The 144179-nt window shown below is 47.9% G+C and overlaps 2 protein-coding genes across 2 annotated transcripts; one reads left to right on the forward strand and one right to left on the reverse strand.

The window, feature by feature from the left end:
- Positions 1-24919: 24919 nt before the first annotated feature.
- nhsl2 (NHS-like 2) lies at positions 24920-77382 on the reverse strand. Its single transcript, XM_007891004.2, has 8 exons — positions 77167-77382; positions 37831-37983; positions 35753-35886; positions 34852-35023; positions 33511-33642; positions 28110-31052; positions 27093-27234; positions 24920-26447 (listed from the first exon to the last, which is right to left on the reverse strand). Exons 1-8 carry the CDS (start codon positions 77210-77212, stop codon positions 26156-26158), a joined length of 4014 nt encoding a protein of 1337 aa, XP_007889195.2. The 5' UTR covers positions 77213-77382; the 3' UTR covers positions 24920-26155.
- A 6376-nt stretch (positions 77383-83758) lies between these two features.
- On the forward strand, positions 83759-84296 carry LOC121850213 (clumping factor B-like; the record flags this gene model as incomplete). Its single annotated transcript, XM_042340810.1, is given in 2 exon segments — positions 83759-84099; positions 84101-84296. Coding segments are annotated over 2 exon segments (537 nt in total), but the record flags the coding sequence as incomplete, so codon positions are not given.
- Between the last annotated feature and the right edge of the window lie 59883 nt (positions 84297-144179).

Raw genomic sequence — 144179 nt, forward strand, 5'->3', positions numbered from 1 at the left:
CTGAAACCAAGATAATCAAAGGCTACAGGAAAAGGGCAGGGAATTGGGCTTCGGGTTATCCCCAACACAGCCTCCTTCAGGGATATGTCATTGTTCCAGTTGTACCAGGTTACAGGAAGTTGTCTCCCGGGCAATAGCAGAAAAACACAGGGTTTGTGCAGCCATTGTATTCCTGTCATAGAACGGATTGATTTCACGATCCTCTCACTCATCTACAAATCCCTATCTCTCCGATCAGTCTGAAATTTGCCAGATCTTCACACAAGGTAGATAAAATACTTGGGAGGATTTCCAATAAATTGATGGAAGCCATGCAAAGCAACAGGGTTTGAGAGACTCAGGAATAACAGCTCCGTAACTTCTTCTGAGGGCAGAGAGGTGCCAGATATTTAATGTGTGTGCCGCCTGCCTGTCTGTCACACAATGTCTGAAACTCAAGCCAAATGTTTGCGTTGGGTTTTACACTGAATGAAGGCAAACTTGTCTCTTTACAGTGTCTGTAAAGATGAAAGGTCTCAAAATACCTCACAGTCATTACCGTCAAATTTGTGTAGTGACTGTTTTTTCCAGGCAAACTGTTTTGCTCATCGCACAAAGAGCAGAAAACTGGAAGAGGAAATGGTCAGCAGGTAGATTAGCATCTCATCCAAAGGACGTCACCAGCCAACAATGGAGCGCTCCCCCAGCACTCACTGCAGTGGCAGCTCAACGGACCCACAACATGGGGCTTGATCCCACATCCTACTCTGTCTAAGGCGAGAGCCAGACTGGTGGGATGTCTGCACAGCGCTGCCTACAACCTCGCCAGGACGCTGCCTGGGACTTCAACCCGAAGCCTTCAGACTCAGAGACGAGGGTGCTACTGACTGAGTCAGGCTGAGGCCTGCAGTGTAAGCTGTCACGGAGAGGGTGAGGGGGAAGCACAGGGTTCACACGTAACATTATGATGTTATTCTGTAATTACCAGGTCATAAACTTTGGCACATAAACCACTCGATATTCTTAGAAAAGTCTCAGGATGTGGTCGGGCATGTTTGACTGCCAGTAACTCTGTCGCCTCTGAGCCAGGAGGTCGTGCGTTTAAACCCCATGTCGGGACTTTAAGTTCATGTTCCAGGCTGATGCTCCAACTCAGTGCTGAGGGAGAGCTGGAGTGGCAGTGAATCAAATTAACGGTAGTTGATCTGGTTTGTTTCTCTGGCTGTCTCTTTGTGCGGGGAAGCAAGGAGCAGTGATGCTGTTACTGTGCAGTGAAACAGGAGAATGTGAAAGGGTTAACGTGCACTGAAGCAGAGGGCAGTGATAGGGTTAATTTACCTGTCTACCGTCCCCCCATCACAGCATCCAGCATCCAGCTGCTTTATTAAACGAGTTATTCATAATACAACATACGAGTAATGTGAGATATGACACATAGTAAGTGTAGTCTGGTTTGGAAGAACCAGGCAACTGTGGATCTCAGGTTCCCAAAGCTTCCCACTGTGTTGTAGACTAATCCCTACAGAATTAATTGCCATCAACATCTCCATTATTGTAGTGTGTGTCTACCAGAATGGTAGAAGGAGAACTAGATGGACCTTAGTCTTTCCTCGCCTAGCAATTCCTATGTTCCCAGTGTTCTGACCTGAACCACTCTTCCTGGTAACCTGAACCAGTCATTAATTACCCTCTGGATAAAGAAAGACTTCCTGGTCTCTGCCCCGAATTTGCCTCTTTTAACATAAAACCCATGTCCTGTTGTTCTGCTCTCCCGGTGCATCTTAAAGTATTGTTCTTCATAATCCCAGGTAATATCTTACACACGACCTTACGGCACTCTGAGATGTTACCCTCCGCTATGTGAAGGGCACTATATGAATGATTTCAAGATCCTCATCCTCACCTACAAGGCCATTCACGGCCTCGCTCCCTCCTACCTCTCCAACCTACTATCCCCCTACCTACCTGCCCGTACCCTCCGTTCCTCCGGCTCCGGTCTGCTCCACGTCCCCCGCCCCAACCGCCCTACCATCGGTGGTCGGGCCTTCAGCCTCTCAGCCCCGAGGCTCTGGAACTCCATCCCCCAGTGCCTTCGCCGCTTCCTCCCTTTCCTCCTTCAAAGCCGGTCTCAAAACCTTTCTCTTTGACCGTGCCTTCAGCTCCACTCTCGGCTCTCTACCCCCTCCTCGCTCCCTCCCTTCCCTCCCCTCACCCTGACCATTTCCCCCAACTCGGGTCATGACCCAACTGTGCAGCGCCTTGGGACGTCCTCCTGACGTGAAAGGCGCTTTATAAATGGAATCTTGTTGTTGTTGTTGTTGTTGTGAGTTGCTGTTGATGAATTTGGGAGAGGTGTGATATCGGTTCACACAGATTGAGTCGTGCTCACGGGCTCCCCCTGCTGACCCCATCTCCATGACGAAGGGCAGGGAATTCTGTCTCACCCATTCCGCTCTTGTCAATTTCACGCTGTGTAATATCATCATAATCCTTGCATTTGATACAGTGCCTCAACACGGTGTTGAGGTGCCTCAATGCGCGTCGCAGAACATACCGTAAAGTGAATTGACTATGTATTTTGTGGGCGTAACTCAGCAGCCAATTGGGATCATCACCTCCAGAAAAGCGATCCGCCAATCGACTAACAACTGAGTTCCTGCTTACTGCTGGATAAACAGAGGTGTGTGGAGTAAGAAAACTTACCTAACATTTCGCCCCTGCCCAGGAATCAAACCTAGGTCCTCTCACTTGCAAGCTGAGCACGTTAACCACTGAGCTACAGGACTCCACACCTCAGATATACAACCAGGAAATCAAGCTTATTTACCTTTCCATGTTTTATACCGCAGAACCATTCCAGGTGAGTAACCCCTACATTTGATACAGTTGCTATATCATCAAAATATCTCGTTACTGTATATTTGCACCCAGTAATATCCAAAACAGTCATAAAATGCATAACCAATTTTATTAGGGAGATTGTTAGCCAGGACTCCAAGAGGAACTCCCTTTCCTTTTCCAATAGTGTTATAGAATCTTTAATACCCACTTGAGCAAACACAGACAAAACCTTGGTTTACTGACTTATCAGAAGCACGGCACCTCTAACAGTGCAGCGTTCCCACATCACTGCACTGGAGCATCAGCCTGAACCCACCACGTTCTGATTCAGAGGTTATCAATGTATTGGGCTTGATCTCAGCTGACACACGCCCATACACACAAACACACACACACACATCCCAGCAAGTTGTTATTAAATATCACAGGATGAATTTCCCCTCTCAAACTTGAAGGCTTTGAACATCAACTGTACTCAATGGGGATCAGTGATCTCTCACTGGTTCAGAATGTGACCCTGCGATGAGCTGGTCCATGTAGCCACTGCTGCCCTGTACTGACTGGAACTGGAACTAACATTTGATGCCCCGCTTATTATTACCGTTTGCTCCAAGTATACAGCCCTTACACCAGAAGGAAGTAAACTGCCCCCAGACACGTGCATTAAATAGACACAGCTCAAAGTCACGGCGAGTTATCCATCATTGCACTGTGGTCAGATCCCGCCAGCCTCCACCACCAGTGGCCAAGCATTCCCCTCCCCTTGCTCTTCCAGCTCCGATCTCCAGCACTGGTCTCCTACTCAACTCTCTCTGCCTCACTACCAGTAGCTGAGCCATCAGACACTCTGGAACTCTTGCCCCAAATCCCATCACCTCACGCCCTCTCTCCATCTTCAAGCCCACTTCTTAAAAACTTCTTACACGCTCTGACAACATCCATAAACATCCGCCTCCCCTCCTGCCCCCCTCCCCTCCTGCCCCCCTCCCCTCCTGCCCCCCTCCCCTCCTGCCCCCCTCCCCTCCTGCCCCCCTCCCCTCCTGCCCCATTGTGACAGTAAAGCATTTTGAGACATTCATCCCCAACACAAGTGTAAGCCACTGTGTCCTCTGAACAAAAGGCTTTGCATCCTAACCACAAGGTTCTGGCATTGATCAAGAGCCAGTCCTGTCCGGGGGGTATTCCTCACGCAGGACAATCACGCTGATTGCAACCGTTGTTCGAATGAGAGTTAAACCGAGGTCCCATCTGCCTGTTCAGGTGGATGTTAAAGCTCCCACGGTACTATTTCTAAAGTGAAGGGAGTTTCTCTCTCTCGGTGTTCTGGCCAACAATCCCACAGATAAAAAAAATTGGTTACTCAGTCCATGGCTGTTTGTGGGACGTTGCTGTGCGAGACTGGCTGCCGTGGCTCACCCACACTTATAAATATACAGTCAATCAACTTCACATTATATCCTGCGAAGCATTTTGAGATGTCTCAATGACATGATCAAATGCTTCTGATGTGAGTAAAGCTGCTGCATAGAGCTCTCTCTCTCTCTTTGTAAAGAATTGATCAGCAACAACATCAAAGCTCTCAGATCAAATCATCCGCACACGAAGAGCATTACTAGCCCATGTGCCTTTCTTTGGGGTTTGGGGGGGGGATCTTGCCTGAGGAGGATCTTTATCAAGAACCCACAAGCATTCCTGCTGGCTCTCCGTTGGATCATGTCAGAGTGGACTTCCCGCGTGGTAGCAGGAGGGCTGGCTGCTTTCTGGAATCTTCATGAATCCCATTTAGAAATAGCTTAAACTCGACCCCAATAAGTCATCAACACCTGCATTTATATAATAATAATCCTTGCATTTGATATAACACCTTTTCATGTCCCTGAGACGACTCAAAGCACCTTCACAGGATCTACTGTAAAGTGAATTGACTGTATATTTTGTGGGTTAAACGCGGCAGCCGATTGCGCACAGCAGCGTCCCATAAACTGCCCTGGATTGTTATTTTTATTATTTTTTAAAACTTTTTTGAAGGGCTTATTACCCCAGAAAAGCGATCAGCGTTCAGACAAATAGCCGAGTTCCTTCTTAGCAGAGATGTGCGGAGTAAGGAAACTTGCCCAATGTTTAATGTTTCACCCTGCTCGGGAATCGAACCCAGGTCCTCTCACTTGCGAGGCGAGTGCTCTAACCACTGAGCTACAGGACGGCATATCGCGTCCCTCATGCAGGGCAGTGTCCCAAAGCGACAGTGTCCCAAAGCTCTTAACAGTGGTGGAGCACAACATCGAGCCGGGTGGGGGGGTTTGAGGGGGGAGCGGGGAGATAACCTTAGGCACGGTCAAAAAGGAAGGTCTTCAGTCGCGACCGGAAGATGGGGAAGGAGAGGGCGAGGTGGAGGAATGGCGGAGAGTTTGGGGGTGTAGTGGCTAAAATCAGACTGCACCCCCACCATCAGGTCAGCAGATGCGACTCTGCATTCTCAAAGTTATAGGAAACAGCTCAGTTCAGAAGGTGGTTGAGCTGTGCTAAGGTGATGGAACACGTCTATAGCCCACGCTTACCGCCAGGTGAGAGTTTAAACCAGGTGTCTTACCTCTGGGTTGTTGGGAGGATGTCGTTCAGCAGCTGGAAGGCTAATGAATATCTCTCTGCTACACAACTGCCCAGAGCTTCCAAACTGTGCCAGGGAGCGAGCGCGTTTGTGAGTGAGTGAGCGAGCAGGAGAGGAGCTGCTAAGGGGATGTTTACCCTGGCCGGGCACGGGAGGGACCTACTGTCTTGCCATCCAATCAAGAGACAAGCTCGTGCCAAAACGGTACTGAAGCGGCGAAGGAGGAGGAGCAGAGGGACCGAGCAGGCAGTGAGCCCGCCTCTGTGTGTGAGAGAGCTGCTGTGCTGGCTTCCTTCCCAGTCTGACAATGACATTGAACAGAGCGAGCCAGCCAGCCCCCACACACTGGCTGGGACTCAGCTCCTCTCAATCTCCTGTGGGGTATCGGTTAGAGGTCTCGCCTCGCAAGCGAGAGGACTCAGGTTCGATTCCTGGGCAGGGCGAAACCTCAGGCAAGTTTCCTCACTCCACAAACGCGTCTCTGTTTACGGAGCAATAAGCAGGAACCCGGTTGCCACTCGATTGGCAGATCACTTTCCAGGGATAAGAATCCCTCCACAAAAATTTGTCAAAACAATAATAATTTGGTCATTCAAACCCCGACTGCTTGTAGACGCTGCTGTGCACAATTGGCAGCCGCATTTCGCCCGCAAAATATACAGTCAATTCACTTTAAAGTCTTTGATGACATGATAAAGTGATATATCAAATGCAAGGATTATTATTTTCTCAGTATACTGCACTGTTACACACTGTTACACACCCTCAATACGCTTCACACTCACCTGGTAACATGCAGTCTGTGTGAGGTGACAGGGTTAAAAAGGATTCTATGCTCAGAGACCTGGGATTCTTTGGATTCCAGACTATGGTGGATAGATATTTGTTAGGTCAGGGTATTAAGGGTTACAGGATACGGGGCAAGGGCAGGTAAATGGACTTGAGGTGCAGATCGGCCATGATTCTATAGAATGGCGGAACAGGCTCGAAGGGCTGAATGGCCTCCTCCTGTTTCTTTGTTTCTATGTTTCTGTGCTCAAAATGCTGCATAAGCAGAGAAAACACACCTGGGTGTGGAAAGGGAAAGAGGGATTAATAACGAAAGAGCAATTTAGCGAAATAGCCTTCTTTGTATAAAATATTTCTTGTTTCCATTAAGTTTGGTATCCAATTTGCATCTCAGAAAGCAGTGCAGCGCTGGGGGGAGCACTGCATTAACAGACCAATGCCTTTCAGTGGAGACATTACACTGAGTTCGCAAGAGAGGGTTGCTGATCGCTCAGGAGAGTGTCCTGGCCAATCACCATCATCATCTCATGGCTGTACATGGAACAATCAGTGAGGCTGTTGTGTTTACCGATATAACCAGTCACTACATCTCAAACTAACTCATTGTGCGAAGCGCTGCGAGACGTGATAAGACCTGTAACACACAAGTTTAGAGTTTCTGCAAAGAATCCGTGTACAGTGGTTGAGTGTAGGCAGATGACAGTTTGCATGTAAAAGCCTCGTCTGTTGACATCAATTACTTACATTCCATCCCTGTGTACACGCACTGGCATTTTTATCACAGAGATCAGCACCACAGGAAAGTTGGGCTGAGGTCTTAACCATTGAGCTTCTCTGACCATCACTCATAGAAATGTTAACATTTAATAAAAAGTATCTGTCTTTCGCACGAGACGTTAAACCGAGGTCCCGTCTGTCTGTTCAGGTGGATGGTAAAGTTCCCACAGCACTGTTTGAAAAGCAAAGGGAGTTCCTCTCTTCCGGTGTCCTGGCCAACAATCCCCAAATAAAATTGCTAATTTCAAGACACTCTCTTTGGCAAAGCCCTTTACAGCACCCCCCAAAATAAAGTCACACCATTTTGCAGGATATCCTGTGAAACTCTTTGAGATGCCACAGCGACATGATAAGGTGCTATATTAAATCCAAGGATTATTAAAGCCAGCCACTACTCTGCTCTACTCTGACCTGTACAAGATGTATTAGCTAGATTCACAGTAAATGTGGTTCTTGGTTCTCAACTCTGAGTCAGAAAGTTGTGGTTTCAAACCCCATTGTGGAGTCTTGTAGCTCAGTGGTTGGAGCACTCGCCTTGCAAGCGAGAGACCTGGGTTCGATTCCCAGGCAAGGCAAAATGTTGGGCAAATTCCCTTACTTCACACGCCTCTGTTTACCTGGCACTAAGTAGGAACCCGGTTGTTAGTCGATTGGTGGATTGCTTTTCTTGGGATTATAATTCCTTAAAAAAAAAATTTGGTCATTCAATCCACGACTGTTTGTGGGACGCTGCTGTGCGCAATTGGCTGCCACATTTCGCCCACAATTATGCAGTCAATTCCAGTATATTCTGTGAAGAGTTTTGAGACGTCTCGAAGGCACTATATCAAATGTAAGGATTATTATTATAATCTAGGCTGATTGATGCTCCAGTGCAGCTCTGGGGTCGGGTGGGGTGAGGGGGGGAGGGGGTTGCATTGGCAAAGATTCCAACCTTCAGATGAGATGTTAAAGTGAGGCCCCGTTCAGATGGATTTAACAATCCTTTGTCGCTGTTCGATAAGAGAAGGGAGTTTCTCCCAACAATCCCCGATTACAAATGGTCACTCAATTCATGGCTGATTTAGGACATTGCTGTGTTCAAACTGTTTGAGCATTCACCTACCATCACACAACATAGTCACTCAATGGTAATTGCTGTCAAGCAAATTTGAGATGTTTCAAAGTGATATTAACCTCTTGCAGTCCCCAGGTGTGTTGTGTTGCTCTGTACACGGCTGCTGTTGAGAATATTAATCCTTGCATTTGTTACATCACAATAATAATAATAATCCTTGCATTTGATAAAGCGCTTTTCACGTCTTCGAGACCTCTCAAAGCATTTCACAGAATGTATTGTAAAGTGAATTGACTGTATATTTGTGGGTGAAACATGGCAGCCAACTATGCACAGCAGTGTCCCACAAACAGTCTGGGATTGGGTGACCAAATTATTATTATTATTTTTTTTCTTGAGGGATTATTATTAGGCGTGTGGAGTAAGGAAAGTTGCCCAAGATTTCGCCCTGCCGGGAATCGAACCCAGATCTCTTGCTTGCAAGGTGAGTGCTCTTACCACTGAGCTACAGGACTATAATGCCTTGGGAGCTACACAGAGGGTTTGTGTAAAGTGTGGTGACAGTGTATATGTAGTGAGAGTGATAGCTGGTTATTTATACACAGCGATGTCCACAGGGCGGAGTGTATCCTTGGTGCTATTAATGGTGGACCGTTTCCAGAGCTATCCGGGTCTGGGAACGCCGAGCTGGCCTGGCACATCGTTCGGCTCAAGAGGAGCGGATTAGTCATTGGGGACCGAATGGAATTCTTTCCGCTTGGCTCCCTGCAAGTCAAAGTCCTCCCGCGTAGGACACGCAGAGGGAAGAGATCACTGAATTCCTGTTCAGTGTTGAGTTGCTGGGAGAAGAGGGATTCGACCCCGTGTGTTTAACATTTAAACGGGATTGTAAAAAAATAACCCCCCAAAAAAGGTATGGGGAAAGGGCCAAAGGTTCAAGCCCCACCTCGGGACACTGAGCTCACAGTCTGGGCTGTTACTGCAAGGCAGTGCTGAGGGACCCTGCATTGGCAGAGGTGCCATTCTGCTGTTAACCTGAGTTTAAATGCTCGGACTCAATTCTCTACCCCCACCCCGTTCCCCATCACTCACAGAGCTTGCTGCAAGTCCCCTGACCCCTCCACACCACCATCGGTGGCCATGTCTCCACCTCACCTCTGGAACTCCCTGTCTCGTCTCCTCTTTATTTGTCTTTGAATCCCACCTACCTCTTTGTCCGGGTCTATGGGGAACTTTCCCTCCCTCTTCTGTCTTGTTCCTCTGATTCCACAGTTTTCCGCAACAATCCTCCAGATTAAAGTACTGGGAGCACATTGTCTGGTGCGTTCACCTAAAATACAGTCACTACACTTTATGGAAAACCCAATAAAGCACTTTGAGATGTTTCCGCATCATAGGCTCATTAAATACAAACACAAGGAATGGGAGTGAGGTTAAACAGTCAGCTCTTATAGAGACAGTATCTGTGGAGAGAGGAAAGTGGGTTAACATTTCATATCGATGACCTTTCCTCTCTCTATAGATGCTGCCTGACCTGCTGAGCGTTCCCAGCAACTTCTGTTTTTATTTCAGATATCCAACATCCGCAGTAATTTGCCTTCAGTTCCTATAGAGAGCGGGTAGATCTGCAGTGTATCAGTCTATAAATAGAGTAGGTCATAGTTGCTCAGAGATGTAAACTAGAAAAGGTTACAGTATTTCACTCCAATGGTTTCACCATCAACTGGATCTGAATCATTTTATCCCTTGCGAATGTTGGCTGATTTTCCCAATGGGTCACAGTCACAGGCTCCGATAGTCTAAATATTTGACCGAGTGCTTATTAACATTATGGACTGAAAGCGAACAGAGGAAATGGGTTCTGAAACTCAGCAAATCATGTTAGTCAGTGGCTGTTATTGCATTGTCTTGTTGGGTTTACTGCGGGCAAGGTTCAGGATCTCTCTTCTTTGAGCCTCAAGATGTTGTACAACAACAACAAAATTACATTTATAATGTGCCTCTCACGTCAGGAGGACGTACCAAGGCGCTGAACAGTCGGGGATCAGGACCCGAGCACGGAGGGCAGGGTTGGGATGAAGGTGGACAGAGGGGGTAGGAGGGCGGCTGAAGCACGGTCGAAAAGGAGGGTCTTGAGTTGTGCCTTGAAGGAGGCAAGGGAGGGAGCAAGGCGAAGGGATTGTGGGATGGAGTTCCAAAGGGTGGTGGCAGAGAGGCTGAAAGCCCGGCCGCTGATGGTAGCGCCGGTCGGGCGGGAAACATGGAGCAGGCTGAAGCCTCTGTATAGCTCTGTCAGCAAATGTGCCTCCGTGACCACGCTTTCGGTCATCTCTCCCCTCCCCCCCTCCACCCCCAGCTCGACACCATGGGCCTAATGGCCCTCATCTGCGCTGTAAATTTCTACGGTTCTTTGGAGTGAGAGTCATGTCAGGCGCTTTAATAATAATACCGCTGAAACTCTTGTTTATGTCCTCATCACCTCCGGGCTCGACTATGCAAACGCCCTGTTTGTCGGCCTTCCCAACTCCTCCCTCCACAGGCTGCAGATAATCCAGAACTCTGCAGCCCGTGTCCTCTCCCGCAACAAACTCCGTGACCCCATCTCCCCCACTCTCGCCCGACTCCACTGGCTCCCTATCCTTCAGAGGATCCAGTTCAAGATGCCGGTCCTCACCTACAAAGCCCTCGATGGCCTCGCCACACCCTACCTCTGTGACCTCCTAACCCCCTACCAACCCACCCGCTCCCTCCATTCAGCCGGCTCCGGCTGCTCCACATCCCCCCACCCCACTATTGGCGGGAGAGCCTTCAGCCACTTTGCCCCCAACCTCTGGAATTCCATACCCCAATCACTCCACCTCGCCCCCTCCTTAGCATCCTTAAAGTCCTGCATCAAGACCCTCCCTCTTCAACCATGCCATCCCTTCACCTCCCCTTCCTTCTCCCCCCCTCCCTGACCCCAGCTCGGGTCTAAAATGCTGTACTCTGTCCAGCGCCTTGGGACGTCCTCCCGACGTGAAAGGCACTACACAAATGTAATCTTGTTGGTGTAATAATAATAATCCTTGCATTTGTTATAGCGACTTATCACATCGTTAAGATGTCTCAAAGTGCTTCACAGAATATACTGTAAAGTGGAGTAACTGTGTATTTTGTGGGCAAAACTCGGGAGCTAATTGCGCACAGCTGTATCCCACAAACAGTCAAGGATTTAAATGACCATTTGAATTTATTTTCAAGCAATTATTACTGACTAACAACTAGGTTCCTATTTACTGCTGGGTAAACAGCCCACAAAATACAGTCAATCACACTTTACAGTATATTCTGTGAAGTGCTTTGAGATGTCTGGAAGACGCGATAAAGTGCTATATCAAATGTAAGGATTATTATCTAGGCTCTGGGTCCCTACCCTTATATCATAATAATAATAATCCTTGCATTTGATATAGCGCCTTATCATGTTGTCGAGATGTCTCAAAGCGCTTCACAGGATATACTGTAAAGTGGAGTGACTGTGAATTATGTGGGTGAAGCGTGGCAGTCAATTTTCACACAGCAGCGTCCCACAAACGGCCATGGAGTGAGTGATCAATTTTATTTGGGGAATTGTTGGCCAGGACACCGGGAGAGAGAAACTCCCTTCTCTTTTTGAATAGGGCCACGGGACCTTTAACGTCCACCTGAACAGGCAGACGGGACTTTGTTTTAACATCTCATCAAGTAATCATCTCTCCCCCAGCACTACACTGGAGTGTTAGCTTAGACTTACAGGCAGTAATGAGGAAACTCCCGCCTCTATGGACGGGTTACTCTGTCCACATCACTGGAGTTGGTATAAAAGGCTAAGCTCAAATAATAATAATAATAATAATAATCCTTGCATTTGATATAGCGCTTTTCACGTCGGGAGGACGTCCCAAAGCGCTTCGTAGACAAGGGACACATTTGGACATGGTTCTAAACAGCTTCTGGGGAAAACTTGGGCAATCTTCTCGTGTCCGGAAACTGATCAAACAAGCCCAAGATAGCACAGCAGCAGCTCACAGTTCATGGCAGCCAAAGAACCAAGTACAAAGGCAAATGTTGAGGAGACTTCCAAGAATTAATAACCTTGAATCTGTCTCAACAAATCATCAGTGTTAGTGCATATTGATGAGGTGAACACACTACTTGTGGAGTCCTGTAGCTCAGTGGTTAGAGCACTCGCTTTGCAAGTGAGAGACCTGAGTTCAATTCCAGGCAGAGGGCGAAACCTTGGGCAAGTTTCCTTACTCCACACAGAGCCTAATAATAATCCCTCCAAAACCAAAACAATAATAAATTGGTCATTTTCAATCTACGACTGTTTGTGGGACATTGCTGTGCGCAATTGGCTGCCGCGTTCGCCCACAAATATACAGTCAATTCACTTTACAGTGTGTTCTGTGAAGCGCTTTGGGACGTCCTCCCGACGTGAAAAGCGCTATATCAAATGCAAGGATTATTATTATTACACAAAGTTACACAGATATACACACACACAAACATACAGAGTTACACACATATACTTCACACACATATATACACACAAAGGGGTACACACTCACACAGAGTTACACACACACACACACACACACACACAGGTACACACATTGCACACACACACACTCATAGTTACAACAACAACAAGATTCCATTTATAGAGCGCCTTTCACGTCGGGAGGACGTCCCAAGTTACATACAAACACACATACAGTTACACACACAGAGGTACACACACACATGCACACACTCGCAGAGTTACACACATATCTCACACAGTGGCACACACACACACATACACAGAGTTACACACACATGCAAATACACTCACACAGAGTTACACACACACACACACACAGAGTTACACACACGGACACACATAGAGTTACATACACACACACACACAGAAGTACATAAAACAACAACAACAAAATTACATTTATATAGCGCCTTTCACGTCAGGAGGACGTCCCAAGGCGCTGGACAGACAAGAGTTACGGACCCGAGCTGAGGGTCGGGGTGGGGGAGGAGGGAGAGCAGTGGGGAAAGCGGGGAGATTGAAAGCACGGTCGAACAGGAGGGTCTTGAGGTGGGTCTTGAAGGTGGAGAGGGAGGAGGTGAGGTGGAGGGACTGCGGGATGGAGCTCCAGGGGTGGGGGCAGAGTGACATAGGCGTGCCCGCCGATAGTGGGGCGAGTAAGATGGGGGACGTGAAGCAGGCCGGGGCCCGCTGAGCGGAGGGAGTGAACAGGGTGGTAGGGGGTTAGGAGGTCGGAGAGGTAGAGGGGAGCACGATCATGGAGGGCTTTGAAGGTAAGGACTAGGATCTTGAACTGGATCCTCTGTGTGATGAGGGGACAGTGGAGTCGGCCGAGGATGGGGGTGATCGTGTCTCGGAGCCCGGTGCGGGAGAGGACACGGGCTGCAGAGTTCTGGATGATCTGCAGCCTGTGGAGGGCGGAGTTGGGAAGGCCGACAAGCAGTGAGTTACATACACACAGCCTCGATGTAATGAAGGTGTGTATGAGGGTTTCGGGGCCTGCGGTGTGAGACAGTGGCAGAGCCGCGCAATGTTGCGAAGGTGGGGAAGGCAGAGCGGGTCAAGGTGCAGATGTGGGGTAGAAAGGATAGTTGAGGGTGAAACAAGTCCCCAAGGTTCTGGACTGGCTTAGCAAGGTGGAGTGTACAACCATGGATACACGTACATACACACACACACACAGAGTTACATACACATACAGAGTTACATACATACACACACACACAGAGTTACATTAACACTCACACACACAGATTTACACACACAGAGTTACATACACACACACACACACAGAATTACATACACACAGAGGTACACACACACACAGAGTTACCCACACATACACACAGAGTTACACACACACACAGTTACACACACAGAGTTTTACACACACACACAGTTACATACACACACAAAGTTACACACACATAAATACAGAGTTACACAAACACATGCACAGAATTTTACCGGACCTGAGATATGGATTTTTTCATTCTCAATCAAAACTTTGGTGAGTGAGAATCTCGGAATCACTCAGAGGTGATGTAGCAGTCAAACTGGATTCTGGAGCCAAACTTTTATGACAAGAGCTGTTATCACAAGTGTAAGATTGCCAATCTCCTGACCTTCTGGCTGCCTGGGAAGAGGAGGGAGGGAGGGAGAGTTGATTCACTGCCATTTGAGCAGATGAGTCCCTGAGTCATTCCCATGGGCAAATGGGGATCTTTGGCAATCAGGACAAAGCCGGGGGTGGGAACTGGATGGAGAAATAGTGATCTTTCCAGAAAGAGAGTGAAATCTGCAACACCTAACATTTCCTGTAAACCAACGCTGTACAATGCTCACTCACTCGCTCACTTCTCAAAACAATCAGGCTCCGTTAAGCCCTTCACGCCCAGCGTCATCAGAACATTGGAATTGCTAGCAATTAATTCTGTATTGATTAGTTTAAAAAAATAAATAAATTGGTCACTACAATCCACGACTGTTTGTGGGACGCTGCTGTACGCAATTGGCTACCGAGTTTCACCCACAAATGTAGTCAATTCACTTTACATTATTCTGTGAAGCACTTTGAGACGTCTCGAATACTTGATAAGCGCTATATCAAATGCAAGAGTTATTATTATTATTATTACTACAACAGAGAAGGAAGCTTTGGGAACCTTAGAACCAAAGGTGCCTGGTTCTTCCAAGCCATACAATACTGACTACATGGCATGTCTCAAAGTACTCACAAAAGAAATCGGATTTGTATTTGAATGCATCAACACTTTCTACTTCCACCATCTCCCTGGGGAGCCTGATCCATCAATTTAGTTTGGGGCACGACATGTCTAGCGACTGCCAGGATGGTGGAAGGTGAATTGGATGGAGCTTGGTTTTCTTTCGTCCAGCGAATTCTTACGTTCAAGCTGCACTTTCAATCCCACTGCCCTGCCCTATCCCAGCACCTCTTCAAACCTCTCTTACCGAACAGGAGGCCTGAAAGCAGGATGACCATCAGTTCCCGATTCCTGGGGACAGTCCACAGGTGAGGTATTGTGTCCCTGGGGCCAAATCTGCCCTGACTTGAGTTCAGCCACAAACTGAACAAAAAGAATAACATTGTAAATCAGAGAAATACAGCCATTAATCCAGCACACTTTCCCAGTACAGCTCCCATCAGCAATTGTGGTGAGTTCAATTTTTTTATATATATATACCGGATTTGGTTTATGATCAACCTGCAGGGAATCCTTCCACTCAGTTATTTCCCTTCCATATCGACCTGTCCACTCCCTCTGCTCAGCGAGCCTCCAGCCTGGTCCATATCCCTATGCTTTGGTGAGTGCTATGTGTTGGCAGGTGCAGGCACAGGTTTAGCTACTTATATCAATTCACTTCATGTTAGGGTAATTGACCCAGAGACACGCCGAGGTGATAAGCGACACTGTGCAGGCATTCCATCAGTCTGGCTCTCACAACTCAGGAGGTTGTTGGTTCAAGCTCCATGTTGTTGGGCGGTTGAGATAACACTCCAGAGCAGTGCAGGGGGGAATGCAGCATTGTCAGAGGTGCCGTCCTCTAGATGAAAGGTTAATGTTAAAAACTCAGTGACACTATTCAAAAAGAGAAGGGAGTTTCTCTTGGTTGTCCTGGCCGAATATCCTCAGATAAATTAGTCCCTCGCTTTGTCGGGTGTTGCTGTTCAATTACAACTACACAGTCACTCCAAACTATAATAATCCTCAATAAAGCACCTAGAACAACAAGAACTTACATTTATATATGTCAAAACGTCTCAAAGTGTTTCACAGGGAAGTGTATCCTGTCAAGTGTATCTGCAAGCAGTCACCATAGTCAATCTGCACACGGCAAGCTCCTCCAATCACCAGGAAGCCATCCATCCATAAAGTACAGTGAATTCTGTGAATCGCTTTGAAACATCAAAGGTGATATCAAATGTAAGAATCATTATTATTATTACAAGTCAATCACCAACTTATCAGAAAAAATTGTCTCTCTTCCCTTTTTTAATGGTGCCATGGGAACTTTAACATCCACCTGAACAGGCAGACGGGACCTCGGTTTAACATCTCATCTGAAGTTCCCCCAGGACTGCACTATCAGGCTGATTAAAGAGATCAGAGCAGCTGGCAGGTAGACTTGGCACAACGTGAATAATGGTGGGTGTTATACAATGCCTGGAATTCAGTGTTTATTGAAGAACTAAAGCTTTGACTGCCAAGAGATGAGGTTAGCTCGGAACGCTCATGTTTAGAATAGCCGTTGTTATTATATAACTGCCCGCGAGAACAGGACGTGCCTGACCCACCCACTGAGGTGTGGGGCCTCTCAGCCACCTCAGCATCTCAGTTTCACCACAGGGAAACAGCGCAGAGTAGCAGGCCATCAGCTCCAGTAATGAGACTCCGCAGGCTGCACATTATACAACAGTGGCTGAAGGGGTAGGGGGCAGGGGGAGGGGGAGTAGACTATGATGCAGTTACAACCTCATGCGAGTGAACGACCCACTCCTTTATGTGTTAAGACTTTTTGGTATTTATGGGAGATTCCAGGTTTTGATTAACACTGAGTTTGCCAATAAGTGATGTAACTGTGCTCACCTCGAGCATTATAACCAGCTAAAACCATACAGCTTGCCATTGATATCACTGTCTGGCAAGCTTTCCCTCTGCCTGTCCAGCTGGGTGGGGTTAACAGGAGCTGAGTGGGCAGATTCCCACAATCATAATAATAATCCTTGCATTTGATATAGGGCCTTATCACGTGTTCGAGACATCTCAAAGCGCGTCACAGTGTTCTGTGTCATCTGACTCAAAGACGAGAGTGCTATCGACTGAGCCAGTTTAACACCTATTCTGGCTTGAGCTCAAATCACCTAAATTGAATTCACATATCACCTCAGTCAGTGTAATAAGCCCATACCCGCTGACACCACAATGTTTACAAAGGGATATAAAGCACTGTGCTTTGGGTCTGGATGCAAATCATCAGAAAACATTGCAAAAAGGAACAGACAGATAATGATTCTTCTTGTCACTATCTGTACGGTTGCAAGAGAGTCAGACACCAGGCAGTCATGGCCCCTTCCACACCACAGCAGCTGAAATGTCTTCATTTTTCCTCGATCGAGGATTCCCATCCACTGTGGTAGGGCCCTTGACCGTGTCCGCCCTATAATAATAATAATAACAATAATAATAATCCTTGCATTTGATATAGTGCTTTTCACGTCTTCTCGACGTCTCAAAGCGCTTCACAGAATAGACTGTAAAGTGAATTCACTGTATACTTGTGGGCGAAATGCGGCAGCCAATTGCGCACAGCAGCATCCCACAGACAGTCGTGGATTGAAATGACCAATTTTTTTTTGAGTGATTATTATCGGGCGTGTGGAATAACGAAACTTGCCCAAGGTTTCATCCTGCCGGGAATCAATCCCAGGTCTCTCACTTGCAAAGCAAGCGCTCTAACCACTGAGCTACAGGAGCTATTTCCCGCACCTCTGCCCTCACCTCTTCCCCCTCTTCCCAGAACCGTGATAGGGTCCCCCTAGTCCTCACCTTCCACCCCACCAGCCTTAACATCCAACAAATAATTCTCCGCCATTTCTGGTACCTCCAGCGTGATCCAACCACTAAACATATCTTTCCTTCCCCTCCCCTCCCAGCACTCCGAAGGGACCGTTCCCTTTGTGACTCTCTGGTTCATTCCTCCAACTCCACCAACAGTTGCTCTTCTCCCCCGACACCTTCCCATACCAGCTGGAGATGCAGTCCCTGCCCTTTCACCTCCTCCCACATCACTGTCCAGGGCCCCAAACACAGTTTTCAAGTTTTCAAGGCTGAGATAGATAGATTTCTTATTGCAAATTTCTTATTGCAAAAGGGATTAAGGGATATGAGGATAAGGCAGGGTCAGGTTATTAGCTGGAGTTAGATTAGAAGCCATGATTGAATGGCGGGGCAGGCTCGAACATGTTATTATGTTATGTTAAGTGAGACAGCGATTTGCATGTACTATCACCAATGTAATTTACTGCATCTGCTACTCACGATGTGGTCTCCTCTACAATGGGGAGACCACACCAGATTGGGCGACCGATTTGCTGAAAACCTCCATTCTGTCCGCAAGCACAACCCTGAGCTTCCGGTTTGTTGCCACTTCAACTCTCCCTCCCAGTCGCGCTCTGACTTTTACATCCACGGTCTCCTACGCTGTTCCAATGAGCCACAGCACAAGCTCGAGGAACAGCACCTCATTTATCTGCTGGGGACCTCTGGCCTCAATATTGATTCTAAAATTTCAAACCATAACAGTTCACCTTCCCCTCCTCTATGACCATTACCACATCATCTGGGTCCCAGACACACATTTTCTCTCTCTTATCTGCCTAAGTTGTTGCAATTTATAATAAGAAGAAGAATAAGAATAATCATTAACACCTCTTTAACCCATCATCCCCTGTCCTCATTCAGAACTCTGCAGCTCGTGTACTGTCCCGCACCAGGCTTCGGGACCACATCACTCCCACCCTCACTCGCCTCCACTGGCTCCCCATCCCCCAGAGGATTGATTTCAAGATCCTCATCCTCACCTACAAGGCCATTCACGGCCTTGCTCCCTCCTACCTCTCCAACCTACTATCCCCCTACCTACCTGCCCGTACCCTCCGTTCCTCTGGCTCCGGTCTGCTCCACGTCCCCCGCCCCAACCGCCCTACCATCGGTGGTCGGGCCTTCAGCCTCTCAGCCCCGAGGCTCTGGAACTCCATCCCCCAGTGCCTTCGCCGCTTCCTCCCTTTCCTCCTTCAAGGCCGGTCTCAAAACCTTTCTCTTTGACCGAGCCTTCAGCTCCCCTCTCGACTCTCTTCCCCCTCCTCGCTCCCTCCCTTCCCTCCCCCTGACCATTTCCCCCCTCCTCGCTCCCTCCCCTCCCCTGACCATTTCCCCCCCTGCTCGGGTCATGACCCAACTGTGCAGCGCCTTGGGACGTCCTCCTGACGTGAAAGGCGCTTTATAAATGGAATCTTGTTGTCTTGTTGTTGTTGTCCTCTACCCCATTTTCTCTTTTGTCTTCCTTGTCCTGCTGCCTCCCGTCTGTTAGCCCTTAAAAGCCTCTCCCTCCCAACATGTCCCAGTTCTGACAAAGAGTCATAGACCCAAAACGTTGACTCACTTTCCTTTCCCCATAGATGCTGTCTGACCTGCTTCTGTTTTACATTTCCAGCATCTGCGGTATTTTGTGTTTGGACCAGACAGTCATTGTTGCTTGGTATCATTGTCCTTCAAACAGACCAGCAACACCATCAAACCTCTGATTTCATCACCTCCTGTCCTCTATCTAAGCTTTTCTTTTGTCTTTCTTTCTCCACCCACTTTTCTGCTTGTCCTTATAATCTGCTCCCTTCCAACATGCCCCAGTTCTGACGAAAGGTCAACTCGCTTTCCTCTCTCCATAGATGCTGCCTAACCTACCGAGTGTTCCCAGTGACTTCTGGTTTCATTTCAGATTTCCAGCATCTGCAGTATTTTGCCTTTTGTTTCCAGTAATAGTGCTTTAGGCAAGTTTCCTTACTTCACACGCCTCTGTTTACCCAGCACTAAGTAGGAGTCTGAATGTTAGTCGATTGGCGGATCGATTTCCAGGGGTAATAATCCCTCCGAAAAAAATAGTTGGTCACTCAATCCAACAAGACACAGCTGTACATAATTGGCTGCTGCATTTCGTCCACAAAATACAGTCAATCCATTTTAAAATTTATTCTGTGAAGCATTTGAAACATCTCCACAACGTGATAAGACACTACATAAAATGCAAGGTGACTCCAAATAATAAAATAATCCTTGCAAGTTAACGTGATTTGCCTGATCATATGGTTAAGGTGTCTCAAAGTGTTTAACAGGATATACTGTAAAGTGGAGTAACTGCTGTGTATTTTTGGGGCAAAACACGGTAGCCAGTTTGCGTTACCTGAGATGAAAGTATTAATATTATTCTGTTCCCAGGGAGATCATCGCAAAGGAAAACGCAGTTAGTCCAGGCAGCCCAGCGGAGAGGGTGAGCAGGAGAATGACATTTATAATAATAATCCTTGCATTTGATATAGCACCTTATCATGTCTTCTAGATGTCTCAAAGCACTTCACAGGGTATACTGTAAAGTGAATTCACTGTATATTTTGGGGGGGAAACATGGCAACCAATTGTGCACAGCAGCGTCCCACAAACAGTTGTGGAGTGAGTGACCAAATTATTATTATTATTATTTATTACCCTGGAAAAGCGATCGACTAACAATCGGGTTTCTACTACTTACTGCTAGGTAAACAGAGGCGTGTGGAGTAAGGAAACTTGCCCACGTTTCGCCATTCCTGGGAATGGAGCCCAGGTGCTCTTGATTGTGAGGCGAGTGCTTTAACCACTAAACTACAGGACTCCAGATTGGAAGAGGTCCCAGAGCAGGGCGTGAAGGGATTGATGATAATTGCTCACTTATGATTAAATTGTTACCTCTTATAGTGAAAGGCTGCCCAACTAAGCATTGCACTGGGACGTCCTCCCGACTTGAAAGGTGCTATACAAATTTAATCTTGTTGTTGTTCAGCTGGTAAAGCGTGCTTTCACCAATCTCATTGAAAGGCGGGTGAGCTTTTAGTCACTTTCCCTCCGCTCTCTGGAACTCTCTTCCTAAATCTCTCCACCTCACACACTCTTAGTTTCAGTTCACTCTTGCCTCAGAGGCAGAAGATTGTGGGCTCAAGCCCCATGTCGACGTATCACGGGCCGGATGTGGCCCACGGGCCGCCTTATGGACCAGCCTGCTCTCGACTGAAACTAAAATCAAAAAAGTTTCTCTCTCCCAGTATCCTGGCCAACAATCCCACAAATAAAATTGGTCACTCACTGAAAGGCTGTTTGTGGGACGTTGCTGTGCACCAATTGGCTGCCGTATTTGCCTACAAAATACACAGTCACTGCACCTTACAGAATATCTTGTGAAGCGCTTTGAGACATCTCAGCAATATGAGACGCTTAAATCAAATGCAAAGATTATTTCAAAACCGGTGTACAAATCGTGATGACTGTGCCTTCGGTCACCTCTCTCCCTCCCACCCCATCCATCTCCCACCCTATCTTTATAAACCTTAGCCACTTGAACTGGACTGTAAACGTGCAGGTTCTTTGTGTTGTTGGATCGGTGACTGCTGCCTCCAGGGTCAAAGCAACTCATCTTTGACCCATTGTTCAGAGTCTCCACCAAACACGTCCCCATCTTTAAAGCCCTCGATGGTCTTGCTCTGCCCTCCCTCTGTGACCTACTAAACCTTACCAATCTGCCTGCTCCCTCTGCTTGGCGGGCACTAGTCTGCTCCACGTCCCCTGCCCTGCCACCCATCTTGCCCCCTCCGTTTCCTCCGTCTGACAGGAATTTACTGGTGCAGCTATCACTCAATGCCATTGAAACCAAAACATGTTTGAACAATCAGTCAAGGAGTTTCCTAATGATATTTAATATATGCAGTAAGTTTACTAAAGATGTTTGATGTAGCCCAAAATTTTATAAACATATCGAAATTCTCCGCGAGTTTACTGTGGAGTTCTGTAGCGTATTGGTTGGAGCACTCGCCTTTCAAACGAGAGGCCCTGGGTTCGATTCCCAGATAGGGCGAAACCTTAGGCAAGTTTCTTTATTCCACATGCCTCTGTTTGCCCATCAGTACATAGGAACATGATTGTTTGTCAATTGTCGGATCACTTTTCTGCCTCACCAGTGTTTGGTGCCATGTGGAGACCTGTAGCTCAGTGGTTAGAGCACTCACCTTGCAAGCGAGACACCTGGGTTCAATTCCAGGCCGGGCAAAACCTTGGGCAAGTTTCTTTGCTCTACACACCTAATAATAATCCCTCCAAAAATCAAAACAATCATAAATTGGTCATTTTCAATCCACGACTGTTTGTGGGACGCTGCTGTGCGCAATTGGCTGCCGCGTTTCGCCCACAAATATACAGTCAATTCACTTTACAGTCTATTCTGTGAAGTGCTTTGAAATGTCGAGAAGACGTGAAAAGCGCTATATCAAATGCAAGGAATATTATTATTATTTTCACAGCCTGTTGGTGGCAGACTGGCAGTCACTACACTTTGCTGTGTTGCTGTGAACTTCATGAAACAGTTTGACATCTGACATGAAAGGTGCTGTATCAATCTAAATAACACTCTCATCTCTGAGTCCGATGGCTGTGGGTTCAAGCCCCACATCGAGACTTGGAATCACATAGTCTAAACTGACCCTTGAATGCAGCGCTGGGGGTGTTAAACCGAGGTCCCATCTGCCTGTTCAGGTGGACGTTAAAAATCCCATGGTACAGTTCGAAGAGAGAAGTAAAATACACTATGCCTTCACTTCACAAACTACAGCTCAAACATTCACAGCATCATTGCTCCAATGTACAGGCAGAGCGTCACCTTGTGTCAAGAGACAGAAATACATCACCATCAGTCAATAGGAACTTCATTCCTCATCACGTCTCAAATGGCTTCACAGGTAATTGCTGTCAAGTGTAGTGATTGTTTTTTTTGCAGAAAAAGACAGACCTGCAAATGGCCAGGAGGTGAATGACCAGCGAACAAGGTCCTGAGGAAAAGAGAAGAGAGTTTCTCCTGGTGTCCATCAATCCGCCAAATAAAATTAGTCATTTATAGTCATTAATCATGGCTGTTTGTGGAACGTTGCTCTATGCAAATTGGTTGCTGTATTCACCAACGAAATCACAACACTTGTTGTAAAATCCTGTGAAGCCCTTTTAGATGCCCTCCTGACCTGAAAGGTAAGAATTATTACTATTTTTAAATAGTAATGGATCCATTCACATCTTCCAAGACTGAGGTGGATAGCCATTTGTTAGGTCAGGGTATTAAGGGATATGGTGCAAGGGCGGGTAATTGATCAGCCATAATCTACTAGAATGGCAGAACAGGCTCAAAGGGCTGAATGGCCTCCTCCTGTTTTTATGTTTCTAAATCTTATTTGGGGGATTGATGGACAATCGAGAGAAACTCCCTTTTCTTTTCCAATAACGTTGTGGGATCTTTAACATTATCATAATATTCCTTGCATTTGATATAACACGTTTCACCGCAGGTTTGCTGTAAAGTCTAGTGACTCTGTTTTCTGTGGACCAACAATATGCACTCACACTGCACAAACGTACATATTGCACATACCTGCACATATACAAACACTGAACAACTCACACACACTGTGTACACCCTCACATACGCACATACATACTGTGTACACAGGCATTCACACTCACCTTACTGTATAAAAAATGTACAACAGATACACACATAAATACCAAGCAGACAAACTCACACAAAGACACACACATTCCTATAAATATATACACATTCTGATCTTCACTTCCCTTTTGATCATTCCTACGTGTTTGAACGAAACTGGAAACCAAAATTTTACATTTCATTTTTCTCCCCACCAGATTCCCATGATATTCCCAACAGGGACTTTTTATTTGATGAACAAACAAGGCTGATTTTTCTTTGGGAAACCAGAACCGCAAGTCAATCAGAGTACCCTTTGGGAGGTAAAGAAAGGGAAAAGTAATCCAAGGCCTATGTTTTCCGCATTCAGATGGATTTTTTGCCTCGAAATAAATGTAGTGTTTGGTAGTCTTTGCTTCTGGTGAGCTTGGGTGAGGCCGGGGAGGAACGTTTAATAAAGAACACGACTCTAGAATAAAATGTTCTTCAAGTCACTTTTAATGATTGTCCCAAAAGGTTATACAATTAATACTTAATTCATCGCTCCGTTAAGTTATGGGGGAGGAGGGGAAAGGGGGTGGGAAGAGGCATTTATTAGTGATAAAAATATCCGTAGATCATTCTCGATTTTCCTGAGTCACTTTCAATAAACGATTAATTTCACAGACGAAAGTCCGAGACTTCCTGGAATGCGATGCGATACTTTGGAGTTCAGGATGGATCTCCCTTCCTCTGCGCTAACTAACACATGGCTTTTTTTTACTGTAACAGTAATGATCACAAGGTGCGTTCAGCTCCCGGTTAGCCGCACGGCACTCTGGAGGTGGTGGCGGTGGCTGGCAGGCGGGGAGGAACCTTTCCGTTCAAGAATATTTTAGGTAAAAGTATTAACCAATTTACAAAACGGTGGCATGAATTCACCATCGCTGAAAGAACGGGTCCTATACATAAAAGAGCTGCTTCTGGGGGGGAGGGGGAGTTACCCGTCACAAGAAATTATCAACGGATCTTTACATAAAGGGGTGACTTCACAGCTCTGAACCCCAAACATCTCCTCCTGGAACAGGTTACAGAGCTCCAGACTGGCCCAGACACGGAGCTGTGGAGTGGGCAGGTCACGGAGCTCCGTGGCAGATGAGGACGGATGCTGCCTTGTGTAAGGTGTGGGGGGGTGGGGGGGGAGGGAGGGGGCGCTAGATAAAAGCAAGTCGTGGTTGTCGTCGTGGTTCTGGATGAGAACGCCAACTTGCCTTCTGCAGGCGCCTCGCGGAGCAACCGAAATAAACACGGAGCTGGGACGAGGATTTCTGAAACGCTTCAAAAAATATAATGGAATGGAACCAGCGGATCCCGGCAAACACACTCAACGGTGCCATGGAGCCATTTACATTCAGCTTCTATCCTGTTTCGAGCAGGATAAAGGCAGCACACTGGCTTGTGGAAATCTTCTAGTTATATATATATATATATATATAATATAGCTTCTCTATATCTCCCTCTATCTCTCTCTCTCTCTCTCTCAGTTTCAGAAATACTTTTGTAAAATTATGTTTTTTTTATATATACCGATGCCAATATTATTACGTAATATATTTATTTATAAAGCTCAACCACAGAATAGGAGGCACTAAAATTCCGACACACATTAGACCCCGCTTGCAGAAAAAAAAAACGGGCTTCACAAAGCAGACGGGCGACAAACACACTAGCTTTGTGCCAGGCAGCTCGGAAGTACAGTTAACATGCCTGCACTCTCTGCCTTTGTCTCCATAAACCCCCCTCCGCCCCTCCAACAGTAGCGATGGGGGAGCGGGAGGGAGAGGGGGTTATATTGTCCCCTCAGGTGGGGGTGTGGGGGGTAAGGGAGGGGCAGGACGTATCTCTCTCAAACCCAGCCAAACCTCAGTCACCAGGAATCTTGCAGACTGGTGGAGCCAGAGACACATTATCCTCTTCAAACCACCTGCAGAGCACCAGTCTGCCAGGCTCTTTCTAGCTGGGATGGTTGGCACGCCATTTCCCTGCCCGCCCTGATTCCTTGGGGGGAGGATTGAGGTGCGTTGCTGGTTTTGTTAGTGACCGGACAGTCAGGTCAGTCGATCCCAGTCCTGCTCACAACGTCTCCTCTTGCCGCGAGACGTCTAGCCGGTGAGATAGGCGGTGTGTAAATGCAAGTTATCGTCGTTGTTGTTGGTGTTGGCTCCTGAGGCGGGGCCCGGTGCTCGCGACGTCAGTCGCTGATCTTTTCAGGCCCCCCTCGCCCCCACCCGTGCCCCCCGCCATCCCTGTGTAAGGACTAAACTCCAGCCTCCGGCCACAACATCCCACGGGAGGATGGGGTGATTGAGGCCCCCATTTGTCCTGCTCTGTTCACAACAGCTGCCTGTCCATCTGTTCCCCTCCCCACCCCCCCACCTCCCTCTCTCCCTCCCTCCCCAACGCCCCTCTCCCCCCACTCCATCACCCCGGCATTCCCACGACATTCCAGATCCACTAAATAATCCGGAGCGTCACGCTTTCAGCATCTGATCTTCCACATCGGGAGCAGGGAAAACACCCCGGGAGCAAAGAGACATCTGGGGAACGTGGCTATATCCCCTGGGGCTTAACCCCCGGCCGCTGGTCCCGTGGTTCGGTCGCCGCTCCCATCGCCGAGGGCAACAAATGAACAAAAACCTCAAGCTCCATAAAAAGACAAAGTGCCGTTGAGCGCTGCCCGGCTGCTGCCCGGGGGGGGACGTGCCGTGGCCTAACTCCACGCCGTGCTCTCGGCCGGGCCCCGGGGTCGCTCGGGCTCCTGTGTGCAGTCGGTCGCCCGTCGAGCCAAGGGGTTGGTGGTCTTCAGCAGTTCGGTGGCTGAGACGCGGCCGGTGGCCCCGGACTTGCCCCCTTTCCTCTGCAGTAAGGCCTTAAAGTTCTCGTTGCTGGTGCTGGCCTTGGCGCCCGCGGTGATGGAGGGGGGTTTGGTGGGTGACGGAGCCACTTCTCGGATACGGAATGTCTCTCCTGGCTCTTTCCACCCCAGCACCTTCCTCTTGGACCTGTGGGGAAAACAGAGGCGTTCACACAGGCTTCCTCTCCAGGACTTCCTGCTGAGCGTCAATGCACTCTACATAGCTCCCAGGCCCTGAGCCTGACCTCAGTCACATAGGCAGTGCTGGACAGGCTACAATAGGCCTCTGGAGCTGAGAAACCCCAAACCAGCCCAGCGCCCAGCTACTGAACCCCCAAATCCTCAATCCTTTAATTTAACTCTTCATAATTTAGGTGTCTGTCGAGTTAGGGATAATCCTGTATTACATTTAATTAAATTGGAAGCCAACTCTTAATTCTATCTTTGCGTCAACTCCCATCTCTCTCTCTGCTCTCTTCCCCCTTCTCCCCATCCTTCACTCTCTTCCCCATTCCTGCCCAGGCTCCTCCCATCTCCACCCTCATAGTTAGCCTCGGCATCTCTCTATCTCTCTCACTCATGGGAGCGTGTGGTGTCTTTCTCCCCCCTTCCCACACCCCTATGTTCCCCCTATTTCCTCCACCATAGTGCCTTGCCTGTAAATCAAGGTGAAGAGATCCCCAGTTGAGCGCTTGGTGTCTCTCTGTCTCTCTTCCCCACTCAGGGGAGTGCGCAGTGGGTCTCTCTCGTCCCTGCTTGATCCCCCCGCCCTCCCCCCTGGTCAGTGTCTTGCCTGTGAATGACGGTGAAGAGATCCTCTGTGGAGCGGGGGACACCTGGAGACACAAAGACATCCTCGTCTTCTTCAGTGATGCTGTCCTCGCTCTGGAGACTCCCTGGACCGCTCTGCCCAGCACTGCGGGTCCCCACAGCGTCTGAAATAAACAAAAGAGTTACAATCGTGTGTGTGGGGGGGGGGGGGGGGGAGAGTGCGGGGGGGAGACAAGTGAGGGGCTGAGTCCAACAGAGAAATAAAAATCAGCTCCAATTACATCAGCTGCCTGTTCAAGTGGACATTAAAGATCTCATGGCTGTTTTAAAAGAGAAGGAAGTTTCTCTCTCCGAATGTCCTGGCCAACAAATAACCCAAATAACTGACACCACCGCTGTTCGTGGGGACTTTCTGGGAACAAATGGCTGCCGCGTTTCGCTCACAAAATACAAAGTCAATCCACTTTACAGTATATCCTGTGAAGCGCTTTGAGACGTCATCAGGTGCCTTATCAAATGCAAGGTTTATAACCGGGGCCAAGAGAAAATTGCAGAAATATTTGCACCAAATTGATAAATTTTGCAGAAAATTGCAGGGAGTTGATTGGTGCCATTGAGAGGCAATTTTACTGCCAACCTACATTTTTTCACTTCATTGATAAAAACTAAACATGAAGAAATACCACATATAAGATTGTTCCAAAAAATCATTAATGCTTTAACAAAAACTGGGTAAAACCCCAGCATAGGCCCCAAGGAACAAATGGCCCACTTCCATCACTTTCTGACTCTCGAGGTCAACACCCCACACAGACACCCAGAGAGAGAGACACACACACAGACACACAGAGAGAGATACACTCATATTCACACACACACGGGCACACTCAGATGCAAAGGGACACGCTCAGACACAGAGACACATGTGCCGTGCAGCGCATCGAGAGCATCGAGCAGCCAGTAGCGAACAACACCACAGGCCCGGGGCCCGGCAACAACAATATAGCCCTGGGCCCCATCTCATCATTAACATACATACCTGAAAGGACCTGGGCCGGGTCGGTGCTCAACTCCGTATTTAGGCAGACCCCAAACCCGTCATTGAAGTTTTGGTTGCTGTATTCTTCCTGGTGTGTGGGGCTGCCAATTTGACGTGTGGGGCTGCCAATTTGACGTGTGGGGCTGCCAATTTGACGTGTGGGGCTGCCAATTTGACGTGTGGGGCTGCCAATTTGGCGTGTGGGGCTGCCAATTTGATGTGTGGGGCTGCCAATTTGGCGTGTGGGGCTGCTAATTTGATGTGTGGGGCTGCCAATTTGATGTGTGGGGCTGCCAATTTGGTGTGTGGGGCTGCCAATTTGGCGTTTGGGGCTGTCATTTTGGCGTGTGGGGCTGCTAATTTGGCGTGTGGGGCTGGCGTCCTGGCATGTGAAGCTCCCGGGCTTGTGTGTGGGGCTCCCAACATGGTGAACAGAGCTGTAGATATGGTGTGTCGGGCTGGGGGCCTGGTATGTAGGGCTGGGGGCCTGGTGTGTGGGGCTGGGGGCCTGGTGTGTGGGGCTGGGGGCCTGGTGTGTGGCATTGCCGGCTTGGTATGTGGGGCTGGGGGGCTGGTGTATGGGGCTGTGGGCTCCGCTGATGTCTGGCTGGCGTGGCAGTGCCTGTGTCTCGCTGGCAGTATTGGTGGCTGCGGTGCCGGGCTGGAGGGGAGATGCAGTGGGGCTCGGCAGTGGGCTGTGCTCGGAACGCTCTGCCACCACCAGGATGTGCTGGCGGTTGGTGGGGAGGATCAGCACGGTGGGCTTCCTGGGGACCGGCGGGGGGGTCTTGCTCTTCTTCCTCGACCTCTCCCCAGGCTGTGCCGACCTCCCAGTCGCCTCACCTCTCCCTCGGATGGCTTCGGCCGGCAGCTCGGGAGCGTGCGCAGAGAGCTTAGTCTGGCTCGGCCCAGCGCGCTCACTCGCACGGTACCCAGGGGAGACAGCAGCGGGGGGACGAGGACACAAAGGGCCGTCCATCCCCTCTTCCTTCCTCGTCTTCCTGAAGAGCCAGGTGGGGGAGGGGGCCGGGCAGGTCCCAGGCGGTGAGACCAGCGGTGAGGTCAGGTCACAGGGGGAGACCTTCAGCACAATACTGGACGGCCTCTTAGACATGGGGGGCTTCCCCGCCACCGGGGGTCCCACCTTCCTGTGTCCAGGCGCAGCGTGTGCCTGGGTGGGGGGCTCGGGGAAGGCCTCACCATTGTTGTCCTCATTCTCTGACCGGCTGATAGAGCGCAGGCGGACAGACTCCAGCACAGTCTGGGTGATGACAGGCAGAGTGGGCTGGCTGGGGCTAGGGGCCGGCTTGCCACCGTTACAGGATGCCGTCTCCGAGTGCCGTCTCCCCGTCTTGGGCTTGGCTTTGGTCGGTGGCTTGAGGGCCGAGACGTGCGGCACCACGACCGGCAGCTCAAACATCTGCTTGGACCGAGGGCTCTTTTCATTGGGCGAAGGCGGCTGGAGCGATGACTTCCTCTCCGGGACCTTGGGCTTTATCTTGCCGGCCTGGTGAGGCGACGGCCCCCCGTGGAAGACGGATATGGGGAACGCCGCGGTGGGGGTCTCGGACTGACTGGAGTAACCGCTGGATGGGGACATGAGGCCGGGCACCCTGCCAGGGGAGGAGAGCTTGGATTCAGTCTCGACGGAGAGCTGGGAGGGGGTGGTGGCCCTGGACAGAGATGGCGAGCTCAGTGACTCACAGCTGCTGCGAGGCTTGAGGCACTCGATGACGGTGGTACCGGTGGCCGTGCTGGAGTTGGACAGAGACCTGTACGGGTCGTTGGATTTCCAGTCGTTGAGGAACCAGTTGTCGGAGAATTCCCCGTCCCTGGGGTTGGGGCCGCTGGACCGGGGGATCGAGGTGAAGCCGCTCGACTCGTTGCTGTCCATGGACTCGCTCTGGATCCCGCGCTTCTCGTTGGCCAGGAACAACCGTGTGGGCCGCTTCTCCCCCCGGGAGACCTGGGGCTCGAAGATCTGGAGCTTCAGCCCGGTGCCCCCTGGCTTCAAGGAGACCCCACGGACTGGCGGGGGGGGCTTCCGCTTGGGCTTCTTCAGGGAGATGCTGCGCGAGCGCGGTCGGGCGTGCGAGGGCCCCTGTGGCTCGGGCCCCTGACTGTCCTCGGAGCTGGCGCTGGGGTAACGCATCACGTAGGACTCGCTGTTTCTCCTGTGCTGCTCGCCCGGCCCCGGGACCCCCTCCCCCGAGCAGCTGGAGCCTGAGTCAGTCGGGGTGGACAGTGACCTCTCGCGGAAAGAGCGGGCGTCCGCGGTTGGGAGCTTCTCCTCACCACGCTCATTGGTACAAACGATAATCCGCTCGTGGTTAGTCCGTATGTTCTTGATGTTTTGAGGTCGGGTTGGGAAGAGCGGGGTCACCACCTGCCCCTCAATGGGTAAAAAGGTGGACATGGCGGGGCCGGGCTCCGGGGAGGAGCGGCTCGCGCACTGGAGCGGGCCGGACGAGGAATGGTTGTCTAGGCAACCGCCAGGCTTGGCGTGCAGGGAGGGGCAACTCAGGTGTGATGGGATCGGCTGAGCCTGGCCGCTGAGGTCACTGGGCAGTGAGGGCCGGTGAGCCTGGGCTGAGCCGAGGGGGCTTGGCGGGCAAACTACCCCGAGGCCTGTCCAGGGGTGGGAGAAGCCTGCCCCTCTGGTTGCGTCCCAGGAATTGCTGAGGGAGGGGAAGGCGTGGACGCTGTGGGAAGTGCGCATGGTCTGTGTGTGGTTTGCCGGGAGGGGGATGTTCTCTGAGGACGGTGATAGGCTGGGGTGGGAGAGTTGCCCCAGGTCACTTAGGACCTTCCTGAGGCCGGAGGAGCTGGCCGAATCACGCCTCCCGTTCGGCACTCTGGGCTCGTCGTCGAACGTAAACAGGCGCTGGGGTGGCTCCGCGCTCCCCAGCCCGCGAGGCGAGACAGGGCCCTCAGCACACACGCCTGGAATACAGAGCAGATAAGCAGCGTTTCAATACCAAAGAATGTTTACAAAAAGTGACCATTCCAACCATCGTGTGTGCTGGTGCTCGCTCCCCCACTGGAACACTCTACTCTAGTCCCTGCTCTCGCGCCATCGTGTCTGTTCTGGTGCTGGCTACATCAATTGCTAAACCCACTCCCCATTCCCTTCAATATTATTTATTCTCAGGTATTAACCCTTTTAAACTCTGGTACAGACTTGGCTCAGTCTCAGTTTGAGGTGAGGCATTCCACATTCTCAGGAATTTTTCTAACCTCCCATTTTCCTTTATCTGATAACCCACAATTTATGCTCTAGTGTGGAGTCCTGTAGAGCACTCGCCTCCCAAGCGAGAGACCTGGGTTCGGTTCCCGGCAGTCAGGGCGAAACCTTGGGCAAGTTTCCTTACTCCAGACGCCTGATAATAATCCCTCAAAAAAAACAATAATAATTTGGTCACTTCAATCCACGACTGTTTGTGGGACACTGCTGTGCGCACTTGGCTGCCACGTTTCGCCCACAAAATACACAGTCAATTCACAATGTATACAATATATTCTTTACAGTATATTCTGTGAAGCACTTTGAGACGTCTAGAAGACGTGAAAAGCACTAACTCAAATGCAAGGAATATTATTATTATTATTAGTCTCACCACATCAAATGGAATTTGGGAATTTGGTGGGTCAATGTATTTTGTTTGTCGGGCACCTCATAGTTAGATTTGAACTGTGGTGACCTGAGCTCCGGCTGGAATACACGTTACTGAGCACTAGATGGCCCACCAGTACATGGCTTCACCACACATCACATCACACACATCTGTAAAGCTTTTCACATCGGGACATCAGGACAATGTCTCAAGGCGCTGAACAGTCAGGGATTAGGGATTAGGCCCCGAGCGGGCGGGGGGGGAGGGGGAAATTGGGATCAGGGAGGGTGGGGGCAGAGAGGGCAGGAGGATGGCCAAAGGCGCGGTCGAAGGGGAGGGTCTTGAGCCGTGCCTTCAAGGAGGAAGGGAGGGGACGAGGCAAAGGGAATGTGGGATGGAGTTCCTTAGGGTGGGGGCAGAGAGGCCGAAGGACCGAGCGCGGATGGTGGGGTGAGCTGCAGAGTTCTTGGATGATCTGCAGCTTGTGGAGGGTAGAGTTGGAAAGGCCGACAAGCAGGGCGCTGGCGTAGTCGAGGCCGATTGTAATACGGCGTGTATGAGGGTCTCGGAGGTCTGAGTGGTGAGGCAGTGGCAGAGTCGGGCAATGTTGCGGAGGTGGGGGACGGCAGAGAGGGTCATCTTCAGAGTGGTGGAGCCTGGCTCCGGGACAGAGGAAGGGAGTGAGGGAGAGTCAGCCCAAGTTGGATACCCTCTCAGTGGGTGGAAGAATAGTGCTTGTGTCTCAAAGGGTTAATTGTGAACCACAGGAGGGAATGATGAGCAACGATCCAGTCACATTGTCCAGACTGAGGGGGTCAGATGTTTGTCGGGGTACCAAGCGATATGGGGCAAAAGCAGCTCATTGGAGTTGAGGTACAGATCAGCCATGGTCTTATAGGATGGCAGAACAGGCTCGAGGGGCTGAATGGCCTCCTGTTCCTATGTTCCTATATATAAGGTACAGTGATGGGGGAAACACCTGACTTGCTGCGGGTGGGAGTGGGGTGGGGTTAATCTCTGACCTCACTGTGAGGGGGGGGGGGGGGTGGAGTTTGCCTCTGACCTCACTATGGGGAGGGTTAGCCTTTGACCTCACTGTGTGGCGGGGGGGGGGGTTGCCTCCGACCTCACTGTGGGGGGGGGTTTGCCTTTGACCTCACTGTAGGGAGGGGGGGTTGCCTCTGACCTCACTGTGGGGGGGGAGGGGGGGGTTTGCCTCTGACCTCACTGTGGGGGGTTTAGCCTCTGACCTCGCTGCGGGGGGGGGGGGGGGGTTAGCCTCTGACCTTGCTGCGGGGGGGTGGGGGGGGGTTAGCCTCTGACCTCGCTGCGGGGGGGTTGGGGGGGTTAGCCTCTGACCTCGCTGCGGGGGGGGGGTTAGCCTCTGACCTCGCTGCGGGGGGGGGTTAGCCTCTGACCTCGCTGCGGGGGGGGTGGGGGGGGTTAGCCTCTGACCTCGCTGCGGGGGGGGTGGGGGGGTTAGCCTCTGACCTCGCTGCGGGGGGGGGTTAGCCTCTGACCTCGCTGCGGGGGGGGGTTAGCCTCTGACCTCGCTGCGGGGGGGGGTTAGCCTCTGACCTCGCTGCGGGGGGGGTGGGGGGGTTAGCCTCTGACCTCGCTGCGGGGGGTGGGGGGGGTTAGCCTCTGACCTCGCTGCGGGGGGGGGTTAGCCTCTGACCTCGCTGCGGGGGGGGTGGGGGGGGTTAGCCTCTGACCTTGCTGCAGGGGGGTGGGGGGGGTTAGCCTCTGACCTTGCTGCGGGGGGGGTGGGGGGGTTAGCTTCTGACCTCGCTGCGGGTTGGCTGCCTCCAGCAGGCTGCTAACTGTCCTCCTCCTCCTCAGTGTGCTCTTGGGGTTGATGGCAGTGTCCGTGTTGAAGAGGGAGTGGCGGGTGTTGGCATGGCGTTCCAGGGACTCTCCTGGCCACAAAACAAACCAAAGGCATTGCACTGGTCACAACGCGGCTAATAATAATCATAATTATCCTTACATTTCATAGCGCTCACCATCACATTATCAAAACATCTCAAAGCACGTCACTGGCTTCGCTGTACACTGTACACAAAGTCCTGTGACCCCCTCTGTACTGAATACAATGAAATATTTCCCTATACAATCATTAACATTCTTCCACGTTTGAGTTGTTGGTTGTTGGTCAACGTACTCTAGAAAAAAATGGGAGTAACAGGACTTTGTGGACACCCTGTGGAGTGGAGTGACTGTGTATTTTGTAGGTGAACGCAGCAGCCAATTTGCGCACAGCATCGTCCCACAAACAGCCATGGAGTGAAAGACCAATTATATTTTGGGGGATTGTTGGCCCGGACACCGGGAGAGAGAAAATCCTTTCTCTTTTTGAACAGAATCGTGCGATCTTCAACATCCACCTGAACGGGCAGACGGGACCTTACTGTAACAAGTGTCTCATCTGAGGGACGGCATCACACACATTGCAGCACTACCCTGGAGCCTGGGGAGCAGCCAGAGACAGCGGGCCTCACATGGGAAAACTCCCAGCTCCTGTGCACATGATATACACAGACATGCTCATATATAGATACACACACTCATATATACACGCATATACACACACACTCATACACACACATCCTCATAGATAGATACACACGCTCAAACATATATGCGCATACACACACACTCATATACACACTCATACATATACATGCTCATATAGATACACACACTCATACACACACTTGATCATATGGATACACACTCATAAATACCCGCGGATGCACACACACATACACACACTCGTACACAAACACTCGTACACACGCGCACGCATATATAGATACATACACACTCATATAGATACAGTCTTATATATTACAGGATGACCAAAAAGTTCTGATAACTACTCTATTTAAAAATATATATATTATCATTCCTTTAAGAGTTATTAGATATTTAATGGTGTCATGACTTTTTGGTCCTCCTATAATCACACACATAATCATACACAAACACTCATATACACACAATCTCATTCATACATCCACACACACTCACTCTCACACACACTCATAAATAGAGAGAGAGAGATACACGCACTCTCATACATACACATAGATACACATACACACACACACACCAAGCCTTGGTACCTGTCACGTTTATGGGCACAACGTGGGCCTGTACAGAGCCTGCGGCTGACAGGGAGACAGCCTGACTCCAGCCGGGCTGGGGGTCTGAGGCGGTGGGAGACTGCGGAGAGGTTTCCCGGGCTCTTATCCCGATGCAACTGGTCTCATCCTCAATGAATCGACTTGCGGTTGGCTAAACCCCCCCCAAAACATACAATGCCCAAAACAGAATCATCTTTAATTTGTGTTTCTGACAGCGCAGCCGATCTGAGAGGGAGGCAGAGCCGTGGACAACATTCCCGAGCAACGGGGGGCGCGATGGTGATATTCCCCCCAAAACAGATTTGAAAACAGTCAATTCTTTAGTGTATAGTAATCCTCATCAATGTGGGTGTGGTCAGAGTGGGGTTGAGGTTCGGGCGGGTTCAGGGCTGGGGGCAGATGGAGTCAGGTCTGTGGGCAGGTGGGGTCGGAGCTGGGGTCAGGGCAGGGGGCAGGGCAGGGGTCAGGCGGGGTTGGGGTATGGTTGAGTCTGTGGTGTTAAACTGATCAAAGATACTTGTCTCTACAGGGAGACTATCTTTCCATCAAAGCTTTCTCCCTGCCATGTTGGGTGTGGTCGACTGGTGGGTTTTCACTTTGAGAAATGGCTTAAAAACAACAACAAATTTCATTTACACAGACAGCACCTATCACATCAGGAGGACGTCCCAAGGCCCTGGACAATGAAGGGCTTGCACCCGAGCGAGGGCCTGGAGCCAAGGGGTGGAATGGCCCGAGTTTAATGATTGTTTGACGGTGCAGGCTGGGCTGGGCTGGGCAGGAAGAGGGGATGGGGTTAGGGGTGGATTGGGCTGAGCTGGATGGGGGGAAGGGGTTGGCAACGTCGGACAGTAAAGCCCAGTGAGCAGCGGCCTCTTACCATCAACACAAACTCAAGCCGCCTTTCTCCCTGCCGGCCGCTCTCGGGGGTGGACTCTCTACTGCTCAGGGACGATTTCTGCCCAAAGGTGTTGCTGGCGGCCTGGCTGTCTCGTGTCAGCTCACCGTACTCTTCTAGACGACAGAGAGAGACACAATTGTATGGGTTACAGAGTGAGGTTGTGTGCATGTGGGGGTGGGGGGGGGGGGGGAGTGCGTATGTTTTTTGTGTGTGTCCGCATTCTGTGTGTGTGTGTGTGTGTGTATGCTGTGTGTGTCTGTGCGCGCTCTGTGTGTGCTGGCAGGATATGTGTGAGTGTGAGTGTGTGCACTCCTGGTTGTGCTCTGCTGTGTGTGTGTGTGAGTGTGTGTGCGCTCTGTGTGCGTAGCCCTGTGCTGGTGTCCCAGTGGTGTGTGATTGAAGCGCCCCGATGAAGGTTGGTTGCTCAGCAGTGCTAGAGAAGAGAGACAATAGTTCAGTGCTACAGTCAACACAAGCACAGGCCTCCGGGTCTATCTGCCAGAGCACAACTTCACCTCCGTCAATCAGGGAATGGCTCACAAACAAACCTCTCCTTAATTAGTACAATTCCGCTGTTAATCGGCTGTTCTGAACAACGATCGTCTCCTAAAGCCACGGCTGATGAATATATGAATGCACAAATCAATCCTAAACCCAGGGAAAGTTATAACATCCTAACCCGAACCAGCGATGCCTGACAATGAGATGCTATTCTCATCTGATGCCGAAATGTTTGGTCAGCGTCCTACACTCAGGGCAGTGGCGGTCAACCATTTTGGTCAGTCGACAAAATCCCATTTTCGGCATTTATAACTGTGTCTGGGGTGTCGCTGCTCGATAGCTACTGGAAACAAGGCAGTGACGTGGAAACGACTCTCCTGGGCTGGTGCGATTGTTTGGTGGGCAACGTCTTGATGACCTTGCAGGCCGCATCCGGCCACCACTGATGTAGGGTAACAACTTGGACAGGGTTGAGTGCGTCTGCCCCAAATGGCCCTGTTTCATTGGGTGCCTCGACATGTGAGTGCTGTCAGGACACGCAAATGTGAGAGTCACAATGCAGCCCCATGTCCTTACCCAAAGTCCACACACATGTGCACACACAGCTACATGTGTACAAACACATATGGACATACACATGCGCACGTACACACAGACACACGTTTGCACGGGTGGCCATATACGCGCACACAGAATCAATTGGAGGGGGGGAGGTGAGGTGTTGATTGGACATCGATCCAGAGGGGGAGGGAAGGTTTGTTGGCTGACATCTCCTCTAACCCAGGAAAGGCTGTAGCTGAGCAGAGCCCTGAGCACTGGGAGCAGAGTGTGAGATACCGCACACTTTCTGTAGGGAGCAGCAGGTGGTGTCTTTGCCTAGTGGGTCACTGCCCCCCACTCCCCTCATTGCCCCCGGGCTGCCCCGTGCAGGGCTCGCTCACTCACACATACTGCCACAGTCTCCCGGCTTGGGGGAAGGGGCTGGGAAAGCTACCATAGGCGCGGTGGAGGAGATAGATTTTAAGGTTTGAAGGTAGATACGAAGTGGGCAAACAAACTCACACAATACGTTCTTCATAGCACTGAGGGTGAACGAGGATGGAGGAGCCCTCAATGAAGGTGGGGGGGTGGGGAAACCTCCGCCCAATCTGTTTCCAAGACACACCACACTGACCAGCCTGGCTCCTGCAGTGACCTGAGGGCTGACAGAGCGAGTACTGGGTTCACACTGACCCCAAGGACCCTGAGCGCAGTCACAGTCACAGCTGTGCCTCAAACATTGAACACTCACAAACTCCCGTTAAACTTTCTCTGGTAACGGAGAGGGAGGGGGGAGGGAGGGTGAAACAACCCAGAGCAGGTATGTACAGAGAGCAGACTGCTCTGCACTGAATGTTCATCATTAGCTGTGGACAATGTGGCCTCCTCCTACACACCCCACCGCTAATTAAAATGACAAGGTGTGTTGCACCAAACCTAACCGTTCACGTGAGTCCCACAAACAGCCGTGGAGCGAGTGAGCGAGCGGATTGATTTGGGGGATGGTCGGGTCCTACCTTGGAGCAGGGACTGCAGGTTGAGCTGGGCCTCTTGATGGAGTTCCTCCACACAGGGGGGTCGGGACGAGGAGCTGAAGACATTTACATTTTGTTGCCACGACGACCTGAAGTGGGCCGTGCGCTTGCTCTCCTGATCCAAGTTGGAGCCGGCTAAAGACAGAGAGACAAGAGGGAGGCACAAAGGTCAGTGTTAAAGTCAGGCTCCCCTTCTCAGCACCAGGCCAGCGAGCGAGCGAGCGAGTGAGTGAGTGAGTGAGTGAGGTACAAGCAGCAGCTTACACCAGCAACACCACAATAACGTGCATTTATACAGGGAACTTCAAACAGGGTAACGACATGGAGTGCTTCACAGCGATAGGGTCATACTCCGAGCTCCAGGGCAGGGCTGGGCAGGGCAGGGCAGGCAGGGCAGGGCAGGGCAGGGCAGGCAGGGCAGGCAGGGCACGGCACGGCAGGGCAGGGCTGGGCAGGGCTGGGCAGGGCAGGGCAGGGCAGGGCAGGGCAGGGCAGGGCAGGCAGGGCAGGGCTGGGCAGGGCAGGGCAGAGCAGGGCAGGGCAGGGCAGGGCTGGGCAGGGCTGGGCAGGGCAGGCAGGGCAGGCAGGGCAGGGCAGGGCAGGGCAGGGCTGGGCAGGGCAGGGCTGGGCTGGGCAGGGCAGGGCAGGGCAGGGCAGGGCAGGGCAGGGCAGGCAGGGCAGGGCAGGGCAGGGCAGGGCTGGGCAGGGCTGGGCAGGGCAGGCAGGGCAGGACAGGCAGGGCAGGGCAGGGCAGGCAGGGCAGCCATAGGCATGGTCAAGGCGCTCTATAAATGGAATCTTGTTGTTGTTGTTGTTGTTGAGGTAGATCTTAAGGTTTGAAGGTAGGTAAGGAGAGGGCGAACAGGACTTTCCTCATAGCACTGAGCCTCGGACTGAACGCAAGAGAGCACAGAGGAGCCCTGAAAGAGGGGTAGGGGGGTTTGAGAAGGTTCTCTCAAGGTGTCGGACAAAGCAATCTTTTTAGAGCAGCGAATATTAATATTAATAATCCTTGCAGTTAACTTAGCGCTTATCATGTTTCTCGAGTTGTCTCATAGCACTTCACGGGATATACTGTAAAGTGTAGTGACAGTTGCGCAAAGCAGTGTCCCACAAACAGCCGTAGAGCGAGTGACCAATTTTATTTGGGCGATTGTTGGCCGGGACACAGGGAGAGAGAAATTGATTCTCTTCCCTTATAATAATAATTCTTACATGTACGACACCTGATGACATCGGAAACACCGAAACACAGGAATTACTGTGAAGTGAAGGCACAATATATGTATTTTATTTCTCTTTTTTGAACAGTATCACAGGATCTTTAACGTCCACCTGGACAGGCAGACGAGGCCTCGGTTTAACATCTCATCCGCAGGACGGCACCTCCAACTACAAACTACAAAAAGGATCTGGAGGGCGATAGAGGGGAGAGGGGATCCAGCCCCTTGTGGTTGGCACCTTCATCACACGGTAAGAGGAATATTCAACTCCGCTGTAAACACACACACACGTGTGCACACTCGCTTATAGATAACAGGCACACACATCCATTTTGTGACACATTGTGTGAGGGTTTGGCTCAGTGGTAGCGCTCTCGCCTCTGAGTTAGACCTTGTGGGATTAAGTCGGAACTTAAACTCACAGTCTAAACTGACACTTCAATGCATTACTGGGGCTGCGTTGTATTGTGATCCAGGTGAGACGTTAAACCGAGGTCCCGTCTGCCCGTGCAGGTGGATGTTAAAGATCCCATGGCACCATTCGAAAAGAGAAGGGAGTTTCTCCCTTCCAGTGTCCATGCCAACAATCCCCTCAAATAAAATGAGTCACTTATTTCACAGCTGTTTGTAGGACACTACTGTGCACAATTGTGCTGCTGCATTTGCCTACAAATACACAGTCATTCCTTTTCACAGTAAATCCTGTGAAGCACTTTGAGACGTCTTCCTGACATGATAAGATGCGATACCAATACAAGAATTACTATTTATTATGCATACCTAAGCATACATACACACACACACATATACCTGTACATGGACATCCACACACGCACAGATTGATGCATACACTTACATAAGCACACATTCTCACACACTTACTTACACGCGAACAAATCTACATCATCATAATAATTATTGACCTACAAATTGAATGCGGACGCATGTGGCAATGTAAAACAAACATAGCTCCTATAATCATCGATGCAACTGGAACTGTTCATAAATAAGACTATCCAAAAGTGGATTGACAAAATACATGGTGAACAAAATATCATCCTCCTGCAAACAGTAGCTATTTTTGGGAGCTCAAACGTGTTATGAAGAGTCACATCTTGTTAGTGTTATGGTCTGGCTGCCCATTACTGAAAAACACTTAGAAACTATCTCTGCACAGTGATTTAAACTGTAATAACATAATAATAATCCTTACATTTGATCTGGCGCCTTTCACATTGGGTGGATGTCACAAAGCCCTTCACAGGAAAGTATTTCAATTTAGTGTAAGGTATATATGACAATATGGGTTCAGAGTTCTGAGGATTGGACCCACAACCATCGGACCGAGCCAGACTAGTGCTAACACATGTACACACATGTGTACACATGTATTTACAAATGTGTACATAATACATGCACACATATACAAGTACAAACATGTTGATAACACACACAAACGCACACACACGCACACAGATATCTACAAACCCACCTGTTCCTACAGTATACTTACAGACACACATTGCACATTTTTACACACAAAATATAGTCACTCCACTTTACAGCAAATCCTGTGAAGCGCTGTGAGATGTCTGAAAGATGTGATAAGGCGCTATGTCTATTGCACAGATTATTATTATAATTATTATTACAGTACTTTTCCACACAGAAGCTTTTGAATATGGAAAGCAATGACTCACGTTGACAGACGAAGCAATCTCAGCAGCTGACAGAGGCTGTTGATAACTGATGTTCTGCTACAGATCTAAAGGCCTGACCAGGAAAGCAGGCAATTTCGCCTCTATTTCAAAGCGCAGTATGTAAATGTGAGGAGGGGGCTATTCCCCTGACAGTCTCGCTGCTAAACAAGCAGCTCGCTTTGCGGGCGGGGTGTGAGTACTGCACGTGCCAGCGCTCGATCAGCTTCACCACACAGAAGCCAAATACACACACAGCTTCTCGGTTAAAAAAATACAACAGCTTCAAAAATATCACCTGGCTCCTCCCCTCGTCGTGTGTTAGCCGTGATCTTAAAGCCGCTGTATATCAATAATAATCCTTGCATCCGATACAGCAACAACAACAAAACATTTGCATAGCGGCCTTCAAGCGAGGAGGCATCTCGTAGCGCTATGGATACAGTGAAACAGCTGACAGTGCTTCACATTCCTGTATAGTGAAGTGACTGTGTTTGTAGGCTGGTGCAGCAGCCAATTTGCACTCAGCAAGAATCCAAACAACTGGGAGTCATGTGGAATGAGAAAACATTCTCAGTTTCAGCCTTAATTTGGATTTAAGAATTCACCACTACTTTGCGCACAAAAATATACAGTGAATTCACGTTACAGTATATTCTGTGAAGTGCTTTGAGACGTCTCAAAGATGTGATAAAGCGCTACATCAAATGCAAGGATTAGTATTATTATTACTCCACATTTCGTCATAGATTCTAAGACAAAATGGTCTCATGGACTAAAACTAGGTGGAATTTCAAGTCTCTGGTCCTCATCAACACAAAATAAAGCTAATATCTAATTGATAGCCACATGCACTTAAAGTAGAATACCTGTAGGAGAGGAGGGGGAGTCTGAGAATGTTGCCCAAAGGGGTGGTCAAATAGACCAAAGAGTGGTTTGAAGATGGAGAGAGAAGGCGTGAGGCACAGGGATTTTGGAAGAGAGTTTTTTTTGTGGTTAGCCAGGTGTTGGACACCTGCGGAAACCCTTGCTTAAGAGCATCCAAACCACACTGAGATTTCCATGCATCCCACCTACACGTGGGAATCCCAGAGATAGATTGCTGGAATGGAATGCGCTCTCTCTCCCTGGAGGGACGACTTTGAAGGATCAGATGGATGTTGGCAACGAGGGAGTTAGGAATGAGGCGAAGTCGGAGGATCCCAGGCAGGAGAGTGGGGCAGGAAGAGACTGCGGAGGTCGGGCGTGGGCGAGATGGTGAAGGGACGTCAAGGTCAGGATGAGGATCTCAAAAGGGCGATACGGTGGGGACTGGGAGCCAGTGGAGACTGGTGGGGGAATGGGGCTATGGAAGCAGGAATTCCAGGAGTAATAATCCCTTCAAAATAATTTGGTCACTCAATCCATGACTGTTTGTGGGGACGCTGCTGTGCGCAATTGGCTGTTCACTTTACAATATATCCTTGTGAAGCGCTTTGAGACGTCTTGACAATGTGATAAGGTGCTATATCAAATGCAAGGATTATTATTATTTCAAATGTAGAGATTATTATTGTCAAGGTCTATTAATATTATTAGAATTCTGTATGATTATTTGAGGCACTAACCTTCATGAAGATCCAAAGCCTATGCTGGTTTCTAACGCTTCCCTGTTGTACCTACTCAGCCATAATCCCCTGTGGGTCACGAGTCAACAGCCTGGACCAAAAGCCCAGCAACTCTCTCTCTCCGTCTCTTTCTGTATTCTCCGCTGAACTAAGGCACCCAGCGATGGGCAGGTCAAGCCTGGGGCACTGTCACTCAGTGAGGCAAGACGCCTGCTTTATCTAACAGCCACCATTTCCTGAACGTCCCTTTTTTTAAACTTAAAATGCATTTAAAGATGCTCCGCCCCTTCCCTCCCACACCCCAACCTCGCCTCTGAGACAGCTTAAAGAGGAACTGAGGAGAATCTATGAGGGTGGGGCCAACTCAATAACAACAGCTCAAATAAATAGCTGGCAGTCTATTTATGTGAATTCCTGTAGCTCAGTGGTTAGAGCACTCGCCTCACAAGCGAGAGGACCTGGGTTCGATTCCCGAGCAGGGCGAATTGTTAGGCGGATTTCCTTACTCTCTCTCTCTCTCTCTGGTGACCCATCTTCTCCCACAAAATCAATAAGTTCCCAAATACTTCAACCAGGCTGCTGCAGTGCTGGGGGGGGGGGGGGAGAGCTGCATTGCCAGAGGTGCCGTCCTTCGAATGAGACGTTAAACTGAGGTCCGGTCTGTCTGTTCAGGTGGATGTTAAAGATCTCATGGCACTATTCAAAAGAGAAGGGAGTTTCTCCCAATTCCTGGCTAACAATCCCCCATTAAAAACACAGTGACTGCACCGGATACTAACTAGAGAGGATGGCGTGAGGGAGGGGCAGGAGGGAGCAGGGAAGGGGAGAGCAGAGACAGGGAGGAGGGGTGGGGAAGGATGGGGAGAGAGAGGAGGAGAGATGATGCAGCGATGGGGAGATGAGGGCAGAGCAGAGAGAGACGAGGGAAGCAGCAATAGAAAGGAGGTACTACAGATGGATGGATGGGAGAGGAAGAGGTGGAGAGATGGAGGAAGAGAGGGGAGGGAGCAGCAGGTGGAGATTACAGTAAATCGGATTCCCATCCTAAACGCACCGTTGGAAGTGACCAGCGAGGGTGAGCAGACGGAGAGGGCATCTTGAGCCGGTTGGAAACAGAGACTTTCATCGAACAGATTTAATCTGTGCAGTCAGAGGCCAGGGCTGGGACTGAGCCCGGGATTAGTGCTGCCTGGGATTAGAGCTCCCACCAGCCAGATGGCCTTTCAAGTCAGTTCAGTCTCATGCAGTAGCTTATTGATAATATCCTGATCACAGTGAGTTACACAGTGAGTTACACTCATACACTAGGCTTCCCCCCCACACCCACATTTAATAATAACAATAATAATCTTTGCATTTGATATAGGGCCTTATCGCGTCTTCGAGACGTCTCAAAGCACTTCACAGAATATACTGTAAAGTGAATTGACTCTATAGTTTATGGGCGAAACGCGGCAGCCAATTGTGCACAGTAGAGTCCCACAAACAGTCGTGGATTAAGTGACCAAATTTATTATTATTAGAAAGCGATTCGCCAATCGACTAACAACCGGGTTCCTACTTACTGCTGGGTAAACAGAGGCGTGTGGAGTAAAGAAACTTGCGCATCATTTTGCCCTGCCCAGGAATTGAACCCGAGCCCTCTCGCTTGCGAGGCGAGTGCGTTAACCACTAAACTATAGAATTCAACACTTAATCTCCTCTCACTGGCCCCCCCCACCGCTCGCCCTCCACTCTGAGGATCTGTTTATAACCCGTGCTCCCACTTGCTGTGCCAACACCAACCATGGACCATGATGTTGTTGCTGACTGATTATATCCTTGGCTAGTTTGGCAATCATGTTCCCCATTTTGTACACGAGAGGCTGAACCACAGTGCGGTTATGTGTAATTCTTCCCTTCCCTTATGACACCACTTATCTTCAAGGTGCAGTCACTCAACTGACACAGTAAACCGACTCAGAGAATCTCCCAATCCCTCGCTCTCCTCTGCCGTCTCGCACATCCCCTCTCCACGTCCTCAGCTCACTCAGGTCAGCCATCTGCCAGGCTTTATCCTCACCCACGGTCCTCACCCTGCTGGGCCCCTCACCCTCACTGGACAAGACTGTCTCTATGACAGTCCACACACACACACTATCCTAAACAGTCTCTAACACTGTCTCCACACACACCCATACAGCCCCCACACAGTCACCAACACTGTCTAAACACATGCACACACTCACACATACACATTGCCCTGAACAGTCACTGTAACATGTTACACTCACACCCTACCCGGCTCAGACACCAATATTGTCTGTACGCACACACACACACACACACACACGTGACCTGCACAGTTACTGTGTTTGACTATTGCTCTTGACTCTAAACCAATTCTAATCTTGGGTTTAACCCAATTCTCCGTCTCTTTCCCCATTGTGTCTGTCCTGGTGCTCCCTCAAAGGAGCTCGCTAACCTGGGTCTAATAACATTGCATTGTCACCACCGTTCACATTGGGAGGATGTCTCTAAAAAAGTGCCTCAGAGGAAGCAATGTTTCAACTGTAATGTGTGGTGACTGTATTTTGTAGGCAAATGCACAACAATGTCCCACAAAAGCCATGGAGTGAGCAACCGATTTATTTGGGGGATTGTTGGCCAGGACACCGGGGGAGAGAAACTCCCTTCTCTTTCTGAATAGCGCCGTGGGATCTTTAACATCCACCTGGACAGATCAACGGGACCTCTCATCTCATCTGAAGCAGAGCTGTAAATTTGAACTGTCGGCTCGAGCCACCAACTCTCTGAGACAGAAGTGAGAAAGCAAATAAACCAAAAATACAAGCCTCAGCAAAATAAACGTGCACACTCTCTCTCACGCGCGTGCGCGCGCACACACACACACATACACACGCGCACGTGTTCCCACCCACACATATACATATGCCGATAGATAAACACTCATACCCGTGCACAGGCAAGGACCGCTCCACTAGTTAAACACCAATAATCCTACTTGAGGCAAATCAAATGGATTTTGGATGATAACAATAGAACCATAAAGCATTAATCTTGTGTGGCTGCTGCTCAGTGCTGTATCAGTGTAGACAGTCACAGCAGGTCCCTTCCTCCCCAGATCCCAGGACAGGCCCTGTCAGCTCTGTCATTACACTGATCGCTGCCTGAGGACGAGGTATTAGCAGATCACAGTCTCAGTAATACATTGTTGTGTCTGTAGACCTCAGGCAATGTGCTGAGCCGCCCGGGGAGGGAAGAGTTAGCAATGTTATAATAATATTAATAATCTTTGCATTTGATATTTGATATAGCGCCTTATCATAACAAAGCGCTTCACAGAATATACTGTAAAGTCGAGTGACTCTCTATTTTGTGGGCGAAACGCAGCAGTCAATTACATGGAGCAGTCAATCGTGCACAGCAATGTCCAACAAACATTCATGGAGCGAGTGACCAATTTTATTTGGAGGATTGTTGGCCAGGACACCGGGAGAGAGAAACTCTCTTCTCTTTTTTAATAACGTGGGATTTTTAACATCCACTTGGACAGGCAGATGGGACCTCGGTTTAACGTCTCATCTGAAGGTCGGCATCTCCAACATCGCAACACACCCCCAGCGCCACATTGGAGCATCAGCTTAGATTGATTATGTTATTCCAAGTCCTGATGTGGGGCTTGAACCCACTGACTCCTGATTCAGAAGCGAGAGTCAGGCTGACACACACTCTGATAATGTTACCCTGATAACAGAACACACCGAACAGAGCCCTGGAGAGGGAAGGTGCTGACTGCTGAATCAGAAATCGGGAATCAAAGCCCTCCACCCTTCCTGATCCTGATCCCAACCCCCAGCTTGGGTCCTGATCCCTGACTGTCCAGCGTCTTGGGACGTCCTCCTGACGTGAAAGTCGCCGTGTAAATGTAATTTGTTGTTACCATTGCACAAGAGCCTGGCCTGGGCTGAACCCTGGCAAATGAAGATTAACACAGATAAATACAAGGTGTCCCCAAAGTCCTGTTACCCCTCCCCACCCCCTGGTAACAAAACAGTGATAAGAGACTACGGAGGAACTGAAACACGATGTCAGAGATACATTTCCTCTCCTCACTCCATCCATGTTCGGGAAGATGTGGTATTGAACATGGTGACGGATCATTATCTGCCATGAAAATGATGGCACTCACACACACAGACACACACACACTCACTTACTCATACACTCACTCACACCCTCACACACACACAATCACTTATACACTCGCTCGCACACTCACTCACTTACACTCACACACACTCACTCACTCACACACACACTCACTTACACACGAACTCACACACACACACTCACTCACATACACACTCTCACGCACACTCACACATTCACTCACTCACACATTCATTCAATTACACGTACACTCACACTCACTCACACAATTATACATACACTCATACATTCACTCACACACTCACTTAATTACACACTCACTCAATTACACATACAATAACAACATTACATTTGTATAGCACCTTTCACGTCAGGAGGACGTCCCGAGGCGCTGGACATGTATAGCAGTTCAGACCTGAGCTGGGGTCAGTGGGGGAGAAGGGAGGGGAGGGGAAGGGTGGTGGCCGATGGCATGGTCGAAGAGGAGGGTCTTGAGGCGGGACTTGAAGAAGGCTAAGGAGGCGGAGTGACCAGGGCATGGAGAGGTTGGGGGCAGAGTGGCTGAAGGCTCTCCCGCCAATGGGCGGGCGGTTGGTAGGGGGTTAGGAGGTCGCAGAGGTAGGGTACACATACACATACACTCACTCACACACACACTCAGACACATTCACACACTCACATACACACTCACATACACACACTCACTCACATACACACACTCACTCACATACACACAAACTCACTCACATACACACTCACTCACACACACTGATCCTCTGGACTTCTAAATACAGTTAAACACTTGTACTGAATACAATTAAGTAACTTCTCAATGCAATTATCATCATTCTGCCACATGTTTAAGTTGTTGCTCAGTGCACTGCAGAGAAAACATGTGGTTAACAGGACGTTGTGGATGTTTTAATGCTACAGGCACATCAAATGGAAGTGTAATCTTGAGTGTCCTGGCAGGTGAGTAACATGCTGAGGAGACGACACGATGGCAAGATTGGTTTGGATGAAGGCGGCTCATCTGATCTCATCCGACCAGAACACCCACCCTACCACCCCTCCAGCACAGAATCAAGCTTTGCTCTTGACAAGCTTCCTGGTAACCGGTTTCCTGACCCGAACAGCCCATGTAATAAAAGCTCTGATTTCTCTTCCCTCTGATGACCTCAGTCCTACATGTGAGTTTGTTTCAAACCTGCTGTGAGGGGTAAAAGTTTCAGAAAGGGTGAATGTATCTTAATGTGCTCCGTGTGCATCCTCACCCAACTTCACTGGCTCCCCAGAGGGTTGAGTTTAAAATCCTCATTATCGCCTTTAAGGTCCCTCCCTACCCCTGTGATCTCCTAAAACCTGCCCGCTCCCTCCGCTCGGTGGTCACTGGCCTGTTCCATGTCCCCCGCCCTGCCCACCATCGATGGTCGGGCCTTCAGCCCCTCTGTCCCCAGTCACTGGACTCCGTCCCAGAACTCCGCCACCTCACCCCCTCACTTGCCTCCTTCAAGGCCTGTCTCAAGACCTTCCCCTTCGACGGCACCTTCGGTCATCTTCCCACCATCACCACCATCCCCTTGACCTCCACCCCTCTCTACGCAAGCCACCAGCTCGGGTGCAAGCCTTGGACTGTCCAGAGCCTGGGGACCTTCTCCTGACATGAAAAGTGCTGTATAAAATGCAATTTATTCTTCTTGTTTCGAAAGTCATTATTACATTACAGCAGGGATCGTCCCCGAGGTCTTGCTCACATACTGCACGTGAGCAGTTTCACACCTGCCCTCATTGCTGCCTACGCAACACACCACAGCTGCAAACCCTCGCTTCACCAAACGACACGGACACCCACCCAAACCACATCCCGGGCGGAGCAACAAGCTGAGCGCAGCGAGGGGGCAATCAGAGAGGTTCCCAAGGGCTGATTCTAACACACAGCCCCTCACTCACTATCTAACACACAGCCCCTCACTCACTGTCTAACACACAGCCCCTCACTCACTGTCTAACACACAGCCCCTCACTCACTGTCTAACACACAGCCCCTCACTCACTGTCTAACACACAGCCCCTCACTCACTGTCTAACACACAGCCCCTCACTCACTGTCTAACACACAGCCCCTCACTCACTGTCTAACACACAGCCCCTCACTCACAGTCTCTAACACACAGCCCCTCACTCACTGTCTAACACACAGCCCCTCACTCACTGTCTAACACACAGCCCCTCACTCACTGTCTAACACACAGCCCCTCACTCACAGTCTCTAACACACAGCCCCTCACACACAGTCTAACACACAGCCCCTCACTCACTGTCTAACACACAGCCCCTCACTCACTGTCTAACACACAGCCCCTCACTCACTGTCTAACACACAGCCCCTCACTCACTGTCTAACACACAGCCCCTCACTCACAGTCTCTAACACACAGCCCCTCACTCACTGTCTAACACACAGCCCCTCACTCACTGTCTAACACACAGCCCCTCACTCACTGTCTAACACACAGCCCCTCACTCACAGTCTCTAACACACAGCCCCTCACTCACTGTCTAACACACAGCCCCTCACTCACTGTCTAACACACAGCCCCTCACTCACAGTCTCTAACACACAGCCCCTCACTCACTGTCTGACACACAGCCCCTCACACACAGTTTAACACACAGCCCCTCACTCACTGTCTCTAACACACAGCCCCTCACTCACTGTCTGACACACAGCCCCTCACACACAGTTTAACACACAGCCCCTCACTCACTGTCTAACACACAGCCCCTCACTCACTGTCTCTAACACACAGCCCCTCACTCACTGTCTCTAACACACAGCCCCTCACTCACTGTGAAACACAATGAAATGGGATGAACAAATAAACCCAGAATAATATTTTCGGAGGCACCAAGACACGAATGATAATAATAATAATCCTTCCATTTGGTATAGCACCTTTCATATCAGGAAGACAACTCCAACACTTCACTGGATAATCTGTAAAGTGTAGTGACTGTGAGGGGCTGTGTGTTAGACAGTGAGACAGAACACATCAATGCACGCAGCAATGTCCTATAATATAATAATAATAATAATAATCCTTGCATTTGATATAACGCTTTTCACGTCGGGAGGACGTCCCAAAGCGCTTCACAGAACACACTGTAAAGTGAATTGACTGTATATTTGTGGGCGAATGCGGCAGCAATGTCCCACAAACAGTCGTAGATTGAAAATGACCAATTTATTATTGTTTTGGGTTTTGAAGGGATTATTATTAGGCTCTGTGTGGAGTAAGGAAACTTGCCCAAGGTTTGGCCCTCTGCCGGAATTGAACTCAGGTCTCTCACTTGCAAAGCGAGTGCTCTAACCACTGAGCTACAGGACTCCACAATAGAGCGTAAAGTGAATTTACTGGCTGTTACAAACAGCCATGAAGTGAGTGATCAATTTTGTTTAGGGGATTGTTGGCCAGGACACCGCAAGAGAGAAACTCCCTTCTCTTGGGATCTCTAACATCCACCTGAACAGTCAGACAGGATCTCAGTTTAACGTCTTTATTTAAAGGACGGCACCTCTGACCATGCTGCATACCTCCAGCTGTGCTCTGGAGTCAGTCTAAATGATGTGAAGTCAGTCGACAAAACAGAAGAACAAGAGGACACAGGTTTAGAATTTCAAACGGCAATTACAGGACAGCCATCTGGAAGTTTTTCTTAACCCAGAGGGTAATTGACAAGCGCTCCGAAATGCCAACCCACATGAAGAGCACTATATAAATGCAAGCTGTTGTTCTTAATAAGGAACAGGTTGCCAAGGAAGCTGGTTTTGAAGGCAAGGAGTGAAGGTGTGAGAGCAAGTCATTTTGGACGAGTGGCTCAGGGAGCAGGAGGGCACCGTGTCTGCAGCTTTGGCCACTGACGGTGGAATGAGGAACCCTCTGAGTTTGAGGAACAGCGTGCGTGGGCGGGAGGTTAGGCCTGGAGGAGATGGCTTAGGTGGAGAGGTGAAGAGACCATGCAGGGAGAACCTTCGGCTGAGGCAGCGCAGGCTGGAGAGGATTAGAGGAAGGGCAGTTGTTTAAGGGTCTGCGCACACTGTAATAATCAGAGAGGTGAACAGCAGCACTGTCACCTTGTGGGTTTGGCAAAGGGACACTGTTGGCAGCTGTGGCTCGAAAATCCCATTCACCTCCACCAGGTGGGGATGTGGTGGATGGTCCATTCACTCATGTCAATGACAGTGATCTAATATGGCTGTGGCTCCAACACTGGGGTCTCACCAGAGGGCAGGGGATGGTTGGGAGAGAGGGATAGAGAGAGAGGACGGGAGTGAACACAAGAGAGAGAAAGTTGAGAAAGAGAGAGAGAGTAGAGAAAGAAAGAGCAGATAGATTAGGGGGAGAGGGAAAGGAAAGTGAAAGAGGAAGAATGTAAGAAGGAAGATAGAAGGAGGAAAGATACAGAGACGGAGGAGGGGGAGAGGGGAGGAAAGAGGAGGGGGAGAGGGGAGGAAAGAGGGAGAGAGGGAGGGAGGGATAGGCTATAGAGAATGATTTATTCACTTTGCTGAAAATGTTTGACAAAGTAACCTGTGAGTTCACAGCGCACTGCCTGCACACCCAGGGACCACACTCCGACTATAAGCTTCAACATGCTGCAAAATTCTCTACATCCATGACCATCAGAGGCTCCCACCCCAGTCCTGAAATTACATACACAGATACTGACGCTAAATTTAGCACAAAAAACACTTCTGCAAAACTATTGCTGATGATCTCACACACAGCCACAACCCCAACCCTTCCATCTCGCATTGGTCACTCACTCCACGGCTATTTGTGTGGTCATGGAAACATGCAGCCTTTACAATTTACAATAAATCTTTTTGACGTGTCCTCCTGATGTGAATGGCACTATTTCAAATATTATCCCTTTGTCAGAGGGGAAGTTTTATCTGGAGGATTGTTGGCCAGGACACTGGGAGAGAGACACTCCCTTCTCTTTTTGAAGAGTGTCCGTGTGATCTTTAACGTCCAACTGAACAGTTTATCCTCGGTTTAACGTCTCACCCGCAGGATGGCACCTCCAACAATGTAGCACTCCCCCAGCCCTGCGCTGGAGCGTCAGCTTAGACTGTGTGAGTTCAAGTCCCTGACATGGGATTTGAACCCACAACCTTCTGAGGTGAGAGTGGTATCACTGCACCAGACTGACACACATATGGTCTTTATGTATCGCTGTCTGTAAGTGTTCTCACTTATTGAGTTTGCATTGTAAAATAAATGTGTGCTCTGAAGGCTACGGATTCCAGCAGTTCAGTGTCCAGCCATCACAACGTGAATTGTCGACATCGCAAGGGTTAAACCTCTTTGCACCCAAACTGGAATCTTCGGGAATCCGGGGAAAGAGGTAAGTGTGAAAAATGTATTTGACAAAGGCAGACACTGAGGTCTGACAGTAAACAGCGATTATAAAGGAGAGGTTAAAAGTCGCGGTGCGTGATGGAGACTAATTGGTAAACATGTCAGTTTGCTGTCAGCAGTGATGAGAGCCGTGGCTTTAAATGAACAAGAGGAACAAAGCACTCGCCTCGCAAGCCAGCGAAGCCGGGTTTGATTGACGGGCAGGGCAAAATGTTGGGCAAGTTTCCTTACTCCACATGCCTCGGTTACCCAGCAGTAAATAGGAACCTGCTTGTTAGTCGATTGGCAAATCACTTACCGGAGGTAATAAAATATGCCATGATTATTATATTTGTGGAGTCCTGTAGTACTTGACCAGGGACACTCCAAACTCACCAAGTGACCTCAGAGTGTGGGCTCCTCACTGATGCTCCTCCTTGGCTAGATCTTGGTTCCACCCCAATCACAAGGTCATGGACACTGAGCGCTGGCCATTGACCTCGCCGGGGGGAGATGGGGGGAGAGAGTGAGAGGTGTCGCAGGCAAGCTCCATCTTGCCCTCAAACCCCCCCACCCCTCCACACACACAACCCTCACTCACAGGCTTGTTCTTGACTGAACTTCACTGCTACAAATAGCAGCTGAGGCTGGAACAGTACAATCAGTCAGTGGACAGGCAAACGGGCAATGAAAACATTCAGGAATGTGGGGATAACTCTGGAAAATTGGATTCATAACACAACAGGGTGAAGAATTCTTGATCAATTTGATCTGGGGATTATTGGCTAGGACAATAAAAGGAACTGCATCCTCTTTTCCAACGTTGCTGTGGGAATTTTAACATCCACCTGTCTGGTTTTCTCCCCCTCCTTTTCCCACCAAGATGAAGGTCAATGTTACCATCTTCACCATCATCCCCTCACCTGAGCTCAGCATGTACTCACAATCTGCCACGTTATTGAACCGTGAGGTTCAGTTTCCAGCCAGATGATGCACAGAGCTGTCAGTGGAGAAGCACAGCGAGGCTGATCATCAGTGTTAGAGAGATTGACTATCATGGATATGAGGAAGGACTAGTTGAAGTGGAGCTTTTCAGTCCTAAAAGCAATGTCTCAGTGGGCACCTTACAGCGATCTGTAATAATAGCAATAACAATCTTTGCATTTGAAATAGCGCCTTATCACGCCGTCGAGATGTCTCAAAGCGCTTCACAGAATATATTGCAACAGCCAATTGCACACAGCGGTGTCCCACAAACAGTCGTAGATTGAGTGACCACTTTTTTTAAAAGGGATTATTAGCCCCGGAAAGCGATCCGCCAATCGACTTACAACCAGGTTCCTCCTTACTACGTAAACAGAGGTGTGTGGAGACAGGAAACTTGCCTAAGGTTTCGCCCTGACCAGCAATCAAATCCGGGTCCTGTTGCTTGTGAGGCGAGTGAGCTACCCACTGAGCTACAGGACTAGAATCAACGTTGATGGATGAAGAACGGAGACGGAAGAGAAGAAGTGGGAAAAGCTTAGAAAATCTGACGGCAGAAAGACTGCGTGTGGTCAGGTAGAGCTGGGGGAAGGATCGGATTCAAGCAATTAACTTCACAAGAAGAAAGCATTGCAATATCGGGTTTCCACGTGACGCTCTCAGTAGTTCGGAGCGAGCTGTGACTAAAGGAAGCCGACTTCATTAGCCTCATTGTTTGGTGTCTCAGGAGACAAACTGGTGTTAGGAAAGTGCAGACAGAATTGTGCTCTCAGCCTTTGACCAGTCAGCAGCTCAGAGCTTCAGGGACTATTACAGAATGGAATGCAATCATGGTATCTGCCTGCGATAGGCACAGAACTTCACATCATTTATTATGTGGAACAACGGTTCTATGGGAATGAGCTGTGGGCTGGAATCTAATCAAGAGTTCGAGTGGTTTCTATATATATATAGAATAACAGAGTTGTTGTCTGCAATGTAGTTGAGGGGGTAACTGGCATATACTGTAGAATAAACGGTTCTATGGGAATGAGCTGTGGGCTGGAATCTAATCAAGAGTTCGAGTGGTTTCTATATATATATAGAATAACAGAGTTGTTGTCTGCAATGTAGTTGAGGGGGTAACTGGCATATACTGTAGAATAAAATAACACACAGACGCATAGACACACACATTCACACACCCACAGACACACACACACAGACTGACACACCCACACACACACCGCCTTTCTGGGTTCAACTGGTAATGAGAAATGGCCATTAGACTGGAGAATCCGAAGTGTGGATTACAATGGTTCCAAGTTTTACTCCACTCTACCTCTGTGACCCCCTCAAACAGCTCAGGGGATGCCAGGCCTGCTTCATGTCCCCTGCCCCACCATCGGTGCTTGTGCCCCCACTCTCTGGAACTCCACGCGGAGTCCCTCCGGCCCACTCCCTTCCTCCATCGCCTCTTTCACATTCTGTCTCGAGAACTTCCTGTTTGACTGCACCTTCGGGTCACCATTTCCCTCCCCACCTCCCCCCCATCCCCTGCTCCCACCCCCAGCTTGGGTGCCAAGCCAGGACTGTTGTGGCATCCTCTCTATGTAGAAGACGCTGGATAAACAAAAATTGTTTTGTTTTTGTCTCAAAAAACCCAAAATGTGACAAGTTGCGTCAGCTTTTCGAAAAAGCCAGGCAGGACGGGAGCCAAAATCACTGTCTTCTGGACCATCAGTTCACTCCCAGCTTCACTTGCTGCATAATTTACACTGAAAAGTGTAGTGACTGTATGTGGAACATTGCTCTGCGTGCACCCAGTTTGCACACAGCCGGTGTCCCACAAACAACCAGAGTGAGGGACCAATTTTATTTGAGGGATTGTTGACCAAGATACTGGGAGAGAGAAAATCTTTTCTCTTTTCTTTAACACCACCTGAACAGGTAAACGGCGTTTAAGTCTCACCCGAGAAGATGGAACCCCCAAAACGCAGCACCACCCACCCCCCACCCCCCCCACCCCAGCACTGAATTGGAGCATCAGCTTAGACGATATGAGTTCCAAGTCTCACACCCTTCTGACTTAGAAACGAGAGTCCTACCAACCGGTAGGCTGATACGACCAACTGAGCCAGGCTGAGCTGGGGACACAAGTAACAAGGTAGCGTCTAGGAAGATCTAAAAGAGAATTTGTGAGGAACAGCTTCACGCAGGGGGCAGTGAGAAGCAGATAATAATAATAATAACGATAATAATAATAGATTTGATAAAGGGCCTTATAACATCTTTGAGACGTCTCAAAGCGCTTCACAGCCTTGCAAGTGAGACACCTGGGTTCAATTCCAGGCAGGGAGAAACCTTGGGCAAGTTTCCTTACTCCACACTAATAATAATCCCTCCAAAAAACAAAAACGATAATAAATTGGTCATTTTCAATCCACGGCTGTTTGTGGGACATTGCTGTGCGCAATTGGCTGCCGCGTTCGCCCACAAATATACAGTCAATTCACTTTACAGCATATTCTGCGAAGACGTAAAAAGCACTATATCAAATGCAAGGATTATTATTATATAAGTGAATTGTCTGTATATTTTGTGACAATATAGGTGGATGTTAAAGATATAATACGATATAGAAGAGAGAGAGGGGAATAGAAGGATGAGGGAGGGAGGGAGGGAGACTTTTGTGGGGTATAAACATTGGCTGTTAAGTAAATATATGTGAAAACATTCAGTTACAATTCACTGGGCACTCAAACAAGCTTCATAACTGCAGGCTTAGAGGAAGGCATAACTCACTCAAAGGCTTTATCTCAGCCTCGTCTCTATGGGAACATAAGAAAACAGGAACAGAAATATTGTGCCCAATGTTGGTCACCCCACTTCAGGCAAGATATCAAGGTGTTAGAGGGGGTGCAGAGGAGATTTACTAGGGTGATCCTGGGGTTTGGACTATGATCAGAGACTGGAGGAACTAGGACTTTTTCTGCTGGAACAAAGCAGGTTGAGGAGTGACCTGATCAAGGTCTTTAACACGGACTTTTAATAGAGGAATTTCACTTAAGAAAGCGACACAGACACAAACTCTTTCTGCGCTGTAAATCTCTATGATTCTAGAACAGAGAGTGTTCCATCACTATTTTAGATCTTGGCAGGTTGTTTTAAAATCACCATTTCACCAACCTTTTGCCAAACCATTAATACCTCGATGACCCAAGCACTTGCCCATAATTGTCCCTTACATTTGATACAGAGCCTCGGCAGATCATCAAAATGTCTCAAAGTGCTTCACCAGATTGCTCTGTAAAGTGTAGTGACTGTGTATTTTGTAGATGAATGCGACAGCCAATTCATGCACAGCAACATCTCACAAACAGCCAAGGAGTGAGGGACCAATTTTATACGGGGGATTATTGGCCAGGACACCAGGAGAGAGAAACTCCCTTCTCTTTTCAAAGAGTGCCATGGGACCTCAGTTTAACGGCATCTCTGTTGTCCAGTACAGTAGAAGACATCTCAACAGTTCAATTGAGTAAGTGCCAGTATAATGAACTATGAGAGAGAGAGAGCGAGAAAGAGAGAGAAAGAGGGAGAAAACGTGCAAGATAAATATTGTGTGAGAAAGAGAGGTGATTCATTCTGCTAGTATTTCCTTAGCGGGAAAGTACATTTTGTCTGGATAAAAAGTTTTACTCTAAGGAATATTGAGCTAAAACAACACAATAATGCAGCAGGTCTATTTTCCTGCTAAGACTTACATTCTCTTTACCAGATAAGAGGCGCTGAGATTTATAACCTCACTGAAACTGCTGCGTTGAGTAAATTATACAGTAAGAATTTAGCACAGGCACCTAACAGGCTGTAACAAAATTCTCTGATGATGTGGGAAGATCTCTATAAAGTGCTAAATGGCTGTTAGCTGTGCAAATCACAAGCTAACAACTAGTATTCTCTCCTGAACAGGCAGCTCTTCAATTGTACCGTGCTCACAAAACATTAACTCGAATTCCCAGATTGTCTCTGCTCTCCCATTGAGAAAAGTCCCCATATTCCCAGATTTTAGGGTTAGTGGTTAGAGCACTCGCCTCGCAAGCGAGAAACCTGGGTTTGATTCCCGGCAGCGCAAAACTTTGGTCAAGTTTCCTTACTCCACACCTGATTATAATCCCTCAAGAAAAAAAAGCAAATTAGTTGGTTACTTCAATCCACCGACTGTTTGTGGGACATTGCTGTGCGCAATTGGCTGCCGCATTTCGCCCACAAATATACAGTCAATTCACTTTACAGTATATTCTGTGAAGCGCTTTGAGACGTCTCAATGTACGACAACACTGCACTGGAGTAGTGTCTTGGACTATGAGTTCAAGTCCTGTGGTGCGGCTGCTGATACTTAGTTGAAGTACTGAGCAGTGACTGGTACCAGTGACAGTGACAGTGGAGTCCTGTAGCTCAATGATTAGAGCACTCGCCTCGCAAGTGAGAGGACCTGGGTTCAATTCCTGGGCAGGGCAAGTTTCCTTACTCCACGCCTCTGTTTACCCAGCAGTATATAAGAACCTGGTTGGTAGTCGATTGGCAGATCGCTTTTCCAGGGGGTAATAATCCCTCCAAAAAATAATAAAAAAATAATAATTTGGTCTCTCAATCCACGACTGTTTTGTGTGGGAGAATGGAGGAGAATGCCCTCACTTTGGCAGAGTCAGCATCTTCGGGGGAGAAGGGGAGAAATTAAAAGATGTAGAAAAATGACGTTATTTAACCCTTTGAACATCACGTCCCCAGCGGAGCTTTGAAGCTTCTGGCATTGTTTGTCACATTGCGACTGCAAGCAGCTAAAAATATTTTGGCCTGCATTATTAATGCGATAAAGCACTTATAACGGACAATTAGAAGGAACGAGCTAGGCCAATCTCATCCCAGAGCCGGCAGAGCAAGGTTAATGCGACATTTCTGCAGTAACATCAAAACCATAATTTAGTTCCACACCTATTAATTTGTTGAACCATCATTGCAGGTTAAGGCTCTGAGCTTCAAATCCACAGTCAAACACATGACTCCAAGGCACAATCCTCCATTCAGAATTAACATGTGAGAACATCAGCTTCTACAATTATACAGAGTATTCACAAAATCCTGTTACTCCCTATTACACAACAGTGATCTGAGACTCTGGAGGACCTGAAACAAGATGTCAGAGACACATTTCCCCTCCTCACTCCATCCATGTCACAAAAGATGTGGCACCAAACATGGCGGAGGATCATAATCTGCCATGAAAATGATGGCGCTCACACACACATCCTCTGTACGACTAAATACTTTAAACAGTTGTGCTGAATACTATTAAGTACTTCCAAATACAATTGTCATCATCCTTCCACACATTTCAGCCGTTGATCAGTGAGCTAATGATAGGAAAAACACACAAAATATACAACAACAATACAATTCCAGTTGTAAAGCGGCTTTCCCGTCAGCAGGACGTCCCAAGGCGCTGATACAGTCAATTCACTTTTCAGTATATTCTGTGAAGCGCTTCTGAAGAATTCTCGAAGACGTCATAACGTGCTATATCAATTGCAAGGATTATTATTATTACTACTGTTGCAGCTGAAAAAAGACTGGAGGAGGGGGAGGTGAGGAGAACACTCAGATTCTGAAGGATATGGAACATTCTGACCTGGTCTGGTTTCACACACAACAACATTACAATTGTAAAGAGCTTGCCTGTCGGGAGGACATCCCTGAACAGTCAGGGATCAGGACCTGAGCGTGGGGGGGTGGGGGGGGCTGGGTTACTCTTTGCCATCTCACTGCGTATTCGTGACCTGGAGCAAGTAATTCAAATATCACCTGCTCTTTGGAGTCAGCAAGTCAACCAGGGTGGTCGATAAATAATCCTTGATTTTGATACAGCGCCTTTCGCGTCAGGAGGATGTCTTAAAGCGCTTCATAGGATTTAGTGTAGTGTAGGAATAAGTGTAGTGACTGGTGTGTTATGTTACACAGAGTGATACAGCACAGAAACAAGCCATTTGGCCCAACTGCTCTGTGCCAATGTTTAAACTCCACCCCGCTTAATCCTCTCTTTTATACCAATCTATTCCCTTCTCACTCATGTATACATCACGCTTCCTCTTAAATGCACTGATTCTTTTTGCTTCAACAATGGCTTCTGGCAGTGAGCTCTGCATTCTGCATTCTGCATCCTCTGTGTGAATAAATTCCTCCTAAACTCCTATTAGGTCTACCACTGGTGAGCTTATACTGGTACCCTCTCGTTTTAGACTCACTTGTGGAAACAATCAAATCAACATCCACATCATCGAATCCTTTATAATCTTAAAGCCCTGAAGCAGGTCAATTCAATTGTCTTATCGCTAAAGAGGAAAGCTCCAACCTGTCTAATCTTTCTTCAGTGCTGTATCCACTCGTCTCTTGGTATATTTTAGAGAAGAATCACGGCAGCTGGTTTGCACACAAACAGCCATGTTGTAAATGAATTTTATCTGGGAGATCGTTGGGCAGGATGAGAAGTTCAATGAGATTTTTAATGTCGACTGGATAGGTAAACGTGACCTTGGTTTATCGTCTCATCCCAAGGATGGCACCTCCAGCAACGCAGCACACCTCCAGCGCTGCACTGGAGCGTCAACAGATCGTTTGAGTTCAAAGTCCCGACGTGTGGCTAGAACTCTCAACATTCTCCCTCAGAGGCGATATAGCTGCCAACGGAGCCCGGCTGACAGCCTGGCAGGAGATAAGCAAAGTCTCACTTTGTAAAAGGAGGGCTTCCTGCATTAACTTCCAGGCTGTACTACGGGAACTCTCTCATCGCCGGCCTTCCCGCCACCTCCCTCCACAAGCTGCAGGTCATTCAGAACTCTGCAGCTCGTGTACTGTCCCGCACCAGGCTTCGGGACCACATCACTCCCACCCTCGCTCGCCTCCACTGGCTCCCCATCCCCCAGAGGATTGATTTCAAGATCCTCATCCTCACCTATAAGGCCATCCATGGCCTTGCTCCCTCCTACCTCTCCGACCTACTATCCCCCTACTTACCTGCCCGTACCCTCCGTTCCTCTAGCTCCGGTCTGCTCCACGTCCCCCGCCCCAATCGCCCTACCATCGGTGGTCGGGCCTTCAGCCTCTCAGCCCCGAGGCTCTGGAACTCCATCCCCCAGTGCCTTCGCATTGCCTCCTCCCTCTCCTCCTTCAAGGCCGGTCTCAAAACCTTTCTCTTTGACCGAGCCTTCAGCTCCCCTCTCGACTTTCTTCCCCCTCCTCGCTCCCTCCATTCCCTCTCCTCACCCTGACCATTTCCCCCCTCCTCGCTCCCTCCATTCCCTCTCCTCACCCTGACCATTTCCCCCCTGCTCGGGTCCTGACCCAACTGTGCAGCGCCTTGGGACGTCCTCCTGACGTGAAAGGCGCTTTATAAATGGAATCTTGTTGTTGTTGTTGTTGTAGCAAGATGGTAGAGGCAGTCTTAGCATAAGATAAGCAGCAGTTTAAACATCACACACAAGATCACAAGATCTGTTCAGCCCATCTGATCTCATCTCCCCACAACACCCACATTACCTTCCTCCCATCACAGCATCAAGCTGCTTTCTGTACCAATATCCTGGCCTCAACCACCCTTCTTGACAGCCTGGGTTACTTCTGGATAAAGAAACACTTTCTGGCCTGAAATCGCCTTTCACAACTTTAAACCTATATTTTGAACACGGGTTTGATTTTTCAATCCCATGTTACACACCTCTATAAAGTCCCATTTGAGGTCACCACCACCCCCTTCCCAGGGCAACCGGGGACAGGTCAATGAGATCCAGACACACTACCCACCCACTCAGTCATGAGCAGGGCATCTGCCTGAAGTAACCCTACCTCAGAGCGCTTGCTGTCCAGTGGAGGGGGTTAGACGCCGAGCAAGAGAGGAGTGGAAGAGGGAGCTGCTTCTGATTGTACTTTTGCTTTTGGGACCACTCTGTTCAGATCTCACTGTAGTGAACGTGCGGTCGCTGGCTCTGCCCAAAGGGCGACACTTCCAATATGGACATTTCCACTGCCGTGCCAACATAGAGAAAGCACAGCTTGGGTGCAGGTGGACACTTACAGTGTAGTGGACAAGCTCCAGCTCACACACCCGCTGGTTCCAATCCCGCTCCATGCTGAGTTTGATGGTCTTGGCCAGGGCTGCGTGGGGGAGGCTGCTTTAGACCTGTCTTTCCCAGATTAGGGTGGTGGAACCCAGCAGGAGTTCCTGTTCCTGATCCCTCTATTTTTTTGGTCAGTTTTAACTGATTAGACTCCAGCAATTACCCCAACACACACTCTGGGGTACCCAAGTCTTGGCTCTTGCCAACCTGCGCCTAATACTCTCCGGTAATAGAATCGTCCCTCCAGGGAGAGTACGCACAGTCCATTTCAGCAATCTATCTCTGGGATTTCCATGTGTAGGTGGGATGCATGGAATTCTCAGTTTGGTTTGGACGCGCTTAAACATGGTGATGGGTTTCCCATGCATCAGATATTAGGCTGACCAAAAAAAATCAACAAGACACAGTTCCCATTAAAGGGACAGGAATGAAGGAGGCAGTTCAGACAAAGTTCTCGGCTTGCTGAGGCCAGAGGAAGTCAGACTGCAGCACCTTCTAATGAGAGGCTACCCAGTGCTCACAGATGATCGACAGCAACAACTTGCAAGTATAGTGCCTTTCACAGAGGGCAGCGTCTCGAAGCGCTAAACAATGGTGGAGCCTGATGCTGAGCCGGGGGAGGGAGGAGGTGACCGTAAGCACGGCTGAAGAGGAAGGTCTTCAGAGTGATCCTAAAGAGAGGATGGAGGGGGCAAGAAAGAGAGATTGGGGGAGAGAGTTCCAAAACTTCAGGGTGTAATGGCTGAAAGTTCGGCTACCGATGTTGGATTGGAGGGCACGAGGGACAAGCAGGAGGCCGGAGTCAGCCAAGCGGAGGCAGCGAGTGGTGGGGTCGAGAGAAAGCAGGTTGGAGAGGTAGGGAGGTGCCGGGGCATGAAGTGATTTGTAGACGACTGTTTCTTCTTCAGTCTTTAAATGCTCTCAATGAGTTTAGTAGAAAGGTGAGACCTGCCCAGAGGCTTTGTTTGTTGAAGTGAAGAAACAGAGTCAGACGGCAACAGAGGTTTATCAAGAACCAAATGGAAGTTGATGGAGCAGAAGGTTCAGACCTTGGTTTTTCGCCTCTGGGACCTGAGATGAGAAGTGTTTGGTTGACAGAGTCAAACAATGTTTTCTCTAGAATGAAACACTTGTAACTGATATTGAACTGACAGTCTCAGCCCAGTTGCCTGTAAACGGGTCTGCGGCTTAATCTGATACCATGGACAGCTGTGGAGTGACACTCCCTCTCAGCTGCACATTAATGTGCCTTAACCCAACCTTCCAACCTGCACCCATAATCATAAGAAAGTTTCATAGGAAGATTTTGATCTCATCCTTACCAAATATTCTCCTCCCGTCAATGAGCCCCAGTTTCGGCTGCTAATCGCCCTCAGATACTTGATATTTAAGGTATTTAAACTTGCCATTTACACCCCTGCACCCTCTTCTCTACTGCATTGGCATTATACTGGGTTTACTTTCTCAAACTCCTTCAAAATCTTACATCTCTATATAACATTGGTTAACACCACTTCCCAAGACTGCTCAGCCCTAGTGTATCTAGTCATTCCTCGCCCCTCTAACACTGAGTATCAGCCTCTTGTGAAATTGTAACAATCCTCTTTCATACACCACTCACCCTTCACATTGCCAATTTAAAATCAATTACAGGGTAAACCTTGGTGAAGAGTACACATAGTCGGGAGGAACTGAGCCATGTCACAAGACCTTTAACGTTTAACTGTGTGTCAGCCTGGCTCAGTGGTAGCACTCTCGCCTCTGAGTCAGAAGATTGTGGGTTCCAGCTCAACTCACATAGTGTCACAACTGACACTCTGTGGGTGTACTGTATTGTCGGAGATCCTGTCCTTTGGATGAGACATTAAACTAAGGTTCCATCTGCCTGTTCAAGTTGAAGATCCCACCGCACTATTCAAAGAGAAAGGAGTTTCTCCCAATGGCCTGGCCAACAATCCCCCGGATAAAATATTGGCCAATTACTTCATGGTTGCTTGTGGGACGATGCTGTGCGAGATTGGCTAACACATTCACGTACACTTCACAGTGAATCTTCTGAAGCACTTTGGGATGTGAAAGAATCTATATTATTATTAACTGAATATTCAGACTGGACCTCAGTTTGATCTCTCGTCTCATCTGAATTTAAGAGCTCCGAGACGCCGTCTGCTGTGAGGGCGCTATATAAATGCAAGTTGTTGTTGTTGAAAGACTGTAGTGTATCAGCTCAAAGTCCTGACGTAGGGCTTGAACCCACAACCTTCTGACCCAGAGGCGAGAGTGCTACAAACTGAACCAGGCTGATTGTCTCATCATTACACAGGACACTGGAAATGGCTGCCAGTTGGCATCGTGATGGGTTTCCATACCAAGTGTCTATTAAAGTACCAGCTGATGTCTGATGCCCTGCCATGTTTCCTGCAGGTCTCTGATGTGCCAGGAGTCCTGCTGAGTTCAAAGAGACAGACAAAGTGTTTTGCCAAGCATGCTAACATTCTCTGACATTGGCGGTTCAAAGGTTCAACACTATCGCAAAGCCACAGTCACCAAAGCAGCGAGGACAACCAGCTACAAGCATTGCATTCTTGTGGTGATATGATTGTTTAACCACTATTAAACTATTTGTTATGAAGGTTTTTTTAATGTCTCCCATATTTTCATGGCTATTTGATGAAGAGCACAAAATTCCACCTACTCTTGACCTGTTTTGTCGTTAAGATGCAGCTTGGAGCAGGATTGAAGAGATTTCTTCCATCTGGTCTGAAGTTGGAAGCTGGTTTCTTTTTAAGAACTGCAGATAGCTGGATTCCCAATTAAGAGTGGAATGCAGAATTTTTACTCAATTCTGGGTGACAATATAATAGTTATGTTTGATATCACATCGTTGAGACGTCTCAAAGCTCAAACTATTTTGAGGGTGAAACGTGGCAGCCAATTGTGCATAGCGATGTCCCACAAACAGTCATGGATTGAGTGCCTTTTTTTGTTTTTGAAGAGACTATTATCCCCAGAAAGCGATCCACCAATTGACCAACAACAACCTATTTATGGAGTCCTGTAGCTCAGTGGTTAGAGCACTCGCCTCGCAAGCGAGAGACCTGGGTTTGCTTCCCGGCAGGGCGAAACCTTGAGCAAGTTTCTTCACTCCACACGCCCCTGTTTACCTAGCGGTAAGTAGGAACATGGTTGTTAGTCGATTGGCGGATCTCTTTGCCAGAGGTAATTATTCCTTAAAAAAATAATAAATTGGTCACTTCAATCCACAACTGTTTATGGGACGCTGCTGTACACAATTGGCTGCTGCGTTTTGCCCATAAAATACAGTCAATTCACTTTACAGTATACTCTGTGAAGTGTTTTGGACGTGATAAGGTGCTATATCAAATGCAAGGATTATTATTATTGCTATCGTTGGGTAAACAAGTTTGTGGAGTATGGAAACGTGCTGAAGGTTTCACCCCCGCCTGGGAACCGAACCCGGGTCCTCTCGCTTGCGAGGCGAGCTCCAACCACTACACCACAAAACTCCATGTATTTTGTGGGCGAAATGCGAGAGCCAATTGTGCATAGCTGATCTTAACGATTTAAGACAAAATGATCTCACGGGATAAAACCTCAATGAAATAAAGAACACAACAACATAAGTTTCAATTGTCTTATGAGTAATCCATTTAGGATGGGGGGGGTTGTTGGTTGTGACTGGTCTGGCAGTCGGTACAATACATGGTAATTAGTTAACGTTATCCTCTTAACACTACCCCGGCTCAGACAGGCACACAGCTGAAGAAGCAGTTTTGCTAAGCCAGATATTTCCAAATCCACCGGAAGCAAAGACTCTGAGTTGACGAAGCTTGAAATAATGATGGCTTTTTTTTCCAATGCCAAACACGTCAATGGGCTGCAGTAATGAATCTTAAGATTTCCCACAGCGGTTACAACCCCCGGAATGGCCCAACCGCTTCACAGGTAGCGAACACAGAACTTGTTGTCTGACTTACAGATGCTCGGAGTGAGATGAACTCGGAAACGACACAGAAGGAAACCACTCCACTGAATCAGTCGCACGATAGTCGGAACAGAAAGCAGAAGATAACTTGTCCAGCCTTTTGGGTTGAATCGTGAGATTTGACAGATGTTGGTTAGCATCTGGTTTCCTGCCCCAACTACTCATTGTTCATTTGTGAACCTTGACATCATGCTCCTCCACTGTCAAATGCTCTGGGACGCTACCCTGTGTGAGGGGTGCTATATAAATGCAAGTTGTTGTTTTTCGCAATGAGTGTCAGCACTACTACTACAATAATAATAATCCTTGCAGTTGACATAGCGCCTTATCATACCTTTGAGACGTCTCAAAGCGCTTTGCAGAATATATTGTAAAGTGCAGTGACTGTGTATTTCATGCATGAAACGCGGTAGCTAATTACGCACAGCAGTGTCCCACAAACAGTCATGGATTGAGCGAGATAATTTTTTTTGAGGGATTATTACCTCCGGAAAGCAATCCTCCAATTGACATAACAACTGCCTTAATGCTAGGTAAACAGAGGTGTGAGGAGTAAGGAAACTTACCTAAGGTTTTGCCCCGACCGGGAATCGAACCCGGGTCATCTCGCTTGCAAGGCGAGCCCAGTAACCAATAGACTACACGACTCAACTCCATTTGAATCTGTTTTACTCTCACTTTAGAACAGAACAAAATTCAAATCAGCTTCATCCATTCAGGTTAGATTCACACATCACTGAGATATTGACTTCCTGCCAAAGTAAGTTATAGACTGTATATATAGCTGCACCGTGAGGTTTAGGGTGCCCTTTTATGTGCATATTCCTGGCAGCAACATGTGTTAACTCATGAGTCAAACTCAAGAGTAAGCCATTACTCGACCTTGATTCACTGAGATGGAATGATGCTCTTGGCACCAATGCTGGAGTTGGATTGAGTTCCCTGCTGTGCCACACAATGTGGTGGACCCGCCCCTTCATATGGATTTATAAAATCCCGTAGAGTACTGGTTAGCACATTCACCTCGCAGGTGAGAGGACCTGGGTTTGATTCCTGGCAGGGCAAAACCTTACGCAAGTTTCCTTTCTCCACACCCTATCTCTACCTAGCAGTAATAGGAACCCAGTTGTTGGTCGATTGGTAGATCGCTTTCTGGGAGTAATAGTCCAACCCGAAAAATAATTTGGTTACTCAATCCATGACTATTTGTGGGACACTGCTGTGCATAATTGGCTGCCTATCTTCACCCATCCTTGGCCGACTCCACTGCCTTCCCATCGCACAGAGGATACAGTTCAAGCTCCTGGTTCTCACCTTCGAAGCCCTCCATGACCTTGCTCCCCTCTACCTCTAATGACCTTCTAACCCCCTACCAATCTGCCCACTCCGCTCCACCCAACTCACCTGCCAATCATTGACCTGCGGGCCTTCTGCCACTTTGCCCCCACCCTCTGAAACACCACCCCGCAGTCCCTCCGACTCACCCCCTCCCTTGCCTCATTCAAGACCTATCTCAAGACCCTCCTCTTCGACCGTGCCTTCGATCACCCTCCTTCCCCCCCCACCCCACACTCGCCCCGGCCCTCCACCCTCCCCGATTCCCAGCTCGGATACGAAACACTGACTGTTCAACGCCTTGGGACGTCCTTCTGACATGAAAGGCATTATACAAATGTAATCTTGTTGTTGTTGTTGTTGCTATGTTTCTCCTACAAAATACAGTCAATTTACTTTACAATACATTCTGTGAAGCGCTTTGAGACATCTCAACGTAGTGATAAGGCACTGTATCAAAAGCAAAGATTATTATTATTCGTGTCCTGAAATCTGACCGCTTGAAAATGGTATAGATATTTTACTCTTTCGCAGATAATAATATTAATCCTGGCATTTGATATAGCGCTTTGACGACTTCGAGACGTCTCAAAGGGCTTCACTGTATATCCTGTAAAGTGAATTGACTGTTTATTTGGGGGGTGAAACGCGGCAGTAGCGTCCCACAAACAGTCATGGATTGAGTGACCAAATTATTATTTTATTTATTTTTTTGAGGGATTATTATCAGGCGTGTGGAGTAAAGAAACTTGCCCACTTAGCAACAGGACTCCAAGAGGAAGATTAGAGCTTTGAGAAGCAAGGAAGTGGACATGTAGATTGAAGATTGAAGGTGGATTGAAGTCTCCTGCCCTCCACTTTAAGAAGGGATACGCTCTGAAAACTGAGTAACTTGCAAGAGTCAACTTTCAAGAAAGCATTCAACAAATAAGAGTCCTCGGTTTCTAGTCTCTGCCGCGAACTGACTTTAAGAAATAAACAGGGGGTAACGGGACTTTCCATTGCACCTTGCCGTCATCCCTTCAACAATCAACTGAAAACTGGGAGGTACCTTAAGAACTTTGGACAATAGAAAGCCTTTGAGCCTGGATAGCTTGCGATGAGATGACTATATCAACGCCACTACATCTTCGCCCAACTTCGGCACTCTGAGATGCTGCCCTGCTATATAAATGCAAGTTGTTGATGTAACTCGTGAGAGAGCATTGTGAGAGCTGAGGAGGCTCAGACTTTGATGGATCGGTCAGGTACATTGAGAGATACTGATTGCTGTTGTAGCCTCCGCACTGTACCTTACCCCCCCACTCGCCCCATCCACCCCCAGGCAATGTTCCACACAAGTCATCACATTATTTTAACATGCATATTCCATCTACAGGGTGCTTTCAAAGACCTATTACCCCCCTGTGTTTTTTTCTGGAAATGAATTTTTATTTCCTATTGCAGAAAAGTCGAGTGTAACAATGTCTGATCCCAGTAACTCCCTCCTCCTCACTCCATCCATGTTACACTAGATGTGGCACCGTACATGGCAACGGATCATTATCTGCACTCACTCACAGCTATCTCCTGGACGTTTAAATACAGTTAAACCCTGGTACTAAATACAATACAATACGTACTTCTGTATACAATATCATCATTCTTTCAAAAGGGAACTGCATAGGTGCTTGAAAAGGAAAAATGTGTAAGGTTATGGGGATAGAGCGGGGGAGTGGGACTGATTGGGTAGCTCTTCCGAAGAGCCTGCACAAGCACGATGGATCGAATGTCCTCCTTCTACGCTGTAATATGCTATGATTTCTATTTATGTTTCAGTTGTTGTTCAGTGTACTGCAGTGAAAAACCACATGGGGTGTAACAGGACTTTGTGAACACCCTGTACAATCAGGAAAGGCAAGGAGAGAATGGATGAGGCAATGTCTCTGACCCAGTTGACCCTGGCTGGAGCAGACATCCCAGGCTCAAAGGACTTGTATTGTGTGACTCAGCATTACGGTGCCTTTCCTGTGTGGATGACTCAGCCACTGACTGGATCACGTTGCCGAGAACTATCAACAGCCGCTCAAATGATTCAGCCAAACAATGGCTGCCAATTTCCTTCTCAGGTCCCACAATCGCTCCCCCCACAGATTACAGGCTGATCAAAAAGTCCTGATACCATGACAATGTCTAAAGCCTTTTTTTTTAGATGATAAGATAGATTTGTGGAGTCCTGTAGCTCAGTGGTTAGAGCACTCATCTCGCAAGTGAGAAACCCGGGTTCTATTTCCAGAAGGTCCAAATGTTAGGCAGGTTTCCTTACTCTACACGCCTCTGTTTACCTAGCAGTAAGTAGGAACCCGGTTGCTAGTCAATTAGCGGATTGCGTTTCCGTGGGTAATAATTCCTTAAAAAAATAATAATTTGGTCACTTCATTCCACGACTGTTTGTGGGACGCTGCTGCGCACAATTGGCTGCTGGGTTTCGCCCACAAAATATACAGTCAATTCACTTTACAATATTCCGTGAAACGCTTTGAGACGTCTCGAAGACATGATAAGGTGCTATAATCAAGGATTATTATTATGGATATCAAAATTTTTTGGTCGACCCGTATAATCTTCAACTGTCTCTGTGTCGGAATCTGGGCACTCCCCTCCTCTCCCCAACACTACCAGGACTACAGCAGGTAAAGAAAAAGGCACCTCTCGCTCACCCCCCCACACCTTATCAGGGCAACTGGGGACAGACAGACTGCTGGCACAATGTCAGCCCCGCCCAAGACACAGGAAAGCATGCTCGTCCTAGTCTCTGTCCAGCGAGCTCTTCCTGCTCTCCCACTTCCTCTCCTTTCTTCACAAACACGGCTTCCGAACACCTGGTGCAACGAGAGAGGAAATGGCGACTTCCCTCTCTGTACCCCCGAAAGGTCAACTCAACTCCAGGAACGCCATCCGCATAGCCAGAGGCTGACATCAGCCTATCACTGACAGAGCAAACAACCTCACTCACCCCACAGGCCTCAGCCCTGTGTGTGTGTGTGGGGGGGGGGGGGGGAGGGGGAGCAACCTCCACATAATAATAATTCTCCTTGCAGTTGATGTAGTGCTTTATCATGTTGTCGAGACGTCACGAAGGGTTTCACAGGATATACTGTAAAGTGTATTTTGTGGGAGAAACGTGGCAGCCAGTTGTGCACAGCAGTGACCCACAATTTCTTTGGACCCAGATAACATTGAGACCCACAGAATGGGTCTCGTTGGAGGGTGGCGTTCTCAGGAGAAGGTGGGTGGGGAGGGGGGGGGAATGAGAAAGGAATACTGATCTTAGGAAATGGGAAGGAAATGTGGCCTTGTTTTGATTGGGATATTCCGTGGCTGCCACCACTTTCACTTTCATTGGCTACAAATCCCATGAAACCAGACATTAAACTCCGAATAATCGTGTGAATCTCAGCTCAGCTGCCACTGCCCCGCCTGCCCCACCATCAGTGGTCTGGCCTTTAGTCTCTCTGCCCCCACCCTCTGGAACTCCATCCTGGAGCCCCTCAGCATCTCTTGCCTCCTTCAAGGCTCATCTCAAGACCTTCCTCTTCAAACGTCATCTTCTCACCCCCAACCCCTCTGCCCTCCACCCTTCCTGACTCCAAACCCCAGTTCGGATCCAAACCTTTGACTTTCCTGCGGCTTGGAATGTCCTCCTGGTGTGAAAAGCGCTGTTAAAATGCAATTTGTTGTTGCCATGTTGAATCTCGAGCCTGGGTACGAGAGGCTATTTCAGGCCCATGTGGTCAAGCCTATTTTTATAGCTTGTCTGATGACTCAGTGGGTAAAGACACCCACACAACTCTAGCCCTACACAGCAGAAGATCACCAGTTCCAATCCCTGGTCTTGTGTTAGGTGATCGCAATAGTTGGAGCGACTCCGTGTGTGTTCCAGTGAGGACCAACCATCCAGAGACCTCCACAGTGATGAAGGTGTGCGAGCGCTCAGCTCACTACAATGGTAATAATAACCCTTACATTCGATGTAGCACCTTATTGAGACATTTCAAAGCGCTTCACAGGATATTGTGCAAAGTGGATTGACTGTATATTTTGTGGGCTAATGACGGCAGCCAGTTGCACACAGCAGTGTCCCACAAACAGCCGTGGAGTGAGTGACCAATTGTATTTGGGGGGGGATTCCCTTCTCTTTTCGAACAGTGCCGTGGGATCTTTAACATCTACCTGAACAGATAGGACCTCGATTTAATGTCACGTCTGAAAGGCAGCACCTCTGACAATGCAACAACCCCCCCCCACCCCAGTGCTGATTGGAGTGTCAGCCTGGACTATGTGATTCCAAGCCCCGATGTGGGGCTTGAACCCATCCCAATGGTCACTTGAAGGTGAGATGCTCTCAGAACTGGAGTGCAGTAGATGAAAGGTGGATTTGTTCTGTGACCTGGGGAATGTTTGATCTATCTGGAAAGGTTGTGAGGTCGAGTGGTCTAATGAACTAATGGGGATTTGACCTGATCTGCCCTCTGACCCAAACCAACTGACCTCCGGCCCTGTTGCCACTCAGAGAAAGCTGCTGTCTGCAGTTACCTTGTGTGTGTGTGTTAGGTGCAGGATGAGCCAGGGAGAGCTGATAAACGCTCTGTATTGACAACTCTTTACAATGACCATCTTATCCGTTTATTACTCTGCCCCCCCCACCCCACCGCTCGAGTGTGGCTCCCAGACTATAAAGCTCTCTCTCTCTCTTCACAGTCCGTCTAAAACTCCCAGTCTCTGTAACTCCACACACAGCATATACCAGCAGCTGTTACTCTGCAGCTAACCCCTCCCAGACATTTATTAATCCATACAATACATACCACCCCCCAACTCCTTGTACAACACCCCAGTCCGTTACTCCGTTTGGTCAGCCAAGCAAATGAATTGATTGAATACTTCTTGTTTTATGGCCACGGGCCATGGTTTGGCATCACTGTTCTAGGCCTGGAGAATACTCCAGACCACCACTCCCTGTCTGCTCATCTCTATAGGACACGCTCACTATCTGCTAATCTCTGTATAAAACACTGCAGCAATCCTTTGCCTCCTGATAATGAATCTTATTTTTCTCTTGGACCCAGTTTGCCCAACAACAAAAACTTGCATTTATGCAGCTCGCTTCTTGGGGTCACGGCTGGAGGAGAAGTAGATTTGGGTGTCAACCCCACGCAAGTGTCTGCGGAGAACATCACCGAGAGGGAGCGTGGAAAAGAGAAAAAAGAAAGTAGCGGAGAGATCCAGTAAGATGAGGAGGCACAGGGAGCCCTCGACATTGTCTGCGACTTTGACCAGCGCTGTCTCTGTGCTGTAGGTTGGGCTGGAGAAGCTCAAAGAGGGAGGGGAGGAGCTTGAGGAGGGAGTGGAGGGGCTCAAGGAGGGAGTGGAGGGAGAGGTGTGAGTGAAGTTAGTTGACAAAAATACATTCCATGACTTTAGAATTGAAGGGGGGGGTTCGAGGTGGGCTGGTAGTTTGTAAAATTTAAAGGATCAAGGGAGGGGGTTTTGAGGAGAGGGGGTGATGACAGCGGTTTTGAGGGGGCGCAGGACAGAACATACGAAGAGGGACTGGTTAACTATGTCTGCCAGCAGTGGGCAGAGAGGGTGTCAGTAATGGGTGGGGAAGGGGGTCGAGGCAGCAGGTGATGGGCTCAGATGGGTGATAATGATTATGAGGGAGGAGTGAAGGGGGCAATGCTGGGGGCAGGGAGGAGAAGGTAGAGGAAACAGCCGAGTTTTCTTTGATACTAAGAGTTGCTGAGACTCAAGATATGCTGTTCCTCTGATCTGATCAAACATTAAATGGTGGAGAGACTGTGTTGGTCCAGTGATGCTAGTTGTTTAATCAGCCACTGCAGAACCTCAACCAGTGACTGTTCTTCATACACTACAGCAGCTCACACACACCACGGCCAAGCCTCACTGTTATATACACACACACTACACACAGACACAAGCAGATACACACACATACATACATGCACATATACACACACAGACACAAATAGATAGATACACGCGCATATACACACACAGACCCACATACACACAGACACACACTTGCACAGACACACACGCACACATATACCACAAATGCACACATACATTACAAATATACACACGCGCGCGCACACATTCACAGTAAATATACACACACATACACATACACCACAAATACACATACGCACACATACATGTGGAGTCCTGTAGCTCAGTGGAGTCCTGTAGCTCAGTGGTTAGAGCACTCACTTTGCAAGTGAGAGACCTGAGTTCAATTCCAGGCAGAGGGCCAAACCTGGGGCAAGTTTCCTTACTCCACACAGAGCCTAATAATAATCCCTCCAAAACCAAAAACAATAATAAATTGGTCATTTTCAGTCTACGACTGTTTGTGGGACATTGCTGTGCGCAATTGGCTGCCGCGTTCGCCCACAAATATACAATCAATTCACTTTACAGTGTGTTCTGTGAAGCGCTTTGGGACGTCCTCCCGACGTGAAAAGCGCTATATCAAATGCAAGGATTATTATTATTATTATACACCACGAAAACACACACACAAGCACATACGCCACAAGTACACACACATACACCACAAGTACACACACACCACAAATACACACACACACCACAAATACACACAGATTTTTTTCCAGCCTGAGCTGCACAGCTGGTGCTCAAAGATAATACAAACCTGGCTGATATTCCCCTCCGTGATATAAGATCAGATACCTGACAGCTGACTGGGGGCTGGAGCTGGTAGAGCAGGTCTGTGTGGGCGAGTGGCTGACAGGGGGAACTGGCTGAGCCACGTAATAAAACACAAGAGTCGATCTCAGGCTGATCACTGAAACCACTGACCAACCCACAATGATTACTGTGTAAAGGGAATGGGGAAAAGTCCCAGTGTGTTAGAATCACCAATGCTCGGGGTTCACATGACAAGCAAGAACCCTTGGGTGCCATCTCATAATGGGTGACGTCAATTTATCTCCCCGTGATGGCATGAGACTCGCAAGTTTGTTTAACACACCATCCTCCCCTGACAAACAATACCCCCCCATAAAATATACACAGCGCCTTCCCCAGCAAATCCTGTGAAGCGCTTTGAGACGTCCTTTCAATGTGATCTAAGGCTCTACATCAAATGTAAGGATTACTATTTCACATCGGGAGGACGTTCCAAAGTGCTTGACGGTGCTGGCTGGGGTCCTGAGCAGGAGGGTGGGAGATGGGAAGGATGGGGGGGAAAGATGACCAAAGGCGCCGTCAAAGAGGTGAAAGGTGCTTTACAAATGTAATTTTGTTGTTGTTAGTCTTCAGATGGACTTTGACCGAGATGAGGGAGGGAGTTGGAGGGGCATCGTGATGGAGTTCAATAGGGGATGAGGTGGCGGACAAAATAGCTGAAATCTCCTAACAACAACTAGCAATCCCCACCTCCCTCCAAACATCCCCAATATCCCTGGAGCCAACAGCCTGTTATACCATCGGCAACTCTGGGGAGGAAGTCTTCAATAATAATAATCAACAACAACTTGCATTATATACCGCCCTTCACACAGGGTAGCGTCCCAGAGCGCTTCACAGTGACGGAGTCTGTGTCTGGATCACAATCATAATAATAATAATAATAAAGACAATGATATCATATAGAAAACCAAATGGGAGTAGAAAATCAGGCATGATCAAATTCCAAGAGAAGTGAAAGAACAAAGTCTAGATATAATAATAGTAATAAACCTTGCATCTTCTAGACGTCTCAAAGCGCTTCAGAGAATATATTATAAAGTGAATTGACTGTATATTTGTGGGCGAAACACGGCAGTCAAGCAGAGTCCCACAAATAGTCGTGGGTTGAGTAACCAAATTACTATTTTTTAAAATTTGATTTCTTGAGGGACTTTTATCAGACGTGTGGAGTAAGGAAACTTGGCGAAGGTTTCACCCTGCCGGGAATAAAACCCAGGTCTCTCGCTTGCGAGGCGAGTGCTCTAACCACTGAGCTACATGACTCCACCAAAACTACAACTGTTTGTCTAAAGAGGATCTGTAAGCTGAAACAGAAGCACTGATTATATCAGAACAAGAACAAGCTATTACCGCCTGATGTTATGAAAATAAAATCTTAAATGATCCAAAATTGATCCAAAATGCCGAATATGTCATCAAGCACCAAAAACAGTGGATCACATATTGTCATCATATCCAGCCCTAGCACAATGGGAGTATCTGATTAAACATAATAGCGTAGCTAAATATATTCACTGGATAATTTATAAACCCTTGCTATTGATGTAAAGACCAACTGGTATGAACATCAACTAGCAACAGTGACATCAAAAAATATCACAATAATCTGGGATTCACAAGTACAAACAGATAGAACAGTAATCTGTAACAAACCAGATATTATTATAAAGCGTCAAATAGATTGCACATGTAGTATTATTGATGTAGCTGTTATCCCAAGTGATTACAATGTGAGAAATAAGGAGCTACAGAAGATCAGGAAATATATCGATCTACACGTTTAATGCAGACGTCTGCGACAGTATAAAACAAACCCAGTTCATGTAATCATCGTTGTAACTGGGACTTCTCCTAAGACTATTCAGAAATGGCTTGACAAGATACCTGGTGAACAAAAATAACAAACTCCTGCAAAAAGGAGTTATTATACGAAGCTCAACCATACCAGGAAAACTAACATCCAGTCATAATGTGATGGCGTTATCGGTCTGGCTGTATTTGATAAAGTGCCTTATCACAGCATCGAGACATTTCAAAGCGCTTCATAGATTTGCTACAATTGTATTTGTAGGCAAATTCGGCAGTCAATTTTCACACAGCAATGACCAACAAACAGCCATGGATGGAGTGACAAATTTTATATGGGGGATTGTTGACCAGGAACCCGGGAGAGAAAAACTCCCTTCTCTTTTCGAATATCGCCATGGGATCTTTAACATCCACCTGAACAGGCAGACGGGACTTTGTCTCATCTGAAGGATAGCACCTCTGACAATGCAGGGCTCCCCCAGCACCACACTGGAGGGTCAGGCCAGACTCCAGCTCGGAGTCACCGGCACAGATTGGCTGGAGAGGGTACGATGCTTGGCTCTGGTAGAAAGAACCAGAGTACAGATATATATAGTCCTTAACATTGGAGGGCAACATGTCTGTCAGCAGTGAGAACAGAAACCTTCTCCTCACTGGAGACACACAGTCACAGAGAGTTATGGTGGCAGAATGAATGGAGATGTTTAAGAGGGATATATTGGAGTCCTGTAGCATAATCACAAACGAGAGGGCCCGGGTTTGATTCCCAGGCAGGGCAAAACCTTAGGCAAGTTTCCTTACTCCACATGCCTCCGTTTACCTAGTAGGAAGAAGGAAGCCGGTTGTTAGACAATTGGTGGATCTCTTTCTGGGGGTAATAATCCCTTCAAAATATAATAATAATTTGGTCACTCAATTGACGACTGTTTCTGGGACACTTGCAATTGGCTGCCGCGTTTCGCCCACAAAATATTGTCAATCCACTTGATAGTATATTCTTTGAAGCGCTTTGAGAGGTCTCAACAATATTATAAGGCACTATATCAAATGCAAGGATTATTATTAAATAAGGATATTGAAGCGGAGAAATGGGAGAGCGGTCAGGTCATTTGCCCTGAGAGCCAGACATCGTAACCCTAGTCTGGTAACTGTAACCTCCTCCCACACACACCGTCTGCTCAGAGCAGCCTCACACCCCCAGAGCTGCACTGTGTTTGAATAACAAACATAAAAATGCAGTCAATTAAAACAGCAACAAGCAGTCAGTCACACCGGCTCTGTACCCCAATCCTGCCCACCCCCCCCCACCCCCATCACACGCTTATGATGCCAATATGACATAACCCTGCACGCCCTCTCCCCCCACACACACAACAATCTATTAGTCTGCACATCTCCCTTGCTGCCAAACCCTTTAATTACTCGGCATTAAGCAAACATTTTAATAACCCAATGGGATTGAAGGGAATTAAAACCCCTGTCCTGCAAATTTATACCATGGAGGGAGAGGGTGTCACAGCATCTGTAACGTGGAAATAACAGCCTCCCCCCCCACCTCCCCACACACACACTCTTAAAAATAATTGCATATAGAGTTAGTCTCTGTCGGTGTTGGAGTGGCAGACTTGAATGGAGGAATCACGCTGCAGGGAGAGGGAATCAGACAACTGTGGGTGTGTATAATCCATGTCTAATCAGAGACCCTGTCCTCTGCTGTGACACGGCCTGGGAGCCAGAGTCATGATTTCAAAAAGGAATTAAAGCAGACGGAAAGAATGGAGGGACGGTGGTCGCTGTCCGGGATTAAACGTTACAGCGAAGGCGATTAACGTGGAACGAGAGAATTAGCTGGATTTGCTCGGAGATGGATCTCGCGGCGAAACTTAAATACAACAACAAGAAGATTACATTTGTACGGTGCCTTTCACGTCGGGAGGACGTCCCAAGGCGCTGGACAGTGACAACATCTCAGACCTTACAATACAAAATGACATTTGTATGACGTTTGTGAAAAGCATATATTTGTATAGCGCCTTTCACGTCAGGAGGGCATCTCAAGGCGCTGGGACATGGTGGTCTTGAATGCCTGTCCAGTAGGGAAGGCAGGGGCTCTGGGGGTGGGGGGGAGAGGGGGGGCAGAGGGGCTCGCTCTTACCTCTCTTGTGGCGTGAAATGGTTAAGGTGCCCGTGTGGAACTCCATCTTCTGCCTCTTTACTGCTTCACTGTGCAGGTCTGTGCACTGTGAGAGACTGTGTGTCCAGCACGCCTGCCCCCATTACCTCACACTTGTGGACAGAGCGAGAGAGAGAGAGAGAGAGAGAGAAGAGGGGGGGTGGGGGGTGGGGGAATATAGCAAACCCAAACTGCCAACTTCTCTTCAATCTGCAGCCTCACAAACGGAGGAAGCGAGCAGGAACTGTGTGTTTTACTAAGCTCACATCAGGCCATTGTGATAGCTCACCCCCTACACACACACACACTCTTCCTTCCCACCAGTGATGTGTTTTCCTCCTCCCAGCAGATACAGCATGTTTTTTTTACGACTGAGGTCAGGCTGTGTGAGATCTCCCAACCCTGTGAAGCCCATGCCTTTCCTATTAGAGAGGCTGAAATTCCCAGCTCCCCTCCCCCCCACACACACATCATTGGCTCTCTGAGTGAACACAAGCCTTCACAGAGAGCGAGCGAGCGAGCAGACTCCAGCACTTCATGTTCATAGGGAACTACACACTGAGAGCAACCTGTTTCTTTATCAGTCAGGAACACTGAGGGACACTGATTGTCATAGTTCCCTCCGCTCTGTACCTTACCCCCCACTCGCCCCATCCACCCCCAGGCAACGTCCTGCACAAGTCATCACATCGTTTAACAGACACATTCCATCTCTAGGCTGTTCACAAAGTCCTGTTACCCCCCCACCCCCCACCCGCCCCCTGTTTTTATCTTACAATGAATTTTTATTTCCTGTTGCAGGCAAGTCGAGTGTCACAATGTCTATTCCCAGTAACTCCCTCCTCTTCCTCCTCACTTGATCCATGTTACACAAGATGTGGCACCGAACCTGGCAACAAATCATTATCTGCCATGAAAATGATGCATTCGCTCACACTGTTCCTCAGTTAAATTGAGTCTGTGTGTGTCTGAGGGTATGTTTGTTTCTGTGTGTGTCTGAGTGTGTCTCACACCTCTATACAGTTAAACTGAATGCAATGCAGTACTTCTAAATACAACTGTCATCATTCTTCCTCATGTTTCAGTTGTTGGTCAGTGCACTGCGGAGAAAACACACAGGGGTAACAGGACTTTGTGGACACCCTGAATTTTACACACTTTCCTTTCTCTTGATAAACACCCTCCCCACGTAAAAGCCATTCAGGTGTTCAGCTGAAGCAGGGAGCAGTGTGCCACACTGCCTTGTGTAAGCGCCAGACCCCGTGCCCATTCATTAGCTCTCCACAGTTCCCCCTTCTGCACGAGGGATGGATGATCCTGAAGGACTCAGTGAGAGGTTTTTGTGAATGCAATACTGGAGAATTTCAGAATGGAATTGCTGGTGTGTTTCGCAGTGCTCCGGGGGGGGGGCTCAGGAATGAGTGTCAATCAGCAGTCAGGGCATGGTGTGTGTGTGTGAGTGGCAGTGCAGTGGCTCTACATCAGGGGATGAGAGGGAGTGAGCACGCACACACTCACACATCTGTCTGCTGTTGTTTTTGTGGTCAATCAGAATGATTTAACCGCAAAATCCTCTCCTCCCCTGAGACCCAGCGCATGGCTCTGTGTTTAAAGCTCATAGACCAGAGATAAGGCGCAGGGCTTTGGTGCTCCCAACTAACCTCGGCTGGGGTGGGTGGGTGGGTGGGTGGGGGGCAATGGGTGAAGCTCTGTGTTTTTCTCAGCCCTTGCCAGGGCTTTGTCTGTGAGTCTGTGTGTGTGTGTGGCTGTTCACATGTGTGCGCGTCTGTCTGTGTGTGACTGTTGTGTGTGTGTGTGAGCTGTTCACGTGTGCGCGTCTGTCTGTGTGTGACTGTTGTGTGTGTGTGTGTGTGAGCTGCCTGACACCCCTTCCTCTCCTGGGGACACGAGGTTGGTTTGGAAGATTGCCAGAGGGGATTGCTGGCACAACCTGTGGGTAGTGGTGGGAATTGGCCTGAACTGCCACAGGACCTGAGACAGGGTGGGGAGGGGAGGGGAGGGAGGGGGACAGAACAGGGTTAAGCTCCTTCCTTACAATAGCTGTGGGGGTTGGCGGGAGATTTTCAGTCAACAGTCTTTATTATCAAAGTTTCTCCTAACTTTTAAACCACCAAGTTGACTTTGCAGCCCAGCAGGAGGTGATTTTCTCATCACGGTTTTTAAATTAGTCTTTTAATTAATCCAGCTCTTTTCCCGCATTGCAGTGTGCTTTTAAAAATCACCCACAAAACACACAGTCACTCCACCTCACAGTGAGGCGCTTTGGGGACATGCTCCCGACACAAAAGGCACTGAATAAATGTTTTTTTTTTGGTCAGCCGGGTGTCTGACACATCCGTAAACCCATCACCTGCTTAACAGTATCCAAACCAAACTGAGAATTCCATGTCTCCCACCGACACATGGAATTGTCTCCCACCCACACAGTGGAAATTCCAGAGATAGATTGTTGGAATTGAATGCGCACTCTCTCCCTGGAGGGACGCCTCCTGCTCACCTAACTCCGGATTATTAGGTGCAGGCTGGCAAGAGGCAACGAATTAATAATAATAATCGTTGCATTTGATGTAGCGCTTTTCACGTCTTCTCAACGTCCCAAAGCGCTTCACAGAATATACTGTAAAGTGAATTGACCATATATTTGTGTGAGTTGTATAGAGTGAGTTAAGAACATAGAATAGGCCATTCAGCCCTTCGAGCCTGTTCTGTCATTTAATTAGGTCATGGCTGATCTGTACCTAAACTAATCCTTTCATTTCCAATCTCACGCTTTCTTCCCATATCCCTTAATACCCTATCTATCAAAATCTATCAACCTCACTCTTGAAGGTGTGGATGGATCCAGCATCCACGGCCTTTTGTGGGAGAGTATTCCAGATTTCTACCTCCCTTCGAGTGAGAAAATGCATTGAGGTAACTGCTGGAGTCTAACCAGCTAAGCCATCACAGTATTTTTAGACACAATATTCATATGAGTGACCTTGGACCTTCTGGTCCAAGTTACCCAATGAGTTTGCTGTGGTGAAGTGACATTCCTCAATATTCCTGTGTGGTGTGTCTTTAACTGGCACGTCCTCAGCTTCCTGTATTGTTTTGCTGTATTGCTATATTCCCTTTATGGTGATCGTCACTGGTGCTAATTATCATAATAAATTATTCCAGTCATTATTCTATGAATAGAATAAACACAGCAACAACTTGCACTCACAGAACACCCCTCATGCAGGTTAGCATCCCAGAGCGCTTGACAATGGTGGAGGGATTTTGATACCGAGCTGGGGGTTTGGGGTAACTGTAGACACGGTCGAAGACCTGAAGATGGGGAAGGAGGGGGCAAGTCGGAGTGATAGGGGAAAAGTGTTCCTGAGTTTTGGGGCGTAGTGGCTGAAAGATAGTGGTAGAATGGAGGGGATGAAGGACATGCAGAAGGCCGGAGCCAGTTGAGTGGAGGCAGCGTGTTGTTGATTGGGAGGGCAAGCAGGTCAGAGAGGTGCCAGTTTGTCCGATCGTGACATTGTTATTAATCTTATTTCCCATCTTTTCCCCAAACCCTTGAGTACTCTGACTTCCCGAGTGTTCATTAACAGAGAACATCACTGCATAGAAACAGCAACTTGCGTGTGTACAGCACACTACACACAGGGTAAGGTCTCAGAGCGCTGCACATTGGCAGGACCAGATGTCGAGGGGTGGAGGGCGGGGAAGGGAATTGGCCACAACAACAATAAACAAGAACAATATTTGTACAGCACCTTTCATGTCGGGAGGACATCTCAAGGCCCTGGACGTCACAAAGCGCTTCACAAGATATACTGGAAAGTGCAGTGACTGTATTTTGTGGGCAATTACGCACAGTGTTGTCACACAAACAGTTGTGCTGTTTGAAGAGGTAGGGTTTGAGGTGGGACAGACAGAGGGCGAGACGGAGGGGTAGAGGGAGCAAGTCTAGAGGTTGGCGGTGTGGAGAGAGCTGGGGTGGGTGGGGGAGCTGGGTGGGGGTAGGGGGGCTGCGTGGGCAGCAAGCCTGAGTTGGTAAAGCAGAAGGGACAAGTGGAGCAGTGGGATAGGATGAGATTGGAAAGATAAGGAGGTGCCAGGGGATGGATGGATTTGTAGGTGAGGCTGAGGACGTACACTGGGCCCAGCGAAGAGTCCTGTAGCTTAGTGGTTAGAGCACTCGCCTTGCAAGCCACAGGATCTGGGTTTAATTATTATTATCTAGTCCACACTGGTGTTTAAATTCCACATGAGCCTCCAACCCTCCTAAACTCTTGTGAAAACCTCCAATCCTTTCTCCAGGTATTTCTCTCCTGTATAATTGTCCCCATCGAGTCTGTCTCTCAGGCCCTCGGGTGGTTGGGGGGGGGAAGGGCATTCCACAAGCTCAGTATGATGCCTTGTATTCTGGGTTCACTAACTGTCCTTTCAGACCATGTCCCAGTTGACTGCTAATTGACAATAGGAACACAGGGGCAAGAAGTGCCGCACAATGACTGCTGGCTTTGATCCCACGTCACTGTGAGAGTTTACTCAGCACAGTTTAGGCCGTCTGCTCCCCACACAGACCAAGCTCAGCGGGAGGAGGAATCTGCAACACACAAGAATAATAATAATTCTTGGATTTGATATAACTCCTTATCACGTCGTCGTGACGTCTTAAAGCGCTTCACACAATATACTGAGAAATAGATTGATTGTATGTTTTGTGGGCGAAACGTGGCAGCCAATTGCGCGCAGCGGTGCCCCACAAGCAATCGTGGATTGAGTGACCAAGTTATTATTATTATTTTTTTGAAGGGATTATTACCCAGGAAAAATGATCTGCCAATCAACTGACAACTGGGTTCCTACTCGCTGCAGGTAAACAGGCGAACAGTAACTGAGCAAACTCACACCTCTGGGTCAGCAGTCGAGTGAAGGGACATAAAGAAACAGAACCTTTTGTACAGATGAGACACTAATACACTCACAAAGACAGACACTAATGATCAAATACAATACAGGAAACAGCCCTGGGCCCAGGAAATAGAGCTCGGGAGCTCATAATGTCACAGTGATATCCTGTGGAGTTTGTTAATTAACAGTGGTTTCAATTAATATCAGTGAAAGGATATGGTAAAGTGTGGGGAGGGGGAGGGGGTCTGAGTCTGATATTATTTATTATCCCACGTTGCAATCACTTAGTCAAAGATGACAATCCAAAATCAACCACAAATTAAATTTGTATCGCGCCTTTCACATCAGGAGGACATCTGGAGGCGCTGGAAATGCAGTGCTGGGGGTATGTTGTATTGTCGGAGGTGCTGTCCTTCAGATGAGACGTGAAACCGAGGTCCCATTTGGCTGATGTTAAAGATCCGACGTCGCTACTTGAACAGAGAAGGGAGTTTCTCTCTCCCGGTGTCCTGGTCAACAAACCCCCAGATAAAACTGTTGGCCATTCCACTGTTGGTCACTCAGTCCACGGCTGTTTGTGGGGCACTGCTGTATGCAACTGGCTGTCGCTTTTCATCCACAAAATACACAAGTTACTGCACTTTACAGTATATCCTGTGAAGCGCTTAGCGACGTCTCGACAACGTGATCAGGTGCTATTAAATGGAGGGATTATTATTATTATTTGCCTCCGTCGCGGGCTCGTTATAAGCATGTGAATAAGCTGACCCCCGATCACAGCCTTCTGCAGGTTGTTTTAACAAAAAGAAATCCTTACATATAGTACAACAGCTTTCACGTCAGGGGTACTTCTCAAAGTGTAGTGACTGTGTGTTTTACACTGCAGCCAATTTACCCACAGCACATGCCACAGACAGCAGCTTCGAATAGCGCTATGGGATCATGAACATCCGCCCGAAACAGAGAGATGGGACCTCGGTTTAACATCTCATCCAAATCACAGCCATCACTGCCCCGGCCAATCCCAGCTAATCCCAGCCCGGCCAATCACAGCCCCAGCCAATCCCAGCTAATCCCAGCCCGGCCAATCCCAGCTAATCCCAGCCCCGGCCAATCCCAGCCCCAGCCAATCCCAGCTAATCCCAGCCCGGCCAATCCCAGCTAATCCCAGCCCGGCCAATCCCACCCAGCCAATCCCAGCCCCGGCCAATCACAGCTAATCCCAGCCCCGGCCAATCCCAGCCCCGGCCAATCCCAGCCCCGGCCAATCCCAGCCCCGGCCAATCACAGCCCCGGCCAATCACAGCCCTCGCTAATCACAGCCAATCACAGCTGTTTGTTAGACAGTTTGGGCAGTGGGATTGCCCTCCGCACACTGAACAGTCCACAACAACAACAACTTGCATTTGCCTCACGTGGGGTAACGTCCCAGAGCGCGCGACACCAAACCCGGGAGAGGAGGGAGAGCGCTGGGAGGTCCTCAGGCGTCCCCTTAAAATGGGGAAGTAAGGGGCGAAGCGGAGGGGTAGAGGAAGAGTGCTCCAGGGTTTCAGGGCATCGCTCTGACTCTCGCTCTCACTCTCACTCTGTCTCTCGCTCTCACTCTCACTCTCGCTCTGACTCTCACTCTGTCTCTCGCTCTCACTCTGACTCTCACTCTGACTCTGACTCTCGCTCTCGCTCTCACTCTGACTCTGACTCTCACTCTCGCTCTCACTCTGACTCTGACTCTCGCTCTGACTCTCACTTTCGCTCTCGCTCTGACTCTGACTCTCGCTCTGACTCTCGCTCTGACTCTCGCTCTGACTCTCGCTCTCACTCTCGCTCTCACTCTCGCTCTCACTCTGACTCTCACTCTGACTCTGACTCTCGCTCTCACTCTCGCTCTGACTCTGGCTCTCACTCTCACTCTCGCTCTCACTCTGACTCTCGCTCTCGCTCTCACTCTCGCTCTCGCTCTGACTCTCGCTCTGACTCTCGCTCTGACTCTCGCTCTCACTGACTCTCGCTCTCGCTCTCACTCTCGCTCTCACTCTCGCTCTCACTCTGACTCTCGCTCTCACTCTCGCTCTCACTCTCGCTCTCACTCTGACTCTCGCTCTGACTCTCGCTCTCGCTCTGACTCTCGCTCTCGCTCTCACTCTCGCTCTCACTCTCGCTCTCGCTCTCGCTCTGACTCTCGCTCTCACTCTCGCTCTCACTCTCGCTCTCACTCTGACTCTCGCTCTCACTCTCGCTCTCACTCTCGCTCGCACTCTCGCTCTCACTCTCGCTCTCGCTCTGACTCTCGCTCTCACTCTCGCTCTGGCTCTCGCTCTGGGAGACGAGAGACCAGGAGTGCTGTGAGCAGAATCGTTGCTCAGCCACCAGCCCAGCCCAGCCCCGCTCTGTGCCGTTCCCTCGCCTGTGTGCCGAGGAGGGAAGCGATGAGCGGAGTCTGTGGGCTGGAGGCTGTGATGGACAGAGCCTGCGGGGAGCGTGGCGGAGTGGAGCTGGCACTGATTAATCGCTCATTGGCTGCCCACAGGCTGTAGTTGTGACTTGCTCTCTGACTGACAGCCGAGCTGTAATGAGAGACTTTCAAACACACTTACTTCAACCTTTCCTTCAATTTTGATTTAAAACTAGAATGTAAGTAAGGGCCTGGGAGGAGCCATGGCTGACACTTGCTGCACTGAACCCAAGGCCTGGGCTCCACCACAGGCTCGAGGGAGGGAGGAAAAGCTTCATCCATCCGACTACCCACCCGCAAAGTGCCTTTTCAGGTCAAAATATCTCAAAGCACTTTACAATAACAGCTTCCAAGCGTAGTGTTACTCAAACACACTCCTCGCCACTCTCCCCAGCTGACCCGGACCCTCATCTCACCAGTTCTGGCCCAGACTCCACTGGCTCCCCATTACCGAACGGATCGACTTCAAGATCCTCACTCTAGTGTTCAAATCCATTCACTCTCTGTCATCTCCCGACCTCCCCGACCTCGTCACTCCCCAAACCACTACCCGGTGCCTCCGCTCGACTGGCACCAACTCCTGCTCATCCCTCGCACCGTCTGCCCTACCATCGGAGGTCTCGCTTTCAGCCACTGCACCCCGAAACTCTGGAACACTCTCCCTTGCCCCCCCTCCCTCCACTTTTTCAAGTCCCGACTGAAAACCTTAGTCTTCGTCCGTCCGGCTGGGAGTCAGGCGCCGCCACTATAATGCGCTCTGAGACGCTACCCTGAAAGTACAAGTTGTTGTTGTAGTGACTGTTTCTCCCGTGTGTCAGCCTGGCTCAGTGGCAGCATCTCGCCTCTGAGCCCAGAAGGTTGTAGGCTCAAGCCCATAGGCCCTGAACCCAGAGTCTAAACTGATGCTCCAGTAAAGTGCTGGGGGAGCGCTGCATTGTCGGAGGTGCTGACCTTTGGATGAGATGTTAAACCGCGGACCTGTCTACCTACCTGTTTAGGTGATCTTAAGGATTCCACGGCACTGTTCGAAAAGAGAAGGGAGTCTCTCTCTCCCAGTGTCCTGGCCAACAATCCCCCAAATAAAATTGGTCCCTCATTCCATGGCTGTTTATGGGACACAGTTGTATGTAACTGGCTGCCGCGTTTCACCCACAAGATGCACAGTCACTGCACTTTACGGTGTATCCTGTGAATGATACACTGTGTATCCTGTATCCTCTGGGGCCACTCACACAATCAGAGCCTCAGCTTCCTTTGTGTGAATCTGGCTTCATTTAAAGACATAGACCAGACCAGGTTTTAATAATAATAATAATCATCCTTGCATTTGATGTAGTGCTATCAAATAAATTAATAAAGTAATAAAGCGCTATAAAAAGCCAAATCATTACTCCGACTAATAATGATCCTTGCATTTGGTACAGCGTCTTTCACATTGGGAGGAAATCCCAAAGCACTTCACAGGATTTACGGTAAAGTGAAGTCCTGTGTGTTTTGTGGGAGAAATTCGGCAGCCAGTTGTGCATAGCAAGTCTCACAAACATTTATTTGGGGATTGTTGGCCAGGACACTGGGAGAGAGAAACTCCCTTTTCTTTTTGAACAATGATATGGAATCTTTAACATCCACCTGAACAGGCAGACAGGACCTCGTTATAACATCTCATCCGAAGGACACCACCTCTGACAATTCACTCCATTAAAGTGTCAGCTCAGACTATATGATTCCCAGTCCCGAAGTGGGGCTTGAACCTACAACCTTCTGACTGCAGGCTGACACGGAATTTGAATTCCGTTGAGAGAGCTCAGGGTGCCCACACATTACAGCAATCAATCAATTGGATCGATTTCAAGATCCTCTCACTCATTTTCAAATCGCTTCGCGCCCTGAACCCTCCCAACCTCTCCGACCTGCTAACCCCCCCACTCCTCCACCCGCTGCCTCCGGCCTTCTGCATGTCACTCGTGCCCTCCGTTCCACCATCGATGGCTGTGCCCTCAGCCACTACGCCCCGAAACTCTGGGACTCTTTCTCTCAATCTCTCCGCCTTGTCCCCTCCCCCTCCCCATCTTCAAATCCCGCCTGAAGACCTTCCTGTTTGATTGTGCTTGCGGTCACCTCCCGTCCCCCCCTCCCTCTCCTTGGCTCGGTGTCAGACTCCGCCACTGTGAAGCGCTCGGGGACGCTACCCTGCGTGGAGGGCGTGGTATAAATTCAAGTTGCTATTGTTGCTGCTGTTCACCACTGGGCTAAAGGAACTAAACTGGCGACACTTCTGTGTGACTGTGTACTGTGGTCCCTCCTGCTCCCTCGCACTGCTCGGCTCACTCACTCTGGCCCGGGAATGATTAAACGAAACGGATCAGATAGAAACGTAAGACGTTGCAGTTTGATCATTTCTCACTTATTAAAACCAAAAGGAAGAAGTAACTGCTGTTGCCGTGGAGACTGCGCTCATTCCGTTGAGCCCGAGCTCAGTTAGGCTGAGCGCTGAGGGCTGCTGGTGGTACCTTCCTTCCCGCGAGGAGCCCGAGAGCAAGAGAGTGAGAGAGAGGGGGGGGAGGGGGTGAGAGGTGTGTGTATGAGAGAGAGGGCGAGAGAGGTACGTGTGAGAGCGCGTGTATCCTCTCCACACCTGGAACCTCAGACGTTCACTGCTGGGTCCATCATGTCTGTGCTGACTCTTTGAAAGAGTGTTCCATTCAGTAATCAGCGACAACCTGATGCTACCCACGATCGGTCGCAGTGAGGGGAGGGGGAAGAGCGGAGGAGAGACACAGAGGGAGAGAGGGGGGAGGAAAGAGAGGGAGGGAGACGGGAGAGACAGAGAAGGAGAGAGGCAGGAGAGAAAAGGAGTGGGAGGAGAAACAGAAGGGAAGCGAGAGGGAGAGAAACAAAGGGAGGGAGGGGGAAGAGAGAGAGAGAGACAGAGGGAGAGAGGGGCAGAGATAGAGGTAAAAAGAGAAGGAAAGGGAGCAAGAGAGAAATAAGGGAAGGGACGAGACGAGAGGAAAGGCAGAAAGCGTGGGAGCGAGTGAGGGAGAGGGATGATGGAGTGGAGGAGGAAAGCTTTGCATTTTTAAAGTAACACAATGAATTTTCTCAATTGGCTTCATAATGGAAAACCGTCAAGTGTAGTGACTATTAATCCACCACATGGGCAGTCCTTTTGCACACAATACGGTCCCACAAACAGCCAAGAGCTGATTTATCTGGATACGGGCACTGTCACCCACAACCCACACCATACAGAGGAACAGAGAGAGAGAGTGACATTCAAACACTATATGGAGAGGGAGACTGACACACACAACCACACACCCTATACACACACACATGCTATGCACACACCCTGTACAGCGAGAGACACACACACATGCCGCGCACATGCGCACACATCCTGTACACAGAGCCACACACATTCCACTCACACACACAGACACACACACATCCTATACAGACACAATTATACACACCTCATACATACTACACACACCTTACATAACCACACATACCTACACACTTCACACATACAGACTACGTCACACACACATATCTCACACACCTATACCCACAACCAACAAACTTGGGCACATACACCTCACATATATATCTCACACTCCTATGCACTCGCGCTCTCTCTCTCTCTCACACACACACAATAACAATTCCCCGTTAGTTTACACAGTGCTCCTGCCGCTAGAGGTGGTGAAGGTGGCTGTGAGTTGCCTAGTGACAGTCTGCCCACGCAGTGCTGCGTCAGATTCCCTCCTAAGCCACAGTCATTGCTCTGCTACCTGGAGTGTTGACCCTGCGTTACGTTAGCCGGTGAGCAGTCGGCGGTCAGAGTCAGGGATGTCAGGGAGGTCAATGCTGCAGTTAGAAAATAGAGGTCTGAAGCCACGTGCCCAATAACTCAATCACACGATGCAAAATGCCATGTTTTGTAACCACTGGATGAAATATTCACCAATTTGCAGGTCAGTTTAGGTACATCACATTTTTTACCTCCAGTAAATAATAACTCGTACAGTTGGTGCAGCACCTCTCACGTTAGGAGGACGTCCGAAAGCGCTTCACAGGATAATATACTGTGAAGTGGACTGACTGTATGTTTGAAGACGACTGCAAATAATAATTATGAATGATAATCCTTGCATTTGATACAGCGCCTTTCACTTCTTCGAGACGTCTCAAAGCGCTTCACAGAATACATTGTAAAATGAATTGACTGTATATTTGTGGGAAAAACACGGCAGCCAATTGTGCACAGCAGCGTCCTGCAAACAGTCGTGGATTGAATGGACAAATTATTATTGTTTTTTTGAGGGATTATTATCACCAGAAAAGCAATCTACCAATCGACTAACAACCGAGTTCCTGCTTACTGCTGGGTAAACACAGACATGTGGATTAAGGAAACTTGCCCAACATTTCGTCCTGCCAAGAATTGAACCTGGGTCTCTCGCTTGCGAGGCGAGTGCTCTAACCACTGAGCTACAAGACTCCAGATTTCTGAGATATAGAGACCTGAAATATAATCCAAACATAGTGCAAATCTTTCATTGCTCAGCCTTGAACCTCACAGCTGACCAACAATACTAATAAAAATAATAGTCCTTGTATCCAGCTGACCTACAATACTAATAAAAATAATAGTCCTTGTATCTGATATACACCTTTCACATCGAGAGGACATCTCAAAGCATATCACAGGAATTCCTGTGAAGTGTAGTGACTGTATAACTGAAGGTGAACGCAGCAGCCCGTTTATCCCATAAACAGTCATGGAGGGAGTGACCAATTTTATGTGTGGGTTGTTGGCCAGGACAAAGTCCCTTCTCTTTTTTAATAGTATCTTAGGATCTTTGACATAAAGTGAAGTGACTGTGTTTTGTAGCCAACATACAACGTCCACCTGACCAGGTAGACGGGACCTCAGTTTAATGTCTCATCTGTACGACGGCACCTCCAACAAAGCAGCGCTGCCCCCAGCACAGCTGATACTCACCTATCAAAACACCCAGTCTTTACAGTAAAGTGCACTTTACGGTCAATCCTGTGACGCGCTTTGAGTCATCCTCTCGAGGAGTAAGGCGATATGTCAAATACAAGCATTATTATGAGTAATTATTATGGCCTCTCCCTTTAGGATACTTCACTAAGATGTGCTGCAATCCTTCTCTTCTCCAATGAATTATGAATATTAATATAAAATCCTCGTCTTTCTTTCTTGCTGCCACACGCTGTGTCGATGGTATCAGTGATCTATCCTCCAGCCCCTTATTGGATCTTCTAGACTAATAGCATTTAGTTTACACTCCCGCTGCAAGTGGCAAATGAAGTTTAATTCAAGGGTTTGCATCCGAGCTGGGGTTGGCCAGCGGCAGGTGGGATGGGAAGATGACTGAAGGAATGGTGAAAGAGGAAGGAGTTGAGACGGAACTTGAAGGAGAAAAAAGAAGGGGGGAGGCGAAGGGACTCGTTCTCCTTCTGAACCTCACAGAGGGGCAAGACCGCGGAGAGATTTAAAAGTGAGGACGAACATCTTGAACTCGATCTTCTGGGGGATGTGGAGCCAGTGGAAATGGGCAAAGATGAGGATGATAAGGTCATGGAGTCTGGTGTGGGAGAGGACACGAGCTGCAGAGTTCTAGATAGTCTGTAGCTTGTGAAGGGAAGCGATAGGAAGACTAGTGAGCACAGAGTTGGCACAGTCTAGTCTTGGGGAGAGATAGTGGTGGAGGCAGGCAGTGTTGTGGAGATGGGGGAAAGCTGAACAGATCAGGGTATGGATATGGGGTTTAAAGGACATTTGAGGGTCGAACAGGACACCAAGGTTCTGTACTGGCTCAGTGAGGTGGAAAGTGCATTCCACGTAAATTATGCTGTCAGCCCCCAAGCAGGAGGGCCTCAGTCTTGTTGACGTTCAACTGGAGAAACGTAGCTCTCATCCAGGACTTGATGTCCATCAGGCAATCAGTCAGGACATCAGTGGTCCTGGAGTGCAGAGAGATAGAGTTGGGTGTCATCCGCAGACACGTGGAAGTAAACCCCATGTTCTGTGGAGTCCTGTAGCTTAATGGTTAGACCCCTTGCCTCGCAAGCGAGAGGACCTGGGTTTGATTCCCGGGCAGGGGGCAAAATGTAGGGCAAGTTTCCTTACTCCACAGGACTCTTGTAGGATTACTGCAATTAATGTGTTAAATAATTTCTCAAATTATATTTGCGATGTTTATATATTTGAGGCATATGATCAATCTCATATGAGGGAAGCTGGTTGTGACGAGCCTCGAGGAAGATCCTTGCTTAAGGAGGAGAAACAAATGACTGTTTACAAACAACAAACTGTCATTTTCTCATAAAAAAGTGGTTTGCAGCCGGAGAGAGCTGCGTTGCATTTGTTTTTACACAGGAACCATCTTGCAAAAGACAATAGGTGAAGGGTCACCAAATCAACAGTATAAATGGAGATCAATTCAAAAGAGAAAGGGAGAAGGCAGAAATGGGAACTTGGGAGTCGCGAACCATATTCCAGCTTCTAAAGAAGGAAGATCAAGACTACGATTTAAGCAGCACTAAAAGTACAATAATATCGGGGTACATTTGGGTGATATCGAACTGGAAACCATACAACGATACTTGGATACCTTTTGAGGACTCATATTTGGACTCAAATGGGACATTAAACTGGACACGGCTTCTCTAACTTTTCTGCAGCATTAGGTTTGATCAACTTAAATCGTTGTGAACTACAATGGACAGGTAAGCATAATTGAATGCATTCTTTTAATTACTTATAACTATTATTAATCTGAATTAATAGACATTGATTAATTATACAACATTTGTACCACTGCTTACTTCACCGCAGGGTCATGGAAATAAATGAACCCTTACACTTGATTCACCAGCACCACTGACCCCGCCCTCACACTGACCCCGCCCTCACACTGACCCCGCCCTCACACACTGACCCCGCCCTCACACTGACCCCCCCTCACCACTGACCCCGCCCTCACACACTGACCCCGCCCTCACACACTGACCCCGCCCTCACACACTGACCCCGCCCTCACACACTGACCCCGCCCTCACACTGACCCCGCCCTCACACTGACCCCGCCCTCACACACTGACCCCGCCCTCACACACTGACCCCGCCCTCACACACTGACCCCGCCCTCACACACTGACCCCGCCCTCACACTGACCCCGCCCTCACACACTGACCCCGCCCTCACACACTGACCCCGCCTTCACACACTGACCCCGCCTTCACACTGACCCTGCCTTCACACTGACCCCGCCTTCACACTGACCCCGCCTTCACACTGACCCCGCCTTCACACACTGACCCCACCCTCACACTGACCCCGCCCTCACACTGACCCCGCCTTCACACACTGACCCCGCCCTCACACACTGACCCCGCCTTCACAAACTGACCCCGCCCTCACACACTGACCCCACCTTCACACACTGACCCCGCCCTCACACACTGACCCCGCCTTCACACACTGACCCCGCCCTCACACACTGACCCCGCCTTCACACACTGACCCCGCCTTCACACACTGACCCCGCCTTCACACACTGACCCCGCCTTCACACACTGACCCCGCCTTCACACACTGACCCCGCCCTCACACACTGACCCCGCCTTCACACTGACTCCGCCTTCACACACTGACCCCGCCCTCACACTGATCCCGCCTTCACACACTGACCCCGCCTTCACACACTGACCCCGCCTTCACACTGACCCCGCCCTCACACACTGACCCCGCCTTCACACACTGACCCCGCCTTCACACACTGACCCCGCCTTCACACACTGACCCCGCCTTCACACACTGACCCCGCCCTCACACACTGACCCCGCCCTCACACACTGACCCCGCCTTCACACACTGACCCCGCCCTCACACTGACCCTGCCTTCACACACTGACCCCGCCTTCACACTGACTCCGCCTTCACACACTGACCCCGCCTTCACACTGACCCCGCCTTCACACTGACCCCGCCTTCACACACTGACCCCACCCTCACACTGACCCCGCCCTCACACTGACCCCGCCTTCACACACTGACCCCGCCTCCACACACTGACCCCGCCCTCACACACTGACCCCGCCTTCACACACTGACCCCGCCTTCACACACTGACCCCGCCCTCACACACTGACCCCGCCTTCACACACTGACCCCGCCCTCACACACTGACCCCGCCATCACACACTGACCCCGCCCTCACACACTGACCCCGCCTTCACACACTGACCCCGCCTTCACACACTGACCCCGCCTTCACACACTGACCCCGCCCTTACACACTGATCCCGCCCTCACACTGACCCCACCCTCACACACTGACCCCGCCCTCACACACTGACTCCACCCTTACACACTGACCCCACCCTCACACACTGACTCCGCCCTCACACACTGACCTCTCCCCCACACACTGACCCCACCCCAAACACTGGCCCCGCCCACCCACTGACCCCACCCTCACACACAAACGGTTATATTATTTCTCGGGTGAAATGAATTGACCAATTGGCCATCTGAACCTCACAGATGACCTGTTTTCTGAGCCTGACGGCAGAGATTGCACAAGCCAGGATTGTGCTGTAGATTCCCTCTCCACGACAACCCCCACACCCAACCCCCACACCCAACCCCCACACCCAACCCCCTCCCCGCAAAAACACATGGGGAAGATAAGCATTCGACCAACAGGACAGCATCCCTGAGAGAGAGAGGGCGAGCGAGCGGGAGCTTCCTGCCATTCCCTCCCCTCCTAACAACGCTCTGCGTCCCCGCGATGCCCTCTCACCGTCTGTGCGCCTCCTGCGACGCATGGATCAGGAAGCCGGAGCTCTGGTCCAGGGCCGGGTGTCCGCAGGTGAGGGGTCAGAGCTGGGAACGAGCTCACACATCCCCTGGCAACGAGAGAGGCGCGGAGCGGGCACCGCGCTGGGCTTGTCAGCTCTGCCGCTGCAGTGGAACCTGCAAGTCCTTAAAACAGCTTGAAAAAGCGGTCGCCATGACAACTGCCTAACCTGCAGAGCGTTTTGTAAAACAAACAGCATTGTGCGCTCCGATCAAACTCCAGCAAAACACAGCAGCGCAGCGCTCGCCGAGAGGCGTCGAGCAGCGGCCGAGCACCGGATGTTAGCAGCCTGGAAGGGGAAAGGGTTTAGGGGTGAGCGGTGACTGAGCAGATTGGGCAGTGTTGTAACCCCCAAACACCCCCCACCCCCAATCCCGCAACCCACCCTCTCCCTGAGCTGACAGAGGCATTGCGATCGCAGCAGATGTCGCAGCAGAGCTGAATATTCCAATGCAAAGAGGCCATTCGGCTCATCGAGCCTGTTCCACCACTTTATAATAATAATAATAATCCTTGCATTTGATACAGCGCCTTATTATGTCTTCGAGACGTCTCAAAGCGCTTCACAGGATACACTGTAAAGTGAATTGACTCAATATTTTGTGGGCAAAAAGCGGCAGCCAATTGCGCTCAGCAGCGTCCCACAAGCATTTGCGGGCGGAGTGACCAAATTATTATTTATTCATTTAAAGGCATTATTTAATCTGAAGATTTATTACCCCCAGAAAGCGATCTATCAATCGACTAACAACCGGGTTCCTACTTCTAGGTAAACAGAGGTGTGTGGAGTAAGGAAACTTGTCGAAGGGTTCACCCCATCTCGGAATCAAGCCCAGGTCCTCTCGCTTGCGTAACCCATACGCTACGAGACTCCACATTGGATGATCCTTCCACTTATCGATCACAGCAGATCTGTTCATGCCAATTCTCTCTGCCTGTTCCCCAAACCGCTCACTTTCTAAGCTGTCAGCCAGACTCAGTCGGAAGCGCTCTCTGTCTTTGGGTCAGAGGGTTGTGGGTTCAAGCCCCATGTCCAAGCTCTGAGCTCACAGTCCAGGCTGACACTGCTCAAACTGAGCTCCTGTTTACCTGTCCAGGTGGATGTTACAGTTCCACAGGGCTATTCGAAAAGAGATGTGAGTTTTTCACTCCCAATGTTCTGGCCAACAATCTCCCAAATAAAATTGGTCGCTCACTCCATGGCTGTTAATGGGACAAACTGCACAACTATGCGCAAACTGGCTGCTGCGTTTCACTCACAAAATACACAGTCACTTTTACAGTATATCCTGTGAAGCGTTTTGAGACATCCTTCTGATGTGAGGAGGCAGTGTATGAAATGGAAGGATTGTTATTATTATTGTTAGATCCTGAACTGCATTTGTGTTGAAAGTGATAATGGGTTTGTCTTTTAAACATGTGCTCACATGTGCTCACCTCCCTCCGAGGTCAATACGAGCTAAAAGGCAGCTCATGCTCTCGTCTCGTGTAGGGTTCAAGACAGTCAGGGTATTAATTTATACATTTTATATATTGATATACAGTATATATATTGTATATATTAAGTATATATCAAAATCACAATCTATTCTGATTGTTATTTAATATGTATGTTTCAGCTCAGATCCAAAACTTCCTTCCAAACAGCTTAAGGAGCAGCCCACTCACACACAGCGCAGTAATAGGAATAATAATAATTCTTTCGCAATTGATATCGCGATAAACTGACTGAAAGTGCTTCACAGTTAACTTATGACAAGTGTAGTGACTGTGGAATCCTTCAAAAGGGAACCGGTTTAAACAGCTGAACAGTAAAAACCCTTAGGAATGTGTGGGAAGCTGGGAAGTCAGGTAATTAAAAACAGATTATTATATTATGTAAAACAATAATAATGAAATAATAGACCTTGCATTTGCCTTTCGTCACGAGTCTGTCTCAAAGTGCTTCTCAGAATATACTGTCAAGTAAAGTGACTGTGTTTTGTAGGACAGGCAGACGGGACCTCGGTTTAAGGGCTCATCTGAAGGACAGCAGCTCCAACAATGTAGTGCTCCCCCAACACTGCATTGGAGTGTCAGCCTGGACTGTGAGCTCAAAGTCGCGACCTGGGGCTGGAACCCACAACTTTCCGACTGAGAGGGAGAGCGCGATGGACTGAGCCAGGTTGACAACGTTGTAGGTTTCTGTGTAAGTGCAGTGCAAAATGGAAGTAGGAGCTAATAGTGAATTGTGGCAGCAATTCCTCCAGATAACAGCTGGTTCGGCAAAGGAATCTTGTAGCCAGTGTCGGAGCGAGCAGACGTGATTGGAATTTTCCATCTGTTTTTATCTCAAATTCATTACAGACTCTCCTGAGCACGCCTGCCCGCCCGCCTGCCTGCCTGCCCATGGCGTGCGGTGCGATCAAAAGCCGCTTCGGAATCTGTGCTAATTTTAACAGGTTGCCACAAAAGCTAACACAGCAGGTCTCCAAACTGGCTTTCCATTACCACATCTCCCATCAGAGTCACTGTGTCTGTGCCAGATCACACACCTCCCTCTCTCCCTCACACACTCCCTCCCTCCCTCACAACCTTCCTCTCTCCCTCACACACTCCCTCTCCCTCACACACTCCCTCACACTCACTCCCCTCTCCCTCACACACAACGCACTCACCCCCGAGCCTATTCTGTTATTTCATTAGATCTTGTCATATCTTTCATTCCCTTCCTTAACAGAGTATTTATTTCCCTCATAAACAATCGATGGAACTGTAGTTGTGGTGATCATTGTTGGTCAAACGTTCTAACCCAAATGTACAATCCATTACTTTGTAAGTAAATGGATCCCCAACTGCACTTCATTCTTCAGCTCAGTGGTTAGCACCCTCGCCTCGCAAGCGCAAATTTGATTGCCGGGCAGGGCAGAACCTTAGGCAAGTTTCCTTACTCCACACGCCTCTGTTTACTGAGCGGTCAGTAGGAACCTGGTTGTTAGTCAATTGGTGGATCACTTTTCGGGGGTAATTATCCCTTCAAAAAGAAGGTGGTGTCACTCAATCCATGACTGCCTGTGGGACGCTGCTGTGCGCAATTGGCTGCCACATTTCGCCCACAAAGTTAATTCACTTTGCACTGTATTCTGTGAAGCGCTTTGACAACTTGACGACGTGATAAGGCGCTAAATCAATCTTCTACAATATATTCTGTGACGTGATAAGGCGCTGTATCAAATGCAAGGATTATTATTAAAACTCCATTGCCCGCATCCTCACCTGCACCAAACTCCACACACTCCATCACTGCAATCCTCACCTGTATCCCAAAGGATCGACTTCCAGAGCCTTACCCTCACGTATGAGCCTTACCCTGTAGCTCAGTGGTTACAGCACTCGCTTTGCAAGCGAGACACCTGGGTTCAATTCCAGGTAGAGGGCGAAACCTCGGGCAAGTTTCCTTACTCCACACAGAGCCTAATAATAGTCCCTCCAAAAACAAAACAATAATAAATTGGTCATTTTCAATCCACGACTGTTTGTGGGACATTGCTGTGCGCAATTGGCTGCCGCGTTCGCCCACAAATATACAGTCAATTCACTTTACAGTGTGTTCTGTGAAGCGCTTTGAGACGTCGAAAAGACGTGAAAAGCGCTATATCAAATGCAAGGATTATTATTATTATACCCTCCCTACCTCTCTATATCCCTGTCTCTGTGATCTTCTCCTGCTACACTCTTCCGCTCAGCCTGTCCACTCAGCTAGACAGTGTCTCCATTAAACCCGGGCTGTACCTGACCTGAGAGTGGTCAGAGAGAGCTTTATTCCGTCTCTAACCCATGCTGTCACTGACCTGGGAGTGCGGATGGACAGTTAGAGGAGCTTCACTGTGTCTCTAACCCTGACCTGGGAGTGTGGACGGACAGAGTAGAGGGAGCTTTAGAGTGTCTGGGAGTGCGGATGGACAGTGTAGAGGGAGTTTTACTCTGTCTCTAACCCGTGATGTAGATTCCTCACTTGACAAATATCCGGATTACTTTAAAAAATAACATACCATATCCAGTTTATGACATAATATAATAGAGTGCTTGCTGCTTGGAACAAAGTCAGATTTAATCCGATCACAGTTTATAATTCAGTGCTTCACAATGTAGATTCATGTTTTTTTTACCAAAAAACAAAAGCTGGAATATTTTAGTGTCAATGACTCTTGTCCAAAAAAAACTGGGCAGACACACAGTGACCTACACACTGACACACAGTGACCGACACACTGACACACAGTGACCGACACACTGACACACAGTGACCTACACACTGACACACAGTGACCGACACACTGACACACAGTGACCTACACACTGACACACAGTGACCTACACACTGACACACAGTGACCGACACACTGACACACAGTGACCGACACACTGACACACAGTGACCGACACACTGACACACAGTGACCTACACACTGACACACAGTGACCTACACACTGACACACAGTGACCTACACACTGACACACACAGTGACCGACACACTGACACACACTGACACACAGTGACCTACACACTGACACACAGTGACACACTGACACACAGTGACCAACACACTGACACACAGTGACCTACACACTGACACACAGTGACCGACACACTGACACACAGTGACCGACACACTGACACACACTGACACACAGTGACCGACACACTGACACACACTGACACACAGTGACCTACACACTGACACACAGTGACCTACACACTGACACACAGTGACCTACACACTGACACACAGTGACCGACACACTGACACACACTGACACACAGTGACCTACACACTGACACACAGTGACCTACACACTGACACACAGTGACCTACACACTGACACACAGTGACCTACACACTGACACACAGTGACCTACACACTGACACACAGTGACCTACACACTGACACACAGTGACCTACACACTGACACACAGTGACCGACACACTGACACAGTGACCGACACACTGACACACAGTGACCTACACACTGACACACAGTGACACACAGTGACCTACACTGACACACAGACTTACAAACTGACACACACTGACACACAGTGACCGACACACTGACACACACTGACACACAGTGACCTACACACTGACACACAGTGACACACAGTGACCTACACTGACACACAGACTTACAAACTGACACACACTGACACACAGTGACCGACACACTGACACACACTGACACACAGTGACCTACACACTGACACACAGTGACCGACACACTGACACACAGTGACCTACACACTGACACACAGTGACCTGCACACTGACACACAGTGACCTACACACTGACACACACTGACACACAGTGACCTACACACTGACACACAGTGACCGACACACTGACACACACTGACACACAGTGACCTACACACTGACACACAGTGATCGACACACTGACACACAGTGACCTACACACTGACACACAGTGACCTACACACTGACACACAGTGACCTACACACTGACACACAGTGACCTACACACTGACACACAGTGACCTACACACTGACACACAGTGACCGACACACTGACACACAGTGACCGACACACTGACACACAGTGACCGACACACTGACACACAGTGACCTACACGCTGACACACAGTGACACACAGTGACCTACACACTGACACACACTGACACACAGTGACCTACACACTGACACACACTGACACACAGTGACCTACACACTGACACACAGTGACCGACACACTGACACACAGTGACCTACACACTGACACACAGTGACCTACACACTTACACACACTGACCTGCACTGACACACACTTACACACACTGAGACGCACACTGACCCACACTGACACACTGATCTCAATGACACGCAACGACACACACTGACATACACTGACATACACTGACCCTCAATGACACGTAACGACATACACGGACCCTCACTGACATACACTGACCCACACTGACAACATTAACACTGACACACAATAACAAAAAAAATTACATTTATATAATGCTTTTCACTTTGGGAGGATGTCCCAAGGCGTTGGATAGTCAAGAAATTTGTATCCAAGCAGGAGGTTGGGATCAGGAGGGGTGGAGATCAGAGAGGGTGGGGGGAGGAGGGTGACCAAAGGCGCGGTCGAAGAGGAGGGACTGGAGTCGTGCGTTGAAGGAGGCAAGGAAGGGAGCGAGGTGGGGGGAAAGTGGGGTGGAGTTCCAAAGGGTGGGGTAGAGAGGCTGAACACTGATAGTGGGGCAGGTGGGCGGGGGGCGTGGAGCAGGAGGGAGCCCACTGAACTGAGGGAGCGGACTGGTCTGTATGGAACTGACACACACACTTATCCACTCTCTTCATCCATCCATTCATAGGATCCACCCAGGATCATAGCCGCTGGCTCCCAGAGTGCAGAGAGCGTACCCACCCAGAGTGTCCGTCGTTCCTTCCATCGTATCATTCACCCACAGAATACACAGTCACTCCACTTTACAGTATATTCTGTGAAGCACTTTGAGATGACTCAACAGCGTGATAAGGCTCTATATCAACACAAGAATTATTATTATCAGCAGTGGCGAGAATTACAGGCTGACAGCAGGGAGCGAGTAAAATCAAAGACTTCACATGTACATCATCTCTCGCACAGAGTCTGTGTCCATCTGCATTAAACTCTCTCCAGTTATTCACTGATCAACACGTTGTTAGTGAATGTGACAGATTTATACAGCACGGAAGCAGGACATTCAGCCCAACCAGTCCTTGCCGCTATTTGATTTATAGTCAGGAGTCCGGTAGTGTAGTGGTTAGATCGCTCGCCTCACAAGTGAGCGGACCCAGGTTCGATTCCCGGGCAGGGTGAAATTTCCATCAAAATCTGGAGACAAGTTTCCTTACTCCACACACCTGTTTACCCACAGTAAGTAAGAACCCAGGTGTTAGTCGATTGGCGGATCGCTTTTCAGAGGTAACAATCCCTCAAAAAAATAATTTGATCACTCAATCCACGACTGTGTGTGAGACACTGCTGTGTGCAGTTGTCTTCCACGTTTCATCTACAAAATACATAGTCAATGCACTTTACAGTATATTCTGTGAAGGTCTTTGAGACGTCTCAACGACATGATAAGGCGCGAATCGAATGCAAGGATTATTATTATTATTATTATCATTCACCCTTGGCTCTGGTTGTGGCTCACAACCCTGAAATCCTGAATAGCAAAAGCATGTCTGATTTGGAGGGAAAGGGGGAATGTTTTTTTTACGCACATATCCTTCGCATTTTTCAATCAAATGTTTCTGATAAAAAGAATCAAAATTTTCATTTGAGCAAATAGCGCCACCTGGAGACCACCCCCCACAGGTACACCTGCCGAGGGGGGGGCCGGGCCCGCACTCTGGCGCCCACCACTGGCAGGACATGTAAACCACACACAGCCGGTCATTCAGTACTCAAAACCCTAATCGAACGAGTCATTCGGGGAACTCTTCCTCTCACAACTCTCCGTGGCTCGTGTCATCCAACTCCACGTCAGCACTTCCCAGTGTCAGAGTCACACAGTATTAGATTTACACCTCTATAATCATCGTTGCATTTCATCGATTAAGTCGGAATCTGGTGATTTGTCAGTTCTGGATCGCTTTCCGGGGGTGGGGGGGGATAATTCCTTAAAAAAAATGCGGTCACTCAATCCACGACTGTTTGTGAGACGCCGCTCTGCGCAATTTTGCCCACAAAATCCACTTTATGGCATATATACAGCGAAGCCTTCAACGACAGCGATATATCAAATGCAGGGATTATGTTATTGTGTAAAATGTTGCTCATTCACTTCATGGCTGTTGGTGGGGCATTGCTGTGTGCAATTCGGCTGCTGAATTTGTCTAAAATACACAGTCACTACATTACACTTCACCATGGATTTTACTAAAACCTGTGAGGTGCTTTTGCCGTTTCGACGGGTTAATAAAGCGCTTCATAAAGTGCGAGGGTAGTTACTATTGTTGCTGTGTTACTGTGCTGTACAGTGAGCCGCACTGCGGAATCTGGCTTCCAAAATAAAACTTACCCAAATATTCTATTTAAAATTTGAAGAGAATTGTCTTCAGGCGAAAAGAGTGTTGAATCCTCTGAGGCACATAACACAAAGCACTCCCGGTGCTACCAGTGAGTCACAGAAATAAACTCGTGGAGGGTGTCAGAAATGTGTTCATATTTTTGGATTAGTTTCACTCATTACGGCTGCAAGTGTGTGATTACTGTAATTTGAAAGCTTCCGGTGTGTTTGACGGATTACAGACAATTGACACTGCCTCCTCCAGGAGACAGAGGACATCTTCACAGAATTCCTCGAGCAGCACATTGTCATTTAAATAGCAATGTTACCTAAACGCTGCAGCTTGTGTTGTCAGGAGGTTGTGGGTTCAAGCCCCACATTGGGACTTGGGATCTCATAGTCTAAGCTGGTGTTCCAATGCACCGCTGGGGTGGGGGGGGGGGGGGGGTTGTTACATTGTCGGAGGTGCTGTCTTTCAGATGAGACGTTAAACCCAGGGGTCCCGTCTGTCTGTTCAAAAGCCCATAAAGATCCCACGGCGCTATTTGAAAAGAGAAGGGAGTTTCTCTCTCCCGGTGTCTTGGCCAACAATCCCCCAAATAAAATTCGTCACTCACTCCATGGCTGTTTGTGGGACAGTGTTTTGCGCAACTGACTGCCACAATTCCTCCACAAAATACAGTCACTCCACGTTACGGTATATCCTGGGAAGCGCTTTGAAACGTCTTGACGACGTGATAAGGCGCTATATCAAATGCAAATGCAAGTTCCAATTACAGAGTGTGTCTGGAGGGAGGGAGGAACCAGAGAGTCAGAACAAACAGGAGGGCAGAGCACAGGTTACAGAGAGTCACAGGTAGTGCTTGTCACAGATACGAACCATCAAGTTCATCTTCTGTCCCGGCCCCAGTGGCTGAGGGGCCGATGACCCTGGCTGTCTGGCTCACAGGGCAAGAATAGGCATCCATGGGGAGGGGGGGGCTGGGGAAGGGGGAGGGAGTGTGGGAGGAGGTGATTGAACTTGCTGGATCATAGCTGGGCTGTTGCAGCACAGGAAAAGGCCCTCACCCCAGAACTGGCCTCACCTCCACCCCAGTATGTCACTCCACGCCCCGCTCGCTTGCTCGCTTGCTCTCCCCTCTTTATTCTCATTTTCTCCCACTGTAAAAGTCTAATTCCTTTATAAAAGGATCCCGGCTCAGTGATAGTTTGTGGCAGAGAATTCCCCACCCCCCATCCCATTTCATGGGTAAACTCAACACCAACCCCCCAACCCCTGACCCCAAACCCCCAACCTCAACCCCCCAAAACTCAACCCCCAACCTGAAACCCCCCAACCCGAACCCGCCCAACCTCAACCCCCCCAACCCAAACCCCTCAACCTCAACCCCCAACCTGAACCCCCCCCAACCTGAACCCCCCAACCCCAACACCAACCCCCCAACCTCAACCGCAACCACCCAACCCCCACAACCTCAACACCCCAACCCCAATCCCCCAACACCTCAGCATATAGGCACGAACCAGCACCTCTCGGTGAGGACAGGAGAGGGCTGTAATGTACAAAGGTTTACAGTCAGACTCAGATAGCAGTCCACCTGGTAATAGTTATAGACACTGAGATCAAAGGCACAGCTTGGCACACACAGTGCTCTCAGAAAGGTCAGTGGTGGATGGTGGAAAATTGCTCGATGACCAACAAAATTCACTCAGGGACAAATTTTAGAATACAGCACGTTAATAATTAATAATGGAACAGCATGGATTAGAGACAAAGTAAAGCTCCCTTCCACTGTCCGTCCACACTCCCAGGTCAGGGTTAGAGACACAGTAAAGCTCCCTCTACACTGTGCGTCCACACTCCCAGGTCAGGGTTAGAGACACAGTAAAGATCCTCTACACTATTGTCCAGCACAATCACATTATTGAAGCCAAGACCAACGTTGACCTTGGCATGGTGGGGGTATGATATAATATTAATATAAAATGATGGGAATGGACACCAGCCTGGCACTCACTTTTATTCTCACTTTCCTCACCGAGAAGTGCTGATATTAATAATTATTAACAATTAATTAATAATTAGTAATAATAATTATTAGACATTCCAGCCACTTGCAACCGACTTTGCCGATGGGAGGTACGTTGATCTCCTGACTGAATGAAGCTCATCTATTAACAGAGGTCCTCACACTAAGACACTGCAGTCTCCCCCTGCACATCAACTGCATTCTGTATAGATTGGCTGCCACATTCACTGACCAAAACACAGTCACAAACCTTTACCACACAAGTCTTTGAGTTGTCTGAACATTAAAGCCGGCAAAGAAAATGCAACTATTATAACTGGGGAGGGCGGAGAGAATAAGAAATAAAACGCCACAATGAGCGGGGGCTCAAATTAAGGCACATATTTGGCAGTAATTCTCTGGTTCTAACCCGTGATATCAGTGAGCCAGAGACCTGGGAGTGTGAATGGACAGTGTAGAGGGAGCTTTACTGTGATTATAATCCTGACCTGGGAGTGTGGACGGACACCATGATGAGCACAATAATTATTGTTTAAAATATTGGGAACGTGAATACTAATTACACAAGCGAATGCCTGTTTATAGCGGACTATGAGTTCACTCACACCAGGATCAGCAGAGTGTGTTTGCGCACCACCCTCTGTTGTCACGATTCAACGATTGCTGAATGCTGCTATCAAAGAGAGAGAGATTGCCAGGTGTGGGGATACTGAGGACACACGCGGGACCCTGGCTGAGAGCGTGGGCTGGGGCTGAGGAGGCGTTATGAACACTCATTAAAGATGAACACTCACTGAGCTTCACAGCACTGAAATATGCAGGTCTCCTCCGAGAGCACAGCATCAGGGCCACAAAACCCTTAACAGATTATTTCTGTGTGCTCCCCCATTCCCACTCCCCACCCCATGCCAATTGCTTCACGCCTCAGCAATGTAAGGGACATCAGTGATGGGAAAGATACAGAGAAGCTGATCCTTCTTCCAACCTGGCCAGTGTGGAATAATTGGTACAGATCAGCTATGATCTAACAGAATGGAGAACAGGCTCGATGGGCTGAATGGCTTCCACCTGATCCTATGTTTGCGTGAAGCAATTGAAACATCAATGACAGCACAGCAAGGGTTACCCAACCTTTACACTGTCCTTTCAGCTTTCCAGGTCAGCTCGGGTTAGAGACACAGTAAAGCTCCGTCTACACTGTCCGTCCACACTCCCAGGTGAGTGACAGCATTGCTTAGAGACAGAGTAGTCCTGGCACAGAAATCCCAGGAGAGATACCAATGAAATATATAACACAGTGAGAGCTATATATGGCTTAAGACTTAATCAGCCAAAGGAATTACAGAACCATCTCACTCCCGAGTCTATCAGCATCCTCCAAATCATGAACCATTTTTATGAAGCAACTGTGTAAGTTCAGTCGTGACATTTTATTCCTAAGGATAGATGTTGCTATGGAGATGAATTAACTGCCTGCTGGGATGGCTCCTCTCCACCAAGACTAGCTTCCAACATGGCTGCCCTGACGGGTCAGTTCTCTGCAGATTACTGTCACAGACGCACTCTCAAACGTATATTTCTCTTTGCGGTGCTGACTGTCTGACAGCGTGAGTGCAATCCCTAATGGCCTGTTGTTGGGTTTATTAGGGTGCCGAGCACCTTTAACAAGAGCAGTTAGCATGAAGAGCGCAATCTGGCTTCCATTGCATGTATGAAGCAAATTCAAATTGGCAAAACCCACATAAACATCGCGCTCGTAAAATTCCAACAGCTGCCGGGAACTCAAAATAGTCAAAATTGTTCCTTCTCAGCAACTTCCCCCGCAAGCCCCCACACCCCCACCCTCCCCTGCCCCCCACCGTGAGACTGAACCAGCGGGGGTAGGGAGTGCTGTGTATTCTCAAATACCAAAGTACCTCTATCCATTTCTATTCGTCAGCCTGACTGAGTTGGTAGCTCTCTCGCCACTCAAATGAGTCACAAGTTTGTGGGTTTAAGCCCCATATCAAGGCAATACTGTTGCTTCAGGGTTTCTGCTTACTGCTCGGTAAACCGAGGCATGCGGAGTAAGGAAACTTGCGTAAGGTTTATTGAAGCCCATGTAATAAGTGACACTTATGCATGTGACACAGTGCAGGGTGTTGTTCATTTATTAAACGCTGGGTAACTCTGTAAACCGTCCAGCTCTAATCTCAATGTAACCCACAAATGGAGTCAATGATCCCGGATCAGTTCCGTGTAAATCAAACAGCTCATTATCCCAGATTTATAACAAAAATAATCCATGCATTTAATCCGAAAGAGAGAAGGCCGATTAAATTAAACTAGTGGCAAGCAACAGGTACAGCTACTAAGAACATAAGAATTTGCTGGACGAAAGAAGACCAAGGTCCATCTAGTTCACCTGCCACCATCCTGGCAGTCGCTTGACATGTCCCCTCCCAAACTATACACTGTATCCTGAGATATTATTTTCTAGCAGAAATCTATTAAATTTGTTCTTGAAACAAATTACATTTTCTGCTTCCGCCGTCTCCCTAGGGACCCTGTTCCATACATTTACTGCTCGCTCACAGAAATAGTGCTTCCGCATATTTGTTCTGAATTTACCCACCCTTCAGTCGTAGGCCGTGTCCTCTGGTTCTACTGATCAGTACTCATCACGTCATTGAGATGTCTCAAAGTGCTTCACCGGATATACTGTATAGTGAAGTGACTGTGTATTTTGAAACATGGCAGATAGTTTGTGAACAACAACAACAAACAGAGTGAGTGAGTGACTAATTTTATTTGGGGGATTGTTGCCCAGGACACTGGAAGAATCCCCCCCCCCTCCAGCACTGCATCAGAACGTCAGCTTAGATTATGTGATTCCAAGACCTGATGTGGGGCTTGAACCCACAGCCTTCTGACTCAGAAGTGAGATCACTACCACTGTGCCAGGCCGACACACAAGGATTTGACTCTGAGTAATCATATAAAGGGGTGTTGCTCCAACTCTAGCCGAACCAATGTGTCAGAGCCGGAAGAGCTCCAAGTGCCAGTGTAGATCGAGGCCACTGATGGACTGTGATGGTCTGAGATACCCTGGAGAACAATGTGCAGCTCCACTTCATTAACACACGAAATGTTACCAGCTGGAGTGAAGAGCAGAGTTGTTTTGGGTTCGGCTGAACCTCGGGATAGGGCAAACGAGGACACGTGACTGAATAACAGCCCTGGAATGTCGTGGGAACAGATAGCGGAAACCAGCCAGTCACGTAGTTAAACAGAAGATAATCCTGCACTGCTTTCTTTCATATCTTTCCCACCGGTTTCTTTTTTTTAGCTAATACCTCTTTAGCAAATTGCCTCTTCATGTTGCCAACACAATCTATCTCCGTCATTTGTTATGTCTCTATCCCATGACAGATATCCAGCTCCTTGCTAATATCCCACACAGGATATCTGTGTTAATATCAACCTTCATGTTAATGTCGCACGTCAGATATCTGTGCTAATATCGAGCTCCTTGTTAATATCCCACGTCACATAGTCCAAGCTGACACTCCAATGCAGCGCTGGGGTTGAGATGGATTGTGGGAGGTGCTGTCCCTCGAATAAGACTTTAAACCGAGGTCCCTGTTCAGGTGGACGTGAAAGATCCCGTGGCACTATTCAAAAAGAGAAGGGAGTTTCTCTCTCCCGGTGTCCTGGCCAACAATCCCCAAATAAAATTGGTCACTCACTCCATGGCTATGTATGGTACATTGCTGTGTGCATCTGGCTGCCGTGTTGTGCCCACAAAATCAGTCACTTTGCAGTATATCGTTTTGCCCACAAACTATACAGTCTATACACATTACAGTATATTCTGTGAAGCGCTTTGAGACGTCTCGAAGACGTGATAAGGCATTGTATCAAATGAAAGGATTATTATTATCATTATTATGAAGTGAGTTGTTGACCAGTGAGTGATGAAGTACATATTGACAGGAGTTGAGGATCTGAATGGCCTTTCCCCTTGTTGTGATCATAAAAGCCCTTTCCTCAGGCTGTGTGTTGTGTGTATGTATTGTGTCGCTGTGTTTATTATTTTCCCAGCCTGATCTTTTACACCTGCAGCCAGGTGATATTTCCACATATCTGAATATCGCTTGTAACACTTTGCACGTCTGTGTGCGTATGTGTGTATGTGTGTGTTTGCGTCTTTTTCGAAGAGGAAAACTTTCTGCTCCGTTTACAAACTATAAGTCGGCAGCTTGAAATCAAGACCATGTTACAGGAATATGTTTCAGCACACACACACCCCCCCGCCCTAACCGCCCTACCATCGGTGGCCGGGCTTCCAGCCTCTCAGCCCCCAGGCTCTGGAACTCCATCCCCCAGTGCCTTTGCTTTACTTCCTCCCTTTCCTCCTTCAAGGCCGGTCTCAAGACCTTTCTCTTTGACCTTCAGCCTTCAGCTCCCCTCTCGACTCTCTACCCCCTCCTCGCTCCCTCCCTTCCCTCCCCTCACCCTGACCATTTCCCCCCAATGCTCGGGTCCCGACCCAACTGTCCAGCGCCTTGGGATGTCCTCCCACTGTGAAAGGCGCTCTATAAATGCAATCCTGTTGTTGTTGTCGTTGTTGTATTCACCTTTCAGCTGCAAAATCAGATAAATAATAATAATTCTTGCCTTTGGTTTAGCACCTTATCATGTTGTTGATCATTGATAATTTGCTGCATTTTGCCCACAAAAGACACAGTCAATCCACTTGACAGTATATTCTGGGAAGCGCTTTGAGACGTCTTGATGAAGGTCCATATCAAATGCAAGGATTGTTACTATTATTAGGACGTCTCAAAGTGGCTTACCAGATATATTGTAAAATGGAGTGACTGTGTATTGTGTGGGTGAAACGCGGCAGCCAGTTGCATACGGCAGTGTCCCACAAAGGAGTGAGTGACTGATTTTATTTGTTTTTATTTTCCCAATAAGGTAAATATCTGAAAGGGAGAAATGTGTGAGAGGGCACGTGGAGAAAAGAGAGGAAGGGACTCGACTCAAAGCTCTTTCGAAAAGCAACTGAGACACAGTGGACTGAATGGCCTCCTTCTGTGCGTTTCTATGATGACTGGAGGGGAAGCAGTTGAGAAGCAGTGAGGAGATGAAAGACAATGAAAGGGGCAGTCGAGTGAGACTCAGAGAATGAATGTGCAGAATAAAGCTAGGCTCATGGGCCTAGAGAGACACAGAGTAGTAATGAAGGGCCTCCAACACACAGCTGGATGCTCCCAGGTCAGGACAAGTCAGCCTCGGACTCGCTGTGCACTCAGCTAACCCAAACACTGACTGCCAACTACAGACTCACTGCCCCCAACACACACACACACACCACCCCACCCACCAACAAGCTGAATAGGCACTCACTGGAGCCAAGTGAGGCGGGTTACAGGAAATGCAATAATCATGAGGGATTAGAATTTCTCAGGGATGAAGTGATCAGACTGGGGAGGGAGGAGTGAACGCACAAGAAATATCATAAGTGTAATTGCCTTCACATCACTTTCTGGCCAGAACACCGTCAGTGCAGCATGTTCCATTAGGTTCAGTCTCAAGCTCACTCCCGTCCATCTATAACCTGGAAATAGGATGAACATTCGGTTTCATGTGCTCAGCGCACTGGTAATCTTTGTCTTTGACACACTGTCCATGAAAACACCTCAAAGTGCTTCACAGGAAATTGCTGTCAAGTCTAGCGATTATGTGTTTGTAAGCATTTTGCAGAGCAAAATAAACAACCAATTTTATTTGGGGGATTGTTGGCCAGGACACCGGGAAAGAGGAACTCCCTTCTCTTTTTGAACAGAGCCATGGGATCTTTAACATCTATCTGACCTTTAACGTCCATACTGGCTTAAATGTCTCATCTGAAGGATGGCACCTCCGACAATTCAATGGACCCTCTAGCAATGTATTCTAGTGTCAGCATAGACTGTGAGCTTGAAGTCACAACGTGAGGCTTGATCCTACCACCATCTGCCCCGGGGTGAGCAGAAAGTGCCTGAGATGACTGAGCCAGGCTGATACCCTCGACCTTGACCAAACCAGCCTAGAGGTAAGCGTCCTTAGGTAAGAAGACTTTGCAGCCTCAAGCAGAGCTCTGGGGAGGATTGAAGAAATAAAATAAAAAAGAAATAAAAGAAACATATCGCCCACAAAGCAAACAGTCACTTCACTTTACAATATATTCTGTGAAGCGCTTTTGAGACATCTAAATGATGTGATAAGGTGCTATATCAAATGCAAGAATTATTATTATTAAGAAGAAAAAACACAGAAATCGTAAAGATTATTTTAAGTCGGGCGCGGAAATAGAAATATCTCCCCAACTGGAAGAAACACCCTGAGCGACAACCGGGATAAACCAGCTGAAGGCGGAAGCCAAAACTAACCAAAGGAGTCAACAGGAACATTTTAAAGGAAACACAAATGAATGAGGACTGAGCACTGTAGCTGAGGTTAGAGAATGTGACAGGACATTATCACAAATGACAGCAAAAGGGGAGTATTTATTTCTCAGGGTAGATTTTAAGAGAGGACATCATGAAAATGATCGGACTAAGTCCTTTAGTCATGGAGTCCTGTAGCACAGTGGTTATCAGTGAGAGGACCAGGGTCGAATTCCCGAGGAGGGTGAAAAGTTGGGCAAGTTTCCTTGCTCTACATGCCTGTTTACCTAGCAATAAGTAGGAACCTGGTTGTTAGTCGCTTGGTGGATTGCTTTTCCAGAGGTAATAATCCCTTCAAAATATTTTTAAAAATTATTTGGTCACTCAATCCACGACTGTTTGTGGGACGCTGCTGGGTACAATTGGCTGCCACGTTTCACCCATAAAACACAGTCAATTTACCTTGCAGTGTATTCTGTGAAGTGCTTTGTGACGTCTCAAAGACGTGATAAATCAAATGCAAGGACTATTATTATTAGGAAGAATGAATGCTATCCTGTCACTCAGAACAGAGTCACATCATCATCCTTCATCCTCCAGATCACACCCACACGCTACCATTCTCCTATTACAACATCTTCTGTGTGGTGTAAGGAAACTTGGCTAAGGTTTTGCCCTGCCCGGGATTGAGAACGGGTCCTCTCACTTGCGAGGCGAGTGCGCTAGCCAATACCCTACACGACTACACTACAGCCATCATCCACCTCCAATCATGCAGAATTACCATCAGTTTTGTAAGGCATGTTCCAGTGCTTCCATATTCCTTATGTCTGTGCTCATCATTAACCGGTGATAGCAGCCTGTGCGTTTTACACAGAGGGTGATGAACAGCTGGAACGGGTTATCAGGAAGACCGGTTGAGGCCAGGATTCTGGATTTCATTTAAGAACCAGTTAGATGCTATAATAGGAGGTCAGTAGGGTGGGTGTTCTGGGAGAATGGGATCTAATGGGCCGAAAGGTCTTCTTTATCCATATCTCTCTTGTGGTGGTTTGAGTGTTCATGAACATTCATCCCCATGACAAACCATTGAACATTCATAGCATATCTGTGCTCCCCCGCTGGTGCTATCTCATCTGATCCTATTCCTCTGCTATTTCCTCACTCCATTTCATATTGTTTTTCCCCAATTCCCTTTTAAACGCTGCTGGGAGCTCACCCTCAACACAAAGTTGTGAGGCTTTGTGCTCTCGTTTCCAGTGCCAGGTCTTGTTCTGTTCTGAGTGACAGGACAACATTCATCATGTGAGGCAATGCCATGGTCTGTTTTGAGCCCCTTGCAGCTCAGACTCGTCATAACTTTATTAATTGCATGAGAATACTTAGATAATTAAATAATTATTTGGGGAAGACAAGTTTGCAGGGCTATAGGGAGACAGCGGGGGAGTGGGATTGGATTGGAAGTTCTTTTCAAAGAGCCAGCACAGACACGATGGGCCGAATGGCCTCCTTCTGTTCTGTATAATTCTATGATTCCATGATTTCTTGCAAGTATAAAAACATATTAGTGATAAAAGGTGTGCAGGCAGAACACGTAGGATAAATAGCATCCCCACCATGTTTGATTAATCCTCCATTCTCTGGACTCAAATAAAGCCTCTGGGTTGTTCAGACAGTCTGGACGTCCACCTACCTACTATGCTCAAGATATGTGCCTTCAGATGTGCTCCTGTGTTTTGTCATCTCTTCGGTCTTTCTTACCCCACTCTGTTATAACAAACACTGCACCCCCATCACCCCAGTCCTTGCCAGGCTCTACTGGCTCCTTTCCCAGAATCGATCGAATTCAAGATCACTTCATGCCCCAGGTAGGAATTTCCCACCTTTCTGACTGCTCACAACCCACTCCACTACCTAATACCCCCCTTCGCTCAGTCAGGTCAGGCCTTCTGCGTGTCCCTCATCCCTTCCACCATCGGCGGCCATGCTTTCAGTCACTACACCACAAAATCTGGAACTCTCTGCCTCAATCCCTCCACCTGGCCCCCTCATTGCCATCTTCATATGCTACCTGAAGACTTTTCTCTTCGGCTGTGCCTTTGGTCAATGGCAAACTGTGCCATTGTTCAGCATTGCATTTGATATAGAGCATTATCACATCATTGAAATGCCTCAAAGCGCTTCACAAAATACACTGTAAAGTGAATTGACTGTATACTTGTGGGTGAAATGCGCAGCCAATTGCACACAGCAGTGTCCCACAAACAGTCGTGGATTGAGCAACCAAATTATTTTTGCGAGCGTATTACCCTCAGAAAACGATCCGCCAATCAACTAATAACCAGGTTCTTACTTACTGCTAGGTAAACAGAGGCGTGTGGAGTAAGGAAACTTGCCTAAGGCTTTGCCCTGCCTGGGAATCAAAGCTTTGTCTCTCGCTTGTGAGGTGAACGAGGTAACCACTATGCTATGGGACTCCTCAACACAATGCAGCTTGGCTTCAAGACCTGTCTCAAGACCCTCCTCTCTTCAACCGTGCTTTTAGTGACCCTCCTACCCCTACCCTCCCCGCCCTCCACCCCACGTGATCCCAACCACCAGCTCGGGTGTGGATCCCTGACTGTCCAGCATCTTGGGATGTCCTCCTGACGTGAAAAGCGCTGTACAAATGTAATTTGTCATTGTTGGCGCAGATGTACTCGATATGCGTATGCAGGATAAAATCGGTAGCCCACAGACGTCGAATTAGCAAGTACCTCGGGCAATTTACTCTACATTTCTCCATTTGGCGCAGGTGGCTTGCATTACTGGCACAAACTGATACTGTATCTGAACTGTGCAATCTAGCCACTTAAGAGGTTGCGCAATGTGTATTTATAACCGATAACTATTTGCATCTTGCTTCTCGCTAGGTTTCTGCTTTCTGCTTAATTTCTGTGGGAAATCAGAGATCGAGCACATCTGGCAAATTCCACCAACAGAGCAATCATTTGCCACACTTCAGTCAATTGCTCTGTTATATATGCATCACTAGCTCTTGTGAGCAAGGACTGCAGTATAAAGGGCAGATCCGATCGCCACACAACAGAGTAGAGATACCTTATAATTCATATTAAGGGAAGCAGCGTAGTCACACATACCTTCCACAAAACTCCTGATTTCCAGAGGGCAGCCTTTCTCTTTGAATTACCACGGCAACGAGCTCTCCTAGGAATGCTTTCACAGATCAGTGTTGTGTCTTGTTGGAACCTTTCCATTCAAATGGCAGATAAGACTTGGCTCGGTTTTCAAACATAAATCACAGCCACCGTGCTTTAATGAGAAACGCCACAGCCAGTCGGCAAATAATAATAATCCTTACCGTGCCTTTGGTTACCCTCCTACCCCTACCCTGCCTGCCCTAAGCAATTCCCATCCACCAGCTCGGGTGCGGATTCCTGACTATCCAGCAACTGTACAGATTAATTTGTTGTTGCTGGCGCAGAGCACAGAAACTGCTCTGGTCAAGGTAACAAATGACATCCAGTCCATCTGTGAACAGGGCTCCCTCTGCCTCCGCGTCCTCCTCGATCTCTCTGCTGCCTACAATACCGTGGACCTCCTCCACCGTTGTGTCCTCACACCATCTCCAATTTGTCTCCTCCAACGGTTTCTCTTCCAGCCCCCACACAGTCTCGTGCGGTAGTCCTCAGGGCTCTGTCCTTGATCCCCTCCTCTTCAACCACTACATGCTCCCACTTGGTGTCAACTTCCACATCTTTGCGGATGACACCCAACTCTATCTCTCTGGCTCCACCCTTGATTCCAGGACAACTGACATCCTGACAGATCCTACGGAAACTCCCTCCTTGTTGGCCTCCCCAACTCTTCCCTCCACAAGCTGCGGATCACCCAGAACTCTGCAGCTCGTGCCCTCTCCCACACCAGGCTCCGTGACCCCATCACCCCCACCCTCACCCGGCTCCACTGGCTCCCCATCCCTCAGAGAATAGAATTCAAAATCCTCGTCCTCACCTTCAAGGTCCTCCATGGCCTTGCCCCCTCGTACATCTCTGAGCTGCTGACCCCCTATCAACCTGTCCGCTCCCTCCACTCAGCAGGCTCCAGCCTGCTCAATGTCTCCCGCCCTACCATTGGCGACCAGGCTTTCAGCCTCTCTGACCCCACCCTTTGGAACTGCATCCTAAAATCCCTTCACCTTGCTCCCTCCTTTGCCTCCTTCAAGGCACGACTTAAGACCCTCTTTTTCGACCGTGTCTTCAGCCGCCCTCCTACCTCTCTGCCCTCACTCACCCCAACCCTGCCACCCCATTCTCGGGTCCTGATCCCTGACTGTTCAACGCCTTGGGACGTCCTCTCGACCTGAAAGATGCGTTACAAATGTAATTTTGTTGTTGTTGTACATCTGATACCTTCCCATTCCCTCCCACAATATACAGAAGACCTACAAAAACAGTCACTACACTCGACAGTGGTCATTTGAGAATCAGTTTCAAAGTGACAACTTGCTATAAAAATACAATCTCTTACTTTCTTGACAGAAATTCATTGGGCCTAATCCCTTCCCATTTGTAGCACACATTTGTTGATGGAATACCAAGCAAACACAGACCTGGGCACTCTAGTAATCCCTGATCACGTGTTAAAGCAGTTCACATGAAACATGTTTCGTCCACTTAGTGTCCAGCCAAACACAAGAACACTGCACTGGGCTGTCAGTGAGAAAGTAGGTTTGGCTCAGTGCTTTGCTGATGAATTGGCTTGAACCCCTGAATGAAAGGCCAATTTGTTCATTTCATTTGTAGTTCAAGTGAACACTAATCCAAGGATAATCCTGATTCAACCATGAAATCTCATGCCAGGTGAGATCTCAATCGCTCATGGTTTGGTTGAATCAGTGAGTGCCTTTGTGGGCAGATGGACTGAATGGTAGTGGACAACCATCAATGGGCTCTCAGCAGCTCCTAGAGGTGAGTTTTCAGATTGTAAAGAACAAGTTAGACCTGGGTCTCTGGCTTTAGTGTAAAATATAAGAACATAAGAATTTGCTAGGAAAAAGAAAATCTAGGTCCATCTCGTTCACCATCTTCCATCCTGACAGTCGCTTACACATGTTGTGTCCCAAACTATATACTGTATCCCGAGATATTATTTCTGAAAAGAAATCTATTTCATTTGCTTTTGAAAGAATTGTCACTTTCTGCTTCAACCATCTCATTAGATTTTCATTAGAGTCTGTTCATTAGATTTACTATTCGCTCACTGAAAATAGTGTTTATGCAGATTTGTTTTGAATTCAACCCCCTTCAATCACAGGTCGTGTCCTCTGTTTCTACTGTTCTGGATAAGATAAAACAGCTTATCATGGTCTACATTATGCAGTCCCTTTAGAATCTTAAAAACTGCAATTATATCACCTCTCAACCTTCTCTTCTCCAGTGTGAACATGCTCAGTTTACTTAATCGCTCCTCATAGTCCAGTCCCTCCATCCCCTCAATCATTCTGTTTTCCCTCTTCTGTATCCTCTGAATTGCTGCAATATCCCTTTTGTATTGCAGCATTTTGTACAGCACCCTTCACACAGGATAAAAGCACTTGCCTCGCAAGCGAGAGAGCCTGGCTCCCTGGCTGGGTAAAACGTTGGGCAAGTTTCCTTACTCCACACGCCTCCATTTACCTAGCAGTAAGTAGGAACCCAGTTGTTAACCAGTGATGTGTTAGATACCAAAAAAAAATACAGTGCTCCTCACAATGGTTTTGTACACAAAACACAGTAAATTCACTTTGCAGTATATTCTGTGAAATGCTTTGAGATGTCTCAAAGATGTGATAAGGGGCTATATCAGAGGATTATTGTAGGCATCCCAGAGCACTTGAAAATCAACCTGAGAGATTTTCCTAATCCCAGGTGGAACCTGTTGTTTCAGACCAAGTGGTGGACTTGACTCTTGCTCAGCATAGGTTAGTCAAGGGCTCTGCTGGCAAACGCTTCCATGTGCTGACCTCTCATTCAGGTACAAGAGGTGCCAGTCACTATACAATACAAGTTCAGCATGCACATTCCGGGGCTGCACCAAGTGATTTCATCACTCACAGCACGTAGCTCACCTTCTCATTGTACACATTAATAATAATAATAATCCTTGCTTTTGATATAGCGCTTTATCACGTCGTCGAGACTTCGCAAAGCTCTTCAGAAAATATACTGTAAAGTGAATTGACTGTATAGCACACAGCAGTGTCCCACAAACAGTCCTGGATTGAGTGACCACATTTTATTAAAAAGGGATTATTACCCCCGGAAAGCGATCCGTTAATCAACTCACACCTGGGTTCCTACTTATTGCTAGGTAAACAGAGGCATGTGGAGCAAGGAAACTTCGCCCCGCCTGGGAATCGACGCGGGGCCTGTGTTGCAAGGCGAGTGCTCTAACAACTACCCTAAGAGCCTCCACATGATCTGTTATGATTCAGCTCAAGAAACTGATGCTATATTCTTTTTCTTTATTATGGATCAACTGAGACAAGTCTTGAAGGAGAATGGAAACATTTACACAGAGTGGATTCAATCATGTCCAACGCACCTCAGAAAGAATTATTACTGAAGCAGTTTCTGCAGGTGGGTGTCAAAGTTCTCCCAGCTCTACAGTATTTGAAAAGAGAAAGAAGTTTCTCTCTCCCACTGTCCTGGCCAACAACTCCCCAGATAAGTTGGTCATTCACTTCCTGAAGTTTCAATCATGTGAAATGTTGCTGGAACTATTAAAAGGTATTCTGGGAATTAATGAGCAGCTTAGTGGCTTTAAACACTTCTCTGAAAACTCACCCACGCTCTCCGCATATTTTGAGTATGTTTTGTTGCTGTCATCATAACAACAATAATCTCTGCATTTGCTACAGCACCTTTTATATCAGGAGATTGTCTCAAAGCACTTTATAGGAGTTTACTGTAAAGTGCAATGACTGTATTTGTAGATAAACACGACAGCCCATTTGCACACAGCAATGTCTCACAAACAGCGATGAAGTGAAACACCAATTTTATCTGGAATATTGTCAGCCAAGACACTGGGAGAGAGAAACTCCCTTCTCTTTTTGAAAAGCACCATGAGTTCTCTAACATTCACCAGAACTGGCAGACAGGACCTGAGTTTAATATCTCAAATGAAAAGGGACACCACCTCTAATGAATGCAACAACAATAACACCATTATATTTGTGTAGCGCCTTTCACGTCGGGAGAACATCCGAAGGCGCTGGACAGTCAGTGTTTCGGACCCGAGCTGGGGGTCGGGATCGGGGAGGGTGGAGGGCAGGGGGGGAAGGAGGGTGATTGAAGGCACGGTCGAGGAAGGGGGGGGTTGGGGCTTGAGATGGGTCTTGAAATCTAGTGCTCCATCCAACACGACACTACGTTAACTTTCTGACTCGGAGGCAAGAGTGCTACCAAACGAGCCAGACTCCTTCTTCGTCCCGACTTGTCCTGTACACTGATACACTGTTCAACACAGCAACTGTTAAAGTCCTGATCAGATAATAATAATAATAATCCTTGTTATAGTCTCTGATCATGTCTGCTTTCAAAGCACTTCACAGGATATACTGTAAAATATGGTGTCTGTGAATTTTTGTGGTCGAAACGCAGCAGCCAATTGCGCACAGCAGTGTCCCACAAACAGGAGTGGATTGAGTGAACACATTATTTTAATTATAATTTGAGTTGACAGCATACCCCGGAAAAGCGATCTGCCAATAGACTGCTCGGGAAACAGAGGCGTGTGGAGTAAGGAAACCTGCCCAACATTTCACCCTTCCCGGGAATTGAACCCGGGTCTCTCAACAATAACACCAACAACAAGAAGATTTCATTTATAGAGCGCCTTTCACGTCGGGAGGACGTCCCAAGGCGCTGGACAGTTGGGTCAGGACCCGAACATTGGGGGGAAATGGTCAGGGTAAGGGGAGGGAAAGGAGGGAGCGAGGAGGGGGTAAAGAGTCGAGAGGGGAGCTGAAGGCTCGGTCAAAGAGAAAGGTCTTGAGACCGGCCTTGAAGGAGGAAAGGGAGGAAGCGGCGAAGGCACTGGGGGATGGAGTTCCAGAGCCTCGGGGCTGAGAGGCTGAAGGCTCAGAGGTGAGTGCTATAACCACTGAGCTACAGGATTCCATGATTACATCTCCCAGGAAAATCTGTAAACCTCTGGGGACGAGTGGGCCAGTAATTGAACACCATCTGTACGGAAAAACATCTCCAACCTCGACCGCACCTGCAATTGGAGAGCAACTGAGCTGTCTCCGGAAACGAGACACCAATTCCAATTATAAAGGGGACTTTGTTTCAGGCCAGTGACCACCCAGAACTGCCTCCAGCAGCCAAGTTAATTACCAGCAGCCGGACATGTCCACAGCAGGAGCAAAATTAGCGCGCATTTCTCTACATCTCTAACTTGTCCCGCTTCCCAACAGCAAACAGCACGACCTACATTCCTCACAAAATAATTATTAGTTGTTGCATTTTATTCCTCCCCCTCCCACCCCCAGTTACTGGGAGAAAAACACTGTGGAAAGAATTTAACAAGGAGCTGAGCATATTTTGTATATCAGTATGGCTCAATGCACTCTCGCCGCTGAGCCAGAAGGATGTGGGTTCAAACCCCACAGTCTAAGCTGATGCCCCACTGTGGTGCTGGTGTTGCATTCCATCATTGGAAATGCCGTTCTTTGGCTGAGACATTAAACTGAGGTGCCATCTGTCAGTTTAGGTGGATGTTAAAGATCCCATGGCGCTATTCGAAAAGAGAAGGGAGTTTCTCTCTCCTGGTGTCCTGGCCATCAATTCTCCAAATAAAATCGGTCACTCACTCCTTGGCTGTTTATGGGACACTGCTGTGCCCCACAAAATGCACAGGCACTACACTTTATAGTATATGCAGTGAAGCAAGTTGAGACGTCTCTGACATTGACCCACTTTCCTCTCTCCATAGATGCTGCTTGACTTGCTGAGTGTTCCTAGCCATCCCTATTTTTGTTTCAGAGTTTTGCTAACTCTTTCTGAAGAGCCTGTCGTTTCTTGGGGCCCAATGATACACACATTATATACGCACAGTTTACTAGATAAATTCTGGGACACAACATGTCAAGTGACTGCCAGGATGGTAGAAGGCGAACTCGATGGACCTTGGTCTTTTCTGAGCAAATTCTTATGTTCTTATGTAATAATAATAATAATCCTTGATTTTCATATCACGTCTTCACTGCGGAGAGCACCGAGAACTGAGCGTTCAAACGTTCCGCGTGTGAAAGGAGTGGAAATGTTTTACGTAACCTGGGCTGCTTTCCTGTGGAGGGAAATTGGTATGTGAATGGGAATGTTGATATAGAGGCTATGGAAATCATTACTCCCACACTAAATCCCGAACAACCAAAACAGCAGCAGCTCCAATTCCTCACAGTACAGCTGGAGAAATAATAATAATCGTTGCATTTGATATAATGCCTTACCACATCATTGAGATGTCTCAAAGCGCTTCACAGGATATACTGTCAAGTGAACTGACTGTATTTTATTGCTGAACCACAGCAGCCAATTGCACACAGCAGTGTCCCACAAACAGTCATGGACTGAGTGACCAAATTATTTATTTATTCTTTTGAAGCACGGGGATTTCCACTTACATACCAGAACTTGAAGCCCAGCCTCAATCCACATCACCTGCAGGCTTGTGAACTTACCTCTGAAGTTCTACTCTTACTCATTTGAATTGATTAAGGCGAAGAAAGAGAGAGAAAGGAAAGAGTGAAAAAGAGAGCAAAAAAAAGTGAAGAAGTCAGAAAAGAAACAGCGAGAGAGAGAAAGAGTTAAGAGTGAGAGCACAGGAGAGGTGGAAAGAGAGAGGGAGAGAGAGAGAGAGAGGGGGAGAGAGAGCAAGCAAGCATGAGGGAAAGGGAGACTCCCAAGTCAGGAATGATTCTGGAGCGGAGGACTTCAGCCGACAAATTAAATACCTGAAGAATAATTAGCAACAAGCCAATATTTTAACCACAATTGCTAAAAATACCTAAGACATGCTCTCCTGAACAGCTGTTAGAAGTCATATGGAAGCAAGAGCTGATGTGTACAGGATATTGCTGTCTCTGAGCACAGACTGTGTGGGCAGTCCTGGCTCGAATGCTGCACTTACAGAGTCTTGCTTCGTGATTCACTTAGAGGGTCCCAATTGCACACAGCAGTGTCCAACAAACAGTAGTGGATTGAGTGCTAAAAATATTATTTATTTATTTAAAGGCATTGTTGCCCCCAGAAAGCAATCCGACAATTGACTAACAACCAGGTTCCTACTTACTGCTGAGTAAACAGAGGCGTGTGGGGTAAGGAAACTTACCCAAGGTTTCACCCCACCCGGGAATCAAACCCAGGTCCTCTCACTTGCGAGGCAAGTGCTCTAACCAATACATTACAGGCCTCCACTTTACAGTATAAACTGTGAAGTGCTTTGAGACATTTCAATGATGTGATAAGGCGCTGTATCAAATGCAAGTATTATTATATCATATTACTGCTCTGTTAACCAGTGCACTGTTTGTGCTAATCTAAACGTCTCTGCTAGCAGGTCCCTGAGTCCTGCTTAGTGATTTCCTTATAGTTCCATTAGTCTGTCCAAACTCCAGCTTAGCTGCTCGCCACTTATCTGACCAACTCTTCAGAGATGTCGGAGAAAAGTGAATACCAGCAAACGACCACAATCTTTCAACCCACAGCTTGTGTTTCAATTTAAAGGTTTGCTTTGCACCTGTAATTATCAATTACAGTATAATCTGTGAAGCGCTTTGAGATGTCTCGAAGACGTGATAAGGCACTATATCAAATGCAAGGATTATTATTTTTATTACATCTTACTCCCATAATATGTAGTCAAAACGCTTTAGAGTAGTTGTTGTTGTTGAGTATATCCTGATCAGTGTTTTGAAGCGTCTTGACGACCTGATAAGGCACTGTAGCAAATGCAAGGATTGTTATTTTATGTATTGGAGTCAGTGAGAAACAAATCAACCTGACTCCTCATGCATGGACTGAGAGTTCTGTGTCCAGTACCACCTACACAACGATCCTGTGACTGGAATGAAATGTGCACTCTCCCCCTGGAGGGATCTATCCTACTTACTGAATGCCAGCCAGTATTAGGTACAGGTTGGCAAGATCCGAGGCTTGGACACCCCAGAGTGTGCGTTGGGATGTCTGCTGGAATTTAATCAGCTGAAACGGCATAGCTTGCTATTGAGAGCACTGTCTGACAAGGTTTCCCGATGCTTGTCCAGCTAGGACCACCCGACCCATTAGGGCTTTGGCATGTAGAGTTCACAGGAGCTGAGTGGGAAAGTTCTCTGCTCTCAGCCCTCCAAGTTGCCTTATCATGTCAGTGACATTTCTCAAAGTGCTTCACAAGACTTCATAATAATCATAATACAATACAGCACCTTTCAAATGGGGAGGCCATGCCAAAGTGCTTCATTAACATACAGTATAAAGTGGAATAACTGCATGTTTTATGGGCGAACCCATCATCCAATTTGAGCACGAAGTGAATGACTTTGATGGCCAGGACACCGGGAGAGAGAAACTCCCTTTTCTTTTCGAGTGGTGCCAGGGGATCCTTAACATCCATTTGAACAGGTAGACAGGACTTCGGTTTAATGTCTCATCTGAAGGTTGGTACTGTAATGAAGTGTCAGCATAGACTGTGAGCTCAAGGTCCCGACATGGGGCTTGAACCCACAAACATCTCACTCAAAAGTGAGATTGCTACCAGCTGAGCCAGGCTGACAGACAAAGAAACAACTACGGCATCTCTGAGGTTTGAGGGCGGGAGGGGCCCAGACTGGAAAGTAAAAGGGAAACATACATACTTGCCAAGATTTTCGTGGGAAGATTCTCCAGGGGAGGGGGAAACGGAGGAAAGGGAAAACGCTAAGGCTCTGCAGAGTTTTTAAGAAAAATGAATAAAAAAAATATGTATTTCTCTTCAATTTGCAAGAGAATTATTTTAACTCCTGCATCTCAGAACTCAAGGGATAAATTAGTCAGGACTGAATTTATCAATGGATTGGCCCCCTTCACTGCTTTTTGATCAAGCCTTAGCTTGGCTTAGTCAGTCGTGCCCTATTCTTTGGGTCAGAATGTTGTAGGTTCAAGGTCCTGGTTAGGACTTTGATCTCCCAGTCTAGCCTGTCAATCCAATGCAGTGAAGTGCTGCGGGAGCGCTACATTGTCAAGAGTTTCCGTCCTTCAGATGAGACGTTAAACCACAGCTCCTGAATCTGCTTCTTCACTCTCCTTTCCAACACAAAACACACGTATACACAGCACTGCCAACACTGGCAAGAATCATGATGTATGGGAGTTTTTTAAGGGGGGAAGAGAAGGGTGAGTTGGCTTTATCTAGAGAAGTTCCTAACAAATGTGCCAAAAAGATTGGCGTAGGATGGAGGTGAGATGCACACCTCAGGAAATTCATAGGCTCAATTGAACTGTGATGAGTCTATTTGTTTCGTCCACAATATACAGAGTCTATCCACTTTACAATGTATTCCGTGAGGCACTTTGAGATGTCTCAACTATGTGATAATGCACTATATCAAAGGCTTATTATTATTATAGTAACAAAGAGGAAAGGAGTACAGGAGGAAATCAGCTCCTAAATCTGGTGTCCAGTTCTTTCTGACTTTCTCTGTCATGCCCTTTGAGAGAGAACTAAATTTACCGAGTGTTTCTGGGAAAGGTCTACTGGATTGATCCCAAAAGGCTCAATCGGCAGATCTTTCCATTGGAGTGGGAATCAGTATCTATATATAGACACGGAGTCTCTTTCCCAGGATTGTCATTGAAACATTTATTTTCCTGGAGCCACTGGTGGATGGGAACCTAACAAGATCCAAGTCCCAACTGTGCACACCCAGTGCTGTGTGTGTGAGTGTCCAATCTTAGCTGAAGCTCATAGTTTAGGGCATCTGCAATTCATCATTAACTTATTTTAATTTTTTTTAATGTAGTGGTTTAATCTGACAGAATCACAAGTTCTCTCTCTCTGTCTCTCTCTCTCTCTCTCTCACAGAGGTTTGGTGCAGGTCCAACCTTAAATGAGAAATAGTGAAAAGAAACCAAAGGGGAAATGGAAATACCCATCAAAATAATCCTTGTATTTGACACAGTGCCTTATCATGTCAGTGAGGTGCCTCAAAGCACTTCACAGGATTTACTGCAGAGTGTAGAGACCGTGTGTTTTGTAGGTGTGAGCGACAGCCAATTTGCGCACAGCAGTGTCCTACAATCAGACAATGAAGTCACCAATTTTTAGTTGGGGGATTGTTGGCCAGGATGAAGCGCTTCACAGGATTTACAGTAAAACAAATGTAATGTTGTGAGCGAATGGTATCAAATGCAATGATCATTACTTATTATTTATATTTTTCAATTCTAATGGGGGCTGTTTGTCTGTCTCAGACAATTCGCTTTGGGCTTCCCAGGAGAAGATCGGGAAGACATCCAGAGGAGGGGAGAACCAGGAGGTAAATGAAGAAGAGGAGACCCTCCTGAGCCTGTGATTGAATACCAGTGGATTTGACCATTCAGCGCTGTTTTGCCCTCAATTAATGATCTTGTGATTTTGGTCCAAATTAGTTTCAAATGAATAAACAAGACAGTTAGAGAGCGGCCTCTGAGGTGCCCACGAGAGCAGGCTGTACATCATCGAGACAGTACGCCCACACCTCACGCAACAGAGCACTCCATTAACAGCCCAACATGCTCAAGGCACTGAAAGTAAGACTCCGCACGCGAATGTGTGGGTGTGTGTGTGCATGTGCATGTGTATGAGTGCATGTGAGAGAAATCTCTTGTATGTCTGGCATCTGTCATTCCACTGAACCCTCACCAGACGCGACAATGTCAGCTGGCGGAGCCACAGGAATTATCCCTATTGTTAGCTTACATTAACAGCTTACTGATTAAAGAGAGGAGACATACTAACTTCAACCTGTGTACCTCGCAGGCTATGGTGGACTAGAACTTGCCCAAAGTGGCTGTCACAACCCGTTGAGGTCTGACCTGCTCCTCCACAGAGCAGGACTTTTGCTTGTGATGTTCCATTAGCTACACCCTGTCTCTGCACGTGTCAGCCTGGCTCAGTTGGACCTCTAACTCAAAAGTTTGTGGATTCAAGCCCCACGTTGGGACTCATACAGTCTAGTGGTGGTCAACCCATGGCCCGTGGAGCCGTCAAGAAGCAACAACTGGACATACACATGGGTCTAGGTAAGTCCATGTTCAATTGGTAATCTGCTTCCAGTTTTCTCTTGATTGACTATTTCTTGATTTATGGCTTCAATCCAGAAATATTCAATCACGAACTTTTATTTTGTTGGAATCTCCATATACAAATTATCACTTACTCCACTGTTTGTGACATTGCTGTGCTCAAATGTTGCGTTTGCCTACAAAATCCACAGTCACTAAACTTTATAGGAAATCCTGTGAAGCATTTTCCCCCTGATGTATAAGACGCTGAACCATTTTTAAGGATTATGATTATTATTATCAAGGTTTCCCTCATCTCTCCTGGTTACTGCTAATGATATATGGACAGGGATATCCAGAGATGCCAAAAACAGAGGACTGAGCATTTTCCCCCTGACATATAAGCATACAAGCCCAATGCTGATCCACTTCCTTGTGGCGAAATAGAGCTGTCTATTGATTCCCCTCAATATCACGCCTCCCCTGGTACAAGTTTGTTTAATAGTCTTGGTGACATGTAGCATGAGGCCAACTGCAGCTTAAACTATTGAACGTTAGCGGAGAGCAGTGCGACACTAAAGGTCACCTGCTTCTAGCCCTCATGCTAAACTGTAAGATTGCGAAGAATGGTGGAAAACTCTTACATCGGATATCACTGGATTTCATAGTTTCAACATACCCACCTCCTGCCTTCTGGGCAGGTCTTTAGATGAGAGAACAAGTCAACTTTGCCTTTGCACTCGGCCACTCAATTTTTCCACTCTGAGAGTAAAGCAACAATTGCAATTTGGACGGAAACATTCGGGTGATAAGGATTGATAACGGAGCCAAGACGCAGGCTGAGCAGTGACATTTCCCAGGAGAGGTTCCAAGTTGAGCTTCCTTCCTTAGTCAGAATTGAGTAATGATCTCCAGTCTAGCTGCTGAGCCAGATGGGTCCGCAGTATTCCAGGGCACTGCTGATGACAGCAGAGCCCAGCTAGGCACATCAGCAGGACCTGGAAGGGCAGACCAGTCACTGAGGCCAGGGAATCATCCCATTCAGCTCCTTTTAACCCTACAAGTCAAAGCCTAGCAGGTAGGGTGCTCCCAGCTGGGCACGCAGCAGGAAAGCTAGCCAGACAGTGCTCTCAATAGCAAGCTATGTGGTTTAACTGGTTAGACTCCAATGTAAACTCTGGGGACCCCAAGCCTTGACTCTTGCCAACCTGTGCCATACACATTCTGGAATTGGATAAACAGGATGTGTCCCTCCAGGGAGAGAGAGCGCATTCAATTCACAACAATCTATCTCTGGACTTTCCATGATTAGATGGGATACATGGAATTCTCAGGTTGGTTTGGAGACTCTCAAGCACAGTGATGGGTTTCTGCTTGTGTCAAGACACCTGGCTGGCCAAAATATACAGGGTGGCATCTGACACCTGACACCTCCTGCACTCAAACACTGCAGCACCTTCTGTAGAACCATATACTGTTACTGACCGCACAGAAGCAGCTCACTCAGCCCATCAAGTCTGCGCTGGTGTATTTCCCTCCATCAGTCAATCCAGTCCCACGCTCGCGGTCACTCCCCCGCACTGTTTAATATTCCACTGTTTCAAGCATCTATTTAATATGTAATTGCTTACTCTAAGAACGGATGGACTCTGCCTCAACTAATTCCACATTCCAACCACATGTTTTTCCTAACTTCCTCTTTAATACTTTTTGTGATTACCTTCAGTTTGAATCCTCTTGTTACTGACTCACCGACCAGCAGAAACAACCCATCATTAAGCAGTAAGTAGGAACCTGGTAGTTAGTTGATTGGCGGATTACTTTTCCTTAGTAAAAAAAATATAATAATATATACAGTATATTCTGTGAAACGCTTTGAGACCTCTCGGAGACGTGATGCCACTGTTATTATTATTTTATCATCGTCGGTTACTCTATCATCAGACTTCAGAATCCTAAAGACCCCAATCAGTTCATCCCCTTAACCTTCTGTTGTTTTGCTGCATTAATAGGACAGAAGCGTCCTCAGCTACTGTTAGTGGCTTGAGTTCCCCGCTCAGCACGCTCTTTCATACACTCACACTCGTAGTTAATACTCTGTACCATAATTACCTTGCTGCTGGCACCACAGGCCTATCTGTTTCACAGCAAAGCTATGGGAGACCTGGAACTGAAGCCAGGCTCATCTGGGAATATGTCCAGCGCTGTGTGAATGCTCTCTAAGATTTCCTGCTCTGCGGGATCAGACAACAGACTAAGGAGAGGGGAGGGTGTCAAGGGCCACCGAGTATGAGTGCAAAGCAATGACATCCTCAGCACTTTGCCTCTCAGACTCCTCAATCCAAAGACCTACTCCTGGATTAGAAGGCTATGGGTTTAGGCCCCAATGAAAACACAGTCGAGGTTGACACTGATGTACATTAGTGGGGGTGAGCTGCATTGTCAGAGATGCTGTCTGTCGGATGAGGCATTAAAACAAGGTCCCATCGGCTTGTTCTTCAGGTAGATAATAATAACCCTTGCATTTGATATAGCGCTTTTTGCATCTTCAAGACATCTCAAAGCACTTCACAGAATATACTGTAAAGTGAATTGACTGTATATATGTGGGCAAAACGCTTCAGCCAATTAAGCACATCAGTGTCCTGCGAACAGTCGTGGATTGAGAGACCAAATTATTATTATTTTTGTTAAGGATTCTTAGCCATGGAAAAGTGATATGCCAATCAACTAACAACCAGGTTCCAACTAACTGCTGGGTAAACAGAGGCGTGTGGAGAAAGGAAACTTGCCCAACATTTCGCCCTGCCGGGAATCGAACCCAGGTCTCTCGCTGAGGCGAGTGCACTAACCACTGAGCTACAGGACTCCACAAAGATACAATACAAAAAATACAATACAAAATTACATTTGTGAAGCGCCTTTCATTTCGGGAGGACATCCCATATTACTGTCCAATAATAACTGGCACTAGTTTACACATTATTATAATAATAATAATAATCATAATAATCCTTGCATTTGATATAACACCTTATCACTTAATTGAGACATCTTAAAGTGCTTCACAGAATATACTGTAAAGTATATTTTGTGGGTGAGAATCTACATACTGAAAATATACAGATTGCACAGTAGTACACAGGGCAGCACAGGTCAGACTCGTCAGGTTGAAACCAGGAATGTGCGGTTATGTTTGCAAGGAACAGCTTGATAAAAGCTGACCAGAAAAGATGAAGAGATCTAATGGAGGCTTTAAAAATCATAAAAGATTTTCACAGGAAAACAACAACAAAATTACATCTGTATAGTACCTTTTAAGATGGGAAGATGTCCCACTGCGCTGGACAGTCAGGGATTGTACCCGAGCAGGGGGTTGGGATCAGGGAGGGTGGAGAGAGTAGGGGTAGTAGGGTGGCCGAATGCGCATTCAAAGAGGAGGATCTTATAACATTCTTTTAAGGAGGCAAGGGAAGGAGCGAGGTGAAGGGAAAGAGGGATGGAGTTCCAAAGGGTGGGGCAGGGAGGGTGAAGGCCCGACCAATGGTGAGGCAGGCTGAGCGGGGGAACGTGGAGCAGGCAACAGCTGAGCGGAGGGAGCAGACAGATTGATAAAGGGCTAGCAGGTCACAGAGGTAGGAAGGGGCAAGGCTGTGGAAGCCTTGAAGGTGAGGACGAGGATTTTTGAACTCTATCCCCTGCGGGATGGGGAGCCAGTGGAGGGTGGGGATGATAGGGTCACGGAGCCTAGTGTGGGAGAGGACACAAGCTGAAGAGTTCTGGATGACAAACAGTGAAAGATTACGACAACTACTTGTATTGATAGAGTGCCCTCCAGGTTGGATAGTGTGAAAGGGTCATTCACAATGAATGATTGATGGTAATTAAGGGAGAGTTGGAGGAGATGACCACAGGCACGGTTGAAGAGGTAGGTTATTAGCTATTTTGTAGGCCATTATTCAGACACCACAGGAAGAAACCGGGCTCAGAAACCATTTGCAGTCTCTCCCCGTTAGCGTAAAATATATCAAAATAATAAATAAATAATAATCCTTGCATTTGATATCTTGCCGTGCCATGGAGACATCCCGAAGCGCTTCATAGGATATACTGTAAAGTGCGGTGACTGCGTATTTTTGGGGCAAACACGGCAGCCAATTTGCACCTAGCAATGTCCCATAAAGAGTCATGAAGTGAGTGACCAGCAGAAGACAAACGGCTGGAGCCGAGCTTGCTAATGCAATAACAACCCGCCCCCGCATGGAAAAGAACCACTTTGCAACCGTGTGGAGAAGGTGATGAATTGGATTGATGAAAGCTGCTGCAAGTGCTCACAGTAATCCTTCCCGTACCCTCTGCCTCCGCTCCTCTCCTCTCATTTCTCATCATTGGGAGACTGACATTCCAGCCACAATGCCCTACCCTCTTGTACTTGCTTCTAAAGCCTCTGTACTTTGTTTCCTCTCCTCAAACTTCCCCTAAAACTTCCCCTATATTTTTGACCGTGTTTTGGGCTTTTAATCAATGTCCCTAACTCTCTCCCTTCTTTGTGCTGCGTATCAACTGACCAGGTGGAGTAATGTGGGTGGGGGTCATGGAAGGGGAGAAAAATGTGTTCATCGCAGCCAAGCTTGAGTCCTGTAGCTCAGTGGTTAGAGCACTCGCCTCAAAAGCGAGAGGACCTGTGTTCGATTCCTGGTATGGTGAAACTTTAGGCAAGTTTCCTTAGTGCCTCTGTTTACCTAGCAGAAAGTAGAAGCCCGGTTATTAGTCGATTGGTGGATTGCTTTTCCGGGGGTAATAATCATTTCAAAAAAATCCCTTCACGACTGTTTGTGGGAGACTGTTGTACGCAATTAGTTTCCGTGCTTCGCCCATAAAATACAGTCAACTCACTTTACAGTATATACTGTGAAGTGCTTTGAGACACCTCGACGACGTCATAAGATGCTATATCAAATACAAGGATTATTACATTATTATTAGCCCGATCCTGTGCTCATACACAATGACTCTCTCAGCACAGAGCTCTGGACAGCAGTCAGGAGCACTGAGAGCACTTGGTTAAGATGAGATAACTCAGAGATTGGCAGGTGAACGCAATGAATTGGGTGATGCGTGCGTAGTGTAGGTGTGGATCTTCATCTTGCGGAAGAGTCAGGGTGGGCAGCTCTTCATTCACCATTGGGGGGTCAGCCGGTTGTCTGACACATACAGAAAGCCATCACCATGCATAAGAGAATCCAAACCAAGCTGAGATTTCCAGGCATCCCACTTGCACATGGAAATTCCAGAGATAGATTGTTGGAATGGAATGCGCACTCTCTCTGGAGGGATGCATCCTGCTCACCGAATTCCAGAAAGTATTAGGTGCAGGTTGGCAAAAGCCAAGGCTTGGGACCCCAGAGTGTGCGTTGGCGTAAAAGCTGGAGTCAAACCAAGTAAAAACTAGCTAAAACTGCACAACTCTTTCACAGAGCCTGCAATGATATTTCAGTCTGGCAAGCTTTCCTGTTGCTCGTCCAGCTAGGACCAACCTACCCATTAGGGCTTCGGCTTGCAGGGTTTACAGGAGCTGAGTGGGCTGATTCCCTGCCCCCACTGACTGGTCTGTCCTTTCAGGTTCTGCTGATGAGCCAGGCTGGGCTGTGCTGTCATCAGCAGTGCCCTGGAATACCGCAGACCCACCTGGCTCAAGAATTGCCAGTTCAGCTCCAAGGAGACACCACAAATCCTCCCCCACATCCCCCCAAGAACAATCCCACCTTCACATGGAAATCCCAGAGATAGCTGGTTGGAATGGAATGAATATGCACTCTCTAATGGCCTGAGAACATTTAACAATCTGGCTCTCAGGGGAGAAATGTCTACTTGAATGGAGTCTGGGAGGCCTGGGAATGAGCCCTCGCACCTCCCTATCTATCCAATCTACTTACCACCCCACTCCACCACCTGCTGCCTCTGCTCGGCTGACTCAGCCCTCCTGTTTCTCCTTCATGCCCTCCATTCTAGCATCGATGACCGTGATTATGCCCAGAAATACCGGAACTCTCTCCCTCCCTCCCTGCCTTCAAAACCCACCTAAAGACCCTTTTTTTTTTTAATCATACTTAATAATAATCCTTGCATTTGATATAGCGCTTTTTACGTTTTCTCGACGTCTCAAAGCGCTTCACAGAATAGACTGTAAAGTGAATTGACTGTATATTTGTGGGCGAACGCGGCAGCCAATTGCGCACAGCAATGTCCCACAAACAGTCGTGGATTCAAAATGACCAATTTATTATTGTTTTGTTTTGGAGGGATTATTATTAGGCTCTGTGTGGAGTAAGGAAACTTGCCCAAGGTTTCGCCCTCTGCCATGAATTAAACCCAGGTGTCTCGCTTGCAAAGCGAGTGCTCTAACCACTGAGCTACACGTCTCCACTTACAGCGCTCCCTCTCACCCTGGCTCGGTGTCAGACTCCACCACTGTCAAGCGCTCCCGAACGCTACCCCATGTGAAGTGTGCTATATAAATGCAAGTTGTTGTTGTCATCAACCTCAGGAAAGGAAAGATTAAGGAGGGTGAGAACTTAGGTGGGGGATGGAATGGAAACTTGACTACATTTGACTCTGGTTGAGCTATGAGCTCAGAATTAGATGGACAGCACTAAGTCAGGGTGTGCACTCTTCCAGATAAACAATTGTTATGAGATTTTCCCCTCGATTGCAAAGCGTCCCACAGCCCACTGAACACTGCAACCAGAATGTTCCACCTTTAACTGCATCCCACAGGAAAGCGAATTAAGCACCGTTCCCTTAGCAACCCGACAGCCACCAGTGAACGAGGAACAATCTACCAACAACGGGTCAAACCTCACATCTCCTGAGCAACAGAGTTGGTTATTTTTGTTGCATTCGATTGTCGCATGTAACAACACAGCACCAATGCATTCAAAATAACAAAAATAATCCTTGCATTTGATATTGCACCTCATCGCATCGTTGAGACGTCTCAAAGCGCTTCACAGAATAGATTGTAAAGTTTGTGACTGTGTATTTTGTGGGTAAAGGCGGAAGCCAATCGCGCACAGCAGAGTCCCACAAACAATCATGGATTTAATATTCTTCGAGGGATTATTACCCCAGAAAGCGATCTGCCAATCAACTAACAACTGAGTTCCTAGAGGAGTGTGGAGTAAGGAAACTTGCCTAAAGTTTCGCCCCGTCTGGGAATCGAACCCGGGTCCTCTCGCTTGCGACTCAAGTGTACTATCCCTGCCTACGGGACTCCATGTAGCACAGCAAGCAGCACTTAGTGAACAATTGCCTCAAATAAATGTCATATTGATTCAGGTCAAGACTTATCAACCTATAATATAATATATCTCTAGGTATCTAGCGAGGTATATAACAAGAAGCTGAGCTTCATCAACCAGGAAGGTTCTGGATATAAAGTTTGGTTAATTTGATATCAGACATGATAGCTATTGAGGAGGAACGAGCTGTGGTTCCTGCTCCAGGGAATAAAACCTCTTTGTGTCTACTGATTACTATCACTTATACTATTAACAATTACTAAGATAATTGGCAAAAGAACCAGAGGGGAGATTAGGAGAATGTTTTTTACCCAGCAAGTTGTTACGGTCTGGAATGTACTGCCTGAAAGGGTGGTGGAAGCACCAATAAAAAGCTTCGATAGTAGCTTTCAAAAGGCAACTGAATAGGTACTTGAAAAGGAAAACATTGCAGGGCTATGGGGTAAGAGCAAGGGAGTGGGACTTGTTAGACAGCTCTTTCAAAGAGCGTGCAATGGCATGATGGGCCAAATGGCCCCCTTCTGTGCTGTAAGATCCTATGATTCTGTGATTCTATGATTTCTATACCATTGTAGTCCTAAGCCCAAGACCATGAGGGGTTTGCGTTTCTGATCGTTAGCCAGAGACCCAATGCTGGAGGTGCACTTTTGTGGACGTTGGGTGAGAGCAGAGTGTCTACTCAGGATCAAACGGGTTGCTGACATTCAGCACCCTACACTCCCGTAAAAGGTCAAATTAGACAAATGTAGGGGAGGGGAGGGGAGAAAGGAGGAAACAACGGATAGCTCACCAGCAATACAATCCCCCGTCCGTTAATGACTCTATAGAATGATTATATAGACTTTGCATTGCCAAATCAGGCCATTTATCAAATCAGGTCTCCATTGATCTAAATCCCTTCTATTCTCTTCTCCTTGTTTTGGGACCAAATCAATGAAAGTCTTCTCTGTCAACTGTCCTCACAGGTCTTGTGTGAATTGCAGTGAGTGAGGGTACTTTGTCCACCTACTGGATGCTAATACCATATCCAAGGCCTTTTGAAAGCTCCTCCCAGCATCCTCACTCTAGAAGATTCATTGTATTGTCACTTAGTCAATCTTTCTCGGAACCTCAACAGTGAGGAACTTCTTCCTCCTTCAGTCTTCCTATCCTTTTGAAATCTTTTCCAATTGGGTGTCTGTCAGCCTAGCTCAGTTGGTAGAACTCTTGGCTGAGTCAGAAGGTTGTGGGTTAAAACCGCACATTGGGATTCTGAACTCTCACAGTCTAGGCTGACTCTCCAATACAGTGTCTGGGGGGAGCACTCCATTGTTGGAGGAGCCATCTTTGGGATGAGATGTTAAACCTAGGTTCTGACTGTCTGTACAGATGGACGTTAATGATTTCACACGACTCAAAAAGAGAAGAGAGAACAATTAACCAGATAAAATTAGTCATTTACTTCACAGTTATTTGTGGGATGTTGCTGTGCACGAACTGATTTGAATCATTTGCCTATAAATACAGTCACTAGACTTTACAGTAAATCCTATGAAGCAATTTGAGACACCCTCTCAATATTATATATATGTATGTGTGTGTGTATATGTATGTATGTATATTTATTTATTTACCCGGGTTAGAAAACATTAGATTATTGTTACAGAATCCACTACTCCATTTATCCAGGCTTTGCTCCACATTGGCCCAGTCACTTAGACCCCTTTCCAAAAATATGAAGGGATTGGAAAGGATTTCCCAGATCTTGCTGCCTAATTCTAGAAATAATTGGGTCTTTTGTTTCTCACACAATAAGCCACAGTGGTGTGGGACAATCACTGGGACAATAATTCACAGTGATGTGGGAGTTGGTGTCTAGCACTGTGGATGTTGGATGTTCACATTGGATCCTCAATATGTCAATATGAGACATTATTATTATTACAATTTTTCTGACCAGCTATTGTTCCGTTTAGATAATTGGAAAAATGAAATGTGAGAACGCAATATAACATCAACTGAAACTTCTTAGGCTACAAAACATATCGTCAAAATAAATCATTTCCAAAGCATTTATAAAGTTCCCTGATCAGAAGGTGAGCTTTCCCTCCAGTCTCCCCCACATCATTTGGGAAATTAACCTTTTGTTCATCTTGCCTTTTCTACACATGCTATTCTGTGGCCCTGCTGAATGAGCAATAACTCGCATTTGTACAGCACCCTTCGTGCAGGCTAGCATCTCGGAGCGCTGCAGTGTGGGGTTAGACACCAAGCGAACGGAGGGGGGAGGAGGGGGAGGTAAATCAGTGGGAAGTGGGACTCAATGGACCAATCTTTAACTGGAGATGGTTAAGGCTCTCCCTAAATGCATTTTCCACCGGATACTTAAGGTCAATAAACAGACAAGATTTCATCACATCACAAAAGAGATTGAGATGGAGGAGGACCTTTTGTCCATTTAACCTCATTCCATAATACCCACGTGACCATCTTGCCATTAGAGCATCAAGCTTTTTGGTCAATGAGATGTCTTGGCCTCAAAAACCCTTCCTAGTAACCTGTTGTGGCCATTAATTAGCCTTGATGTAAAGCAATACTTCCGAGTGTGTGTTCTGAAGTCGCCTTTCACACTCTGGCTCTGCCGGGGACTGGTGTGAGTCCTGACCAGTTGTGGGAGGTCAGTGCAGTTAAACCATTAATCAGTGTGACACCTGGCTTCTCAATAACCTGTCGCCCGCCATCAATGAGGTCCACTGCGTATTACTTAATGCCACACTGACCGCTAAGTGGAAACCGCAATGAAAGAATTCAGTGGCTGTATTCAAAAAGAACATGACATATAGAAATGGAAGGGTCAAAGCCCTGCTCTCCAGTGGTTGGGAGCAGATAAAATCAACAAGCAAACACATTGCCCACTCTACTTTGCCCCACCCTAACAACAACTTGTATATAGCGTCCCTCATGCAGGGTAGCATCGCAGAGCGCTTGACATGGTGGAGCACTACGCTGAGCCGGGGGGAGGTGGCCGTAGGCACGGTTAAAGAGGAAAGTCTTCAGGCATGACCTGAAGATGGGAAGGAGGGGACAAGGCGGAGGGATAGAGGAAGGGTGTTCCACAGGGGCGCAGTGACTGAAAGCGCGGCCACCAATGGTGGAATGGAGGGCACAAGCTGGAGGCTGGAGACAGTAGACCCCAACCCCATTAGCCAAGCATCCTTCACTTCAGCTCCTTGCATCTCCCAAACCCACCAATTTACCAGCATCGATCCATCATAAAGCTTTGCATCAATCAAATATCGGATCCCACCGATATCTCTCTCTCTCTCTCTCTCACTTCTCTCTCTCACACACACACATCTGAACCACGCAGGGCCTTTATCACATAACAAAAAGAGAAATAGACCCACTCACTCCGGAAAAAAAACAGCTGCATGTTACTAAGGAACGATTCCATGCTTCTCGGTGTCTTGTTATTAAAAAACAAAAACAAAAAAGAATTGAATATTCCAGGAAGAATCAGGATCAGCTTCACAATTCTCTCCTCCGTCTGTCACAGGGTTTGCTCTCTCTTACCAATCTGGAATCTGATGAGCTCGTAAGGTACTTAAATTCCAGCAGACACCACGGCAATGGTGAAGTGACTCACGCCCACACTGTGTGAGAAGCACTTCCAAGGACACACAAGTGAGCACATCCTCCCGCTCTTACGTTAGATTATTCCAATTGCTGCAGCATACTCTCAGGTCAATTCTGCTCTCGCACTCACTGCCTGCGTTCCTTGTCTAAAGGTCTTGGCCACAAATCACGGCAAAGGCACTGGACCTGGACAAAGCACAGTGTGATGGTGCTGAGCCACTTGGCTGGGGGCAAGCACATTCTGGGCGAGGGCGGGCGTGATTGAGGGGAGAGAACACAGGGAGAGAGAGTGTGGGAGAAGAGAGGGAGAGAAGGGAGAGCAGGAGCTAAAGAGTGCGAAAAGAGAGGGGGAGACTAAAGAAGAGAGAGGGGGAGAGTAAAGAGGAGAGAGAGGGAGAGTAAAGAGGAGAGAGGAAGGGAGAAGGGGTGAGACGAGTGGAGGAGAAAGGGAGGAGAGAGGGGGGAAGACAGAGGGAGAGAAGAAAAAGGGGGAGAGGAGGAGAGATGAGGAGAGCAGGTAAGATGGGGAGAGGATGAGAGTAGAGGAGGTAAGAGAAAAGCGATGAATAGAGCAAGGAGAGGAAGGGGAAGTGATAGAGAGAGAGAGAGTGAAAACGTGATGAGAGTGGGGGAAAAAAGACAAAGAAAGGGAGACAGAGGGGAAGCGAGAATGATAAAGCAGAGAGGATGGAGAGGGCGATGGAGGGAGAGAGGCAGAAAGGTAAGAAGGGGATGGGAAAGAGAAGGGCAGAGAGAGAGAGTGAGAAGGCATATAGTAATCAAATGTTTGAGATGGAAGGTTTGCGATACAGGGGAAGTGATGTAATACAGTGTTGTATTACTGCCGCATTTTCTTCCATTTTTATTCTGTACAGTCCCTGCACAGTTGCCCACAGCAAACAGTTATTCCACACTCTGACACCTGTCCACCACCCACCTGAAACCAGCGGCCTGTAAATCAGCCACTTGCCTTCCGCAGCCCTTTAATTGCGGAGGTGTTATTTGTGAGTGTGACGACTCTCCCTCAGATTGCTTCCATTAGGCAGCGTAGGTGTCAACAACTTCATATAATGTGTTGGCGGCTCATTCTCTGACATGGCAGTGAGCCACCAGGCAGCAGTCAGAGCTAACACTGCCGCTATTGAAATCAGTAATAATGATAATCATAATAATCCTTGCAATTGATACAGCGACTTATCACGTCTTCGAGACATCTCAAAAAGTTTCACTCTAAAATGGAGTGACTGTGTATTTTCTGGGTGAAATGCAGCAGCCACTAAACCTCAGCAGTGTCCCATAAACAGTCATGGATTGAGTGACCACTTTCTTTTTTAAAGGGATTTTTACCCCCAGAAAAGTGATCCGCCAATCAACTAGTAACCGAGTTCCTACTTACTGTTCGGTAAATAGAGGTGTGTGGAGTAAGGAAACTTGCCTAAGGTTTCGGCCTGGCCGGGAATCAAACCTAGGTCCTCTTGCTTGCAAGGCGAGTGCTCTAACCACTCCAAAAATAAATAATAACCAGTAATCCTTAAGAATAAAATAAAATCTTGCATTTGATGTAGCGTCAATAATATCAAAAATATCTCACAAAGTGTTTTGTGTCTCCGTTAAGTGCAGTGATTGTGTGTTTATAGGTGAATGCAGCAGCAATGTCTTACAAACAGTCATGAAATGAGTGACCGTTTGAATTGGAGGATTGGAGAAGAGAATTTTCCTCTCTCCATAGATGCTGCCTAACCTGCCGCATGTTCCCAGCGACTCCTATTTATATCTGGAGGATTGTTGGCCAGGACACTCCTCTCGTCCCTTCTCTTTTCAAATGGTAACTCAGGATCTTTAGCGTCCAACTGAACAGGCAGATGGGACCTGGGTTTACCATATCATCCAAAGGACAGCACCTCTGACAATACAATACTGTGAGCTCAATGTCCCAACATGAGGCTTGATCCAACAACCTTCTGACCCGGAGGCAAGAATGCTATCAACTGAGTCAGGCTGACATCTTTATTGATGTTGTTGCTCAGTTATTTGAGGCAGCTTGGTGCTGACTCGCCCTAAGTCAGAAGGTTGCGGTTCAAGCCCCGCATCAGAACTTTGAATTCATACCATATCATCTAAGATGACACTCCAATACAATGCTTATTCTGGCCTGATCAAGGTATGAGAGGTCTTCATTGGTTCTGGGGGTAAGTGCATTGGGTTGTGGTGGGCTCTCCTTCCATCTTTCTTCACTTAAACCAACATTATTGCCATCGATGCTCTGTTTAATGTCTCTCTCTCCCCACCTCGAGCCAAGTTTCAAATAGATTGTTGTGCTTCTTCTGCCTCCTGCCATCCTCAGTGTTGAAAGCAAGTCCCATTGACAGTTTCTGTGCAAACTCCTCCTTCCCAAGACTGTGGAGCTCCTCCCTCCCTTGGTCTATCCTTTCACGACACTCTCCACCTTACGTGCACTTACACATTACGGGGAAATGCAATTCAACAACAACAACAACTTGGATTTATAAAGTGCCCTTTGTGCAGGGTAGCATGTCGGAGCCCTTATGTTATTTTATGTGGATATTTACTGAATAAATATCTACCACCATCTAGTGGGAAATTTGGGGGTCTACTCTTTGTTTTTGTTTTGCGAGATGCGCCAGACCTGCCCCAGCTCTGAATTCAGAGCGTGGTGGACTGTTGCTTGCCCTATGCCCTGACCTGCCCTGTGGGTGCTGCTCAGTATCGGGTGGGGCTCACCCAATTCAACTGAGCATGATTGGCAGCTCAATACCAAATCGCTGGTGCTGAAATCCAGTGTTTTCAGCTGTGTTACACCCCCATTTTAGCAGATAACCTATAATAAGAATAATCCTTGCCTTTGATACAGCGCCTTATTATGTGTCGAGACGTCTTAAAGCGCTTCACAGAATATACTGTAAAGTTAATTGAATGTATATTTTGTGGGTGAAACGTGGCAGCCAATTACGCATAGCAGCGTCCCACAGTCATGGATTGAGTGCCAAAAATATTATTTATTTAGTTAAAGGCATTGTTACCCCCAGAAAGCAATCTGACAATCGACTAACAACCAGGTTCCTACTTGCTGCTAGGGTAAACAGAGGCATATGGAGTAAGGAAACTTGCCTAAGGTTTCGCCTTGCCCAGGAATTGAACCTAGGTCCTTGAAAAGCAGTGACCAAGGAAAGGAAGCACACACAACAATCAAACACACTCGCGCATGCTGCTTTTCATCTTACCATTTTACTAACAAATGCACAAAAAGTTCAAAGTACACAGGCATATGCCAATGCGAATATGTGTATTGGGATCACACGGCCAACAATGGAGTTTCAGACCACTTAACAGTGGCGGGGGGCTGAGAGATGGCCATAAGCACGGTCGAAGAGAAACTTCTTTAGGCAGGACTTGACAAAGGGGAGAGAGAGCGGGGGCAAGGCGGAGGGTTTGAAGAAGAGTGTTCCAGAGTTTTGGGGCATAGTGGCTGAAAGTGCGACCTCCGATGGTGGGACAGAGGATGCAAGGGATGAGAGGAGGCCGGTGCCAGTCGAGCGGAGGCGCTGGGTGGTGCATTGGGGAGCGAGGAGGTTGGAGGTAGGAGGTAGGGAGGTGCCAGAGTGAAGGGATTTGAACACAAGTGGGAAGATCTTGAAGTCGATTCAACCTCTGCCTCACCAAGGTGCTATGTAGAATCATAGAATGTTACAGCACAGAAGGAGGCCATCGACCCATCTTGCCTGTACCGGCTCAATGAAAGAGCTACCAACTAGTCCCACTCCCCCGCTCTTACCTCATAGCCTTGCAAATTTGTTCTTTTCCAATAAATATCAATTCCCTTTTGAAAGTTATTATCGAATCGGCTTCCACCAGCCTTTCAGACAGTGCATTCCAGACCATAACTCTCTGTGTAAAAAAAGTCTCCTCATCTCCCCTCTGGTTCTTTTGCCAATTATTTGGAATCTGTGCACTCTGGTCACCAGCCAACCCGCCAGAGGAAACAGTTTCTCACTATTTACTCTATCAAATCCCCTCATAATTGTGACACCTCTATTAAATCTCTGCTTAACCTTCTCAGCTCTAAGGAGAACAACTCCAGCCTCTCTAGTCTCTCCATATAACTGAAGTACCTCATCCCTGGTATCATTCTGCTAAATACTTCTTGATATATCTCAATTCCTCTTCTCTATTTTGCTGGTGTCCTGACTGCATTATCTCAATCACGAGCAGTGTCGGGGCAGCTACAGTTGGCCACGGTCCTTTGGTAAGAGCATTCTATCAGCTCTTCCGCCCACGATCACCATCTATTGGCAACTGATGGAAATGTGCACAGGTGTGAAAGCAAATGACGTAAGAGGAATGGCTGTTCAAATCCTACAGGCAATACAGAGAATGATTCCCAATGTCAGACAGATGAGCAATGATGAAAGATTAAATGAGCTTCAGACTTGAAAACAGATGTCTCAGAGATGAACGAATAGAGTCAAAGAAGATGCTAATTAGGGTTAAAAAGGCAACCCGTGAATAATACTTTAAAGGCAACAGAACAAGAGGGACATGTACAGAGTTGTGAAGGCAAATTTCAGGACCCGATACCAGGAAGGATGAAAAAGGCTAGGACACTGGACTCATTTAAGATAGAGTACAATGCTGTACTGGGAAGACAGTAATAATAATAATATTTACATTGAGTATCATGTAGGAAGGATGTCTCAAACGATATACTCAAGTGTAGTGAGTGTGTATTTTAAAGTGAACAAGCAACCAATTTGCACATAGCAACAAACAGTTATGAAGTGAATGATGAATGTTATCTGGGGGATTGTTGGCCAGGCACCGGGAGTGAGAAACTCCCCTCTCTTTTCCACTGGAGTCTTTGGGCTCTTTAACATGCACTTGAAAAAGCAGACCTCAGTTTAACATCTCCTCTAACAATGCAGCACCCCCCACCCTACCCAGTATTGCATTGGAGTGTCAGCCTAAGCTATGTAAGTTCCAAATCCTGATAATAATGCTTACATCTGATATGGCGCCTTATCACATCTTTAAGATGTCTCAAAGCGCTTCACAGAATATACTGTAAAGTGAACTGACTATATTTTGTGGGTGAAATGTGGAGTTTGAACCCACAACCTTCTGACTCACAGGCAGTAATGCAGCTGTTGTGGAAAGATGAAATCCGACAAGCCAAGAGCCATCTTCAATCAAAGCTCTCTTGTGACGCCCACCTTTCCCCCAATGGGCGAACAATCTGCCAACACTCACTGAGGTCAGCTTCCTACCCTCTATTGGCTGAGGTCAGTATTGCAGCACTTCTCACCCAAGGAGTGTGTTCTGCCCTCACATAGAGGAAGGGGAGACATTGGAATGCATAGCTCACTTGAGCACTTGGTCACTGGCTGAAGCCAGGCTTGCCCTTCCAGAGAGGTGGCCGTGAAGACATGGTTCCTTTGACAATTTGACGGCTAGAAGAGTGGGGTGTCTGCAGGGACAATCCTCAATCCCTAAGAGTATTTGGTCTAATCCGGCCTAACCTCGCTCACCAATAATAATAAAAACATTCACTGAGGTCTATCAGACATGGATCATTTACTATAGCAATCTTTGCGTACCATCCCCAGCTTGGGTGCCCATCCAGCAATGTGAAGATGTCCTCCTGATGTGATAGGTGCTGTGTAAATGTAAATTGTACTGTAAGCAAAGCACAATCACAAAATATATAGGGGTCAGTGCATGGTGGACAACACTGTCTGGACTCTCACTGTTGGTTCATAGAACCATGCACAAGTCAGTGCTTTTGGGGAGAGAAGGGGGGAAAGGGGCAGATTCAATTTACATAGCAATAATAATCCTTGTATTTGATATAGTTAGTGCCTTATTACGTCGTTGAGACATCTCAAAGCGCTTCACACAATATACTGTAAGTAAATGGAATATTTTGTGGGCAGCCAATTGAGCACAACAGTGACCCACAAATAGGCGTGGATTGAGTGACCAAATTATTATTTTTTTTTTTAAAAGGATTATTACCCCCGGAAAGCGATCGGTTGATCAACTACTAACCAGGTTAACAATCGAGAGTCAAGTGGATGACTGACATTTCAGGCATTATACAGTTAGATCAGGGTGGTCCAAATGGCGGCCTGTGGGACGATTTCATCCACACGCCCCTCTCCCCTTTCCCCTCCCTCTATTTCATCTGTCCCGTCGCTCCCTCCATAAGGTCTAAGTGTTATGCTTTTGGAAAGGAAACACAGAAATATTGCTAATGCAGCCCGCAGATACTTCTCAAATAGGGCATCCGGCCCTCAGCAGCCAAAAGGTTGGACCCCACTGAGTTAGATAAAAGAGAGGCGGAAAGAAAGTTAATAAAAATAACCATAAACTGAAATGTAATATTGGGACACGGATGGATGGGAGTGGATCATGACAATGTGGTTGCCGGGGTAACAGATGTCAGGGACCAGAGGAGTTGTAGCTTGGCTCACTAACAGGCAGTGTTGTGATGGACACCTGTGTGGTGAGCATAGGACACAGTGTGTGCTTTGGGTTAGAGCTGCGCTGGCATATTGTGCACGCTGTTTGTTCCCTCATCCACCGTAGCCATGTGCTCCTACCTCTCTCACATCCTGTCCAAACATTTCCTGCAGCAACCATGGAGCTGCCTGGCATCTGTCACAAAACATGGGACGGTGGAATCTCAAACCTGGAGCGGGTGGGTGGTTGGAAACCGCTCGAGCCCACTCAGGTGAATATTGCATTGACATGATCCGGCAAAGCCGAAGCTCTAACAGCACGAGAGAGACAGAGAGAAAGGATGGAGATCTTCCAGATCTTGTTTACAGCCACACGGATTTGATTGTCAGGATGAGATGTAAAGCAATCATCAGCAGAGCTTGAAATTGGCAAAGGGCTGCCAATCCCAGAATAGAATGTGCAGCAACAGATCGGCGACAGTATGGAGCGTCACTGTTCTGGGTCACTTAACCCATTCTCCTGCCAATGTATGCCTCTGCACTGTGCTGTCACACACACCAAAGCTCAGATACAGCCTTTCTGCACAGTCTGCCTTCTCAAAGGAGGTTTTGCAAAGGATACAGGAGTATCTTACAACAACAACTTGCATTTATACAGCGCCCCTCACGCAGGGTAGCATCTCGGAGTGCTTGAGAGTGCCGCAAGGCTGGAGGTGGGGGAAGTGACCATAGGCATGGTCAAAGTGGAAGGTCTTCAGGCATGATCTGAAGATGGGGAAGAGTATTCCAGAGTTTTGGGGCGTAGTGGCTGAAAGAGCGGCCACTGATGGTGGAATGGAGGGCATGAGGGATGTGCAGGAGGCAGTCGAGCGGAGTCAGCGGGTAGTGGGTTGGCGAGTAAGCTGATCGGAGCGGTAGGGAGGTGCCAGGACATGAAGAGATTTGAAAACGATTGTGAGTATCTTCAAATCGATCCATTCAGTGGAGCCTGACTAGAACTGGTGTGATGAGGGTATGGAGTTTAGTACGAGCATGCAGGTGGTGGTGTTTTGGGAACATACACGCTCAGGGACTCAATCCTTCAGTTATTCAAACAGAGAGATGTTGGCATAGGGTATGAAACTAGTTCCTCCCCCCTCACACACACGCTTTGATGATCCTATTGTTGTCTCCCTGGCCAGAGAGCACATCTTGGATGGTGGAGTCAAGCTATCGACAAAATATCTTCTCCCTCAACCTGAGCAGACCCGATTATAACCCAGCAGCCCACCTGATATGCATTTCAAAGGAGACATTTGAGGAGTTTCGAAATGAAACGTCTCAAGAACCTTTATAATCTATACTAATAAAACAAGTCTGTCTGTCTGTCTGTGCTGCGCTTCAAGAATGATCTCAATTACTGATTAATATAGAGACATGATTTATGTCTCATAGGAAAGGTCTTGCACCTAGGAGTGACATGGGCATATTTGTTTTTGGGTATCTCCATCGTTCATGAGTAATGACTTAAAATGTATTTCAGTTTTGCGTTTCTGCGAGTCAAAGTGGTGCTGTAGCATCTTGTGTCACAGAGCACGTACGTAGCCAAGCGGTGGCGGGAACATAATAAAGAACACAGATGAAGCCAAGTCGCGGAAACAACAAAATTAAATTTTTAAAGGGCCTTTCACACCGGGAAGACCTCCCAGTGATTATAAATTATACATTTATATTTATCATTATAAAGATGCCTAAACCAAAATCAAAGCTTTCCAGAATAAGTAAAAATGCTAGACAAGAGAGAAGGTCCATTAATGAAACTGAAGAACAAAGAAAAAAGCTGTACTTCAATGCTGAAAGGACTACAACAGTGCACCAAAATTAGTTGCCCACTCAAAGAACCGCACAGCCAAAATGAGTCCTCCCACAGGAGTCCTTCCAGATGAGTAGATAAAGATGAAATATCTGTCTGTGTGTCTGGTCAGTGTGTCAATCTACATTCCATACTGGATCCTTTGGTTGCAAGCATAGTCTCAACAAGTACAGCTAGTGTATTATATACACATATACAATAATCCTTGTATTTTGATTAGCACCTTATCACGTCTTCCAGACGTCCCAAAGCACTTCACAGAATATGCGAAACACGACAGCCAATTGCGCACAGTAGCGTCCCACAAACAGTCGTGGATTGAGTGACCAAATTTTTTTTGAAAGAATTATTACCCCAGAAAAGCGGTCCGCCAATCGACTAACAACCACATTCCTACATACTGCTCAGTAAACAGAGGCGTGTGGAGTAATGAAACTTGCCCAACATTTCGCCCTGCCGGGAATTGAACCCAGGTCTCTTGCAAGGCAAGTGCTCTAACCATTGAGCTACAGGACTCCTTTGAGATGTTTCAATTCAAAAAGGCTATACTGGGCTTCAGAAACTAAAACCAGAACAATACTTGCAGTGACACCAAGGAGGAGTCCTGTAATGTAGTGGTTAGAGCATTTGCCTCGCAAGCGAGAGACCTGGTTCAATTCCCAGCAGGGTGAAACCTTGG

The sequence above is a fragment of the Callorhinchus milii genome, unplaced genomic scaffold (genome assembly GCF_018977255.1).
Source record: "Callorhinchus milii isolate IMCB2004 unplaced genomic scaffold, IMCB_Cmil_1.0 Scaffold15, whole genome shotgun sequence".
NCBI lineage: Eukaryota > Metazoa > Chordata > Chondrichthyes > Chimaeriformes > Callorhinchidae > Callorhinchus > Callorhinchus milii.

Excerpts from the sequence above, each read along its gene's own strand:
- nhsl2 (XM_007891004.2), bottom strand. The coding sequence starts at position 77,212 with ATGGAGTTCCACACGGGCACCTTAACCATTTCACGCCACAAGAGAG. Across the intron at positions 35,024-35,752 it reads GGCTTGAGTTTGTGTTGATG|CCAACCGCAAGTCGATTCAT; the intron begins GTAAGAGGCCGC and ends GGGGGGGTTTAG. Across the intron at positions 31,053-33,510 it reads GGCAGCCAACCCGCAGCGAG|GCGTGTGTGCTGAGGGCCCT; the intron begins GTCAGAAGCTAA and ends TCTGTATTCCAG.